General features: G+C 40.7%; 3 protein-coding genes across 5 annotated transcripts; 1 reads left to right on the forward strand and 2 right to left on the reverse strand.

Annotated features, from left to right (window-relative positions):
• Positions 1–7,259: 7,259 nt before the first annotated feature.
• TEPSIN (TEPSIN adaptor related protein complex 4 accessory protein) lies at positions 7,260–19,005 on the reverse strand. Of its 2 annotated transcripts, XM_070934714.1 has the most exons (13): positions 18,936–19,005; positions 17,659–17,731; positions 17,208–17,299; positions 16,976–17,069; positions 15,557–15,624; positions 15,365–15,443; positions 14,577–14,642; positions 13,340–13,543; positions 11,859–12,030; positions 11,397–11,510; positions 10,395–10,473; positions 9,721–9,855; positions 7,260–8,227 (listed from the first exon to the last, which is right to left on the reverse strand). In XM_070934714.1, exons 1-13 carry the CDS (start codon positions 18,978–18,980, stop codon positions 7,697–7,699), a joined length of 1,752 nt encoding a protein of 583 aa, XP_070790815.1. In that variant the 5' UTR covers positions 18,981–19,005; the 3' UTR covers positions 7,260–7,696. The 2 variants fall into 2 exon arrangements, with proteins under 2 accessions (XP_070790815.1, XP_070790816.1); XM_070934715.1 differs by lacking the exon at positions 13,340–13,543.
• A 211-nt stretch (positions 19,006–19,216) lies between these two features.
• NDUFAF8 (NADH:ubiquinone oxidoreductase complex assembly factor 8) lies at positions 19,217–26,385 on the forward strand. Of its 2 annotated transcripts, XR_011600023.1 has the most exons (4): positions 19,217–19,473; positions 22,548–22,658; positions 24,229–24,396; positions 25,876–26,385. XR_011600023.1 is itself a non-coding variant. In XM_070937698.1 (3 exons), exons 1-3 carry the CDS (start codon positions 19,393–19,395, stop codon positions 24,250–24,252), a joined length of 216 nt encoding a protein of 71 aa, XP_070793799.1. In that variant the 5' UTR covers positions 19,217–19,392; the 3' UTR covers positions 24,253–25,467. The 2 variants fall into 2 exon arrangements, 1 of the variants encoding a protein (XP_070793799.1); XM_070937698.1 differs by lacking the exon at positions 25,876–26,385 and having other exon boundaries at positions 24,229–25,467.
• A 16-nt stretch (positions 26,386–26,401) lies between these two features.
• On the reverse strand, positions 26,402–110,815 carry SLC38A10 (solute carrier family 38 member 10). Its single transcript, XM_070937697.1, has 16 exons — positions 110,711–110,815; positions 101,958–102,075; positions 95,374–95,419; positions 91,973–92,066; positions 90,050–90,193; positions 87,671–87,795; positions 82,179–82,281; positions 80,126–80,308; positions 78,882–78,993; positions 77,052–77,158; positions 51,610–51,760; positions 35,749–35,916; positions 35,124–35,540; positions 34,100–34,201; positions 31,119–31,295; positions 26,402–29,283 (listed from the first exon to the last, which is right to left on the reverse strand). Exons 1-16 carry the CDS (start codon positions 110,813–110,815, stop codon positions 28,193–28,195), a joined length of 3,243 nt encoding a protein of 1,080 aa, XP_070793798.1. The 3' UTR covers positions 26,402–28,192.
• Between the last annotated feature and the right edge of the window lie 22,113 nt (positions 110,816–132,928).

Consider the following 132,928-nt stretch of genomic DNA (forward strand, 5'->3'; position numbering starts at 1 on the left):
ATGATCCAAAGTATTCTTTTCCAGTTTTGGTAGACAAGAGACAACGCTCGGTGCTTTTATCTGTTTTGCTATTTGCTGTTCGGCTAGCCTGACTTCAACCATTTCCTCTAGGGATTTATATTACCCAGTCACCGTTGTGGAAATACAGTATCGAGGCTATTCTCTTTCTCTACCCAGCAGTGCATATGCATCAGTGATATTGTACTGTGAATTGCAAAAAAAAAAAAAAAAAAAATCCTCCACAAAGAAACTATCTCAACAGCCATACAACCAATCATGCTGGAAATAAAGAAATAGGTGTCATTTGTTTGCAGTAACCATTTGTTCATTATCCACCAATATGAAGCTGCCTGTAACTAGGATCTAAAATACCAACAAATTACACTAAGGGTCACAAGAAGTAGTTGTAAATATGAAAATACACGGTGACACTGCAGAGCAAAAAAAAAAAAAAACTCCAAACAATCCACCTAAAAGGATTTATCAAAGAAGAGCAGGGGGGAAATGTAAATAATAGAATACTGTTACGAAACTCTTGTAAAAAGGAAATATATGTTTTATGTGTGTGTGTTATGTTCTGTCTTTTTTTAAAAAAATTTTTTAAAAAATGATAGTATTTAGGAACAGAAAAATAAAATGTTCTGTAATTTTAATCGGATTTATGCTGGGTTACTTTTTACTGAAGTAGCAGATAGAAGTCTGTCAGATCTGGCTATCAGATCTGGATTGTAAAAATCCAAATGAGTATTACAGCAAAAAGAAAAAAAGACATCAAATACTAAAAAATAATCAAGACATATTAATTATGAGAAATATAAATTCACCCCAATTTTAAGCAAATAAAGCTAGAGATGCAAGGTAACATATTTTGATTATAAAAGCTATCCCATAAACAAAATATGTCATCCAAATTGGGGTAGCTCTATCTTTTCAAGATTTATCTTCCTTTAGTAAATCCATAGTTTCTCTTGTAGCTATAAGCTCCATGTTTTTGGAACATAATTTAAAAATGCTTTTAAATACATGCAATAATGTTTGCCATTCCATATTAACATCTAAGGCAACCCTATGTAAATTACCCCAAATTGGATAAAAGTGGTTTATCTTTGGGTAAAGACACAGGAACCCATTACCCAATCACAACAGGGTGTGGAAGAACAAGCTGCTGAGAAAATTGCAGGCACCTGGAATGCTTTCCTCCCCTCCTATTTAAGCCTTTTGGCCCAGTGTCAGCACTGCAAAATTGCTTATGAAAGCTGCAACCTTGAAACAGATGGAGGAGGGATGTGTGGGTTTGGAAGAGCCATAGCTATAAAAAGTAGACAAATAAAAGAAGGAATTTTCTTCACAGAGATTGAAGTGTCTGGGGGAAGGGGGGGGAAGAGGCACAACCAAGGCCAACCTTGGGAAGGTGCCAGTAGTTTATCAGCTGCCCTTTAATGAAGAAGAAAATAGCAATAGAAGGAAATCCCAGAGGAGAAGGAGAAGGAAGTGGTTTAAAAGACAGACCAGGGTCTATAAGTGTTGAAACACTCTTCTATACTAATAGTGGAGAAAATTTTACTTTTTGTAGAAAAAGTTTATGGGAAGAATTTTAATAATTGGTAATAATGATAGATGATTCTTTCCTCCGCTGCCTCAAATAATTCATGAAGACTTGAAATTATGTTGCAATCCAATAGGTACATTTTAACAAAGATTGGCTGCAAAGATTGCTCAATCAACTGATAAATAGTAAAACCAATTGCATGGACAAGAATAATTAGCCAAAGAACCCATTCATACCTACTTCCCCAAACCCACAAATAAACTGCCCAGACGCCATCTACACAACAAAGACAAGCCAAAAGACATAAGGACAATTAAGATTGACTTTGTGACAGAGGCACACACTATAACCAACAGGAACACACACACACACACACACACACACACACACACCCCTCTCAAGCACGTATCAATCGGGGCTTTTACAATGGCCTGTAGAATCAAACGTTTCTAAAACTTGAGATTAGAATTCTAGTCCACTAGTCTAAGATTAAGGCTGAGCCTTAATACTTGGCATGTTGGCGTCAAGATGCACTACAGCAGTGGTGAAATCCAATTTTTTTTTACTATGGGTTCTGTGGGCGTGGCTTGGTGGGCGTGGCTTAGGTGTGGCAGGGGAAGGATACTGCAAAATCTCCATTCCCACCCCACTCCAGTGGAAGGATACTGCAAAATCCCCATTCCCTCCACACTCCCCACTGAATAGCCAACACTCCAGAAGATAGGCTCAAGATACAGAAGGATCTTGACAGACTTGAACATTGGGCGCTATCTAACAAATTAAATTCAACAGTGGAATAAAAGCAAGGTTCTACATTTAGGGAAGAAAACCAAAATGCACAGGTAAAGTATATGTAATACCTTGCTCAATAGTAGTAACTCTGAGAGGGATCTTGGAGTCCTAGTGGACAACCATTTAGATATGAGCCAGCAGTGTGCAGCAGCTGCCAAAAAAGCCAACACAGTTCTGGGCTGCATAAACAAGAATAGAATCAAGATCACGTGAAGTGTTAATACCACTTTATAATGCCTTGGAAAGGCCACACTTGGAATATTGCATTCAGTTTTGGTCGCCACGATGTAAAAAAGATGTTGAGACTCTAAAAAGAATGTAGAGAAGAGCAACAAAGATGATTAGGGGACTGGAGGCTAAAACATATGAAGAACGGTTGCAGGAACTGGGTATGTCTAGTTTGATGAAGAGAAGGACTAGGGGAGACATGATAGCAGTGTTCCAATATCTCAGGGGTTGCCACAAAGAAGAAGGAGTAAAACTATTCTTCAAAGCACCTGAGGGTAGAACAAGAAGCAATGGGTGGAAACTAATCAAGGAGAGAAGCAATTTAGAATTAAGGAGAAATTTCCTGACAGAACAATTAATAAGTGGAATAACTTGCCTGCAGAAGTTGTGAATGCCCAACACTGGAAATTTTTAAGATGTTGGCTAACCATTTGTCTGAAGTGGTGTAGGATTTCCTGACTGGGCAGGGGGTTGGACTAGAAAACCTCCAAGGTCCCTTCCAACTCTGTTATTCTATTCTATTCTATTCTATTCTATTCTATTCTATTCTATTCTATTCTATTCTATTCTATTCTATTCTATTCTATTCCTGGGGGAAGGATATTGCAAAATCTCCATCCCCACCCCACTCTGGGGCCAGCCAGAGGTGGTATTTGCCAGTTCTCCGAACTACTCAAAATTTCCGCTACCAGTTCTCCAGAACCTGTCAGAACCTGCTGGATTTCACCCCTGCACTACAGGTAGTCTTTGAATTACGACCACAATTGAGCCCAAAATTTATGTTGCTAAGTGAAACATTTGTTAAGTGAGTTTTGCCTCATTTTACGACCTTTCTTGCCACAGTTGTTAAGTGAATCACTGCAGTTAAGTTAGTAACACTGTTATTACGTGAATCTGGCTTCCCCATTGATGGTGCTTATCAGAAGTTCGCAAAAATTGATAACATGATGCCAGGACATTGTAACCGTCATAAATATGAACCAGTTGCCAAGCATCTGAATTTTGATAATGTGACCATAGGGATGCTGCAATGGTCATAAGTGTGAAAATGGTCATGTCACTTTTTTCAGTGCTGTTGTAACTTTGAACAATCACTAAATTAACTATTGCAAATTCAAGGATTACATGTCCTGCATTAAGTATTTAGGATTATATAAAGCATATTCCAATACTGATAATAATTAAGGTGTTTTAGATGCTCTTAATATATCCTGGTCAATCTGAAAAATAAGATGTTTAGTTAAAGCCATTTTACAGTTGTAGGCAATGCAAATTCCTACAATAAAAAGTTTGAATGCTTGATTGGCTTTAAGGGGAATTAAAGTATTAAATCACCCTTCCTGATGCAGCAGATGATGACCAAAATAATTGATGGATTTCTTAGCTTTGCTGTCCATTCTCATCTGCACATCATCAGTCAAAAGGAAAAACATCATCCAATCATTGTGCTGCAGTGGGGAAGATAAGTTTGGAGGACTTGATCCTGCTGTGAATCATTACATTCCATAAGATACAGTATAAGCACAATAAATATAATTTCCTCATAGATGGAAAAGAACGTTTTTAAAAACCATGCAGATAAAAAGAAACAAATCTTCCTCAACGTAATGCAACTCCTTGGATTCAGACTTGCTTGCTTGATAGTTTAAGAGGCATTTTCCAAAAACTGAATTGCTTCTGCCTCAAAATAAACATCCCATGTAATGTGGCAATTCTTGAAATCAGATTGCTAGGCAAAGTACAGATGTGTTACTGTCCCAAATCTCAAAAATGCTGATTTTATGTGATTTGCCAGATTGACCATGTTACTCAATCACTAAAGAGAGAAAGAGATCCCAAACATAACTATGTTCTGAAATGCTTTTCAGCTTTGAACAGAACTCAGTCGTAAAAGTTTGTTTTGTCCAGGAACCATTAAAGGAGCAAATAGAGGATTATTGGCCTCTGTGTAGACTAGACTGTTTTGAAAAATAAAGACTAATTCATTTCTGGTGTGGACTGAAGACCAAGGTCCTTGATTTCAGACAATAAATGTGTCTAGGCAGATTGCACAGCCATCAAAACTCCATGGCAACACCACAGTTACAGAAACTGTTCTCAGAAATCCAGTTCCCCTGCCTCTCAAATAACTAATGACAATTACTGGGAAATTAATTCCTTGATACAGCAGGCATATTTTTCTATATGAAAGTCATGAGCATCCATTTACCATATCAACCAGCCACCATATTACACATTGTCCTCAATTTATAACCAAAGTTACAATTGCACTGACTTATGACCATTTTTCACATGACCATTGCAGCATTCTTATGGTCACATGATCAAAATTCAGATGCTTGGAAATTGTTATTTATGACAGTTGCAGTGTCCTGGGGACATGTCACCTTTTGTGACCTAACAATCAAAGTCAACGGGGGGGGGGGGGGGGGGAAGCCACATTCACTTAAGAACCATGTTACTAACTTAACAATCGCAGCAGGGCAAGAAAAGTCATAAAATGAAGATGACCTCATTTAACAGCTGTCTTGCTTAGCATTGGAAATTTTGGTCTCAATTGTAGTCATAAGTCAAGGACTACCTGTGCCATTCTCTCTTGCTATACTGTGTCCTGTTTAGAAATGGCCAGAAGAAAATATTTGACTTAGGGTCCTATAAAACCAAAAGAATTATTCTGAATGTAAGTATTTTAGCATTAACAGTTCTTCTTTACCAGCTGGCACTTGTTCAATTTATTGGGATTACAATTCTCATAACCCTCAACATAGAAGTGCTTGGTGATGGATGATGGAAGCTGTGATCCATCCCATCCATAGGGATGTTGATCTATAGAAAATTTTCTATACAATCTCAGTAGTGCTGGCTATTTCTACTGACATTATATGTAGGCACTGTGTAACTAGTAGGGCAACAATCATTTCAGGGACCGAGCTCAGTCCTATACTATAATGTACAAATAAGCAATGCGTGAAAATGCAGAAATATCCCCTCAGCACTGACTAACTAACACATTTGAATCCAACAAATTATCAGCTACTAGACCAGGTTTCTGAACTTTGACAACTTGAAGATATGTGGACTTCAACACCCAGAATTCCTCAGCCAGCTATTGGAGTTGAAGTCCACACATCTTCAAGCTGTCAAGGTTGAGAAATACTGCAATTAAACGAATATAGTGTAATTTGTATTGTGTATCAGATTTGTGGCAAGATTCCCAATATATATTTAAATCTAAGAACCCTTAAATAAAAAATGAATGCAAGACCTCCGAAGAAAAAGCACAATTTATTTAGAATACCCCATTTAAAAAAATATATATTGCATGACCTATAGCCTTTTAAGTCTTACATGTTGTCTTGCCACGTCATGTGATAACAGAGTTTTGGAGGGCTATCAGTGCTACTTGAGGGACAACAGGTACCATGGTGCTCATGAGTTCTGTGTTTGGATTTCCTGCCCAATCAAGAGCTTTTACTTCTTCTGGTCAAAATTTTAGAGGAGTCTGTGGGCTACCAGGCAAAATAAAATCTGGATATTGACCCACATAATACCATTTATAACTTTCTGTTCATCCGAGTGTTGGAAACTCCACCTAAGCTTCTGACAACAACTTTAGACAAGCCTTCCTGTTTGCAGAGGGAATGGTTAGAGGAGACAAGGGAAGATTGGGTGCAAAGCAGGGCTTACCTGTGTTTCAAGTAGCAGTGGGATCATAAAGTTCACAAAGTCACCCAACTAAGCAACTTGTGAGGATGTTTAAGAGCCACAGTGGTTTTATGTGGACCATAATTAGCTTTCCTGCCCACAATGGGCCCAAACTGCATGTGCACACATGCCCAAACTGAAAGGTACACGAGAGCATGCATGAACATGTGCGTGAGCATGCGCAAACATGTGCGCGAGCATCTGCGAACATGTGTGCAAGCATGCATGTGAATGTGCGAGAGAATGTGCACGCGTGCACGCATGTGCAGCAGAGACTCGAAGACCAGCTAGCTGGCAGAAGGCGGGGCATCCCAACACCCAGCAGCGCGCGGCAAGATCTTTTTCTTTCGTGAGCTTCTGTTTTGTCATTTGCAAGGAAACAGAAGCTCACGAAAGAAACGCCACGGAGATCTGATCTGGGGCAACGGCGCACATGCCAGCAGAGAGGGCTCTACGTGCCACCTCTGGTACGTGTGCCAGAGGTTGGCCATCATGGTTCTAGACTTTCTTCTCTGTTACATGCAGAATTTCAAACAATGGCCTTTGACACTTGATTTAGGCAAGAAGTGTTAGCATGTTGTGTGAACACTCTAATGCTAGCCAATAGAGTAAAGGTTGGAAGGAATTAACTAATTATCCTCAGTTAGCTATGTTGCCTAAGGATGACAGCATTGACAAAGATTGTCCCCTTGTTTAGTGGCTGGAACTGTCACAAAGTCCCAGAGAAGGAAAATGGGGCTTCTCTCGATATTTTGTCCCTATTTTGCTTTATTTCATACTTTGTGGTGAGATGAACAAGGAACAGAAAATGGTAGGGAGTAGGCAAACTCCTCCAGTTCATTTCCAATTCATTTTAATTTTTTCCAGGTTTAAGAATTTTGACAGTTTTAACACCTCAAGTGAGGAGCTGCCTCTGTCAAGGGAAAGAAGTGAGATAAGAGCGGTGATGCAGCCTGAATAACATAATCTGCAGGAAGAAATAATATAAAATGGAACTCAATTTTAGTAATGAAAGAGAGTAGCATTTTTCATAAGAACCAATTCTTCAGGAGAACGTATGATTGCCTTTATTCTCCACTCAATAATAATAACCCATTTAAGAGACAGCAGCAAGGGTTCAAGTCTTCTCTCTCATTCTCACGGATGATTCAGTAAGAATATAAATTAGTGGGACATATCAACCTTAACCTTTTTCAGAATAGAATGACAAGAAACCAGCCTTTCCCCCTCCTGATCTGTCAAGGATAAGGATTCCTGGTAAGATCAGTAAAACTACTGTAATGTACAGCAGCCCCTCACTAGACCAATTGCTTATCCTACAAGAAGGCCTCTCTCTCCACTCTATTCCAGGATGAAAAGAGCTAGAAAGACAGTTGGTTTGTTGCTCAGTTTCCCCACAATTAAAATTGCATCAGGGGAGTGCTATACATGAAGGAAGGGAAATGCAGAGAGTTGCTGGTTGTCCTCACTATCCCTAGTATTCCCAGAGAGAGATGCTGTCTGTGGCACTGGAGAAATACAACCCTGCCCAGATGCTGCTAGTGCCATGCTTGAAGGTGCGATTAGTTCCATGCCAGCAAATAAAGAAACGGTGCCATCTGGATCGCCCCTTGGGGGCCTTTCTTCTTGGGGGTCAGAGTCTGGCAGTCTGCCTTCTGCCCTCTGCTGGCTGAGATCAGGTGGCAGGATATCCAATTGGCCACAGGACAGAGACTCTGGCATCTGCCCTGCTGGTTGGAACATGTTACTCGTGATGAGCTTAGGGGCTTGGGAGGGCTGCAGCGACAGGTTAATGGGCTTCAGGAAGGAATCTTCTGAGAAGGGCACCGTATTTGTCAGCAGGTCATCGGCATGCTCCAAGGTGGTCTTGGCAGACAAACAGGAGGCAGCGACTGGCGGTGGATTCTTGGAAATGGAATGGCTTTGGCAGAGGGCTTCAAACTGACGCAATATCTGTTTAAGTGGGATAGAAGAGAAAAAAAGAACTTGACAAGAACAACAAGGGCAATGGTAGTAAGAAGAGTTTCCATCTAACACTTAAGAAGGCAACCACATTCAAGGAACTTGCAGACACTTTCCCACACTGGATTTATTTTCACTCGGCATAGTCTTTTGTTGTTGTTGTTCAGTTGCTAAGTCATGTCTGATAACGCAGTCCCATGGCCCATAGCACGCCAGACTCCCCTGACCTCTCCTGTCTCCTGGAGTTTGCCCAAATTCATGTTCATTGCATCCATGACACTATCTAACCATCTCATCCTTTACTATTCTCTCCTCCTTTTGCCTGCAGTCTTTCCCAAAATCAGGACCTTTTTCGATGAGTCCTCTCTTGTCATTAGGTGGCCCAAGTATTTGAGCCTCAGAATCTGTCCTTTCAAACAACAAGCAGGGCTGAATTCCTTTAGGACAGCATGATCTACATTATTTTCTTTTCAGTTTGAGTATCTAGCTTGGAAAGTGCATGTATCAGTAGACTCCCATCCAGGGACTATGAAATCCATCCCTGTTTAGTTGCAACAAAGCTACAGCACTAGGTGCTCTCATTTTACTAATTGAGAGGCAAGCACTGTCTGTGATGCGTTAGCCTTGTGTGTATGGGTGTGTCTGAAACTCAAACCATCATTTGTAGTGAATGCTATTGCTTCTATTAAAATGTGCATTACCTATAAGAGCAAAACTATTTTTAGGATGCTTGCACCTCCAAAGCAAAGTCTCCTTGAGTATATTAAATATGAATAGAGAGAGAAGATATTCATTTTTTTTTGTTTCCTTGCCTTCAAGTCAATCTTGAGATTTTTGGTGGCTAGATGAGTGAATTCTTGCTGTTTTTGGCAACCTTTTCCAAAGTGGTTTGCCCTTATCTTCTTCCTAGACCTAAGAGAGTGTGTCTGGTCTAAGGCTATCATGTTGGCTTCTGCACCTAAAGCAAGACTAGGACTCAGGTTTTTCTGCAGCTGGTCCAGTATACCTGGACCAAACTGGCTTTTTATTCAATTCCTTACCCACTGAAAAGCTGCAGAATCAAAACAAAGGTGCACACACGCAATCACACACTATATGCCAGGGATGTCAAACTCAATTTCATTGAGGGCCGCATCAGGGTTGTGTTAGACCTAGGGGGCCGGGTGGGAGTGGCCAGCTAGACGTCACTTGTGTCAGGGATACATGTGGTGGCCCGAGTGCTCTGCCAGCAGCTCTCCCAAGCTCTGTTTTTGCTGGCAGAGGCACTGTGGGCCAGTCCTTTGCTGTTTCCACGGTGGCCCTGTGGGCCAGATCTAAGCACCCCGCGGGCCGAATCCAGCCCGCGGGCCTTGAGTTTGACACCCCCTGCTATATGGCAATCCACACAGACCTATTCAGAATGCAGAAATGCCATATAATGCCAAAGTCCAAGGGACATACAGCCCGGTGTTCTAGAAAGTGGACATTTCAAAAACAGGAGTTACCTTTGTTGCTTTGTTGGCTACACAGCCTGGGTTCCCTTCACTAAGTTCCTGCAAGTGTTTCTGGGTAACAGCAAAGATATGATCCTGGGAGAGCAAGTCAGAACACATAAGGGAAGAGATGGCACACATTGCCCTCTGTGGAAGGAAGAAAAAAAGGGACATGATTAGGGAGACAAGTGGTTGGTATGTTCCAAAAGTACATAGCCACAATGGCAGAAGAAGGGAGAGGGGTCATTGTTGCCTTCTGAGATTTATTTATTTTTTTTCTTCAGTCTAGCCTGCAAGCCTTCGCACTCTACCAGTCAAGTATTGAATTTTGAGATCAGCTTAATTGCTTAACTTTTCAGTAATCAGCTAAAGACAGACAGATGCTGCCACCTGTTGTGATAGTATTAAAAGGCTTGCTATGAGGAACACAAGCCTGAGCCTTTCCTTAATGTGTTGCCCTAAAAATGAATAAGCCCAGGCAGCTGTTGTTCCACATTACACTAGTATGAGTATACTGATAAAATTGATAAGAAAGAAATCCTACCCTTGCTGTTAGCCCTAAAGGAGACAGCTGCCAAAAACGGAGTTCTATGGCTGCAGTTTCAGAAAACGATGCTTAACTGCCAAACTGAAGGTAGATTTAATGAAACCTGCTGAAGTAGATAGTTTCCTAGGAGTTTCCTCACCATACAGATGCACTCACTGGGGTCCTTCAGAGTTTGGTTAAGCAAAGCCAAGACGACTTCACAGTTCAGCAGTCCGCACCTGTGCAGTGGGATAGCATAGAACCCAACAAGGGAGAGAAGAAAAGGAAACAATTTTGTAGGGTGGGGCAAGGAAGAAGGTCCACCCCTTTTTCCAAGATCTCGGGAGATCCCCAAGCAACCCTATGCAAAAGGGGAATGTCTGTGACCGTTTTACGCAGCCAGCAGAGATCTTTCAGAAGGAGATGTGCGCTCTATTTAGTTGAAACTTCTCTCATCTCTCATCTCTTCATATGAAAATCAGGCAGGACAAAGTGAGGTGGAATATCATTATGAAGTGCCAAGATGGCAAGTTACTCATTTGTTGTACAGGTAGTCCTCGACTTATAACAGTTCGCTCAGTGACCATTCAAACTTAACAATGGCATTGAAAAAAATGACTTATGACCATTTTTCACACTTCTGACAGATGCAGCATCCCCCTGGTCACGTGATTTACATTCAGATGCTTGACAACTGACTCGCTTTTATGACGGTTGCAGTGTCCCGGGGTCATGCAATCAGCTTATGCGACCTTCTGACAAGCAAAGTCAATGGGGAAACCAGATTCACTTAACAACCGTGTTACTAATTTAACAACTGCAGTGATTCACTTAACATATATGGCAAGAAAAGTCGTAAAATGGGGCAAAACTCACTTAACAAACGTTTCACTTTTGCAATATAAATTTTGGCCTCAATGGTGATTATAAATTGAGGACTATTTGTACTTCTAATAAACAGAGGCCAGAGTCCATTGGGATTTTCTGCTTCAGCCCTGGACAAAAAGGACTAAGTTGCAACAATTTACAAAACATGATACAAAGTCGTTGAAAGATAAAGGTAAGTATATGGATGCCATACACTATCTAGGAGTGCAGAAAAAGTGGGAATGAACAGGGATGAGCCCTATTTTGGGACATGGAGAGCATGTGGGGTTCTTACTCTTTGATGAAGTGCTGGGTTTCCTCACGAGTCAGGAAGACTTTGGAGCCCCTGGTTAATCCAGTGACTAGACCCATTTCTTGAAGACAATCATTCAGGTTTTCAGCTTCTATCCTAAAAACAATTGGGGAGAAATTAACCTTGAGACTTCTTTTCCTTCCCTTCCTCTGCCTCACAAGAGATCCCACTTTCCAACCGACCTCTGCATTGTGAACATGTATTTATTAATTGCATAACATGCTTTTCATCTGGAAGCTCTCAAGGAAGGGGGATCGGGTGTCTCCCTTCATTTTGTCACCACCACCCGAGTGAGTACTGGGCTGAGAGATAATGACTAGCCCAAAGTTCTCCAGCGAGCTCTGTAGTCAAGAGAAGACTGTACCCCCAAAAAATCACCTCTCTTTCGGCTATCTTCCCCTTGGCTTAGGCCCAGCCATTAGCTCCCCCAGCTGCTTCTCTTACCTGTCAGCAGCACTGCCTGGCTCCAAGGCGCTGGAGTGATTATCACTGCTTGCTTTGCTGCCGGATTCTGAAGTTCTGCTCGGGTCACTATTCTCTTGCAAGGAATTCTGGGAGCTGAGCCCCGTGTCCAGGTCCTCCCACCCACCTCCTGCTTGCCCAGGTTGATGGTTCACTGCGAGAGAATTTGCAAAGGAACCGGGTGATAGGACTGAATGACTTCTTCCAAAGCCAAGAAAGACATTCCTTCGTCACTACAGACAGTCCTCCACTTAACAACAGTTCGTTTAGTAACTGTTCAAAATTACAACGGCGCTGAAAAATGCAACTCACGGCAGTTTTTCGTAGTTATCACCTTTGCAGCAACCCTATGATCATGTGATCAAAATTCAGAGGCCTGGCAACTGGTACACATTTTATGACTGTTTCTGTGTCCCAAGGTCACGTGATCACATTTTACGACCTTCTGACAAGCAAAATCAATGGGGGGAGCCAGATTCACTTAACAACCGGGTTACTAACTTACCGGCTGCAGTCATTCACTTAACAACTGTGGCAAGGGAGGTTGTAAAATGGGGCAAAACTCGTTTAACAGATGTTTCACTTAATAACAGAAATTTGCGGCTCAATTGTGGTCGTAAGCCGAGGACTACCTGTTTTGCTCTGCCTCAAAATCTACAAGGAGTCGGGCAACCTTAACTGGTGCCTCAAGGTTGGTTTGAGTTTAGGAAATATGTTCAACAACATTTCCTGTACTTCAGGAGCAAAAGGCCACCAAATGATAGCGGGGTGTTACTCAGAAAGCGGGCAGGGCCAGCCAGAAAAACCCCTGTGTCCAAGACAACCTATGACTACAGTTATGGCGTTTAAAAAATCCAAAACAGCTGAAATCACCCTCAACTCCCAAACAAAATACGAAGAAATTAGTTTAAAAGTACTAGACCACTAAACACTGGAAAATATGTGGATGTTGACTTAGGGGTTTGCCAAGGAGCACTTAGGTGGGAAACGTATATGGACCATGAAATGCCCCCCTCTCTCTGCACTTATGGTAATTATCTACAGGTAGTCCTTGACTTACAACAGTTCATTTAGTGACCATTCAAAGTTACAATGGCCCTGAAAAAAAACAACACCTTATGACCATTTTTCACACTTGGGACCGTTGCAGTAATCTCCATGGTCACAGGGTCAAAATTCAGACTCTTGGCACCTGGTTCATATTTATTCATGTGATCACCTTTTGTGACCTTCTGATAAGCAAAGTCAATGAGGAAGCCAGATTTACTTAACAACCGTGGCAAGAAAGGTCGTACAACGGGGCAAAACTCACTTAACAACTGTCTTGCTTAGCAATGGAAATCTGGGGCTCAATTGTGGTCTTCAGTCAAGGACTACCTATATACCTTTTCTTTTTCTCAAAAACAGCAATGTACAACAAGGTTTAACATCTAAATGGAAGATGAATGGAAGATGCCTCCTACCTCGCATCTTCTTGGCTAGGGTTACTGGTGGTTTAGTGAGTAAGGCGGGGCTTTTGCCAGAGGAAGGTGCCATCACTGGCTCATAGGCATTGTCCGCCATCTCCCTCTGAGGGGGACATGGGAGGTCCTGACCAGGAAGCACCACATTGGCAACCACCTCAGCTGCCTTCTGGATTGTAGCCAGCAGACTTTTGCCAGGGGATACTGAAAAAGCCATAAAAGGAAACCATTTATACAAATTCAATGTTTGTTGTGTTACATTTAGGGAAGTAACTATGGGGGAGAAAAATGCCAAACACAAAAAATAACTTCTAATGGGCATGAGTTTATATCCATTTGTTCAGAAAAGAGATGGTCTAAGCCACAGAGTCCAAAATAAGAAGGGCCTTGACTAGAGATAAAAAGGGCGGGAAAAAACCAGAAAAATTGGGGATAAAACAGGTTTTACCCCATTTTTTACCAAAGCTGAAAAAATTGGGGAAAAACCTGTCTGTCCATCCCCCCCTCCCCCCAATTTTTCTGGTTTTTTTTTCCAGGGGTTCCCCTCTCTAGCCTTGACATTATGTCCTATGTAGCTATATCTCCATTGGCATGTGTTAACTGCTGAAATTTCTGTGCTTCATAACGAAACAAATTTATCCTTCCCAACTACAAAATTTTCAGGTGAAACCACAGTGTCTCTTCTCTGGTAATTTCTTCAACTGATTTCTTCTGAACAGCTCGACTTGCTTTAGTGCTCAGAGTGGCTTTGAGCCCAATCAGTACTGCTGGATACGGCTAGGAATCAGGAGAGGAAAGGTTCTGAATATGATAAATAGCGAAGTTCTGGAGGCAAGTGGAAGAAGCAGAAGACTACAGTGTTTCCCTGAAAATAAGACCCTGTCTTATATTTTTTTGAACCCCAAAATAAGCGCTTGGCCTTATTTTCAGGGAGTTCTTATTATTTTGGGGCCCGTGGAGCGAGACAGGGATCTTCTTGCTGTCTTATTTGATTTCCAGCTCTGTCTCTCTAACCCTAACCAGAGGAAATGGCGGGGACTGGCTGCACATGCATTTAAATATTTTCAAGGATGGCTTATTTTTTGGGAGATCTTATTTTCAGGGAGGTCTTATTTTGGGGGGAGGTCTTATTTTCGGGGAAATATGGTAGGAGGCAGGCAGGCAGGCAGGTTCTTGCCAAAAGAGCTGCGGGTATTGTAAAAATCATGTCCCCTCAGCTCTTGAACCCAACGCTTACCAGAGCTGTTCTTTTCAAAACCAAAGCCTTCGAGGGAGCCATGGGGGCTAGACCTATTTCCCATACCTAGGAAGAGAGACATGAAAGGAACTTTACAAGAGGAGTCTGAATCCAGCATGGTGCTGCTGCAGGCAGCTCACGTGCTTTTCTCCACTTTCTCAGCATCATATTAAAATAACGTTATCAGCAATTATTTTTATTCTACCATCATTATTTTATAAATAAGGCAGCAAACATATCTAATATTCCTTCCTCCTTCTATTTCCCCCACAACAACCCTGTGAGGTTGGTTGGGCCGAGAGAGAGGAACTGGCCCAAAGTCATCCACTATCTTTCTTGCCTAAGGCAGAACTAGAACTCACAGTCTCTTGGTTTCTAGGCCAGCACCTTAACCACTATCCCAAACTCCATTGACATTCTATTCATTCAAATAAAGAAATGGTCACAAACTGCCACTGAGATAAGAAGGCTCAGATATTTTGAGAACTGTTTCCTCTCAGAAAATAACCACCAGATTGTACATCAGGGGTGAAATGCTCCTGGTTCGGACCGGATCAGGCAATCCGGCAGCGATTGTGGCAGGTGGTTCGGAGAAGCGGTAGCGATGGCAGCGCGAGGCTCTACCCACCCGCCCGGGTGTCGTTACTTCCTGGTTTTAACCAGGAAGTAATGTGTTTTTTACCCTCTGCGCATGCGCAGAAGGTTTTGAACATATTTTTTTAACTGCAAAAGGTCATACAGGGGATCTTCACAGGCATTACGGTCTTATCTTGGCAGTATTGGTTTACCTGATGAAGGCAGCTCTTTAGGTGGCTGACTAACACATTGAGGCAACAGCACATCTGAAAATAAAGTGCCTGCCAGGTCCTACAAGGGGAGAGGCAAGCAAAGAGCAATGTGATGAACGGTCATACAGAAAGCCCTTCTACATAGTAGGCTTTGAGAGTATTGAGATCTCATAATTGGGTCTTGTCACTCACCTGTGCTGTCATTCGCACCTTCTGATACAAGCTGTTGCCATGGAGTGGATCAGGAGGCCCTGTGAATCCTACAAGGTAGAGGAGAGAGATGGTGAGGCAGCAAAAGAGCAGAATCCATGCATGCTTTGCATAGGTTTCACTCCTTATAGAATCCTAAAAACAGCATCAGCCAAAGCAGCTGAGTCTGTTTTGCAGCAGTGAAAAAATATCTTATACAACAAGTTCCATATCAACAATCCTAGTACAAAACATGCCCCCAACAAAGAAAGTAATAGCAATAGCACTTGGACTTATCTACCACTTCATAATGCTTTACAGCACTCTCTAAGCGGTTTACAATGTCAGCATATTGCCCCCAACAATCTGGGTCCTTATTTTACTGAGGAATGGAAGGTTGAGTCAATCGTGAGCCGATTAGGATCAAACTCCTGGTCGTGGGTAGAGTTAGCCTGCAATACTGCATTCTAACCACTGCGCCACCATGGCTCCTAAGTACCACAATCACAAAGAGTTATATAATAATGATCACTTGTGACTTTCATATTGATGTAGAATAATGAGGTTTTATGCATGCAAATGTGCGTGGGAAAAATACCCAGAAATAGTTGCCAATCCACCACCACCTCCCTCTTCCCTCTGCCATAGAAAATAAAGTGAGCAAGAGAGATAACCATAGTCAAAGTTGTCCACTAGGAGCAACACCTTCAACTTATCTGAAAAATTAAAATAATTAAAATGTTTATTTTATTGGAGCAGTCTTCTTGGCAGGGAAAGATACTTTAGAACTGATAGTACAATGACAGCTCTGTTCTTCTCATGGACTACTGATGACAAGATCTGGAGAGAGGAAAATTGTTTTCTCCCATTTGCTTCTAGTGTAGTGTCAATTTTTCCATGTATGCCGCGGTGGCGCAGTGCTTAGAGTGCAGTACTGCAGGCTACTTCTGCTGATCACAGGCTGCCAGCAATTTGGCAGATTGAATCTCACAAGGCTCAAGGTTGACTCAGCCTTCCATCCTTCCGAAGTCAGTAAAATAAGGACCCAGAGTGTTGGGGGCAATATGCTGACTCTGTAAACCACTTAGAGAGGGCTGTAAAGCACCATGAAGCGGTATATAAGTCTAAGCACTGTTGCTATTGCTATGCCTAACCCAGGAGATCAGTGGGACCTATTCCCTGATGGTTATATAACTAATAGTTATATTTGATCTGTGAATCAAGACCCACACTTACTAACTAGCCTTAGGCAAACCTATCTTTTCTCAGTATCAAACCCTTCAGTTGTAATGTATGACAATAACATTAACCCTGCTGCTGTTTTTTTCAGTTTGTGTAAAAGAGATCACATAGGTGCTGAACGAACATTATATAACTATTATTAGGAAGACATAGTTATTCTTGTTGGAATCTCTGACCTACCTATGGCTTCCTGAATGAATGAAGAATTCCTCTTAAGCTGCAGAAGGAAAGGTGACGAGCCATGGGTACACATATAGAGCAGGATCTTAAGCACCTAAGAATGCAGAAGCTAAGTTGGGATTGTGAAAATAGATTTAAAAATATAAATCTTTGCTTTTGTTTCAAAGTTAAGGATGCCTACTCCAAAGAGCAACTCTAGTTTTGGCCACATTCTTTCAAGCCACTTTTTTACCTTTAGCTTGATATGGCATGAGTTGCTCTGAAGACGATTGAGGAGGTATTCAAGAAGACAGTGACTGCTTCCTGTTGATTCATGGGAGATCTCTGGGAGTTTATGTTAAAGTTTTAGCAAAATAAAGGAACTGATAGACAAGCATCACTTAAACTTTTGTGCCAGTCTGCCTTCCAAGTCCTACATTTCTTGTATTGCAACAATAAGATTTTTTTTAATACAATGGGTTTTTAGTATATAGGTATGGAATTAAGGAGATGGGGGAATGCAACTGAAAAAATGTAGCTGCTGGTCTCCCAATCTGTTGCAAGATTCCAGAACATTAGATGTATTAGGCTCTGTTATAGCCACACATTTTTGCTATTAACAAAAGTGAGTACTGTATAACTAAAATTATTTCATGAATAGATCACATACAGATCATCCAATTGTTCTAAAGATCAAAGGATACTGGCAATCTCTTCAAGCAGATAACCTGGGCATGGAACTTCATCATCTGAGGTGCCTTTGATTAGAGTGGGTAGCTGAAGAAAAGAACACACATATGCAAAAAAAGTCACTTTTTCCTAATATATAATTGTTAGTATCTACAATCAACGGCACTATGAGGCAGTACAGAGAGACATAGCAATGAGAAAATACAGGTAGCCTAATAGTATCATTTCACGAATAAGGAAGCATTACTATCGGAGTTCATTCTTTGTAATAGAATATGGCATACCCTGATAGTAGAAAAAAGTATTTTATATTTTACAATATTTACAAATGTATTTTATAAATTTTAGTTGGTATAAGAAAAGAATGAAGCCTGTATTTTCTCTGCCCAAAATGGGCAAAAAAAACCCCATCTCCAAATGCAGACAGAAGAAAAATCTTTGCTTCCAAATGCTTAAATGATTATTTCATTTCAAACAAACTTAACCTAATACAATGTGACTTCCCTGCACAATGGCTGACATCACTTCACATTATCACTGGTTATTTTTGAGGCAGCTAGTAACACCTCTTTTTACAAGTAGGTGTCATCCTATGTTTGCACTGCTAAGTGGAACTTTACTATCACCACTTGTGGCTAGTCCCTTGCTGGACTTATTATCTGGCTAGTATAATTTATCCATCTTCTTCAAAAAATGTTTATTTCAATTAAATTCTCTGGTAGCAGTATAAAGCAGAGAAGAAGTGGCGCTGTAAGCCACTAATATTGTATTGCTGACATATAGCATAGCATCTGTAAAAATAAAGTATTGATGTTGGGATGAAAACAATTGGTGTCTTTATTTTTTATCCCACTTCACATATGCTTCTGGTCTCATAGCCCTTTATAGACTGCATTATTTCAGTATTAGTAAATATATCATATGTTTTAATGCTTTACAAATAAATCAAGGCCTGATGTTATTGAAAACAAAGAAACAAGCCTCCATGGAGAGAATGATTCTGCAAGCCTTTTCAATGGCGCAGCATGCAACATACAAGCTCCACGTCTACACCTTGCACTGATAAAATAGTCCATAATCCATATGTATTTTCTTCACTGCCTTATAATGCCAAAGTATCGAACTATCAAAAGAACTGAAGCATCTAATACATCTCTAGAAAAAAAAAACTTCATCATAACTTCATCTGCCTTCTTGACCTCCATCCTACCGCAGAGATTTTACGGTAAATTAATACTCTAGATCTCCACGCGCCCCGTCCCTAAGCAGGTATCGCATTATCCACGCTAACCCGAGTCAAGAAACTCAGCCGATCTCGCAAAGGGACAGCCGCCATGGTGACTTCCGGGTTCAGCCATATGCTTCAACACCCCGCCTCCTGGGACGCCAGATACTCCAATCGAACGGCGACCCTATCCCGATCCAGCCAATCACGTGCTTCGGCAAACAGCTGTCTCCGTCGTCATCAGACGCCGCCAGCGAACGGCGAGAGCCAAGACCCGCGGCTTTCCATTTCTCGTCCAATCGGAAGCTTCTGGCGCAGAACGGGACCCAATCAGGGGAGAGGGAGCGTGGAGCCGTTTCCCCAGTTGGGAAAGCGGGGTCGTGTTTAAGGCCCGGCTGGAGGCCGATGGTGGAAAGGCGAAGGCCGGTTAAGAAAGCGCTGCTTCGAGGAAGCTGCTTCGAGCCTGGTGATGGCCGCGCCCAGCCGATAACTGGGGAGGCTGCTGGCTTTTACTCTTCCGAATATGTCCAGTCGAGCAGTCTGGGAGCGCGTCCGAGCGAGGGTGCAGCGCTTCCCTGAGCTGCTGGCGAGTTGTGGGGAGCAGGTAGGGAAGGGGCAGATTGCAGGGGCAGCATCCCGGTCGCCTCAATCCACACGCTCAGCATTTAGGGGAAACCGTCCTGGAGCAAATCTGCTTGTGTGGTCGCTAGGACTTGAAAATGGCTTGATGGCATAATAATTTAATAATAATAATAATAATAATAATAATAATAATAATAATAATAATAATAATAATAATAATAATAATAATAATACCCAAAGGGCTACCCCGCTATTTAGAAATTCTAAATTTGCCGGACTTGAACATTTTGACTCTACAAAAAACCACCTTACTCGGAACAGCTTACATTCTCCGACGATACCTTAACAGTTCCTAGGTCCTTGGTTAGGACTCGAGCTGCTGAGCTATTAACCAGCCTCAAAGGCTGTGAATCTCACTAAAGATTAACCAATAATAATAATAATAATAGAAGAAACATGTAACAGTGATACCCATTGTCATTGGGGCACTTGGTACCATATCCAAGAATTTTATAAGATACATCAACAAATTGCAGCTTCCTGCAATAACACCAACGGAACTGCAAAAAACGGCGCTACTCGGAACATCGTACATCTTAAGAAGGTACTTGGTTGATACCTTGGACGCTGGCAGGAACCCATATCAACCATTAGCACCAGTCAATGGTATTCGTGATGCATTTTTGAATGTTCAGTTGACTGCGTTTCATGTTTAATGAACAAAAGTAAATAATAATAAAATTAATTGCACTAACACCAGCGGAACTGCAAAAAACTGTGCTACTCGGAGCATCATATATTTTAAGAAGATACTTGGTTGATATCTAGGACGCTGGCAGCAACCCGTATCAACCATTAGCACCAGTCAATCGTATTTGTGACACATATTTAAATAATCAGTTGGCTGAGTTTCATGTTTAATGAATAAAAGAGATAATACGGTAATAATAAATAATAATAAACAATAATAACAAGTTCCATCCTGTAACACTGTGAAACATCCAAATTTGCCTATCCCAGGTCCTTGGTAAGGACTCGATAGGTAAACAAAAATGCCAAACCCAGTCTGAACATCTGGCTGACTGTATGATGATCAGTAATAACAACAGCAACAACAACAATAATAATATAGGAAAGGGAAGCTAGATGGGTTGCGTTCCTGACGGGAAGGAAGTAAAGAGTGTCAATTGCCTCCGATTTAACATCCAGGTGTTTTTCAAACTTTTCAACTTTTGAGACGTGTGGACTTCAGTTCCCAGAATTCTCCAGCTATGGAGTCCCAGAATTTCCCATAATGTCTGGGGAATTGTGGGAGTTGAAGCCTACACATGTTAAAATTTGACAAGTTTAACTAATAAAAGAGAATGTTTGTTGACAAGTTTGAAAAACATTGAATTATAGATCTAAGCTGCATGGGGCTTGGGATCATCAGTATGCTGTTCATACTCAATTCTACTTCTCTTCCATGCTAGGCAAGTGAGGCTGTTTAAAGGGTGGCTCAGTGCCCTAGAAGCTACAAGATCCTGGATGGGGAGGAGCTGACTGCAATTCAACCCTAGCAAGACAGAAGAGTTGTGGGTCTTTGTGTTCCTCCCCACTGCCCCCATTGGACCAGAGAGTTGACATTTCTGACTCTGGATGGGGTAACATTTAGGGCCCTCCTGGAAAGCAGGTGACTCTGCTCCAGCTGTGCTGGAGGGGAGGACTTTACACAAATTAATCTTGTGCACCAATTGCACCCACTCATACCTCAGTCACTTCCCATTTGGATTACTGCAACACACTTTATATGGGGCTGCACTTGACCATTTGGAAGCTGCAACTGGTTCAGAATGCAGAGCCACACAGTTTAGGGTGCCCTGCACCTGATTAACACCTCAGTTGTGTAAGCTGCAGTAGCTCCCAGTTACTCTCTGGATGCAATTTAAAGTGCTGGTTACCATCATCTTTAATACACTGTATATGGCCCAAAGCTGGATTATTGGAAGAACTGCCCCTCTGTGCCCATCCTACTAGGATAGATAGATAGATAGATAGATAGATAGATAGATAGATAGATAGATAGATAGATAGATCCACTCGAGATTCTCTCCCTTAAATGTCAGTTGATGGGCCCTCAAAGGTACACCTCTGGCCATTACATTGGATTAGCCGCCTATATGAGAGATTTCTACCCTTTTAGTCTTCCAGACGTTGCTGTGACAATTGGATCAAGATGGGGTTGAATTGGGAGGCTGTTTGGTCTGGAACCTAAAGGGAAGGGTACTTTTGTTTTATCGCTGTTTTTATGGATTAATGAGCTGCCTAAAGTCATTATGTGAAGCAGCCATATAATAAGTTCCAAAAGTAAGGAAGTAAATAAATAAACGTCAGAAAGAAAGAAAAAGAGAGAGAGAGAGAGAGAGAGAGAGAGTGAGTGAGTGTGAGTTGGTCTTTCAAGGTGTGACTGCTGTCTGTTCAGGATCCGGTCCCTTTCTGAACTCTTGCATGCAAGCATGTATTTGTATGTATTCCCTTTTTTTAAAGGGAGAGCACTGCATAATTTGCCTTTGCTGTGCTGGGGAACAGATCCTCCTATCAGGGTGAATTGTCTTGTAAGGTCTGAATAAGACAGAATGGTATGAGTTAATCCTATTCCTTTGAGTAAAGTTTGGCAGAGATTAGAAATCTCTAGGTGAATTAAAAGCCAAAGTGGAACAAATTGGAAAAACCAAATACATACCCAGACCAGAATAGTACATTATTATGTCCATGGTATCTCATAAGCACTGTGCCTAGGGTCTACTAAACTTTTGTTGTTTGTGAAAATATTTTAAGCTACAAACAAAAAACTGCAAAACCAGGGCATGTGAAAAGTAACAGTAAAATAAAATTCCATATATCCTAAAATTGAGATATTTATTACGTATGTACTTACTTGACTAACTCCTTGTGACTTACTGAAGAATATACTGTAGGTCTCTGGTTATATCTTTGTATTCTTAAGCACCTGAATCATTACTGCAGTAAAGGCCTACAAAGATAAAACTTGCTTAGGGCTTACCAGAGTTTTAATGTGCCTTGCAGTCTGCATCTAATTAGAGCTGATATTTGCAGGCCTCAGTTTATGGCAAATGTATTGCTTCCAATACTACCGAACATGGAAACTTGAAAAAGGATGTGTGTGCCAAGGAATTTGCAATGCTGATGGATTGCTTCACAGAGGCTGTGAGTTGTTTGCATTTTGTTTTTCATTTCACATGGTTAACTTTTCATTTGGGACCCGGTTAGGAGCGAAACATGCTCTAAATAAAGAGGTATATACAGTAAATACACAATAAAACATGTGCTGTTGTCCTCTTTTCTATTTTTGGTAGCTGGAAATGTAGAATGCTGATCAAGAAATTGTGGAAACAATCCTAGTTTACAGGCATAGGACATTAAAGTTCCCCCCTCCCCCTTATTTTACTCTTGCTGCAAAGAAATTATAGCACCTACAAATTGAAAAGAAGTTCAGTAGTAAATAACATCAGCAGCTGCTAGAACTTTTCTTTTCTTTTAGGATTACCACACTGAATTGTTCTTTCTTGTCTGTTATACATTTTTACAGCTTTTAGGCTGTAGTGTCTTTCAGTGTCTCCAAAAACTTCATACTTGTAAGAAGGCACCTGTTTATACAGATAGTCCTTGGATTATGACCATAATTGACCCATTTAATGACCTTTCTTGCCACAATTGTTAAGTGAATTGCTGCAGATGTTAAGTTAGTTACGCGGTTGTAAAGTGAACCTGGCTTTCCCATTGACTTGGCTTGTCAGAAAGTCACAAAAGGGGATCACATGATCCCGGGAGATTGCGATCGTCATAAATACACATCAGTTGCTAAGCATCCAGATTTTGATCACATCACTATGGGGATACTGCAATGGTCGTAAAGGTGAAAAACAGTCAAAAGTTACTTTTTTCAGTGCCGTTGTAACTTCAGTCACTAAGTGAATGTTTGTAAGTCGAGGACTACCTGTATTTGAAATTCAGGGGGTGGTAAGAGGTCTGCTAATCAGTCCTGCTGCTAGAAAACCACATTACCCAACAGAAACATGTGAACTTATCTGAAACCTACTGGTGCTATCATGGGATTTTGTTCATTTAGTTAATATCTTAGTTTGACCAAAGAAACTTCTAAAAGAAACTACTAGAGTAAAAAAAAACTGTGATTTTCTTTGGGACAAACTTATCATCCCAGTTAATATGGAAGTTAAGAGAATCTATGTATTTAGATATACAGGTAGTCTGTGACTTACAACCACCATTGCTAAGCATAACAGTTTTAAGTGAGTTGCACCCCATTTGACAACATTTTTTTTGCCATGATCGTTAAGCAAATCACAGCAGTTAAGTGAATCTGATTTTCCCCCAATTGACTTTGCTTGTCGGAAGCCAGCTTGGAAGGTTACATGACCTCGGGACACTGCAACTGTCATAAATACATGCCAGTTGCCAAGCGCTCCAATTTTGATCACATGACTGGGGGGATGCTGCAACGATTCTAAGTGTGAAAACTGGTCATAAGTCACTTTTTTTCAATGCCATTATAACTTTGAATGATCATTAAATGAATGGTTGTAAGTCAAGGACTACCTGTACCATATTTGCTTTGCATGTTAAATGTTATAAGAATGATAGCAGACAACTGATCCATTTCAAAATCTCATTGGCCTTATGCTACAGGATATATTGATATGAATATATTTACATAATTCTTAATATTTATTCTAACAAAATTGATCTTTCTTTGCAGGCAAAAAAAAATGTAAAGACTTGAAATGGATACTGATGGCAAATCTGGGATTTATAGTTGTTTTCAGCACCGAAGAATAAAGAACTTTTCCATCTGTCATTATATTGAGGTCCAGAAATGGAATATTTCCCAATGTGCCAAGAGCTAATGGCTTTTCAATTTATGCATGTATGTACTGTAAGCGCATTCTGGAAAACTTTTTTTAAATGTAAAACTCAAGTGTGTCGGGGTTTTAATTTAAACGAGATGAGCAGTATAATTTTTCAGAGTGGCAAGAGGCAAAGTTCAAGGCTGAGAAGTATAAAGCCAGAAAATATATAAATACCATTTAATTCAGATTTTTGTAATGTTAGAATTTCTATTAGCAAATATGTCAGGTTCCCTTTGGTAAAATATGACATTAATATACCAGCGGCCTTTTCCTATCAGTGGAATGTCTGTTAAATTAGCTGCTTGTACCAATTTTGCCCTGAGGATTTACTAATTCCCTTCTTATTTACAGGAATAAAATAAGATACTTCTGTAGATCTTGCTTAAGCTACTTTATATTGTTAATTCCAGCTCCTGAAAATCTGGGGCAAAGAAAGCCCAGAGTGGCCAACTCCCTAACAGTCATTGGTCATTTACCCAAAAATATCCAGTTATGGTATATAAAAAATCCTGATATTTGCAACTTTGAATATTTGATTTCCCTTCAGAATATGAATTTCCTCACTAAAGCTTTGGGGAAAAAAATCTAATCAGTGAAATTGCCTAAGGACCAAAATGTGTTTGCGTATATGTGCCAAGGTTCCACGGAACAGCTCAAAATCTGAATAGTAATAATATGAAGATTGGGACAGAGCTGTACCTCTTGGTTGGCTAGGAACGCTAGGCCTCCATGTTAAGGTTCCAGAGTTTCTAAAACTCCTAAGGGATTTGTCGGACTGTGCTCAGATCTAGAGACAAATATCAACTAGGTGGATTTCTAGAATGCAACTTTGGTCACAAAACACAAATGTTTATCTTTGTATTAATATATGTTTGTGAAAATATTAAATGGAAGCAGTTTGGTCTAGTGATTAAGGCCCCAGGCTAGAAAGATGCAAACTGTGAATTATAGTCCTGCTTTAGGCATGAAAACTGGCTGGCTGATCTTGGGCCAGTCACTCTTGGCCTATAATGTCAGGCTCAGGCAACAAGCTGGTTCATTGGTCAATTCCTGTCGCAACCAATGGACCAACATTAGTTGATTTGAGGGGAAAAGAGGGTGGGGGGGGGACACTGCCCTTGTAGGAAAAAAGTTTATGAAAGTATTAAATATCATATATCAGTATCTTTTACAAATCTGTCAGTTCATTATGACCATGTCTTAGAAAATAATTGGATTGTACTCTGGCTGGGAACAAGTACGGTAGTTTTCATGAGGGTGATTAATAATATTACTTGAAGCTAGTAGTGAGCTAGTTTTGTTGATGGCATCCAAAATGAAACCAGAGTGTAAAAGCTAGAAAGTGCATCAAGATCAACAGATATTTCCTCAACCGTGTATATTGTCTGCAACTAAGCAGTCTTGCTGGTCCTGTGTTGTATAAACAGCTATTTCCAATAAGAAAAAAAAAAGGCTGGTAAAATGCTTCAGGTTTTTTTTTTTATTGATTTGTGCAGGTTAGCCATAATCCCTGGGACTGGTCATTGTACAACACTGCAAATTGGACATTTTGCTGTGGTAGCAAGTGAAGGATTCCAGATGAAATCCAGGGCTGCCGCCTTCAGTCTTGTGTCTTTTTTTATAATTGCTTGGAGATGGATTGTTTTAAAAACTTGAGTCGTTCTGTGGAGGAATGCCAGAAGTATCTTTGGTCCTTCGATTATAGCAGACGGTCACACTGTGGCCAGAGAAAGCATGACAGGGCATTCACAGCCCTTCGCATTAAAGCAATTTGACTGATATTTACAAATTTTTTTAAAATAAATCATATTTACATACTGAAGTAACAGAGATCCAACCACAAACTACCGTAATTGTGCTTTGGGCAGCACTGTTCAATGGTTGTGTGGAATATCATACTAATCTGTCTATCCCCAACTAACTCCCCCCGCTCCACCTTTTTAATACCAAGATGCCCAGCCAACTCAGAGAATAGCAAAACATCTGGGGATTTTGGGTTAGGAAATGTTGCTCTCAGTCACAATTAAACCCAGCAGTAAACAAGCTGATGTCTTTCAAGTTTTTTTGGGGCTATAACACCTTTAATCACTGGTCATGCTGATTGAGTGTATGGGTTTTGTAGTCCAAAATGACTAAAACGATCAGCTTGGCTATTCCTGGTTTAGTGCAATGATAATGAATCTACCACACATATATTGTTCTCAAATATGGCTTGCAAGGAGTTTGAAATCTAGTTTCTGTTGAGCCATGACAGCGCTAACCATAGTTTGATACACAAAGACCATAATTTTTTTTGAAAACTAATTGACCAAACAGAAGCTCAAGCTTCCAAACACCATGTGGCCTTTGGTGGTGGAGGCTTGGGAGGAGAATTATAGGTAAGATAAAGGCCCTTTGTAGCTTATTACAATCACCTAAAATCACAGTTTAATATGATGGTCAAACAGGACCAATGAGATGCCTGAGGAAAAGTTACAACAATGTAACAAGGAAAAATGCCCCTTGCAATAGTCAAGTGGTACCAGCCACATTTCTGTCTCCCTGAATGGAAATATAGCAAATACACTTGACAGGAAAGATACGACAATGGCATTGCCCCCCCTCCCCGCGGCCCATCTCAATTTCATGTTGTAGGCCAAGCTACATCTGCTTTATTATTTTTCCCTTCTTGTTCTAGAACTTAAACTGATAACTGACTTCGATAGTTAACCATTTATAGCCAAATTCCAAATATCTTTGGATATTAGTGACGATCAAATGTCAAGAGCTTAAATTTGCTGTATCATTTGTTAACACAATCCTTGGGATGGTTAAGGACACCTAGAACAAATCAATTGTGTTAAAATGTCAAAGCTTGCCAACTCTTAAGACAGGACTAACAAATTTCACATACTAGAGTCTCCCAAAAAACTGGAAGGGATGTAGGGGGACAAGCTTTAAGTTACCCTATATGCACTCATAAAACGGAGGAAAGAGGTAGATGGCCTACTCTGATAGCATCCCCTTGAAATAATTGCATTTAAACAAGCATCTTGCAAGGCTTTTATACACAGTATGGTTCCATAATGCACTTGAGACAGGTATGTTTTTTTAAAACAGACCTATATTTTGATAACCAAAAATGAAAGTCCTTTCATGAAAATGAAAGGAAAAAGGTTACTTTTATTATTGCTAATACTGGACCTGGTTGAAGAAGATCAGAGCAGTTTGTAAGTCGTAAAAATGCACTTGTTAGCAATCAAGTCCATATTAAGAATTTATCTTTGAAGAGATGCTCCCTTTTCAGACGTTTACAGAACTTCTTTCATCTTCTTGCAACCATTTCCAAAAGCCAAATCAACCCATTTAGCAAACGGCAGAACACAAAAATCCAAACATTAATTTAAGGGAGGATAACGTCCACATACCCGATAAAGGGATTTTCCAATGAGATAAAATAACAGATAAGTCAACAGACTAATCCTAGACACAGAAATTAAACAATTAAAAGTATCTGAGCAGGAATAAAAATGTACATGCTTCTTTGGAAAGATGGCGAGCGTAAAGCGTTTTCAGAACCCAGAAAATAGATGAATTTGGGTTTTGCACACAAGCTACCAGCAGCGTGAGGAGACCATTTTGAAGAATGAAATTGGCTGCCAGCATGGAAATTCCTCTTTCCTCCAGAGCGAACAATGTTCAGTCACGGGCTCAGTTCAGATCGAGCCAGTTGACCTGGGCTGCCAACGGTTATATACCGATGGCAGTTAGCCGCGTAACAGACAGTTTTAAGCAGGTGGTGGATTCCTACATTTCCTCAGAGTGTGGAGACTTTCACGCCTCTTCTTCTCCCTCTGGTATTTGTTTAATCTGTCGGCTGTGAAGAGCTTGCTGGGCACCTTCTGCTGCCTGATTGAACCTAGTGTCTAATGCACTACGGAGGTCATTGACTTTCACATCTGGGACGGGGTTAAGTCCAAATATTACACCTCCCACCTCTTCTTCCAGATCTCGCCTTTTGCGACGCAGGTCCAGGTCTGCTTGTAGCTTGAGGTCTCTGTTGGGTTTGGCCTTTTCATAATCCCTGGACTCAGGCCTAACTATGTCTGCCTGTAAGATATGGTCACTGTCAGCTTCTTGCAAGCTCTCTGGGATCCTTTGCTCTCTCTTTGAATCATGCCCTTGATCATTGGCATTACTCAGCTGTGGATGATGGGCTCCAGTGGCCGTCCTCTCTTTATTCTTGGCCCCCTGGCCCTGTAATCTGTCAACCTGGTCCAAAGGTATTTCCCTACCTTTCACAGTTTCCTGGACCTCTAATTTCTCTGGTATGTTATTAGCAATCTTTGGTTTAAGTGGAATGTCTGGGTCATGGAAGTCTTTTTTGACCTCCTTGGCAAGGGACTCGCTGTCAGAAGCTCTATGAGGAATCTTTCCCTCAGCACCATGGATGTTGGCTACCTCTGGTATCTCTCTTTGGCTTTCAGCCCTTTTCACAGCCTTTCTTTTCTCAACATTGTCTGCCACTTGAATCTCCTGCCCTTTCAAATCTTCAGCCTTGGCTTGCTTTTCCTGGCGGGGTCCATCAGGCCTAGCTATCTGTGAATCACTCCTGACTGACTCAAACTCCTCTTTGTGGTTTGCATTAGCTTGGTGTTGTACAATTTTCTCATCATCGTTTATTTGAGCCATAAGATTTTTAGGAGGAATTTCAGTTAATTTGTTTTGTATAGGCTTTAAATCTCCTGGACCAGTGTCCTGCTGTCTTTTAATTTCATCAGGATCTTGGGGCTGGTTCTCGGGCAGATGCAAAGGATGACCCAGGTTATTGTTTGGTATATTCTTTGGAACATTTTCAATTTTGTTGTCGAGGTGATCTCTCTCTTTACTCTTGGTCAAAGTTAGGCCATGTTCCAGCTGGATTTCTATTGCAAAGAGAAGTGGAGAGCTCTCAGTTACTGCATACGCAATTTAGCAAACTAGAAAACGCTTATCACCAACAAAACAAGTTTACCCAGAGGCCCTTGGGGAGTCACTCAGTACCCTCCCCACTACATCTGACTACGAAAATTACTGCATTAATTGTAAAATTATAAATAAGATGTAAGCATGTGTCTTAAGCAGTACCTTCTGTTTTATAGTTTATAATCTTCCTATAGTTTTGAAACAAGTGCTGGGGTGCATGGAGATTTCAGACTCGAATATCATTTTCCTTCTACTTCACTAATTCCCCAACTCCTAGCAAGCACCTGGATGAAGCTATCTATCTGGACCCGTACCAATCGGGCTTCAGGCAGGGGTACAGCATTGGTCGCATTGGTGGATGATCTCTGGAGGGCTCGGGACAGGGGTTGCTCCTCTGTCCTGGTCCTATTAGATCTCTCTGCGGCTTTTGATACCATCAACCATAGTATCATACTGCAACGGTTGAGGGGGTTAGGAGTAGGGGGCACCATTCTGCGGTGGTTCTCCTCCTTCCTCTCCGACCGTTCGCAGTTTGTGTTGGCAGGGGGGCAGAGGTCAACCTCGAGGTGCCTCGCATGGGAACTGCCGCACGGGTCGGTCCTCTCGCCCCTTCTGTTCAACATTTATGTGAAGCCGCTGGGTGAGATCATCCGTGGCTTTGGGGTGAGAGTCCATCAGTACGCTGATGACACTCAGCTGTACATCTCCACCCCAGACCACCCCAACGATGCCCTTGATGTGATGTCTCACTGCCTGGAGGCCGTGCGGGTCTGGATGGGGAGAAATAGGCTCAGACTCAACCCTTCCAAGACTGAGTGGCTGTGGCTTCCGGCATCCCGATATAGTCAGCTGGTGCCATTGCTGACTATTGGGGGTGAATCTCTGCCCCCCACAGAGAGGGCTCTCAATCTGGGGGTCCTCCTGGACCCATGGCTGTCTTTAGAAAAGCATATGACGGCCGTGGCCAGGGGGGGCTTTTTATCAGGTTCGCCTGATTCGCCAGTTGCAGCCCTTTCTGGACCGGGATGCCTTGCACACGGTCATTCACGCCCTTGTCACCTTCCGGCTGGACTATTGTAATGCTCTCTACATGGGGCTTCCCTTGAAGAGCACTCGGAGGCTCCAGCTGGTCCAGAATATGGCCACGCGGGTGGTTATGGGCGCAACCCGTTGTGCCCACGTGACACCCCTCCTGCGCGAGTTGCACTGGCTCCCAGTGGTCTTCCGGGTGCGATTCAAGGTGTTGGTCACCACTTTTAAAACGCGCCATGGCATAGGGCCTGGGTACCTTCGAGACCGACTTCTGCCACCAACAGCCTCCCACCGGCCAGTTCGCTCCCACAGAGAGGGTCTCCTCAGGGTGCCATCGGCCAAGTTATGTCGGCTGGCGACCCCCAGGGGGAAGGCCTTCTCTGTGGGAGCCCCTGCCCTGTGGAATAAACTGCCCCCGGAAATGCGTAAGATCTCCGACCTCCGTGTATTTCGCTATGCCCTCAAGACCCTGCTGTTCCACCAGGCCGGGCTATCAATGTAATGATTTTTAAATTGGGTGTTTTAAATTTTTGGGGTTTTAAATCTGAGCCGAAATTATTTAATAATTTTAATTATTTTTAACTGATGTCTGTCTTTGTGCTTTTAATAGGCTGTACCCTGAAGCTTCCAGAATTAAGATAGCTTTTAACCTATTGCTTGGAGAGGGCACTGGAGAAGGGACATTTCTCTGAGCAGACTTTATAACAGGTCCACGAGCAACTTTCTACAATACTTATGTATTGGGGGTGGGTGGGTGGGTTACCTTGCTTTGGCTTTTCCTCGCCTCCATCCTCTTGCCTTTGCTGGTGGATCTCTTTGTGTTGTTCCTCAATCACTGCTAACAATTTTGCCTGCTGATCTAAGAGTTGCTTTTGCTGAACCTGCTGTTCCTTTATCACTTGCAACAGGACGGCATGGTCTAGCTGCTTCTCCTCATCTCCTGAAGGGGAGGAAGAAACTAAGGCTAGAAAGGAATCTGTCCATGTGATCTTACTGTACATCTTCAAGGAGAAAATCAGGAAGGCCTCCCGTGCCTATGGCCTCTGCCATATTTGCATATATATTCTGTGCTTCTTTAATCTAGAGAACACGCTCATTCTTAAGCACGGGCCTCAAGAAGTCTAATTTCCAATCATCTTTGCCAGAAAGGATAATTATTATGGCATTCCTGAATCATCTTGCAAACCTTCTTGATCTACGCCATGAAGTTCAACAACATACTATGAAATAAGCAGAAAAGGAACTCTTGTCCCAAAAGAAAATCAAATAATAATCCCAGCAAACAGCACATCCTGGCATGATGGAAAGTAAAAACCGGGAAAGTGAGAATTTAAAAACAAAAGGATTCTCATAGTCACACAGTCAAAAGAACTGAACTTAGAAAGAAATACGCCTTTAAGTAAAACGTACATATATGGTTATATAGATACCCACATCTATAGAGGCATGGCATTCATTATTGCAGTATGGTGTCATTTTTTCCTTTTTGTTATTTTAAAATTTTACTTTTTACTATCTGTTCTGATTTATTAAATAAGTAAAGCAACTATAGGGAAAGAAGTAGACTTAAAAGGGGCAGTCCTGCCCTCCCAAACAGTTTAGGAATATTTCCTGTTTCACTTGGGTATTATTTAGAGCAATTTTACATTCTTAGATAATGTGGTCACTGCTGTTTCATAGGAAGCAAGCAATATCCTAAGAAGCTTTCTATAGCAACTTTCCCCCAAATTGGTGTCCTCCATGAGTTAGGATCGCAGCACCCAGAATTCTCACTAACCATGATGAAAGGGGAGAATCATCCTGGAAGCCAGAAGAGTGTGAATCCTGCCTTAGACACAAAACCCCCTGAGTGATCTTGGGCCAGTCTCTCTCGCAACCTTAGGAAGAAGAAGGCAAACCACTTCCCAAAAAGTTGCCAAGAAAACTACATGGGAGTTTTCCATGTGTGGCACAAATAAAAGCTGTCTTGAAGGCAAAATGTCTATGGTGATACACAATCATCCAGGTCATAGTTGTGTCAAAGGTGCTTCTCCCCACCCCCCTAAAAAAAGACGAATGGACTTTCTTGGGTTTTTTTCCCCTTTGAAAACTTTTTGCTTCTCATCCAAGAAGCTTCTTTGGTTTTAACTGGTGGGGAATGGAAGGATTTGTATTCTTAGCACTCTGACAGTTGGTTGTTAGCACTCTGCGATTCCTTGACTCCTTGAGGCCATTTGGGGATTCGTCTGTATCCTGAGTCACCTGAATCAGAGTGGAAACAGGTATGGAACCTTCTTGGGACTGCTGAAAAGACTGCATTATAAACAGGAAATATCAAGGTGGTATCTTGAAGGCAACGAAAAACACAAAAGACTAGGAATTCTAGGAACTGTAACTCCAGCATATCTGGAAATCAATTTGGGAGAAATCTGCCCTCTTGCTTTTGTCAAGTTCTCACATCTTTTAAATGCAGCTTTTTCTCTTTACTACAGGGACATCTGCTTCTTTTTAAATCTTTCTTTTCTCCTCAGAGTTCACAACCATTTCATTCTTAGCATACATACTCCACACATAAGATATAATGCATCCAAGAGTTCTTAAAACCCACTGGAAGAGTCCTGGTTGTTACCTACACTAAACTAAATAGGAAATGCTTACTTTAGAATACAAGTGCTCCATTGAACATCATAGGCATTACTAAGTTCAGAACAGTTTCGGGCCCCACAAGACAGTTCAGAAAGAACTATTCTTTTCCAGAACAAGCAAATGTATTTTGGAACAACCAGTTATATATCAGCAACCTGGCGATCTCTTGCTAGCAACTTATAAACATATTAAATGTTATCAAGGCAATGGGGAATAAATTAATGTAAAGTTAATTGCCAGTAGGGGTACAGATTAGAGAAAAAGGATATAAGGTAATAATCAGTTTGTCTTAGCATTAACCCCATTGGCAAACAGTCTAGGGAAATCAGGAGATTTTGACTGGCAAGAAGACAAAATCATTTTTATATGCCTGGAGGATTGCTGAACAAAATGTATATAGGAATGTTCAAAACACAAGAGAACTGGCAAGACCAAAACTATTTTTAGGAAATCTACTGTTATGGCCTTCACAGTCATACAGTGTATAAAACAAGAATTTGAGGACGTCTAACAGGCGCCTGCTTTGAGGTTATGTCTTAAGTTGTCAGACTGGCAGGCCCTGCGTTTTGACTGAAATAGGAAGAGCTCCTGAAGCCCAACAGCTCTCCTAATGCTGGCGACTTTTGAAGTGTTGGGGGAAAAGAAAGAAAAAAAGAAGAGAGAGGTGAGGCTGCTCTATTTTAAAATATTGCCTATTCAGATGCACCCTCAATACAATCATATCTATTTTGAGGACACCCTGGTTGAGAAGGCTCTTCCTTCACTTAGTTGTAGTTTTAAATGGAATGTGGCTCTGTTACCAGCAAATGGCTCTACAAGAGCTGCTTATTTGCCCTTCACCAAAATGACAGGATTGCATTGCCCTGGTGCTTGTAGCCTCAGATTACACGTTCTGAGATTATCTCAAGACAAGATTGCCTGGCCTTGCAATCTAGCTTTTATCTAGTATCTCCTTCACAGTACGATTAAAGAATTTGGCCTAGGCGTATACAGCATAACACCCACACACCAAAGGCTGCCAGGAAAGCAGATGGTAACCTCAGTGCATGTGAGTGTGTGTGTGAGTGCACATGTGCATATGTATACACATCTGCTCTGTGGAGGAAGGACAATGCTTACCCTCGAGCTTGCTCTCGGACTTCTCTTCTGCATTACGAACCTCTCTCGGCTCAGTTTGGGCTGGACCAAACTTCTCTGAAGAAACTACCTCTTTTTTATCATCTGAAAAGAAGAAACACACAGGTATTTCCTGGATGGAGCAAAGAAAATGACAGATGTTCTCTGCCCCTGTCCCTGCCCCCCTTCCATTCTCTTTGCAGTTTCTATCCAACTTGATTGCCGAAGAAAAAGTCATAAAAAATATTTAACAGCATTATAGCCTGCTGGCAAGAAACCACTGCTAACTGCCTAAGCCTATTAAAATGCAAGCCCTAGCCCTGGATAGCTATGCAATGGGACACTTATGCAATGAGGCACCTGTCAAGATCTGGCTCTGAATCCCCAATGACCAGAATGGTGTAGCACCTGATGCTTAGCAAAGAAGTGAAGAACTGCACAAGAGCCAAGCCACAGGATCTACCATGGCCAATAATTCAGTGCACCCTCTTTCCCAAACAATGACTGAAACGGCTCTTCAGTGGTACCCCCACGCAATGAAAAATTGTGATTTCTTTTTTGGTCAGGGCAAGCAGAAACTTGGGAATTCATCGGTATAAAATTTTACATTTCCTCTGACACATAAGCGAAGGAATTCATAATTATTTTTCTTGGGATATAAAATCCACCTTTTTTTTATTGCAGAAGTAGACTTCTTTCTTTCAGCAAAAACTAGGATGTGACCGTGTGGGAGAAAATACTGGCACAAGGTGCGACATTGTAAATAAAAAGATAGAAGCTTTGTGGCAAAGAAACAGCTGTGAACAGGGCAGGTCGATAAGAGTAGGAATTTTGAAAAATTCCTGAGAAGACTTGAGTAGTTCAGGCTGGGTGTGGCTTTAATTGTCTCTGCAGTTCTTCCAGGCATTCTATGGCACAAATAAATTTCTGTAATAATTTATGTCAAGTGTATAAATGCAAAATCTCAGAAGATCAAATAATACATTAAACTTCCCTGGAACCAAAAGAAGCAGAGAAAAGTACATACGTGCTTCATTTTCCTTCTCCATGGATTTCACTCTTTCTTTGCCACGTTCAACTACTTGCAAATTGGCACCGTTCTTCCCACCCACGGCCTTGTCTCTCTTCTCATTCTGCTTTTCTAGCTCACCATCTCTGTGAGGAGACTGATCATCCTTGTGTGCAACCCCCTCTGGCGCTGGCTTGGGGTCTTTTATGGGCTGGTCTTCCAGCTTTTTCTGATCATTCTCTTCATCGGCTTGTTTAGGAACAATTTTAAGTTCTTCCTTCTCCACCACAGCCTTGTTTTCTACCAGGACATCCTTGTCTGCTGGTGGCCGATTTTGTTCAGATTCCTCCCGGTCCTGACCCTCATCCACTGCTACCCCATCACGTGGCACTGGTGGCTCATGGCGATGGGCTTCTCCCACAGGTTGTGCAATGCCTGTATGAAAAGAAACACAGACTCTCAATCAAGAACGGCATAGAAAGCAACATATTTGGTGAAGTACAATTCACACAGATTTATAAAGTGGCGTCTACAGTGTTCTCTGACCAAATAAATGGGAACCAAAAATTAGAACAAGTTGCGGATCTGTTGCTTCTCTGAATTCAATATTTCTAGCCTCTTTCCAGTTCTAATTCTACGCTACCTTGATCAGGCCGGTCCAGTTGTACCTCCTCCTTTGGTTTCTCCTTGTCTTCTCTCTTAGGCATATCCATGGGAACTTTGATCTGTGGCTGTTCCACCTCCTCTTTCTCATTCACCAATTTGGGTCTGTCACGGTTATCAGCCACTTCTTGAACTGCAGGGTCTTGATCTGAAAAGCATGGTTAGAAATGATTAAGGAAACAGATTCCCCATCTGGCATACAAACAAGCTTCCCATTCTCTCTTGTGGCTATATCGCCTGTTGTGTTCGGTTTTTAATAAAGTGCAACTACTGTGGAAAACGGATTGTTAGTTTGATGGTATCAGTTATGCTTGGGAAGAGGCAACCTTCCCTTTTACCCCGTGCCATCTTCCTCATCTATACACCACCGTACTGCCATTTTCCTCTACAAGGAAAAGGAGAAATATGAGTGTGAGTGCAAACGTAAGAGACTCTAGGTGTAATAAGTGACACTAATCAAATTCTCTCTCTCTCTCAAACACACACCCCGTTCCATTTTATAGTAGAAGAGTTAGGAAAAGTAATCACAGCTCTCCTTTACACACACACACACAAACACGTACGCACAATTGTGCTGGATTGTTAGAACAAACAAAATGCTGCTGTTTGGGATGAGTGGACACTAGATGGCAGCATTGCTCTTGCTCATTTACATGCTATGCATGACAAGCAGTGTGTGAAGATGCTAGGCATGGCCAAGGGAAGTTACCTGCTGGAATTAGCAAACCTAGAAGAAACATACTAAGGAGTTGGTTTACAATAGAAGCGAAAGCGGTAGAAAGCAAAGAGAAATCCCCAGAAGGGAGAAAACCAAGAAAGAAAGGCAGAGTGAAGAAAGGAGGCAGCTGAAGGCTGTCTGGGGCCTGTTTATTCAGGCCTCTTGCTGTAGGAATTGCCAGCATCTCTCCCGGCTTGCAGATACAGGCAGAGCTCTCTGCTAAAACCAAAATTAACAGGAGGCAGGGTGTCACAGATGAGGCTTCAGGCTTTCCCAATTATGCCTCCAGTTTAAAAGCCTGACACTGCTCTCTGCAGGAAAGCAGCCTGCAGCAAGGAGGAAGAGTGACAGTCCTACTCCTGGGCTTTGAAATTCTGCAGGTGGATGGGGCAGAGCCTTCTCACCTCCAGCTGCTTTACTGACTAAACGGTTAAGAATACATCCAACCTCTCCTCCATCTAAACAAAGCCATAGACGTTTACCTTGAAAGTCGTTTTTTTTTAAAGAGTGAGTAAATGAGAACAGGAAGACTCACTCTCCCATTTTCACGGGCCTACATTGCAAAAGAGCCTAAGAAGTTAGCTTTACCAAAAAAAAAAAAAAAAGTTCATACTGTTCCCTCACTTCTGGCAGCTGAAGTCACGCCAAGCATTTCCTGCAGAGTTGAAGTCTGAAATAGTCATTCTCACACTTACGTGAACACCCTTCTCCACCCTGTCCCATTTTCATTTTCGGCTCCTTGTGAACGTTAACTTTGCCTCCACCCACACACCTTCCAAGTGGGGCAGATGATCTTCAGCAGGTACACAAGGTAGCCCATGGGTGCCAGGAACAGAACGGGGGTTGGGGGGGAGGGAGAGAAGACAGGAGGGCTTGGCTTCACACAGCTGCCTCAGCATTGTCAAGGAGACCAAATGCAAGAGAAAGCAAAGCAGCTGAAGAATTACAGCCAAAGTCCTACTTCCAAGCCAAGCTGGCTCCATATTCCACAGAGCCCTCGGGAAAGATGTTCTCCATTCAAGCTGCTTCCTCCTCATTCCTCTCTCGCTCTCTTTCTTGTTCGCAACTTAGTCTAAAAGAAGACAGTTGCTCCATTTTGGGAAGAGGGGAGCCTAGCCTTCTCTAACCTGGGGCTCTTGTTATGTGTCTGGATTTCAACTCCCAGAATTTTTAACAACGGCTTCCTTGGCTGGAAAATTTTGAAATCCATACGTCTGGAGAGAACCCAGATTAGGGAAAGCTGGTTTAGTCATCAGAGGCTCAGATTAGCTAGAGACCAACAGGCAACGAGAAGCAAATGAATGAGCAATCTCAAACTATAGTCCCCCCTTTTTTTTTGTTCAAAGGAACCTATCAGGGAAAGAGGATTGGTAGAAGAAAACATTACCTAGGATACATACGATTAGCAACCTTTGGGTTTCTAAAATTGTTTGAACATTGTCAGGGACCACAATTAAACAAGAACCCACAGCCTTTTGGAACTTGGCAGATTAGCAAAGCACCAGCATAGGGCACAATTAAAATGACTTCAGAGACTTTTTTGATACTTGCAAGTTAATAGAAACTGACTGACTTGCAAGCAACTATATTTAGACAATATGAATGTCTGGCAGCCACGATATAAGAAAGGTAACCAGTATTTCCAGAAATGCAAGAGGGAGCAAATACAAAACAAAGTCTGTAGCTACAACAATTCCCCAAAGTCTTCTGCTGAAATTAGTGTGATTGGCTGTCCCTGGGTCCCAGAATATGTCGGGGATGTTGTGATTTCAATGGCATATAATGTAGATTGAAGGGAGCGCGATGGCTCAGGGGTTAAAAATGCTGAACTTGTCTGCTGGAAAGCTGACAGCCCGGGTTCGAGACCCGAGCATTACACGACAGCGTGAGCTCCCACTATTTGCCCCAGCTCCTGCTGACCTGGCAGTTCAAAAGCATGCAAATGCAAGTAGATAAATGGGTACCATTTTGGTTGGTGGGAAGGTAACAGTATTCCATGCACCTCAGCAAGGGGTGAAATGCTTCTGGTTCGGTAGCGATGGAGGCGGGTGGTTCGGAGAACCTGTAGCAAAAATCCCTGCCCATGCCCAGCTGAGCTGCACAATCATCAGAGGCTTTTTTTTTAACTTTTAAAAGCATTTTTTCTATAACCTCTTCAGCCGAAAAAAATGCTTTTAAAAGTAAAAAAAAAAAAAGCCTCTGTTGATCAGGCAACTCAGCTTGGATCGTCAGAGGCATTTAAAAGGAAAAAAACCCTTTTTTTTTTTAAATGCCTCTGACGATCCAAGCTGAGTTGCTGATCATCAGAGGCATTTAAAAGAAAAAAGCCTCTGCCGATCAGGCAACTCAGCTGGGATCGTCAGAGCCTTTTGAAAGCATTTTTTTACAACCTCTTCGCTGAAGAGGTTGTAGAAAAAATGGTTTTAAAAGTTAAAAAAAATGGCCATGCCCACCCAGTCATATTACCACCACCACCAAGCCACGCCCACAGAACTGGTAGTAACAAATTTCAGATTTCACCACTGGCCTCAGCGTATAGTCATGCTGGCCACATGATTATGAAAAATATCTTTGAACAACGCTAGCTCCCTCAGCTAAAAAACGGAGATCAGCACCGTTCCCTAGACATGACTGGACACAGGAGACCTTTACCTTTATAAGAAGTGGGCATTTTATAGCCCCTGGATACATTTGGCCCTTTGGCTGCTCCTGTTTGGCCCACTTGGATTGTTTTTATTTTGAAAGTGACTACTTTTTTCTCTCAATTTATGTATGTAAGATAATATAACTTTTATTGTCATTTTTTTACTGTGAGCACACTGGCGTACATTAAAAATGAAGTTCTGTTGCCTGCTCTCAAGAGAAAGTGTATATCTACCCAGACACATACACAAACACACATATACACATGCTATATACATACATACATATATACCGTGCATGTGCGTGCATGCCTACGCACCTTGACAGCCCTGTTGGTTCAGCCCTCCACAGCAGTCCCAGTTTCTCATGGGGCGCCTTGAGAAAATTAATTGCCCATTCCTGATTTAGATAAATTGAAAACCAGAAGTAAGACAATGTAGGCTTAAGGCCTGGTATGGCTCATTGGCCAGATTATTTGGGAAACTTTCCCCTAAAGAATAGTGGCTTCTGAATGCTGGATCTGATGCTAAATATATGTCAAATCTGATTTCTCAAGGCAAGGCCACTCTTTACCTACTGCAAGATTCAAGAAAGCAAGTCAGAGCACTTGTCTCACACATCCACTCACCAGAATACCAAGTGCTGCGAGTCAGATCCCTTCCCGCCTTAAACTTGAGATTCTTCAGAGAAAATGTGGACAGAATCCTGTAGGGCTCTGCTTAATGTCCTTAAACAGGGAGCTCTTATGTGACAACGTGAGGATATGATACATTTTGTTTTAAATATGAAATCACTGTGTTTCCATTATCCTTGCTAGACAGGCTGCTGAGTTCTATCCATACCGTTTAGGGCCCATACAGCCCTTGGGCCACTTATGAAATATTTTTTGCAGTTCCCAGAACTCGGCAACATCAGCAACAAAATGATAGTTTTCAACAGGGCAATGTCTACCTCTTTTACAATTTGCTGTGAAAAGCAAATGCATTAGGTCACCGGGAATACCTGTCACACCTATTTCCACAAGCCTTCCCAAACTCCAAAAAGAGAATAAAAACATCCCCAAATTTCATTTGCTTCAGTGAGACAATCATCATATGCCCCAATGGCAGCACCCAGCTAAAAAAGTTGCCCCAAATCTGGACTTGGGAAATAGAAAAAAAAAAAAAAAGGATGGGGACAAATATTAATGGGCAACAAGACTGGCATTGCTTAGGGAAAAAAAAAAAAAAAGACTGGCACTTCTTAGCATAAGATTGAAAAATTGCTCTCTGACCCAAGAAGCCCAACCCAGACAAAGAAGGTTAAATCACACATGGGATTGGGGTGGGGGGGGCAGAGGGGAGGAAGAAACCACATACATCAATCTTCCCCAAGTTGGTACTTTCCAAATATACATTGGGTCTAGATAAGTGGTGTGCTGGTAAATGTTTAGCAAATGGCTCTCCAGATCCATTGCTGCCAGTGTTTGCGCTACTAGCCACTGAACAGCTAATCAGCATGCTCCATTGTGACTCAGCTTTGCTCTCAAGTGGCTCACAGAATTCCAGAAAATTTAACAATCGGCTCCTGCAAGCCTGTATGAACTGGCTCCAGCCTACCACTGGGACTACAGTTCCCAGAAAATCAAGCTAGCATGGCCTTTACGAATGGCCAATTGAAACCCTACCTTGAAAACCCTACTTTTCAAACCATACATGTATATTTGGATGCTTCTGGGAATACTGTTGTTTCGTAACTCAGATCTACGTAGCATGCAATTTTCGATCACAGTGGCATATGCTTTCCCTTCGACGGGCCACGTGGAAACCCCAGAGTGAAGCAGTTTTGAGCCATTAAAATGCATTGCATGCAAACCTCCAAGTTTTCTTCACCCCCACTATGTCTAAAGGAACTTAACTTTAAACAAAAATAGTGGATTTGATGTAATACGTGTCGAAATTTGTAGTTGTGCAGTTTTACAAGGACATTGTCTCTCCCCAAAACCCTGATAATAACTCAGGAGGGAAAATACAGCTGCAAAGCCAAAAGTTTAGATACAAGCTTGCTAGTTGCATTCCACACTGGAAAAACCCAGGGTTGAAGCGTTTAAGGAATTAATGCCAGAGACTCCCACCTTATCAGAGGGGAATAGAAAGCGGAAAGAAACAGGGAATGGACACTATCTTTCCCGTTTTTCACAGCATGACTGCTGTGCAGCCAAATGACCTGGGCCAGCTTTCAGGCAGTCAGCGAGTTGCCGATTTAAAAGGGAACACACGTTACATGTATGTTTCCCCTTTTAAATTCAGGATTTAGTGGCAAGCCCTGGATTAATCTTTATTTCAGCAGCTTCTGGAATAACCCTGGCAGCTTCTACCAGGAATTAAACTTTATCACCTGGACCGTGATCCTTTCACCTGGCCTAGAATGTTGGTCTGTCACAAGCTGATTTTCTCCAGGTCATTTGGCTAAACGGAAGCTACGCCGAGAAAAGCAGAATAGATACAACACATTCGTTTATTTCAGCTTTCTATTCCCCTCTGATAAGGTGGAGGGGTTTTGGCATTAATTTATTAATGCTCCAGTTGTGTTCAACAGTGTGGAACATAACTAGTAAGCTTGTATCTAAACCTCTGGCTTTGCATATATAAGAAACACACACACACACATACACACACACACAAATGTATGCAGCGCAGACACTCAAGAGCAAAACAAAAGGGGGAAAAAAGAGATTAAAAAAAAAAAGTCTCCACTCTGTAATAAGACAAAGTTGCCTCAAAGCCGTCATTTTCTCAGCAGGAAGCAAAATTAAGTTCATCATCAGGGCGTGAATTAACGGCCTCTCATGCTGCTCGGAAATCTATAAGGGGCTATATGTGGTTTGGAGAGAAACATTTTGCCCAGGATGTGTAATAATCACTGAAACTGTAGAGTCGCCCTTGTGGTCCCTTTGGATAATGTTACAGTAATGTTGTGCCTCTTAATGTTTTATGAGGGGTGCTGGGCTTGACAGGAAAAAAGGCGAAGAGGCTGTAAAAGCTTCTTAGCTTACAAAAACAGCAGGGGAAAAAAAAAAAGATCTCGGGGCTCAGGAAGAGTTAGGCATAAAGAGGGAGGAAGGGGGGGGAGATGAAAACCCCCAAATGTTGGGAGTGCACCCAAGGACCGGTGGCTGAATGATAGCTCACACACTGAGCCAACCCAAGCTACTCCTCTGACTGCATTAGGGCAGGGTGAGGGAAGGACTTTTCCCACGGGGTTTTTTGAAGCATCCACTTTTATTTTAATGGCCCACCAACCCCGTCCCTCTGGGCTGCAATAAAATCTCATCATGAGTGAGCAACCCTAAAAGCTTTTCCAATCCTCTCTCCAAGAATTTGACAAGGGGAGCAGCTCTGCTCCCGGGAAGATGAGGATTGTGCTACCTGGCCCAGTGCATTGCAATCGATTCAAATCTGCAGGAGCAAAATCTTCTGATGCTCTTTGCGGCCTCCAAAACCACAATGGCAGCTGATTTTATTTTGGAATATTTCACGTAAAGAGCTCCCTGCGAGAAAAATATAACCGTGATGCTTCGGGCTCCTTGCAGTTTATCCCGGCATAATCCAAATAAAGTGCAAAGACAAACTTCTTTGTGTTCTTCAGTACAGGTAGTTCTCAACTTATGACCACAACTGAGCCTAGCGTTTCCTTTGCTAAGCAAGACAAGTTGTTAAGTGACTTTTGCTCTGTTTTACGACCTTTCTTGCCACAGTTGTTAAATGAATCATTGCCGTTGTTAAGTTAGTAACACGGTTGTGAAGTGATTCTGGTTTCCCAATGGACTTGGCATATCAGTAGGTCGCAAAAGGTGATCGATCACATGACCCTGGGACACTGCAACCGTCATAAATAGAAGCCAGTTGCCAAACATCTGGATTTTGATCACATGACCATGGGGATATTGCAACAGTCTTAAGTGTGAAAAACGGTCATAAGTCACTTTTTTCAGTGCTGTTGTAACTTTGAATGGTCACATGGCTGTAAATTGAGGACTACCTGTAAGCTGGAGAATACAAATGGAACGCTGAGTTGAAAGACTTTTCACCAAATGCATAATTTAAAGAAATAGTTAAGCAAAAAATAATGCAACTATGTTGGGCCCAGAAATTATCTTTTGTTATAAAGCAAGGGAAATCAGGCTGGCCAGTACAAGCAGCGGTTTATCAATTTGCACTGGAAAAGATGTTAAGGACAAGGTAAAACGAGAAGTAAGAAAAACTACAGGCCCACTCCTTTCTCACAATCAATCCCCTACAAAACATGTTTTTACTGTTTTAAAATGTTTTTGGTATTTTTAATTGTAATATATTTTTGAATTGTAAGCCACCCAGAGTCATTGACTGAGAGGGGTGCCTATAGAAATTGAATGAATGAATGAATGAATGAATGAATGAATGAATGAATGAATGAAGCAAAACTACAGCTTATGTACCAGAGATAAAGGCACTTATCCCACAATATCAACCGATATCACCTTTTCTCTGGCATTATCAATGCTCTGGTTTCTATGAAAGGAGAGAAACATATTAAGAAGCTTTTACTCTTTTCAAATTTTGAGGAAAGAAAAAAATGAGAGGGGATACACAGAAATTGTTATTTGGAAAACATACATATGCTTATTTTTAACTAGCAAAGGGAAAGAAGTAGCACCATTTTTGATACTTGTCTGTTGAGAAAAGATGCTGCGGAAAACAGCAATGAAGTTTATTGTTTGCTCTGGGTATGCTTGTGTGTGCATGTATTTTCTGCAATCTGTTGCCACTCTTGGTCTGGTGGTAATTTTTAGAGTTAAAATTGAAGACATATATTCCTTCAGATTTCCCCAAGCTGGTGTCTTTTGGACTCTTTCTTTACCTATACTGTCATTATTTCCCAATTCATGAGGAATACAATAAATTAAGGAAAGCTCAATATCAATTACAGAATATATAACTTGATATATTTGGATGGCATCAAGTTGGGAAACATTGTTCTTGGCCAGGGGTATCATAATCAAGGCCCGTGTGCTGGATCCACCCCGCAGGGTGCTTAAATCTGGCCCGCGGGGCTGGCCTCAAAATATCAAAGGACCAGCCCGCGGTACCTCTGCCAGCCAAAATGGCCTGCAAGGGGGCTGCGTGCGGCCCCCACACAGCCCGTTTTTGGCCTTCCCAGCCTCCTGCAGCACTCTGCCAGCTGAAAACGGGCCACACAGTGCCTCCGCATGGCCTGTATTCAGCCAGCAGAGTGCTGCAGGAGGACTGGATTGGACTAGATTACAATTATGTGGCCTCAAGTGAGTGCCTGATCTGGATAGAAAACAAGCAACATCCTATATTAATACTACAGTTTAATGCCAGATTTTATATACTGCAGGTCCATTTAATCTACAATCAACAATCTATAATTGCTAGCCATTTTTATTTACTATCCTGGAAATTTACCTCTGCTGTTAGATCTTGTATTATCGTATTATTTATGCTATTGTATTTTTATTATTAGTTGAATAATAAAAATACAATAATATAAATACCTTTTCTGCCTGGAAAAGCAATTTACTATTAAACAATGGGGTATAAATTTAGAAATAAAAAGTTTAGTGAAGTATGAAGAATAAGAAATAAATGCCAGTGATATCTGGTAGAAGAGATAGGAAAATGGTTATAGTAAAGAACTGTGGAAAGAAAGAAGAGAAGGGAAAAAATACATCTTGAGCCTGTGTCAAATGCCCACCATGGCCATGCCTGCCACAGCCACCCCCGGCCCTCCGAGGTCAAACACAATCCTGATGCAGCCCTCAATGAAATCAAGTTTGACAACCCCGTTCTAGGCCAACCTATTATACACCCTGTTTCATTACTCTTGCCATGCTTCTGAAGATCATGAAAGAAGAAAATCCAACAATTTAAAAAGAATGGATTATTTTAAGGTAGCAAAATCTTTTCTTGTGGTAATGGACAAATATGAGGCTGTTGACATTTAGTAAAGAAACAATTAAAGTAAAATTTCAGCAGCATGCACAATGCCAACTGGTAATCACTTGTGCTGTTAGACAATAAATACAGAGTTATAGCTAAGGACACAAAGATAATGGCGTAATTATTGGTAGAGAGAAGGAATTAATTCATCTGATGTTACCCCAGGCTTCTGAACTAATATATCTCACAGTATCTGAAAAAGATGGTCTTGACATGATCACCAACACAAATCTCTTGCCACCGACAAGAGAAATCCATAAGAACTAAGAAAATCCATAGGTACCACATCATCTGTTACTCCTGTCATTCCAAATGGGAACATGTTCGGGGGGGGAGGAAATGATCCCAATTCTTCCCTAATGTATGCAGAAAAATCATCACATAGGACATTTAGCTGACCCAAATTCTTGATTCTGTGCAGGTATATAGTCTGGGGCCAAAACTAAGAACAGACAACAACAACAAAAATAACAACAAAAAGGGGGGGGGGCAGGAGATAAGTCTGCAAAGGCTTGCCCAATGAGAGAGAGAGGGAGGGAGAGAGGGAGGGAGGGAGAGAGAGCATACTTTCACCAAGAACATCTGTAAATGGTAACTATTAACACTTTTACAAGGTGACTGAATGGCATCGGGGAAACTAGTTCACTGTTTTCTCCTGACATGCAGACTGTAAAACTGAACAAAAAATGACAGCAGGGCAATAGCTCCTTTTTCTGTGTCATAGGAGCTATTAAAAGATTGTTCTCCCAAAGCACCAGGGAGTGCTCCAACAAGCCAAGCTGTTCCAGCAGTTATTAGAAGCTAAGGGAGGAATGGGGGGTAATCCATTTCACACAGAGCTCCAGCTTCTTCTCTGCATAGCCAACAAGCTGGGGGTGGGGGAGAGGAGGAGAAGGCAGAGCGAGACAGGAATGACAAAGTAAGTGCATCCAAAACGCCTATTACAGGTGTAACCTTTGAAGCTCGCAAGGCCTCCCTATGCTTTTTTTCCCAAATCCCTTGCCTGTAACACAGATGTCAGAACGGTGGTCTTTTGCACATGATGACCGTAAGTGGAACAGACTGACAGTGCACACCAGACACCAAGACGCAGCCACATCTCATCAGAGGCAAAAAATGGTAAATCCGAATGGATAGATATGGTTTTTTTTTTCTTTTTAAAAGATGGCAACGGTGCATCATGGGGACCAAATTGTTTTCATTTCTGGACTAGCCGGGAAGAAGGTAGAGAAACGGTGTATCAGACCTTTGATATGGAAAAACCACGGAGGAATGGAACAGAAAGAAGGCTCTGAGCAATGATTTTAAAGCAGGGAGCTGCAAAATATTAAAAAAAAAAACATAATCCACCCAGGGAGACCCTCTGGGGGAAGGGGGTGGTATCTTTCAAAAGCAAAAAAGAAATTGCTTAATTAGATTTTTTTTTTAAATGGATAATTGCCTTCATGTGCTTTCAAAGGCAGCTTAGCAACCTCTTTAACATCCGCATGCCCTGTAATAGCAACCTTGCTCTGGAAGGGGTTTTTATACCTTCACAAGCAGTGGCTAACAGTAAACACCTATCGATATGGATGGGGGGGGGGGTATAATGGGCACTTGGGAGTTGTTAATAAAAGTGTGATTCAAAATTTCCTGGTCAATATGTGTTCACATAAAAGGGCAGCATTCTAATATCCATAATCTCCAAACCCATGGGGCAGAGTTTAATGAAAGTCTGTACAATTCGGGGCTCTATATCCTCAAAAGCCACTGTTAAAAAAAACCCCCACAAGCATCCTAGCATCTACTGATGGGCAAGGGGTGTACGATAAAGACAGAAATCCAAAATGCACACTGTAGGGATGAAGACAGCCTTAACAAGCCAAACACAAATTAAACTTGCTGGTGGTTGGGGGGGGGGAGGGGGGAGAGACTGGGACAAATTCAGAAACAAGCTGGGAAAAGGGTCCCTCTGCACGCTGCCTGAAGAGGAAAGCCATGTGTTTCCGCAAGAGGCTCGTGCAAGAAATGAGAAACAGATGTGGGCTGAAAGAGGGGGTATTGGTGACAGCCAAGTAACCCAGAAGCCCCATACGTGGTTTGAATGACAGAATGCAGCTCCCTGGAAAGCAGGTTCTTTTTGCAAAATTATTCCCAACAGAGAGAGGGAAGATGGTGCATTTAGCACAGAAGCATAACCTTATAAGGTGTGAAAGAAAGATGGCAGGCTCTGACACCATAGCAAGGAGATCTTCTAACGCTGTGGGATGACATCCCTTCTAGAGTGCCTCAGGAATGGATTTGCTTGTGGCCTTTGGGGACATTTTTCATTCATACCTGGCTGTGGGCTTCAATGGATTGCACTTTCTTATGCACGGCTTAAATAGAGCTGTGCTTTCAATGGCTAGGATACAGCCCACTGACCCCACTTGCAAAAAGTCTGCAATCTTTCCAGTCAGAAAACCTTTCACGCCTTGAATACCTCAACACCTGTGCTTTGGAATATGGTTAATATATCTACCTTCTAATAGGGGCAGATTGCCAAAATACATTTTAAAAAAATACTCTGCAGTTCTCTGAACTATTCTAGACTTAAAGCAATGTTCTCCCCTCGTGTGTCTCTTATGATCTCCAAGTTTCACCAAGGATCGCTTAAATGTTATCTTCTGTGGCTGCCAGATTGCCTCAGTAAAAGCATAGAGAGACATGTGTTTGGCTATTTCCCACCTGTTACAGCACTTCATTCTGCTAAGCCCTGGCATCACTAGGAATCACTCTAAAATCTACTTGAATAGAATTCCAGAAAAGCTAGAAAAAGAGGAAAATGCAATAATAATCCTATTCTGTTTCACTGGTTCTTCTTCCTAGACTAGCATTTGAAAGACTAGCATTTATAGATCTCCAGATGATTTGTAGTAGATTGGGAAAAGTTCCCAACACTCAAACAACTAAGAATAGGAACAGTTTAAAAGTATTTTCCACTTAAAATTACACAACTGAAAGAGAATGTTTGGGAGAGAAACCCAGGCGAGGAAAGAATTGTATGAAATAATATGGAAAAGGAAAATATGGAAAATAATCCTTTTCCATTCCTAACCAGGCTCTCTGTTCCTCTATAACCCTTAGGAAATTTTGTTTCTTTAACAAGAAACAAAATAAATATGCATTTATTTTCCTCAAGAGATGTTATTCCCTTTATACAAGCTGAAATAATCGTGATGGAATGCTTTTTATATGGCCGCTTTGTCCATTAATGCAGCGTCTCCTTCTTGTAATTTCAATATCACGAAAGAATGTTTGGGGGAAAACCAGGAAAAGAAAGAACTTTGAGGCTTGGTTTTTCTAGCTCACAAACTGCCTAAACTGAGCATGTGCTCAAAGGCATCCTGTTTCTTAATTTGTACCCTATGTCTAACCTCATGAGTATTTTTTACCAAGCTCTGATTCACCCTGCTAATCTAAATAACAACTGAATGAATTTATCTATCAGCCTGAATTATCAATTAAATAGTACAAAATCTACGCTGACTCACCTGAACTCCTATGTTTTCCATGGCCTGATAAACATGTATGCATGGCATTAGCAATGTGACAGAGATTCAAATATTTTTTTTCCCAGTTTTACTGGACTGTTTGTTTTCAAAACTGAGAAATGCTTGTTTTAACAGTTAGCTGGTGATGGCCCAGAAATACGGCTGATAAACAAGCTTTTGAGACTAAAATGCATCAGTGTATAAAAATGGTAGCAGAACAGTTACATAGTTCCTTCTCCAAAGGAAAAACTATAATTGGCTGTTTTCCAATATAGCAAGTTTTCTTAATAAAAAAAAAAGGATAAAAAGTTCAGATCGGAGGCCATACCATAAATAGGGCATGATCTAGAATAACTATTATTTGCACTTTTCTTGCACATTATTGGCAATGTGCATTCTATATTATTTTATCAACCTGAAAACATCAAACTGTCAGGTGAATAAGCCAAATGCTGGTTTTGATACATTATTTGCCACTTTTGACCAAAATATTGAAAATCACTATGCATATATTTGTGGAGGGGTTTGTGTGTTTGTTTTTTTTAAATGAAGCTATACCTTTACCTTTTTTTTACAATAAATTTATTAAAGTTTACAAATACAAAGATAAAAGCCTAATAAGAAAAATATAAAAAGTAAAAGAAAAGAAAAAAGTGCAAGGAGAAAAAAAAAAGGAAAAGAAAAAAAGAAAAGAGCTTCTGGGAAAAGCAATGACAGACTGATCACTACCTTCTGTTTGCAGAGCTGACAAACATGGTGGAAACAGAAGCCAAAGAATATATCAGTTCCTTGGAATTCCTCTTCAGATTAAGGAGAGGACAAGGATGACCCATAAGTCATCCTTGTCCTCTCCCTGCAAAATTGCAAGTTCCAGCAGATTTGAGAACTCTGGATGCTTGGGGTGGGGGGAAGGAATCATCCATTGTAAGATGGATGGTATGGTATAGAACATAGAGACACCAAAGAGAGACAGGGTTTGCCTAATTCCTCTTTGCTACTTTACGAAGCTGCTTAATATTAACTTCTTTCAAGTTAAGAACCTTCCGAAGGCAAGCTTTACACCATTGCCAGGAAAATCTCCTTCTACCCCGGATGGATGAAGCTCCAATGTAAATTTATGGATTATAAAGAAAAGCTTTGCTTTATTTTTGGAAACAGGTAAAAGGGGGACTAGAAAGTGGATTTTGGAAAACTAAGGGGCTCGATGGAATTGAAAGAATATTCCTGTGGGCTTTTTAAAAAAAAACATTAAAGAATATATGAAGATTTTGAAATTCATATGTAAGCGATGTGGGAAAGTTTGTTGACTGGAAAATAAACAGACGATAAGGCTGACTAGAGGGAACCAGAGAGAACAAACAATTTAATTTAAAGGAGAAGAGACCCATTAATACAATGCAGCAATACTATTTTACTATAAAAGAAATTAAGACTGTTTGGGAACAATGTACTCAAAAATTACTTAATTTTTTTAAATATATAATACCGCAAAGGATATAGACAAACAACAGATTTTATTGGATAAAACAGACTGATCTGAATGTGGATTTGGAATTTTAAAAATGTTGGATGACAAAACTACATGGAAAACGTTGCTGTAGATCTGAAAATAGTTTTTAAAATGTCAGAGTAGAAAAATAATGTGGAAAAAGACACCAAAATAGATTTATAGATGAAACTGGTTGATTTCTTAAAAATTAAAGGGGACATACAACTAATAATAAAAAAGAATGATTTGGAAAGCCTTCTTAGCTAGGATTTAAAAAAAGAATGAGTGAAACCAAGGAAATTGTCCTGAGAGGAGACAAAGAGAAAATGATAAGAAATCAACTTATGGACGTTTGACATGTCAGATGTCATGTCAGACTTTTAAAAAGTAAACAGGTGGTCTATGAAATGAATGTATGTCATCAGAGTTAAAAAATGTATGTTGTGGTTTCTGCTAACTACTAATGGGATTTCTTTTTGACCAGAACTGTATGAAACAGTTTTAAGAATCTGTTTATAAGCTGAGCAAGAATTCTTTTGCTTTATTTCTTAAAGAAAGTGATGAGTTTGGATTACAAATGGATTTTTAAAAGTAGGATTAAAATATATGTATTAATATTTCTGGTAGCTCTTAGTAGACTTTTGCTGGTTAGGACTGAGTGATAGGCTTTTATAGTTTGATTATTGATGAGGGATGGGAAAAAAATATTTTTTTTTAAAATGAAATACTAGAGAAGCTGTCAAGTCTTCTTGACTTGGTGCTATCAAGTCTTCTTGACCTGCTGGTGGCTCAGCAGACTGATAGCATTGTGATTAACTGTCTGCAATTACTCTAAGTTCGATTCTCACCAGGCTCAAGGTTGACTCAGCCTTCCATCCTTTCTAAGGTAGGTAAATTGAGGACCCAGTTTGTGGGGGCAATAAGCTGACTTTGTATAAAATATACAAAAGTATGAAGGCTATTGCTTAACGCATTGTAAGCCTCCCTGAGTCTCCGGAGAAGGGTGGCATATAAATCAAATTTAAAAAAAAAGTCAATGTAATTGTTTGTACTTGTCTGGAGGGAGGAGGAGAATCATCTTTTATATACCTTATTTATTTTAAAATATACTTATTGCATTGTTATATAACAGAAGAGATCAAGGTTCAGTTACTATGACTACACATTTGCTCTTGGGTTTTCAAAAACGGAAAAAGGAAAGGAAAGATTAGGGGCATATTCCAACAGATATTTAACCATTTGAAGGTTGGAGGTGATATAATGTATATTAACTCCTCTACTAAAAATCTGCCTCCCAAGGAAAAGAATGTCCCAACTTGTTAATTTTAAAAACAATTGTGAGGAAAACAAAATATTATAGCCATTACATTATCTTTCCTAAAAATATGATTTCTACTGTTTCAGCATTGTGATCCTATGAATGGATTGGAGTGCAAGTATATTTAATGGAATTTATGCAGCATTTTGCAGCACAGTTTTTCAAGAACATGTCACATACCTGAAATTTTAGCAGAGTCCTGTTCCTTATTCATTTCTCTAGGCACGTTGTCTGGTTCCACGGCTTCCACTTCTGCTGGAGTCTTTTGAGTTGCTGATAAAGTTGTGTAGGTGCTGATAATTAACACTCCCAAACCAATCCATAGTATGATCTGTGCAACAAAAATTCAGAATCTTGAATGCAGGGATGGACAATTCCTAGCCCCTAGGCCCCACACAATCCCCAAACCTCTTTTGGGGGCCTCAGACCCTTCCCTGACTACTATCGCCAAATAGTAATTTTTTTTTTTTAGCATTTTGAAGACGCAATAATACTCCACTTTGTTGAATAATAAATATTATATACCGTATTTCTCCGAAAAGAAGGCCGGGTCTTATTTTCTTTTGACCCGCGAACAAATGGCTAGGCCTTCTTTTTGGAGGGTTCTAATTATTGACTCACCTTGCGGCGGTGGCACCGACAGTCCCGCCTAGCAGGAGGCCACTGTTGGCCCACTTCTTCTGTGGTCGCTTGCCACCACTTGCATGCATCGCCCCGGCTTCCTTTCAACTTCAGATGCCTTTCCTGAAGGCGAAACAGAGGCCAGGGCTATGTGTGTGAGTGGTGGCAAACAGCCGCAGAAGAAGCGGCTGCAGAAGAAGGCGAGGCAGGTGTCGGGTGTGTGAGGCCTGGTAAGTAGGGCAGTTCCACCCCCCTATCCTCACCCTAGCTTATTTGTGTGCCTTGTCCCACCCCCTGCACCCTGGGGTAGGTGGGGTCTTAATTAGAGCTAATTTTGTGGGTGGGGCTTAATTTGATTGCATGCACTCAAAAACATGATAGGGCTTCTTTTCCAGGTGGGTCGTCTTTTTGGAGAAACACGGTAGTTAAAAAGAAACTTCTCCAAGCAATCATACAAATCAAGGACGTGTTTGTGTGTGTGTGTGTGTGTGTGTGTGTGTGTGTGTGTGTGTGTGTATGTGTGCATGAAAACCTATGTGTTAACATTCTTCCAAACATTCTGCATTATTGCCCTACTAAACATGGCCCGCAGTCTGTTAATTCTTTGATGCCAAATACAAAGGAAAACAGAAAGCAAAATTGGGAGAGGAAACAAAGGGGCTTTGAGATACGTTAGAGGCTTGTTTATGGGAAACAACTGACATCTATTGTATACGGTTCTTATCTCTAGACTTCTTCAGCCTTTCAGCTCTTGACAATATGCATTGTTCCTCTTTTATCTCCCAGTCTTCTTCCCTATATTTTCTTTGATCTTCCTTCCTTATCCTCATTTCTTTCCCTCAAAACTATTTTCTCCTATCCCCAATTGGTTTGTTTTCTACTTTTTTTCCTTCCTTCTTTTCATTTCTTAAAGTTTATTACAGTGATGGCTAACCTTTTTGCCGTTGCGTGCCAAAAGCGTGAGGGAGCGTGCGGGGTCAAGCGTGCGCGTGCCCACACCCATAATTCAATGTGCCCCGCCCCCCATGCATGCACACACGACCTCCCCCGTGCTCCCCCTGTTTTTGGCATGCGATGGCACGGTGGGCCCGGTAGGCCTATTTTTTTGCCCTCCCCAGGCTCCAGAGGCTTTCTAGGAGCCTGGGGAGGGCGAAAATGGCCTTCCCCACCGCCCTGGAGGCCAGAAACGGCCCATTTCCCGATTTCCGGAAGGCCCGAAAGGCCCAAAAATCAGCTGGCTGGCGTACGCATGCATGCTGGAACTGAGCTAGGACAACACTCGCGTGCCCACAGATATGGCTCCGCGTGCCACCTGTGGCACACGTGCCATAGGTTTGCCATCACGGTTCTATTATTTCTATCAGCAATTTCCCTCCTATCTCCCTTATCATTTACTGTAACCTACGTAATTCAACTAGCAGCTGCTGAAGACCTTTTTTCCCCCCTGTCCTGCAACATCTTTGTGACATTAAGGCAACCCAACCAATTGTATCACAGCTAGAGTTAGATTTTTGAGAAAATGGAAATTCTACCCAAAAGAGAAGACCGAAAAGGAATCCAAACTTCTTTAGTGACAAAGAAATAATATGAGATGTAAACAAAGATTTTAAGGACACATATTTATAACAAAGACCCACATTACATACATTTAGACAGACAGTCCCTGGTTTATAAAGACAACCCTTAGATATAAATGGAGCTAGATAGATAGGAATGAAAATCAAATTAAAAGATGGAGAAAGGAGATCATTGAGCAAGGAATAACATTAAAGGAGGATATGGCTGAGGGATCTGACCTCTCTTATATTACTTGGAGAATCCTGAATAGGTTGAGAGTTGGAATGCTTAAGTGTAAAACCAATATGCTCAAGTGGAAGCTGTTAGCAGATGACAACATACTGTGTGAATGTGGAGTGACACAAAATTCGGCCCATCCGTTGGTATATACTACCAGAAACAGGTACCAATTATGATGTATTTTTGGTCAATGACAAAGCCAAGAAGATGGCTTCATTCTGGCAGTTTAAAGTTTGAGCTAGACACAGAAGAAAAAAATGGGGCTGCCTGTTACAAAATGGAGGACAGCTGATCTGTTCTAATACTTAAAACTTATTCAATTTATTGAATATGACAAAGTTTTTTTTTTTTTTTTTTTTTAATTTGATTTATATGCCGCCCTTCTCCGGAGACTCAGGGCGGCTTACAGTGCGTTAAGCAATAGCCTTCATACTTTTGTATATTTATACAAAGTCAGCTTATTGCCCCCACAAACTGGGTCCTCATTTAACCTACCTTAGAAAGGATGGAAGGCTGAGTCAACCTTGAGCCTTGGAGAGATTCGAACCAGCAGTAAATTGCAGGCAGCTGTGTTAATAACAGGGTGCTTTAAACCACTGTAGTACCAAGGCTCTTGTGAAGAGAAGCACACTCTTATACATAGCCATTGTTACTTCTTTCAACATTGATTTCTTGCAGATTACTTTTCTACCTGCATTTGCCCACTGTAACAATTTTTCATCCATTTATCTAGCTTTGTAAATTTTTTACCAAATACCACCCTAGTTCTTCATCATTTGTGAGTAACTTGCAATCACTTAATTTTTTCTGCTCAACGCATCTAGGTCAGTCTTTTAATACATTCATTTTCAGATCCATATACTTCATTGAATCACACAATCTAATATTGCTTAAAACCTTCAAGTTCTCAGGCAGCAACCTGGCAATGTCTGCATGCATATCTGTATACAGATATTCCTAGTTTAGCGACCACAACTGGGAGAGGTAACTTGTTAAGTGAAGCAGTGATTGTGCTTATTATTTTACTTTAGCTTTCCTGTTTTACAGATCTGCAAAGGTCATAAATGTAAGGATTAGTTGTAAATTTACTTTTTCGTCACTGTTTTTACTATGAATAGTTGGTAAACAAGGCTAGTGCTAAGTGAGGACTACCTGTACAAACATTCAGTTCCCACATGCTCACCTCAAATATTACTTAACATATTTTCTCCATAAATACATTAAATAACCAAAGGGACATCAGACATTCTTGTCTTCCTTTGCTCAGTGCTCAACTATTAACTAAGCATTCCATTTATTTGTATGCATTCTTTATATCCATCATCCATTTACTACATTTCTGCAATTAGTCTTCAGCTCCATAGTCACAGAAAACATCCAATAATTCAAGCCTATTCACTTTATTACATATTTACTCTAAATTAAGCAATAATCCCCCAAATGTCTTTGTCACATTCATACTTTTCTCAGTGCAGTGTGGGAAAAAAAAGCCACAAAGCATTTCCCACACATTGCTCATTATCACCTCCTGTATCATTCTAGCTAGGATTTTGCCAAGCATCTTTCCAGATCATAAGTCACATAGCCACTCCATAGGCAAACCACACTCATATTTTAATATCCCTCCATTTACACATGCCATTTTTCAACATTGTCACACGCCAGTTATAATATATTCCATCAATTTTTACTTGGATATTATAGCAACCTAGCAGGACTGGCTCTAGACATTTTGGACCTCTAAGCAAAGTCATATTCTGGGACCCTTCATGATTATACAGTATTTAATCCTCAAGCGGGTGTGGTATTTCCGCTTCTCCAGTTATAACTTTGATATGTTGACAGTTGTGCAACTTGTTCACTCAGTACCTTCCTATTAGGTCACTGTTTTGCTTTGATAATATTTTCAGTTTCCTGAGATCCATAGCTATACAGTAATAATTTCTTTTTCGTGACTTGAACGTCTTGGTTAGTGTGCTATTTCACTATCACTCACTGACTGTGGGTGTTTCTTAAAAGCATGGAAAGAAAAAGCAATGAGGAAAGATCATCAGATTTTACATTCATATTGTATACTTCAGAAGTGTTTTCAGTTTTGGCACCTCCTAAAATTTAGTGCTCTAGGTGACTGTCTAGGTTGCTTAGTCTTAGAAGCAATTCTAATTATAGCATTTCAATTCCATTTTTGACATATTGCTATCATTTGTACAGATTTCTAATATGTTCCTTCCAGCATTTCCTCACTTCAGTTTCATCCCACATCATGTCATCGTTTTTATTTTTAATTTCACTTACTCTGCTACAGGCTTCTTGTTTGGCCCTTTTCATCTACTTCTATGACAATATTTGAATTTCCATCAAAATTGCTCTGCATTCTCTCCACTTCTTTTAGCCTTAATTGTATCTTGTATCTTTCTCTTTAACAAGAGAATTGTTAAACAAGACAATTGTATCTTTCTCTTTAACAAGATTCTTTGCAACTATCTTTCTCTCTGTGGACATTAGACACATCTTTTATAATTCTCTCTTAATGCATTTTTTCTCATATACAGCCTCTTTCACTTCATCACTCCACAAAGCTGTGGAGTGATGTTCAATAGCATAACTCCACCTATTCTCGCACACCTTGTAACATGACTCTTTTCATACTGTTCAAGCAGCTTACTCATTTTCTTTATCAGTTTTTCATTAATTATGTTTGAAGATTAATTTATTGTGTAATCTTTTTCATACAGAACTTGTACTTTCTTTCTAATCATTTTAACTTTCCTCTGATTTCTTTTACTTTTTTCATTCTCTCACCCATCCTAAACAAACCAGTAATGAATCTGGATGTATATTTATTCTTTTGCCATGTGTATTTATGAACAGACTTACCACATATTTGAAGCAGATATTTTTCTAAGCAAGAACTCATTAAACAATTATCATTCTCTTTCATTCTTGGATATCAAAATGGCTCGGTAACTTTTTTTTTCTCCTCTTGTCTCATTCCCACCCATCCATTCATGTCACCTAATTTTTTTCTCCAAATTGAATTCATTCAGAATAATGCACATTTTTGCCCAAACACGTTTTTGTTCTTTCCATTATCAATATTCAATGAAGTGTAACATGTAACTTTCACCACCCTGTTGATTCCTATTTCCATATGTAACCATGATAACCTACATGACATTGAGTCATACTTTCTAATATGCTTTTCAGCCCATTTCACCCTTTCATTCATAATGAAACCCATCCCTTCACTCCCCTGTATTTATTCATCAATTCCCCACACAAAATCAGACAATCTTCATTCAGATCTATTACACATCCTGCCCTTTTCTCTGGGTTTCTTTCCTTTACATTTCAATCATCAGTTTAGGCTCTGTATCATTCACTCCTTTTGTATTACAAACTGCAACCTTCCATATGCTATAGCCATCGCTAAATAGATCCACAGATATCAGGTTTTCACAGGACACATATGAAAACTGCAAATTAGATTACAGTCATCATCCATCAGTTTTGGCATATTTTTACCACAATGCCACAATCACAACCAATGTCCCTATGTACTGTAAGATTGATGACACCAATCAATGAAAAAGTATTCAATAAAATTAAGATATTTATGGAACCACTAAATAAATATTGGATGACAAAATATGTATATATCTATTAAAGACATGTCTGTTGATAAGTGACCATTTTAGGCAGGAAACCAGGGGATTTGAGGCTAATAGAGGTAAAGAGGCGAAGCTCTAGATCTTATTAACAAATTGGAAATAAAACAAGCTTGTCAGGTCCAGACAACATACATCAAACAGAACTTTTAAAAATTCAAATGTGCAGCAACTAATCTTACACTCTAAAAATGTACAAATGTTCATATAATCCTGCAAATTAAAAAGGGGACCAATGTAAGATTTTTTATAAAATTAGGGTCCAGGTAAATCCAATAAATTACAGTTTAAAATCTGTTCCAACTAATTTGATGGAAATTATTGTCAAATACAATATGAACAAATATTGTATTGAAGGCATATTTTGCCAGCAAAACAGCAGCACAGCTCGTTTACTTGATCTCAGTGGTGAAATGTAAAATTTGTTACTACCGGTTCTTGGGAGTGGCTTGGTGGTGGTGGGGTAATGTGACTGAGTGAGTGTGGCCAATTTTTTAAAAAAACTTTTAAAACCATTTTTTTATCCCAGCTGAGCCGCGCGATCATCAGAGGCTTTTTTTTTTTTAACTTTTAAAAGCATTTTTTCGGCCGAAGAGAAAATGCTTTTAAAAATTTTTTAAAATGCTTTTAAAATTTTTTTAAAAAAGCCTCTGATGATCGGGCAGCTCAGCTGGGCATGGGGGGGGGGGGCAGTGATTTTTGCTACTGGTTCTCGGAACCACCTGCTGCCATCGCTACTGGATCAAGCGATCCGGTCCAAACCGGGAGCATTTCACCCCTGCTTGATCTTAAAAAATTAGACTTCTTGAAAAAAATAAGTTATTTGATATGTTTTCTTGTGGTTCATAACTACTTAGTTAACATAAAACTAAGTAGGACAGAAGAATATTTCTTGCAATGGTTTTAGGGAAAAACTGAGCTATCTTAAAAGATCTTATCCAGACCAAAGCAAACCTTTTAAAATGATCTGGAATTAAGGAGCCCTTCAAAAGACACCTCCAAGTTGGAGAAACAGGTTTACAGAAAGCAAATATGGTTCACATCACACAAATACTGATTAGGTCTGAAAGAGGTGACTGACAAGGAAAGAAGATAGTTTTTTTGTTTTCCAAAGGAGAAGCTTTTATGTAGTATTGCTCTGTCCTGTCTGGATGAACTTACTGAGCAGTTTCATGTAGATATTAAAGAGGAGAGATGATAGACTCAAGCTCTGAGACACCTCACATTGCAGGGATTGACAATTCCTGTCCCAACACCAACTGAACCCAGCCATGGAGAAAGGAGGATAATGATTGCAAAATAGTGCCTCTCACTTCCAACCTGTGGAGCTGGTTCAGAAGAATTTGATGGTATTGAGCCATTGAGAGATTCAGTAGAGCCAGAATAGTTGCATCACCCCCATTCTAGTCCTCCAAAGATCATCAGCAAACACAACCAATGCCGTCTCAATGGTAAACCCTGGTCTGAACACAGACTGAAAAGGGTCCAGATAATCCACTTCATCCAGAGTTAGGGATGCATGCCAACCGCCTTCTCAATAACCTTCCCCAAAACTGGAAGATTGGAGACTTGACAAAAGTTATCTATTCCAGCTGGGTCTAAGGATGGCCTTTTGAGAAGGGGGGGGCAGCACCACCTATTTTAAGGCAGGTAGTACCACTGCTTCCTGCAAACAGGCATTAATCATCACTTGAACCCAGTCACAAGCCATATCCGGCAGACCTTACCCAACCAGGAGGGGAATGAGTCCAAAATAAAGGTGACCAAACATGCAGCCACAATTTAATTTAAATGAATTTAGTTATAGCTCCTATTTCAACTAAGAGGAAGAATCAAGCTGGTTTCTTAATTTCAAGGAAGAAAAGGCAAACGAGGGGAAGGAAGCTAGTGCAGTCCACTTTGGACTCCATCCCACCTGGCCAATTTGCGCAACATCTCATGTGGCTTGTGAAAGGCCCGAAAACCTCTAATCGCACCATCAAACAACAGGAAGTTTCCAGTTGTCATGTTTACCAAGGGCTTGAAAACAAGGGAACAATATTTGCAAAACAGATTGCAAAATTAAGCTGCAGAAATAGAATGAGTTTGATGCTTCTTAGATGTAGAATCCAGACATCCTTGTTATTATTACACAGCTTTACTGCTTGCGGTGAACACATATACAGAGAGAGAACACTTTGATTTAAGCTATCCCTTGAAGTTTCTGTAATTTATGAGATGTGGGTTGGGCTGATCGACTAAGCAGATACACAATCATAACTGATAAACAATATGGGCATCAAGAATTTTAGCCTCGCTTGAACAGCAGAGCTGCCAAGCTCCAAATGAAAAAACGCATTGAAGGAGAGAGAAAGACAAGTGGATGGCTTATTGGCTGACAGTGAAGGAGATTTAATTAAACTCTGATGCATTATTTTTACCTAGTTAATCACTGTATTTGTCACTGCAAGGGTTTGACATGGAACCTGGTCTACATGTCAACCACACCACTATTACAGGTGCAGGGAAAACCGAGAAAGCATGTTTTTTAAAAAAATTGCCAATAATGCTAGCCAGAAGGTAACAAAGTAGTCAGTGGGGATGGAGAAAGAGGGGTCAATTAAGACATAACAAATTTTCTATATTTTATCCTCTCCCTCTTCGAAGAGTTATTAGATCAAGCAGGGTAATGGTACTTCAATCAAAAAACGTCATTTTGGGATTTGGGGGAAAATGTTATTTGCAAGAGGTGCTAAGAAGCAGAACTGATGATCAGCGCAAGACAATGGCAGCAGTCAAGATCCTTCTCTACTAGCTCTGTCTCTGAACAATCATCTTTTTCACTTACTCGTGAAAAGTAGCCCATGAAGATTTGTTCCCCTTAGAGATTTCCTTCATGGATCCAAGTAGAATCTTGACAGGAGAAATCTACTTTTTGATGACTGGTGCTACTGCTTCACATTCATTGTGTGGGTCATGTATCAGTCAGTGTGTATTTTTTTAACATTTGTGTAGCAACTGTCTGATTATGTGAAGCATCCAGATATCATTAATTAATTACTGTTATTTATTTTTTAGATTTGTATCCATTTTTTCTCTAGAGGCTCAAGGCAATGTTCTCCTTCTCCTCCAACTTTATACCCACAACAGTAATCTTGGGAAGCAGTTTGGTTGAAGAAAGGACAGGCTCAAAACTTATTTCTATGAATCAGTGTGCACATAAACTATATCGTCCCCAATCCTAGTTCAACACATTAACTACCACCCAATCTTATCTGAGGTACAGTTTGCAGAGAACAATACATTATTTTATGTTCTCTATTTCACTCATGGGTTCTCATTACGAGCTAAACCCACTTATTGTCTAATATTCTGCAGTGGCACGGTGGCACAGTGGTTAGAATGCAGTACTGCAGGCTACTTCTGCTGCCTGCCAGCTGCCTGCAATTTGGCAGTTCAAATCTTACTAGGCTCAAGGTTGACTCAGTCTTCCATCCTTCTGAGGTCAGTAAAATGAGGATCCAGACTGTTTGGGGCTATATGCTGATTCTGTAAACTGCTTAGAAAGGGCTGTGAGGCACTGTGAAGTGTTATATAAGTCTAAGTGCTATTGCTATTGCTATTCACAATCAAATGTGCTGTGCTGCTTTCTAAAGAGAAAACACTGTCAATTTATAGTATTACAAGCAACTATAACAAAGAAAGCATTGCTAGACTTGTAAGAAACTATATAAGCTAGGAAAGAACAGCACGAAGTAACAAAAAGTGTTATAGAGGCCAGCCTAGTACAAAACCAGCTGGCAATCACTTCTAGACATGTCACAGAATTTTTTTCAACAAGCAATTTCACACAGATTTCATTTGAAGAAAGATCTGGAGGGCATTACACTGAGTATTCTGCATTTTAAAATTATCTGGTCCATATCCAAGGGTTAAGTGAAAGCCATTCTGAGACAGGAATTAGCAACATTTGCTTATGAAAAACAATTCTCAGACCTAAACATACAGACTGAAATGTTTAAACGTTTGGACTACCACACAGGACTAAAAGTGAAGAAGAGAGGGAACAGCAAATTGAATTGAATGTGTGAATGAATAATTTGGCCATTTTATAAAGCATGATTGATATTGGAAAAAATCAACCAATTTCACCATAAAAGAGATGTGAAAGAACCACTAATATTTTGACAGATTCCCTACATCTGCAATGTGTGTCCTCAGCCTTCATCTTGACTATTTCACGCTGGTTCCAAATTCTTTACCCTCTAAATGGGGTATAAATGAAAACAGAATCCCAGCCACCTGGTAACAAAAAAATATTGCTTGTGTTTAATTTCTGTAGGGTTTTTTGGGGGGGGGGGGAAGGTGAAGAGATGTTCCTTATTATGCGGTTATTTTTAAAGAACAAAATTCAGACTTTGTTGAGTTTTTGAATGTTTAAAAAAACCTTTAGCAACAAAGAATAATACGAAGAGAAAAAGAGAGTATTTGCATTTGGCTCCCTAGGCACCAAATTGCTTTAAGGAAAAGCAATACTAAACTATTTTTTTCCTTGGGAAATAAAAAGTTTGTACTTCTTTACACAAATGGTAAACTAGGATGAGCTGGATAGTTTTCAATATTTGAGATAATATCTGCCAGAGACCTGGAATTTTTTATGCTTGGTGAGTCAAGGTGGCTTTTCAAGGAAGCACAGTTCATACAGTAATTCCATTTGCAAGATCACTAACATGTGCCAATTTAGGATAATGGGATAAAAACTGCAAATACATGGATTTCAGTCACATTTTGAGTCAAATTGGACTATTTTTGGATTAATTCCATGGATTTAATAAGACCCCCAATGACTAGAACCAAATCAGGGGTTACCTGGCAGCTTTCTAAATGAACATCTTTTTAGAAATAGTAATTTTATTAAAGAGTACAACTGTAACATAAAATTAATACAAACTAAAATATAAAAGAAAAAAAGAAAAAATAGAAGATGCAGAAGAAAAAATAGAATGAGAAATAGAAAAAAGATAAAAATACAGTAAAGAAAAAGAAAAGAAACATATAAAATGACTTTCCTATTCATTGAAGTATAAACAATTTTAGTATCTTATCATCTTCTCTTAAAATACAATAAATGATCTCCTCTCATATTCCATCTCTCTAAATAAATTAATGAAGCCTCCTCATTCCAGTCCTGATGTCAATAAAAGTCCTTTAAGATAAAAACATGTATATTTTAACTGTGATCAATTAAACCAACTTTATATTCCTTTCTTTTCTTCTAAGTACAGGTATCCTTGACTTAACAACTGTTGATTTAGTGGTGGTCAAAGTTACAATGGCACTGAAAAAAGGGACTTATGACGTTTTTTACACTTACGGATATTGTAGCATCCCTATGGCAACTGAGTCATATTTATGATGGTTACAGTATCCCGGGGTCATGTGATCACCTTTTGCAACCTTCTGACAAGCAGTCAATGGGAAAGGCAGATTCACTTAATAACCGTGTTACCAACTTAACAACTGCAGTGATTCACTTAACAACTGTGGCAAGAAAGATCATAAAATGGGACAAAATTCACTTAACAACTATCTCCCCAAGAAATTTTGGGCTCAATTGTGATCGTAACTCAAGGACTACCTGTATCTGACTCTTTAGTGCCTTCAAATAATGTCCTAGGTCTTGATATTTTTTCATTTGTTATTTGTTCCTTTTCACAAAATTCTTAAAAATTTTAATAAATTTTTATAAATCCAAATAGGAAAATTATCCAGGTTGTTTTTTTAGTTTGCTATTTGTACATCCTTTTTAATTATTAAGATATCAACTGGTTTCTTTTGCATATCATGTTATATCTTTCTCCATGTCATTTTTTTAGTCTGTCATTTAAAAATCCACTTTCAAGTCAGTCTTGATGTTTTCAGATAGAACTTGTTCCATAACATCTTTTAAACACAGTCTATTTATAGAGGCAGACACAAATAAAATTAACTTCTGGGTCCATTTCAATATGTTCAATAATATCCTTCAATATGTCCAATGTTAAAATATTTTGCTTCATTCAATTCAGATGAGTTATCTTTTAATTATAATCTTTATCATTCATTCTAATTTCCTCAACTGTCCAATTTTTAAAATTTTTCCTTATGTTCTCTTTTTAAAAAAAAAAACACATTCAAAACAAGTGTATTTTCCCAGGGGAAGGAGTCTTTATAAATAATTCCAATTCTGGATCTTTACTCCATTTATAACTTTCTAAAACCAAACTTTTAAGCATCTTTTTGCTTTAAAAAATTCTGAAACAAAAAAACTACAGTACTTAAAATTGTTATTAAAATGTCTTTCACTAAGGATTGAAGAAAACTCACCCAATGTAAAACAAGTTGATCCTAATACTGTATTAGGATCCTTAGGTTCCTAAAAGCTGAAAGACAATTAACAAGCAATTTCTAAAAATGATTTTAAAAGGAACTATGGAAACTTGGTATTCTTTTGAAAGCACAACCATGTTTTGAGCAAGATGGCAGATCCCTCATCTTCAGAGTTCTAAACCCACCAGAGGCTACCGTCTTGCTGTCTCCTCACAAGGAGCAGCTGTCTGCAGCACCTTTGGGCGATCTGAAGTCATCTCCTTGTTCAGAGGGTAATTATAAAGAGCTGGTCTACTTGCTGGCTTGTATCATTTTGCTGTGGTCACTGGATCCATTATCTTCATTATTTCTTCCCCGGAAGTCAAAAGGTTTGATTATTTCCATTTCCTGTGCTTAGCTTATTTTCTCCACACTTGTGCCTTAAGAATCTGTAGCAATACCAGCAGCACTGAATTTGTGTTATTCTTCTGTTTTCAACTTTTTCTCTACCACCTTGCATAGTTTCAAACTAGTGTTCCAAATCTATTTATTTCGCTTACACAACAGCAAACAGAAGTGCCAGAATTTCTATTGCTAAGAATGTGTTCACGTGATATTACAATTTACAGCTGTGTTGCTTAGTGATGGAAATTCTGGTCCCAATTACTGTGATTAACTGAGCAGTACCCCTATAAGACTGGGATTCATGGGCAGAATGTTGCCAATTTGAAACTCAGCAGAACTTTTAAAAATATCATTTTTCTTTCCTTGAGTTACTTACTTTTCCTCTGGGCCTTTGTTTTATTATTATTTTAGTAAATACAGTTGGGCACTATTTTATTAATTCTCTAGTTACTTGAAGTAGAAACATTTCATCCACAGCTCCCATGAGGAAAAGCTCGAAAAATACAAGAAAGGAATTTTTTTACTTTAAACTTGGTTGCATGCTTCCTGATATGTGTGCTTTGATGGTTTAACTGTATATATAAATTCAAGTTCGTATACATATTACAAACACACACATATGTATGTGTGCATTTGCACGCCAAAGGGGGAAAAAAGAGAAAGAAAAAAAAATCTTGACAATTGTTTTTCCTGGCATGGAAAGTAAAGAGGGCACACAACAGCAGGGGAATTGTCTAATGGCCATAGCAGCTTGTAGTCTGGACTGGTTTTTTTTTTATAAGGCTGCCAAAGCATCTCAGTTCAGAAAAGAATTTCCTTATGCTATCTGAGAATAAAACAGCATCAGCACAGTATAGGAGCAGATATGTTCTTAGATGAGCAGGTCTATTATAAATTCTATTGTAACCGGCTTTATATTAATCACTACAACTAACTCTACTTTCCAAGGTTAACCTAAATCTACATGTTCCAGAGCTCCTTCGAGGGAAAGCAAAGTACAGATTTAATCCAAAGCAAATTTAAAATATTGTTTTAATTGCTTGTTCGTACATGCGTTTGCATGTAAGAACAGCTCCAGGAGCACGCTACCTTTCCAAATTAATTTTGGTTTAATTGCTGTATTCTGATTTGTTTTGTTTTATGATTTATCTAACCTTGTTTAAATTAAAGATTGCTTTTATTGCTTATTCGGTATACCATTCTGGTTCTGGTTTGGAAAGATGAGAATTATAAAAATAAAATAAGACAAAAGAATACAATATGGGACACTAGGAGTTAAAGATCTGCCCAGATCCGTATTATGGATTAATTAGGCGATCCAATTTTAAAACACAGGAATCAGAACCTTGCTCTAATGGATCTAGAATCATTTTTGTACTGGCAGGGGATCTGCACTGGTCTCAAGTCAGAGGACTTTTCCATTACGCACTCCTTAAAGCTTTTAACCTGAGTGCCACACATAAACCCTGAGAGTTCTCCAATTATGCAAACTATGCGCACTATCACAGAGCGATCATACTTCCTTATTTTAAAAGAAATTTCAAAAACTGAAATGAATTAGGATGCTAGACTGTTGAGTTTAAGCTTTTAATTATATCAGGAATTAAAGCTAGGCATTTGGGATTTTATACTTTGGGAGAGTGGGCTTCCTGGTTAATAAAACCGATACACTGGAGATGCCAAATAAAATTAGCTTTCCTATTTGGACTGGAGTTTAAATTGCACTTTCTACCTAAAGTACAAAGAAGTAAAAACAAGCAAACGCACACCACTACAGGATGCAAGCTTTATTAGGGACCATTTAAAGAGGCATTATGAATATGCAGAAGGGAATTGCATATTAAGACCTAGAATTTTACGTTATATTTTTTTGTGTTTGCCATCCCGAACACAGGTGAGGTGAGTTATTTCTCTGTTTGAAAAGCACCTTTTTAGGCAGAGGGAACAACTGCAACAAAACAAAAACTAGAACTCTGGCAGCATATGCCATTCTCCATGTGTATATATGTTGTCCTCTGTGAAAAATTAATCTGATTTGGTTTGTTCCATGTATCAGTCCCATTTATTATTTATTTTATTATTTTATTTTATTTTATTTTATTATTTTATTTTATTTTATTTTATTTTATTTTATTTTATTTTATTATTTTATTTTATTTTATTTTATTTTATTATTTTATTTTATTTTATTTTATTTTATTTTATTATTTTATTATTTTATTTTATTTTATTTTATTTTATTTTATTTTATTTTATTTTATTTTATTTTATTTTATTATTTTATTTTATTTTATTTTATTTCTGTACCGCCCTTCTCCCGAAGGACTCAGGGCGGTGTACAGCCTAATTAAAAACACAAAGACAGACAAAATTTAAAAATAATTAAAATTATTAAAATTGCAAAGCTAGCACATGCAAATCAATAAAGTCCCAATACTTAACTTTGTTTCAATGTACTTAAAGCTGGAAATCCAGAGATCTTTGCTAGGATCAAGATTTCTACCATTTGCTTTTCAGAATGCCTTTGCTATTTTCTTGGCCTTGGTCAGAAATCTAACTAAGTCTATTTAACACGACTAGAGCTTTCCAGCAAGAGATTCATGCCAAAATATGAACATTAACCTAACATTAACCTAGTTCACGCGCTTCTGAACTTTGCCATGAAACTGCCATTTTCTCTCTCCATTTCTCCACTCTTAATTTCTTTTCCCTCCCTCTTAGTATTTAATTTACTTTCTGGATCAATTTCAATCTTCTTTGCATAGTTTATTTTCCTCTGTGTTTTGTCTTGCTTAGGACCTTGCACTGCCCAGGATTCTCGTGCAGTTTAATAGCAGTTCAACCAATGGCAAACCGAATCCTGAGATCAAAACAGTCCATTCAATAATCATCAAAGGCCCTGCTAACTGATCAGGAACTCTTCTGGCAAATCAAACAACCATGCCAATCAGCATAGAGACATATTACCATCACAATACTCCTTAGCGTATTATTTATCTGAAAAGGATACCACTACTATGACGTTTTAGAACTGTTTTCAAGCAAGGTTTTGTTTTCCTCTTTTGGAAAAAGTGCAATATAATAATCTCCCTCTCCAAAGTATTTTTTTTTAAAAAGTATAGTATTTTTAAAAACTTCCTTTTCCATTTACAAGTGACACTCCATTATCATCCCTTGTTATCCAAGGGAGATGACAAGGCATCTGTATGCAGTAAGCAAGAGTGATTTCATTGGAATTTTTTATTTTAAAAAACTATGTTTTTTGAGCTTCCCATAATAATGCCATCAAAATAATTAACAAGAGGGCAGTGAAAACATTTAAGTAAAAAAAAAAGAAAAGAAAAAGTAACTTTGTCTATATCTCTGTCACCCACGCATTACAGAGGAGAAATTGTCACAAAATCATAATGAACCAAAGCAGAGGTATACAAGGAGTACTTGACTTACAACCATTCGTTTAGTGACTGTTCAAAGTTACAACACTGAAAAAAATGACTTAGGATCTTTTTTCACATTTACAACCATTGCAGCATCCCCATGGTCACGTGATCAAAATTCGGAACTGGGCAACAGGCTCATATTTATGACGGTTGCAGTGTCCCAGGGTCATGTGATCACCTTTTGGGAGCTTCTGATACGCAAAGTCAACGGGGAAGCCAGGTTCACTTATCAGCCATGTTACTCAATTAACAACTGCAGTGATTCACTTAACAACCGGGTTATAAAACGGGGCAACACTCACTTAACACCTGTCTCACTTAGCAATAAAAATATAAACTTTGGGCTCAATTGCGGTCATAAGTTGAGGACTACCTGTATACCAGGCATTTGGGCTGGGGAAGGTAGGATGTCTCCTTGAAGTTTTGGAATAGATCAGCAGTCCTGAATGTGTGCTGGTACAAAGGGAAGAAAAGGGAAGAAAATGGAAGAAAAAAACTTTGAAGATTAAGGAATTAGAAACCAACTGAAAGGTAGTAAAAAAAAAAAAAATTCTGTCAATAGTGGCTGACTGTAAAAAGCATTTTGAGAACCAGGTACTGTACAAGTGATATTGAAGCAACTGCTCCAGCTTTAGGATTGGCAGCAGGGGCACTCATCCCTATGCAGTATGGGCCCTAACCAATATCCCGGCAGAACAATTTTCAGACCTGATTGGGTTGTTTCGTCCAGACTGTCACCTACACTTTGCCCACATAGAGCCAAGAATGTGCAACCTTTATGGGCGCTGGCCTCTTCTGAATGCAAAACCCGCTGTTAAGAAAATGTTAAACAGGCAAGAATTCCTGCAACCACATGAAGGACCCACACCCACATGAGAAACAAGCATCTATTTTCTTTGAAGGGAAAAGTGAATGTAGCTTGAAACAAAAACGATCGTCTTCCACAATGGACTAAGGTAACGTATGCCGAAAGGGGGGGGGGAATAAAGTGCATGGAAGCCACACAGGTATGCAGGTGACAGATGTGCAGGTGTGGTCAGCTGCACAGAGATTTGTACATAATACAACTAGAACAGAACAGCAGCTATTAAGTATTCCAGAAGGTTCACAAGTTCACCTATGGAACAGAAATAAATAAGGCAGGTCTTCCATTCCAGGTTCAACAACGAAACACAACGAGTACAGGCACTCTTCGACTTAACAACCTTCGAGCCCAAAATTTCCATTGCTGGGCAAGACAGTTGTTAAACTGAGTTTTTTTACCCCATTTTACAACTTTTCTTGCCATAGTTGTTACATGAATCACTGCAGTTATTAAGTGGATCATTCATTCCTTAAGTGAATCTGACTTCCAGCAAAGACTTTGCTTGTCGGAAACTAAGCAAAGTAATCGGGGGAAGCCAGATGGTGAACACTTGACCCCAGGACAGTGCAACTGTCATAAATACATGCCAGTTGCCAAGCATCAGAAATTTAATGACATGATCGATGGGATGCTGCAAGAGTCATGTGACAAGTGTGTGTGTGTGTGTGTGTGTGTGTGTGTATTTCAGTGCTACTGTAACTTTAAATGGCCATTAAATGTCACAAAATCATAATCATGGTTTTAAGTTGAGGACTACCTGTAATCTGTCAGGATAGACTGTTTGCAAAAAATTTATGTCAACTTCAAGAATATGAGAAGGAATTCTTGAGGAATCTCTTCAAAGATAATATGAGTAAAAAATGTAGCAAATCATTTTCCCGTCATTAAAGGCAGAATGACAAGCTGTCCCAAACTTCTTCATGTCCATGAGAACTGAATCAGTTTACAGAATCTAGAGAAGAAACTCCAGGTTCTGAAAGAAAACTGACTGAGAAGTACAATAAAGATATTAAAAAAGGTAAAAGAGTCCCTGTGGATTTCACTCCGCTAGTCATTGCTGACTCTAAGGGGAAGTGCTCAACTCTGTTTCAAGGCTATTGAGCCAGCGCTGTCCAAAGACATTTCTGCAGTCATGTGGCCAGCATGACATCGTAGAGCGCTGTTACACTCCTGGGCCATGACTCAGTGGTTAAGGCTTCTTGCCTGGAAAGCTGGCAGCCCACGTTTGAGATCTGAGAGCTGTGCAGTAGGGTGAGCTCCCATCCTTGCCCCAGTTCCTGCCAACCTAGCCATTCGAAAGCATGCAAATGCAAGTAGGTAGATAAATAGGTACCACTTTGGTGAAAGTGAAGCACAGGGCTTCAGGCTAAAACATATGCTGTGGTTTCCCACAACCTTTCTGATTCAGGGTAGCCTTTTCAGTGAATCAAGATATTTCACTTTTCCTCCTCCTCTTGCATCTAGAATGCATTCTACTCATTTTCGTCCCCATCTTCCCAAAATGCAGAGATGGGGGGAGGGGGAGAGGAACAGTTTTAGAATGCCAGAGGCGGGAAGATCCTCTAGTACACGGGTGTCAAACTCGATTTCATTGAGGGCCACATCAGTGTTGTGTTTGACCTCAGGAGGCCAGGATGGGCAAGGCCAGCTCAATATCACTCATGTTGGGGGCACCTGTGGTGGCTCGAGCGCTCTGCCAGTGAAATCAGAACTTGGGAGGGCCTCCCATAGCCCTCACGAGCTTTGTTTTCACTGGCAGAGGCACCACGGGCGATCCTTCGCTGTTTCCAGGGTGGCCTTGCAGGCCAGATCTAAGCACCCCACGGGCCAGATCCTGTCCCCGGGCCTTGAGTTTGACACCCCTGCTCTAGTAGAAGTAGTGGCCAATGGAAGAATGGATGAACTTCCATAGAAGCAGGCATTTGCAAACTAAAAGCCACTGGAATAATCTGTTGGGTAACCAAAACCTTCCAACAGCCTTCCAAAATCTGACTGTCAATTGAGGACCGTGGTCTGAGATCATATGACCAACTGAGATCCTGTACCTACAAGTGAGCTCTAGACAAAGTTGCACAGTTGTGCTGATGAAATGACCTTACAAAGAACTAAATGAGCAATCTCGGTAAACAAATCCACCACACAAAAATTGTTATTTGTGTTGTGGTCTGCCAGCAGCCTATGGAACTGGCAGCGGAGTCGGACAGCGATGAGTCTGAGGAAGAACATGGGCCAGTCCTGGAGGTTGGGGAAGGCCTGGATGAGGGCTCTGCGTCAGAGGCAGAGATGGGGTCAGGGCCATCGGGGAGTGATGCGGACTTCGGAGCCTCCAGAGGCTGACAGTAGAGAGGCAGAGGAACAGGAGAAGCCTGTTCCTAGTGCACGTTTGAGAACAGCTGCCAGGAGGCAGGAGCAGTTAAAGCAGAGAGGATGACTCAGGAGTAGGGCCAAGAGATGATTGGCCCCTCCCATAAGGCTTAAAAGACCAGCAACAGCTCTTTCCTCTTTGCCAGAAAACAACCGTTGAGAGAATTGCTTCTTGGTTGGCCATAGTTATTTCTTCTGTTCCTGAACTGTTGCCAAGAAAAGCCTTTGGCAGTTTGCCTAATTATCCCAAGGTCAGAGATAAACTAAAGACTGGTGTTTTGAGGACTTTGCTTTCATTTAATTTAGAATACGCTGCGAATGAGTTAATTCTCAGCTGTTTCAATAAAATCTGTTTGTTTATTGGAACTGTTTTGCATTTAATATCAACTACGTGGGCCTGGGTCACAACAATTTAACCCTGAAAAAAATCAGTAATAAAATCCCACGGTGCTGCTGGTGAAGGAGAACTGAAGCAAAACAGCTTTCCAGGAATATCTTAGACCAGCAACAAATATGACAAGACGAAACAATGCTTGACGTACACTCTCATCTTCAGCCAAAATAGCTTTCCTCTGCCCAATGCAAATTTTAAGTGACCCCTACATTATGTCCGGCAGTTCTGTTGTCATGGCAGAGTTGCAACATCTCATTCCTTAAAGAAAGTGGAACATAGATGGAACACCTGCGCGTCATTCATAGATAAAGATGAAGACTTTGCTTATGGGGTTCGCTGGAAATCATCCCTTTGAGCCCTGACGTATGCAACCTATTACTGTTGCATTCTAATCCAACCTAGCAGATTATGCCCTGTATCCCTACCTCCAATATTTCTGGAAGATCTAATCTTTGGGGAGGTTAGAGTTGCTTGGCCACATGTAGAGACAGATGAGCATGGAACATTATATTCAGATATATGAACACATAAGCAATGTCTTATTGGGGTCGATTCCTTGGTAACCAGTGCAACTGTCTGTCTGTCATAGAGGCCAACCAACTGCACTTTTTCAGCAATGGCCTTCAGAGACAGTCACACTGCTACCAGGGCTGATAAGTAACTTAGTGTCTGATAATTTGTTCTGAGCCAGGAATATGGGTAATATTTAAAACAAAGAAAAAAACCCTGTGTTCACTGAATGTGACAAGGTGTAAGATATTGTGCTTCTTGGCAGAATTTCCGATTCTGGTGATCTGTGTGCACCTATACAGGTAATCCTCGACTTACAACAGTTCGTTTAGTGACCGTTCAAACTTACAACAGCACTAAAAAAAGTGACTTATGGCCGTTTTTCACACTTATGACTGTTGCAACATCCCCACGGTCGCGTGATCAAAATTCAGATCCTTGTCAACTGACTCATATTTATGAAGGCTGCAGTGTCCTGGGTGATCACCACTTGCAACCTTCTGACAAACAAAGTCAATGGAGAAGTCAGATTCGTGTAACAACCACATTACTAACTCAACAATTGCAGTGATTCACTTAACAACTGTGGCAAGAAAGCCCATAAAATGGTGCAAAACCCCCTTAACAAATGTATCGCTTAAAATGATGGGCTCAATTGTGGTCGTAAGTCAAGGATTACCTGTACTGGATGAATTGCTCAGTGTAGGAGATGCCATCACTAGCACACAACTTTTATTGCAAGCAACTCTTGGTTGAAAATGTCATGATTCCATTCGGCTTGGGAGAAGCAAATCTGGAATGGAATGGACAGGTAGTCCTCAACTACGACCACAATGAAGCCCAAAATTTATGTTGCTAAGTGAGACATTGACTTTTACCTCCTTTTATGACCTTTCTTACCACAGTTGTTAAGTGAATCAGTGCAGTTGTTAATTTAGTAACACGGTTGTTAAGTGAATCTGGTTTCCCCATTGACTTTGCTTGTCAGAAGGTGGCAAAGGGGATCCCATGATCCCAGGAAACTGCAACTGTCGTGAATATGAACCACAGCATCTGAATTTTGATCGCATGACCACGGGGATGCTACAACAGTCGTTAAGTGTGAGAGACGGTCATAGTCACTTTTTTCAATGCCGTTGTAACTTTGAACAGTCACTAAACAGTTGTTAGTTGAGGATTACCCGTACATAGCAGATTTCTCTCTCTCCCACCCCCCGCCCAATGCCTTTTTCACTGTATGGAAAAGAATGGGCTCTTAATGCAAAATCTGAAGGATTTATTTCCATCACAAGGGGGCAGGAGGGGTCTAGATGTTTCAGCAATGGCTGTGAAAAAGATTTGCAATTATTGAAATGCTGCTTGCTCTTGAGTAGACAATCTAAATTACTGTCCTTTGTTTAAGAGTTGAGGCAGCAGTCTTGAAAACCCTGCAAAGTTAGGGATGACTTTTTTAATACACATTCACAAAGCTTTGAAAATGCATGGCGTCCTTCACATTTCTAGGTTCTTGGCTATAAACTGTGTTTTTGTAGGTTCCTGTACCCTAAATAGTCCAACTGGGGAAGACTGAATGCACATTTTTCCAACCAAATAAAATGTCTGTTTTCATGGAATTGTTCTAAGACATCTCTCATGTAAAGATAGATCTTTTGAAAAGATCAGTATATCATCCAGTAAACCACAACATATATTTTTTTTCCAAAAACATCAGGAAATATTTAATGGAGAAGACTACCCTATAATTAGCCAAGCCAAAAGTATTACTGTGTATTCAAATTTGTCATGTCTGTTCCCCGAATGGTGTTAAATATTTGTGTCTCTCTTTCATTCTTGATCAAAGAGTACACGCCTCTCAAATCCGACTTCATGAAATAACATGCCTTCTAAAGGCCTTTCAAGAGATATGAAATAAGAAGCAATGGGTAGCAATCTCTAATGCTTACACTATCCAGGACCTTATAGGGATATAAAAATGTTGGCGCAGATGTAAAGGACCAAAAAAATCCTTTCTTCAAATTGTTACGCAGAAATTCCTTTAAAGTGGATAACTCTTGAATAGATATATATTACCTCTTAGATGGGATCTGGACTCCTGGCTTCAAGTTCATTGTACAGTCACATGCCTAATGAGGAGGCTATACAGGGTTTCTTCCTCACCTAATAAAGTCCATTCCCCAAACTGAGAAATGCTAGTAAATACCAGCGTTCTGGTATTTTCTGCTAATGTTTTGGCCAGATTTGAGGTCTGTTACTCAAGCGCACCAGGGGATTTCCTCCAGCATTCTCCCCAATAGGGCAAAGAGAGGGGCCAGGCCAGTGGTGGGATTCAAATAATTTAACAACCAGCTCTCTGCCCTAATGACCGGCTGGGTGGGCGTGGCCAGAAGTGTGACAGGCAGTACTTGGCCTCCTGCACCCCCCCGGGAGCAAAAATGGACCACGGGGGGGGGGGAGAGGGAACACACCACCACCTCGTGCCCCGGTTTGGGCCTAGTAGGTTCCCTGCAGCCTCTGGGAGCTAAAACAGGCCGTGGCGGGGGGTGCTGCTCACCCCCCCGCGCCTCATTTTGAGCCTAGTAGGCCTCCCTGCACTTACCTAGGAGTCAAAATGGGACCCGTGGGGACTCCTGGAGGGGGCGGGGCAAGGCCAGCCAGCAATTTAACTACCAGTTCACCCAAACCAGCCTGAACCAGCTGAATCCCACCACTGGGCCAGGCCTCCCAGATGTGGTGGGAAGCTCAGGCCCTCTCCCCAACTGTCCGTTTAATGACCCAAGCAGTTGCCTAAAGACCACAACTGAGAGAGTTAGGATCGTGGTCGTTGAATCACGTAGCATCTCGCTGCTGAGGTCATGTAGCACCTCACTGAACAATCACTTCATTCAACGACCACGATTCCAGGCACAGCTGTGGCTGTAATTGGAGGATTACCTTGATAACTAAAACTAAAACTAGGTAATTCAGATCAAGACAGACAGTTCCTAAAAACCAAATACCACCTTGGAAAACTACTGATTTAAACTGGAAATATTTCAACATTAGCATGTTGGAGTCAAGATACCATGTACCTGTTAGCTACCCAAAACCTCACATTTTGCATAAATAATAGAGCTTCTGGACATTCCTCAAGGGTAGCTCCCTATAAAGTGCAATACGGTAGTCAAACAAGCCCATTATCTTTTTGAGGATCTTTGTCATAAATGACATACTAGGCAATAAAAGATCTACTAAGCTAGTCAAGAGTTTCTTGGCTTTTTTCTCTTATATATTAAATGTAGAATATTCAGGGACTTCTCTCTTGTTTGAGAAAGTCATTTGAGAGAGCACAGGCAAGCTTTCTGCATCAGAAAAACAATTTACAGACTTTCATATGATGGTCTCTTCCGTCTACTGTACAGAAGATGGTCTCTTCCGTCTACCCTACCATACCAAGAGAATATATAGTCTTACAAATGGAACCACAGGAAGGAGAAAGATTCCCAAGTCGTCAGCACTTTCACAAGTCTGGCAGAATTCTTAGCACTTCTCCCAGTTGCTCAATTATTGAATCAACTTTCCAGCATTTGAAGCTTGTAAGAGAACTACCCACATTGTTTAATCCAAGCTGCCTTCCGGGGCTCTGGCTCACTGCCAACTATTGACTGACCAGCTGTCTGCAGCAATTAACTGTGGTTGGTGGCATTAGATACCCAACCAACAAAAACATCTGGGGGATGCATTTCCCCCTCCTCCTCATGGGAATGATTCCGTTCAAGAAGAATTGGGAGGAGTACGTGTTTGATTCAGTTTTTCAAAGCTGCACCTTGAACTATGACACTTACACCCTCACCCGGCACAAGTAAGTCAACAGACCATTCAATTACATCATTGCAGCATAACTGGCAACTGACCCAATCTTGATAATGATCTGTGTGACTTAAAAGGAAAATATTTTCAATTGAGGAGTGATTTGCAAACACATGTAAATGCATACTCACAAACATCCACTGCTATATCTATTCCATGCAGACAAATAAAAGACACACTAGCCATTTTAAAGATGCTCAGGATGGTTTGCAAGTTAATAATAACAACACACACTCACACACACACCCTGCAATAGACAACAAACATCTATCAAAACTAACTTGAAAGTGAACTGGACATGCAATGATACAGGAGGCAATGAAATAGTGCCAAAAAGCATTGTGAGGGAGGGGGCAGGCTGGAATACAACAGTATCCAATTAAAATCTAATTTTACTTTGCTGCCTTTGCCTACCCCACATGCTGCAACTGTTTACAAGTGTCAAGAGTGGAGAAGAATGAGGTTTCATCCTAAAATAGGGATGGCTGTTTCATTGGTCTTGTGATGCCAGTCTGCTGTGCCTAACATCACTTGGGCCAGCTTCACAAAATAACTGCAAAGACTTAACCCAACAAGTTGCCTGAAAACTCCCGATCCCTTTCCCTTTAAAAAGCTGCATACCATCAAAAAAGATGCTACGAGACTATGTTTCAAGGAGAAAACACCCAGTGAGTAAGCAGCCAAAAAAACATTATCACCCACTTCTTCTCAGAGAAAGGCTGAACTTCCCTGAAAATGTCAGTTTGCTACACTATGGTCAGAAGGAGTAGCAAAAACCTTAATTTCAGCTCCATTTAAAAATTAGTAGCTGTAGTACATCAGGAAGTGGAGCCAGTCCTATCTTTGAAAAAAAAACAAGGACGCTTTGGGTGTGTTTTTCAAACAGTTTCTACAATGGAAAATCTATATCTCTAACAATGAGTGTGTAATATGCGTGCGCCTCTTTTGCAGTTGTTATTTTGGGGATGCAATCACAAAAACCCGTGAGCAAGGCCCACAGTGCCAAAATATATTTGCTTCAGCCTCAGTCCCAAAGAAGCAGACTAGTTAAGCATTTAAAATGCTGCCTGCACTCTCCACGTTGGGGACACAATAGCAAGGAGCAGGCTGATGCAGCGTCGGGAATCAGCTATTAATGCATTGCAGTCTGCCAGACATAAAAGGAGGGGCATTCCAAGGTTAGAGGATGCAGGTATGCCATCACAAATGCTGAATTCTTGATAATGATGTGTTCAAGTTAGAACCCTTGCCCTGCCTTCCATGTCTGCCATCCATCTGGAACAAGAGAGTTGATGGGGTTCCTTGGCATCAGAGAAATTAACATGATGCCCAAACTCTACTGTAAGCAGGAGAGGGAGTAAAAGTTAATTACAATTGGCACTGACCTGTGAGCAAAGGGCATTCTTGTGGGTTTTCTTGTAAATAAGAGCTGGGCAGATAAAACAGATGAGACTCCCCATCGTTGCACCTGTTAGGCCCAAGATGGTCTCCACTAGCAGAGAAGAGGAAGAGAAAAATTATTATAAGTTCCAGTTAACGGCATATGAATAAACTCTTCCATTGAAATGATTCAGGGGAAAACTAGAGGCATGGGCTCAAAGTCACATAATACAAATTAGATCCCTTTGGCCACTCTTGGTCTAGACTGTGAAGAATGAACTTTTTGTGCTTTCTGCTCTGGGCCTTTTGGTGAAGCAGAGACTGTAATCTACGTTACTGACTTTGATAAAATAAGCATATCATCACATAATTAGTTCATAATGTGATGAACTAACATCTTTAGCTCCATACTTACCATAAATATAGTAGATTAGGATACTACTTCATCCTTAAGTATGCATTAAAATAGAGTGAAAAGCATACACTTGTCACAATACTTGTGTTTGATAACAAAGAATGCTTAAGAGGATACTGAAACTATTTTATTTTTGAAAATTTATTTATATTTCCTATGTCTAAACCACTTAGCTCCTTCAGATATGGGATTCTGGGTACTCTAGTTCTAGTATGGATACAGATATTCGTTCTTATACAAATATAAGATAAGAATAAACAAAGTAACACCCCTCAGAGGATTTCAAATTCCTTAAGTCCTTCCATACTGGCTAAGGCTGATGAGAACTGAAATTAAAATCATTTGGAAAGCACAAAACAATTGGAAGGCATCTTACTCTGGAGTTCTAACATGGCAGAATCTCGTGACTGAGAGCAAGCAAAAAAAACCCCCATATTTTTCCATGTTTTTTTTCCTTTTCCTTCCATAGCTCTGGCACTGGTATCCTCTAGAAAAGTTATTCAGTGTTATACCTAAAATAATACCATTAACACAGTGTACTGTAATATATTCACTTCTTTACTTGAACCAGTTCCTTGATGAAAAATACCAATGTCCCTGCCCCTGACTGTAGGTAATCCATGACTTACAACCTTACAACCCCAGTTGGAACCATAAATTGTTTTGGTCATCAGCTGAGGCACCCATATGAATGGACTTGATTTTGTTTGACATTGTTGCAGTGGTCATTAAACAAATGCCACAGTCATAAGTATGAATCCATTTGTCGGAATGAGTGTTTTTTTTGCCAATAACTGGCAAAAACCATTGCAAATTACAGTCACATGATGGGATGCAACGATCATAAAGCCTTCAAAATTCGGTCACATGACTGTGGGGATGGAGACACAATATTTTACAATGGTCAGGAGTGTTATATAGGCTGTAAAGCAGTTGTTCGTGCCCATCGTAATTTCAAGTGGTCATTAAACAACTGGATGTAAGTCAAGGACTATCTGTATTGTATAGAACTCTTAAAAAAATAATGCATCTTGTCTTTCTAAATAGGTTAGCCATTAGCACCATATACATATTAAGATATTTACAAGCATCTCAGAAAGGGAAGGTATAACCAGGAATATTTTTGTCTAGAGATACTAAAATTCAGGACAACATATACAAGATCATACAAATTACTGGGAACAAGAAGCAAAAGAAAGTTTGAAAATAAACAGGAAATACTTAATATATTACATGGTATAAATATGATCATTATAAAAGTATTCACTGTAGGTGCAAGTCTGTGCCTTTAATGAAAGTTGATTGTAGACACATATTGGGCTTATTCTAATATATGCTCATATACAGCAACCACATAAATTACACATGAGCTTTTAAAAACTAGGGATTAAGAGTCCAAAAATTCCAAAATTTCCCTTACCATTTGGAATCATGATACCACCAACCATGGTCCCAAACACAATTGCCAGAGTCAGAGCTTTAAATCGGAGAGGTGGCATATAACCTCCTGCGGCAAATGTTCCATCCTTTTGCTGTTTAAAAAGAAGAGATTAATAAAACAAGCATATGAACAGATCCCCACACACTTGCAAATTCTCAGGAACCTCTTTTGGGGATCCTGTAAATTAGAATCTCTTCCCAATGCATTATCTTGACCAACCATTTTATTACTATTGGGAAATTATTCACAGAAACTTTAGATTTAAAACTGTAAAATAATCCAACCAGCATGATTTAATGACTTCTGAAAAATCATCCAGTATGGAAGATAACAGGCCAGTATAACTAATGAAAAGCATATTTTCCATTTGTCTTTTTCTTGTTAATTGTAACTCTCATAACTGTTTAAAATTTTCTTTAAAACTTTTTATGTGCTGCAAAATAAATTACACTTCGCAATAGTAGAGCGAATGTTAAGGCAATTATACTTCAAAGCAATGTCAGCTATATCACGAATCTGTACTGTATAGTAGTGGATAAGATTCATCATAGCTTCAGCAGGCCAAAATTATTGTACTTGAGCTACACAGTGATAATGTCCATGGTAAAAATGGATTACCACACTACATTTGAATGGCACAAGAGTCAATCATTGACCAGAGACTGAGCTTCTTAGGAAAGTGGTTACATTTGAAGGAATAAAATGGTAAGACAAAAGAAAGAAGATAATTACCATGCCTAGGGCATGGTCACAACAATTGATCGCTGGTCTGAAGTTTTTTAATTCCTTGGGATATTATGAAATTTTAGGTTAAATTCTACTTCATACCTAGCAATCAATGGCTACTGTCTTACAGGCATAAGACTCTGCACAGGAAGGCCTAATTAAGCTAAACATTACTACCTGTTTTTTTCCAGGCATTCAAATGAAGTTTTTGCTTAGTCTTCCCCACCTCAGCAAAATTGATTCCATGCAAGAGCAAATACTGATAATTTCTTAACCATTTTTTTAAAAAAAATAAAGCAACCGCGGGAAATCAAATGAAAACACCACCAAATCGAATGCTATCTCCAAACCTAAAAAGTGGGGAAATTCCACTTGTTTCTTTTGAATGAGATATGAAGAGTGAAGGAGTGGAGAGCATGAGCACAAAATTCTTCAGTTTAGGATAAACTAGAGAGAAAAGCCTGAAACCTATTTCATGCAAATTTATATCATCTTACCTGCTGCTCAAAGAGAAGCGTATTCAAAGCCTGCCGGCATGGGAGAATCATCATTGGAAATCCAACTGCAACAGACATCATGAACCCCACACGTATCACCTCCGTCACTACGTTGGAAGGGAAGTTTATAAGTACATTGCCTTCAATGGTTTCAGTGTAACTCACATAGCCAAAGAACCCCACCTGTTCGAACAAAAAACAGAAATTAGTTTCGGAGGATGGAGATATATATATATTTGGAAAGAGAACAAATTTAGGCAATTTGGGCCTGTTCCCTAGTCCAAGAGAGAGCTATCTTTTTCTCTAATGGTTTCATTAATTATATTCTTCTTATTCTTCCCTTACCTCTGAATGGAAAGCTTATCACCCATTCAAAGCTGTCTCTTAAGAAAACTGTCAGGAATATCACATTATCTATAGTGGGTTTCCCTGTACATTTCCAAATTCCAGGAGATGTGCTACAGATGTAAAGGAACAGATGGATGGATGGATGGATGGATGGATGGATGGATGGATGGATGTAAATCATGTAACAGGTTTATAAGTAAAACAAAGTTCCAATAAGATAGGAAGATGAGGGTGCTATTAAGACATTCTGAGCACTTGGCTATGACAATGTCCAGCAAGGCTTTCCCAAAAGTAAAAACGTTACAATAACTTCCATTTTATTTTATTCCATCATCTTAAATGCATTTTTATGACATCATCACACATTATTAGGTTGGAAATAGAGAAAACAAAGAATTTGTCAAGCTTTCTTCAATCTAGTTCTATCACAGAAGGCAAGATAGCAACTTGAACTCCAAAGTTCACCCTTTAAAAAAAAGGCAGGTATGGTGATATACCCAGCAACATGAACTGATCATGCCTGGTTAGGATGAGCTGTATATTTAACTGGGTTTCATAATGCAATGTGGACAGTAATTTTTTTCCTGGTTTTCTGCTTATTTTCTTATCAGAAAATAATGTCGTTCATTCACAATGTAGCACTGAGAGAGTTACAAGCAAAGCTTATTGTTCCTCTCCTGCCCCCAAGTATGAATAGCTCAATGGTACTGAGACATTGCTACAACTGCGAAATGTACCGTAATAACTGCCAAGCATTGCCCAGACAGGCACAAACTTAGAATGCAGCTCCTATAATCCCTTCAAATGTCATTGCTGAATGTATCAAGCGGGGGAACTTATTAAACTTCAGATGGAATGATCACATAAATTGCGTTTAAGACTTTTAATATTAACTCGAGTTACTCACTTTTTGGGGTGAAACTTTTGACACATTACTGAAAAATCAAACAGTGCACACCTTTGACTTAGATGCAATACATTGTAAGTTTGGTATAATGGTTATGGTGCTGGCCTAGAAACCAGGAGACTGTGAGTTCTAGTACCACCTTAGGTGTAAAAGCCAGCTGGGTGATTTTGAGCCAGTCACTCACTCTCTGTCCAACCCACCTCAGAAGATTGTTAGTTGTGGACAAAATTGGAGCAAAGGAATATTAATTATGTTCGCTACCATGAGGAAGGAAGGAAGGAAGGAAGGAAGGAGGGAGGGAGGGAGAGAGGGAGGGAGGGAGGGAGGAAGGAAGGAAGGAAGGAAGGAAGGAAGGAAGGAAGGAAGGAAGGAAGGAAGGAAGGAAGGAAGGAAGGGATTTTCACAATTTCCTTTTTTGGCTCTATCAGAGACAAGTACTTCAACTAAGGGCAAGATATAGATGCTTTGTTGCTGAAGCAGACCCCTTTGTTTTCTACAGACAGTTCTGGCAGCATTTGCTAATCCATTTTATCAAAATAATTGCTTAGTTAAGAAGTAGGGAAATTTAAACACCATATATGCACACTAATCACACATACCATGTTCCAGTCGTGCTTAATGGAATTTATGGTTTGCAAATCCTGAATTGGCAGAATAGTTTATAGTTCCTCACAGTTAATTCCTTACAGACTTTTTTTCCCCCCAGAAGACTATTTTTTTAATGGTTTTGTTTTTTTTAATGAAGAGAAAGGGACAGGGCAGGAAAGATTTAAAAAACAAATAAATAAACATTCTCACCATAACATAAAAGGCAGTGACCACCTTTAGCGAAGCGGCAAAAATGGAGCTCATGATTTTAACTGACGGCTCATCCAGACTATCGTAAGTTGGAAAGACCTGGCTGCAAGACACAGTCAAACATTGGTTAGAACATGTTGTCAGGAAGAGAAACATTTAATCCAGCGTGCAGTTGCCACCATAAAGGTAATCCCAGCATCTCCCCACAAGACTCCTGTCACGCTACAGTGGTTTATATTGCCAATGCCAAGAGATTTTAAACATTCCCAAGTTTTAAGTGTTACACAAATACGCCTGCTCTCCTCTTCTGTGCCACTGCCACGTGTACAATGTAAATATTTCACATTTCAGAAAAAAAGGAAGGAAGGAAGGAAGGAAGGGGGGCAAAAAAGTGACGTTGCAACTGGAATGACCACTTGTTTGAGTCAAACAACAGTGGCAAAGCTCCAGACAGCACTCTGGAGATTATTGCTCTTGAAGCATCCTAGGTTGATAATTAAAGCAATACGGTGTTTACAGAATAAGAAGCAGGGAAGGAGCGAAAGCATCGGATTGTCAAAGAGAAAAGTTAAACAACCAAAACTAAACACTGTGCCTGTCATATTTCAGCGCTAATGCTTGAGCCCAAGCTCCCAGAAAAATGAAGGAGCCAATTACACGGGGTTTGGGTGCTTATATAAGCTTGTTCCCAACATCAGGTATATAATTTACTACAGCAGCTGGAGGTTGCATAGATATAATTCGGAGGCTGGCAAGGTTTGAATGGTTGGGGGCAGCAAAACAAAAAACAAAAAATATATATCCAGTAATGTCTAAGTATCATCCCTGGAAGGGGTGTGGCTAAAATTGTTTTGGCCATTTTTGGCTTTGTGGGAAGGTTAAGGATAGCAATGGGAGGGGAAGTTTCCCAGAAGCAAACTACTCCCAGACCGACTTGTAAAACAATATCAAATCCCCCACTCCCAAATAAATATGTTCCAGGTTTTTTTTTTTAGAGGATTTTAGTTGTGGGAGTGGAAACGGGAGCCTATGAAACACAAACCGCTCTTATTCCCATCTTTAAGACTACCCTAGATCAGAATTATGAATTGGGTGGTAGGGGATATAATTTAAAATCCAACAGACAGACCTCTCTTTCTAAGCATTCCCCTATAAAAGGCAGTATGAACCTTGAGCCGGTTTGGGCTAGTGGTTAAGATACTAGGCTAGAAAGTGGGAGACCGTGAGTTCAAGCCACACCTTAGCCACAAAGGCAAAGCTGGGTGACCTTAGGCTGATCACTCTCTCTCAGCCCAGCTCACCTCACAGGTTTGTTGTTGAGAAAATAGGAGGAGGAAGGTATGTTTGAACAAGGGCTCCAATAGCAATAGCACTTAGAATTATATACTGCTTTACAGTGCTTTACAGCCCTTTCTAAGCAGTTTACAGAGTCAGCATATTACCCCCAACAATTTGGGTCCAAGATGCCACCTTGAATTATTTGTAAATAAAAGGGGGCGTCTATAAATAAAATCAATCCAGCTGGGTTGCTCTTAACAATCCTACTAGGGCTTCAGGAAAAATAAAAAGGACAAAACCTTTCTGCTACAAGTCCAGAATTATAGAACAAACTATATACTAATCCTGAAACATAGCCTGTACCCAGGCAGCTTTGCACGTGGGGAAGGTGTTGATGAAAAATTCCCTTTTTAAACCTATGAACCAAATCAGATACCTTGCACTTTAAAAATATTAATAGCAAGCATTGTCCCCTGATTAAGAGAAGGTTGATTTTTAATTCCTGCATTTTCTTGATTAAAACCATCTCCACCATTATGATGGATGCAGAATTGATTTTTAATAAGGAAAACCATTTCAGAGAATGGGGAACTTTAGCTCTTTAGTGGCTTCCTCACTTCTTTTTTTCTTTTCTTTTTTAAAGTAAAACATGAATGTTCATGAATCTCCTTGATCCTATTTGTTCATTCATTCTGAACCTGGACAAGTACTATGAAAGTATTCTGTGAAATTCTATGAATGCAATAAAAGATGAAAATAAAACTTTCCTCAAAACACTGGCAAAAGATTTCTGACTGCCTATTCCCAAAAAACAAATCATAAAATTATTGTTGCCACCATATTCTCCTTGTGAACTTCCCCATGGCATTTGCCTGGATACTGTTGGGAGACAGGCGGCTGGATTAGAAGAGCTTTTGGTGTGATCTAACAAGGAAACTCTTGGGTTTTTAAAAAGATGGTAGTTCAAAGAGACAGAAGATCAGAAGTCCCTCACCACCCCTGCTCTGTATAAACAAGCCCCAAGACATTTTGGCTTTCCAGACACAGAAGTAAAAGAGACTCTCAAACCCATCAGATGTGCAAGTCAAACCTTCTCTGCCAATCAAGAATCCAAGATGCATAACAAGCAGTGTATCTTGCTGTGCACAGATTTTATTTTTAAGCTGAAATGTCCACCCGGAAGGCCAGGTCAAGATCAAGGTATCTGGGAGCAGCAACCTTTGTCTGATAAACATTTCCTTATGCTACAGGGATTTTTCACCACACTTGTAATCACAGAAGGCTGCCCTCAGGGTGAACTGAAGAAGAGTATTTAGTCCAAATGCCTTTACATGTATCTCTCTATTTCCAAGAGGAGCACAAGGAGAAAAACAGCACAAGCAAGCAGCTTCAGAGCCCAAAATAGTTCTTGGTGAAGGGGGGAAAAAGTTATTTTTTTAATGTGTGTGACCACGTTTCCATTTCGTTGAACATAAACATTCATTGCCTGTGGAACTTTGAAAAGGTAAAATTGCAGGGGTTTTTTAGATTTTTCTGGGCAGGAGAGAATACTGCTCAGAGAAAAGTCCTAATTCGGCAAAATGCAGAAGTCTCAGGACAAAAACAGTCAGAATATTTGATCAGGGTTAGGTAGCAACTTGCTTCATCTGACATAGGCGTACTCCTCCAGCATTACAATTCAATTGTAAAGGGGAATGTGTCCCTTGTAATTCCCTGAGAGAAGTACATGTATATATATCTAAGGCTGTCCACCAGTCAATGACTCTGAGTGTAGCTACTATGCTATGAAAGAAGATGTGAGGAATTGATTTTTTGCAAATCTTAATAAAAACTGCTGTTCCCCTCCCTCCCGAATGATGCATATGGCAAAAATTTTCTCTACCAAATTATCTTCTTTCTATTTTTTTAATGTCTACATCACATCTACTATGCTATCGCTCTATATCTCTATCTATTTCTCTCTCTCTCAATTTCTACATTTATTGTATGTAAGTAAAAGAACACATATGTAATGAAAGAAAAAAAAATAGATTTAGAAAGCAAATTGAAATGCAGTTCTACTGCTGTTTCAAAGATCCTTGATTAATGGAGAAATTGGGCCAAACGATCATAAATGTGGGTAGCCACATGTAAAAGTGAGGCAGAGGGTAAACAGAATCTTCGTTTCCATTTCTTCAATGTGTCATTCATATGGCACTAGCAACGACACCGAACTACGAACGGTGCCCGTCATTCCAGTTGGTTCACATCTATACCACTGACTGAAATGTCTGATTTAAAGCTTACACCAGTATAGCTCGTATTACAAAAGGATTAACGACAGGGACACTATCCTGAGGTCGTACAGGAAGGCTGCAGCAGAGCTAATGTTATATTTCTAGGCTTCCTGGCTTCCAGCCTCATGTGCAGTCTGTTAAACCATATGCTGCACACACGAGGGGCGGAGGGGGCCGCAGAGGCATTTCTCTTTGAATTTGGCAATGACAACAAACCTTATTGCCAGAGACAGCCAACTCTACAAGCAAAGCATACTTGTGCATTCAGGAGCCATAAGCAAGTGGCCAATCAATAATGCATGTTAGTTTTTTGCTTCTATCTAACACTTCTTAAAGTTTGGGGGTAAATCGACTGAAAGGTCAGTTATTACAAGCCTGGCAACCCCGGGATCCATCTGCACGTGACGTCACACAGGCCAAGAAACGTGTGTTATTCTTGCCCTTGGGAAAATTGATAGGATTTAACTTTCAGTTTGGCTTGCCACACCAGTGGTGTAGTAATCTATATTTAGAGAGATATGTGAATATACTAGTCCGGAACATATAATTTTGCTGTGTTTCCAACTCCCACCAAATGAAGGTTGGTTGCTGAATGGCCACCACAAGAAAAAGGACAAATTTGGATTTTATAAACCCCCACTGTGGTAACTAGGTAGCTATAAAAGAATGAATCAACCCTTCTGTCACCAATTATAGCAGAGACACTTAAAACTGAGTGAAGCACATTAAATCTGAGAAGCATAATTGGGGGGGTGGGCAGAGGGGGAGAAGGAGAGTCCAGCTGTATCAAAGCTAATGCTAACGGTCCATTTTGGGTCCTCAGCTGAACACGCACACGCACACACACACACACACTTCTATGGTTTCACTGGGCCACTTTTCAGTCCGGCCACAAATGAAAGGGTGGTAGAAGTATTGCTACTAGAATGGAAATGGGAATTATCTATGGATGAAAGCTTACATCTGCCACAAGAACGACTATGACAACTAAGGGCAGGCATGTGTTTTTTTTAAAAAAAAATATTTTAAGTTCTTCATCCAAAATAAACTATGCCAGCATGCAGCATGGATTTCCATTATTTCTTTTTTATTGACAAACTCTGAGGAATGGGGAGGGCGGGGGGGGGGAAGAATGGCGGAATCAGAAAATGGAAGGAGGTACGGTGAAGAACAGAACAGGGCAGGGGAAAGTATAAGATGCAAAAATATTATTTCTAATGTTGGGATTTCTGAATGGGAAGATGCCAACAAGAAAATTAAAAGGAATTTCTACCCCTCTAGTCTGGAACGGGGAAGTTTAAAAATTGTGTGTTTGTGTATGGGGTGTGTATGTGTAAAATGAGAACTGAAAGACTTGAACCCAATTCTGGAATAGGCTTTGCATTGTGCAACACACAGAAAGAAAGCCTGGAGTCAACCCCTGTCCTACATCTATAAGGGTAAATAGGACTTTATAGTCCAGAAGGTCAAGCTGACTTAAGAACAGTTACCTTTTCCTTAAATATTCTCTATGAAAACATTTATGTTGCTTAACAAAGATGTTCACAAAAATCATTTTAAGCCAATATTGAAAGCCCACTATGGTAGTAATTATTTCTGCTTAAGTTCTTCTCACTTCTCAAGAACAGGGCTCAATACTGTCCCAAGTACCAGACATTAAAGCCAATGGAAAATTACACCGGAGATGTATTTGCCTCCTATGAACAAGAAGCTTTTTAAGTACAATGAGTGAAATATAACTCCCTCTCCCAGCTAGGTAACAAAAGGGTCACAACCCAGTCAGATGCTATACCTCAGTGGGCTGTAAAATATTTTGATTAAAATCAAGACAAGGGGACCAGATGGTACCTATCCCATACAGGCCATCCTGACCCTTTGCCCTTAACAAAACTCATTCCACCCCACAATCTCCAAGCAGCCAGGACTGCTGATACTTACGACTGACAGGCAAACGACATGCCAAAGATAGGAATGCAGCGAAAAATGCCCTCCCAGCGTGCATAACTGACCCGCTGCAGCCACTGCCCGTCAAAGAGGCCATGTTTGAAAGCAGAGAGCACGATCTGTAGCCAAGGTAAAGAAAAGAGAGGTTACAATCTAGACAACAGAGACACCAGACCAACCCAGTAACTGACAACCCAGGTTGCCTCAGTTTTATCAGCAAATGGGAAACAGCAAAGGGGCAATAGAAGCTCACAGGCAGAGATTTTTACCAAGCCACATTTCCTGGATCTGCATCCCCAGTGCATCCCCAGAGATGTATGGGGAATCTGGGGTTTCTGGGTCCTGAGTAAATTACAGCAACCTGCATCACAAGGAAAGGGTAGTGCAAGAATTGTTTGCCCTCCAACTGAATGTTCTCAACTGGATGCTTGATAAAAATATGCAAATCCCTTCATTGGCATTCAATCCCTTCCATTTCTAGCAATAAGTCCTTTCAACATCTTTATACATTTCCATCTCCTAACCAACCACCCTTTTCCGGGGGCTTTCTGTATTCTAGCTTTTCGTAATGAGGTCTCCCAAAAGCCTCCCAAATGCACTATATCTTCTAAGCCCCCAGCACTAGTTTTTGCAATGAAGGAACTGTACTGCACATTGCTCTTCCTCTAGACACCTGCCTCCTCCTCCTCTCTTTTAAATCTGCCACTTTCCGGCAAGACTGTTATTGTATATGCCCTAATTTGAACTGCTAACTCCAAATGCAACTGTTGTATAGAAGAAAATTGTTTTTCTATGTTGGTCTCTTTCTCCCTCCTTTCCTCATCTTTCTTTCTTCCCTGGCCTCCCATCCCCATCTTACAATAAGCTGCCTGGTGGGAGGAACCAATATTCTTTGGGGGGGGGAGCTTGGGGGGAGGAAATTATATATAACTCTTTAATACCCAACTGAGCAACTGAGAAAACACATAGTTTGTTCAGAACAAAAAAAGGGGGGGTTTGTTATGAGCTTTGTTACAAGGCACCATTTTTTAATTTGGCCTACTATTGAGATAATCCGAGATCATTACATGGTGGGTGATGGTGGTGGTAATGGAAATGGAAATGGAAATGACAATATGTGTGTCATGGCACAAATAATGTGACTAACATACTGTACCTGCATAAGATGTCAGCCTCTAGTACAGAACTGTACCAGTTGGATGCCAATATCATGATACCTGGGTCATTATTTTGATATCACTGTAACTTGTTAAAGATGCTTCTGCTTCTAAACTGTAGTTTAAGAAAATATGGCTCTATATCCTGTACCAGCACCAGCTGCACAAGTATTTACAACAGCGAACCATGAAGATGGCTATTATGTGGCTCAGAGAACGCCTGCCAAAGGTCCCCACATATCAGCAAGTATAGGGAAGAGGGAGACCCAAAACTGGCATTCCCTGGGCAAGTTCCCCTCCTGTGAACAATGAGCCACTCTGACAGCCTTCAGGACATTTCTAAAGAAGCCCCTAAGTTCTAATTGATGGAAACAATTGGTGCCGTATGTCTAGCTGTATAATCATTTCATATAATCAAACACAACTTTGGTATGATTATAGTCTACTGTATGTGTTTATTCTAGTACTGATGCTCAGCTGTCACTTTTTGCCCACCACTTAAGAGTCTTTTAAGCCTTTTAAAGTCTTTTAAGTCTTTAAGCCTGAGGCCATTTAAAATGTTCATAAATAAATAAATGGTATCCCAAACAAAGATGAAAATGGCCGGAGAGACAAGATAAAACAAGGAAATACCTAGGAACAACATTAGAGGTGAGAAGTTAAATGAAACTGAGGAAGGAGTCTTATTGCAAGGGAATTTGTTAGCAGCCTCTTTGGTAAAACCTCAATGAGAAAGCTTTGAAGGAAGCATTTGATTAAACACTGTGGAACAGAAAGTGAAGGAGGCATTAAGAGGTTCCTCTGACAATCTGTGTGGCCTAAGATCCTAGTGTATACACTACTATAAAAATGCTGACTTGCTGGAAGATGAGGACATGGCAGGATCTCCCTGGAAGAATGTATAACTTTGAGCAGCATATGGGAGACACATTCTTGGGCCTGTGGTTTGCACAGAAGAGCAAATAGCATCCCTGTTACTGGTAGTGGTCTTCCCTTACTAGGTAGTGCCAATAATCGAGAAAGTTTTTCAAACTAAACCCTAAAAGTATGTGTTGTTGCCAACAAGCAGACCAAGCCTCCTGTTAAAGGTCCTCGGAGAGCCCACCCACATGAAGAGTTTGGGTACCCTGGAATTTAAATACGCATTGTGGTTTCCCTCAAAGGAATTAACCACCAAGATTGAAGAAAACAAAAGCTTCCCATCATTAATACTGACCACAAACATAAACACCGTATAGAAAATCAGAGCCATTGCACTGAAGGACTGTATGGAAGCCATCATGTTTCTCTGGAGACTCAACGGGAGCACAATGCAGAGGGAGATGAAAAAAAGCATGAGGATCCGGAATGCGCCGCTCACCTGAAAGATGAACATGAGGAACTGTTACATCAGCCTTCTTCAATCAGATGCCATTCACATGTGTTGCACTTTGACTACCACACATCAAAAAAGGGAGAGTTACACAGGGAGCACTCCCAGGAAGAAAGCATATTCAAAATTAACATTCTAAGCCCATCCACTCTGCTGTAGACCGAGGTTAAGACTCACTCTGAAAACAAATAAAAGGGGAGGGGGAAAAAAATCTGGAACGTCAAGAAAGCTGCTTCTCACAGAGCGTCTGTGATGAGACCACACAGACACTGGGTGCCACTGTTGCTCTATGAAGTATTTATCAAAACCATTTTACAGCAAAGGCTCACAGCCTGCTTTAAATGGTAATCCAAACACAACATTATTTGAATATCTTTTATGTACTTCCAGCAAATAAAACGAAAACTAACTTTGCTGCAAAAAAGGGAAATGATGGGAGTCTTGGAAATTCTGACCCAGAAAATTAACCAGCAGCTTTTTATATTTATTATAGCAGGAAGCTTGGAAATGCCTCAAAATATTTAATACCTAATTTGGCTTTGCTTATGATGCATTTTTTTTTAGCTGCTTAGGTCCTTAATCAGAGCTTAACTACATCAGGCCGGAGCAGATAAAAACCATGCCTGAATGCTACTGAATGTCCATTGTAGCTTTCCTGGCTTGTCTCTGCTCCTACGGGGACTCCTTTGGTTCCTATTTATCCATTGGGAATTAAACTGCTCCTGCATGGAAAAAGGCAAACAAGCAGATATGCTATCAACACTGCACTTTCTTGACCTGGCTTGCCAGGTTACTCACCATCGTGCTGTATATTCCAACTTGGCAGTTTGAGATTAACAAGTGAGCTAATAGATCCTAAGGTATAAATCTACAAAACCTTATTCATTTACCCAATTCCGTCCCCATAGTATTTGATACTACAAACTTTAGCTTCTCAAACTGGAAGTTTCCCGTTGACTGCTTCAACCTACAGTAATAGATCCAGTTCTGCCTTGCCTTGTCTCACACCTACGTCAAAACATTAAAAACATGATAAATCTTAGGACAGGTGTGAGATGCTTCCATAATTGGGAAGGGTTGGTAGGTGAGAGCAGAGGGAGAGAGAGAGAGAGAGAGAGGGAGAGAGAGAGGGAGAGGGAGAGGAGAGAAGAGGGAGAGAGAGAGAGAGAGAGAGAGAGAGAGAGAGAGAGAGAGAGAGAGAGATTTTATCACTAAACGAACTTAAAGGTAAAGATAAAGGTTCCCCTCGCACATATGTGCTAGTAGTTCCTGACTCTAGGGGGCGGTGCTCATCTCCATTTCAAAGCAGAAGAGCCAGCGCTGTCCAAAGACATCTCCGTGGTCATGTGGCTGGCATGACTAAATGCCAAAGGCGCATGGAACACTGTTAAGTGTAAATGCACTTAATTTGCCTTAAATCAGGTTTTTGTGGGGTAGGCTGCTCTGCAGTTTGTATACTGGCTATTAATTTTGAAAATGGCAGGCTGCTTATATATACTACCACAAAAGCATTCAGACAAGCTTTCAAATATGTCCTATATTATCAATAATAGAGAATATTTGTAGCTCAGGGTTGGACTGAGTGGAGTCCCTGATACTCTCTGTGATTGATTGTTTTCTTGCAGATATTTCATTACCCAACTAGGTAATATCTTCAGTGCTAGCAGTGAAATCAAGATTCCATGTCCTATGTTATCCTATGTATAGATATGAAAGAGGCACTGATCTAATTTTCTATTGATAAGGTCATTAAAAAAGCAAGTTTACCTGGAGTCCAAGTGATCGAGCAAAGAAGTTTGATCCTAAATCTCCAATAACAACATAGAAAGCTATGCAGGTCCCCAGCATCAGTCCAATCATACTGTAAAAACAAAATGGAGTGGTCATTCTAGAAAAATGCAAAATAAAACTTTTACCATTTATCTGTGTGCTAAGGGCTGAGTTCAAGTGGGATCTATGTTCAGAAATTCTCTGAATATAGCCATCTTTATTGCCAATGCCCTAGAAGACAACAGTCTTTTCACTGTCTTGCAAACAGGATAGTTTCAGAAGAAGTATTAATTAGGTTTGCTGAAAGGTAACTCTCTCCCCCCGCCCCCCATACGAAGGTACTTTTCTTTAGGCAGGCTCTTGCAAACATGTGGAGAGAAATATATTGGAAACCATACACTCATGTGAACCACACAAGCTTTCAGTATCACAGGATCTAAGGAAAATGTATCTCAAGGGAAGCAACAGAGACATGACAGGACCGCAAGAAAACTACCGTGTTTCTTCGAAAATATGACCGGGTCTTATTTTCTTTTGACCCCTGAAAAAACAGCTAGGTCTTCTTTTCGAGGGGTGTCTTAATTTTCCCCCATGCGCCTCGCCTGACCACCAGGCCACTTCTTTCGTGGCTGAAAAGAGCGACCCACTTGCCTAACGCACCTCACCTAGCCACCAGGCAACTTCTTTTGCGACCCGAAAAGAGCAAGCGACGTGACCCACCTTTGCCTACCTGTAATGGTCACTCCAGGTACCGGTAGCCATCTACCTGTCATCGTCCACTCCGGCAAGCCTGGCCGCACATAAGCTTAAATAGGGCCAAATTTTGGGGGTAGGGCTTAATTTTAACTCATCCGCACAAAACAGTGCTGGGCCTTCATTTTGGGGTGGGTCATGTTTTAGGAGAAACACAGTATATTTACTAATGGCTGCTGGATGTTAATAGTAAGATATTGATGCCATGGCTTGGCATACCTCAAGAATATTGCCAGCAGTCAATAATGACTAAACAGCCCTGCATATATTTATGATCCTAATATTGACTATTACCCTCTGGAATCCTCACAGGTTACCCAAGCCTTCCTGCACAGACTAGGTGGCCCAGCATAACATCTACTGCCCTGTCTTCCTCCTCTTCTTTGTAAGCCTAGAAAGAAGCACTTCTTAATTTCATTCTCATGTGGCACATTTTAATGAGGTAACCTAAATCTATTTCACTTCTCTGCAGATATGGGGATAGATTGTTACATCCATATAAAACAGAAAAAGTACAGATAAACATGTCTGTGGAGATTCTCAGTCATCCAGGTCATGGTTGTCCCAAAGGTGCTTTTTCAAGAGGCAACTGGACTTTCTGGTTTTTCTTTGAAGATATTTCGCTTCTCATCCAAGAAGATCTGAAGAAGCTTCTTGCATGAGAAGCGAAATGTCTTCAATGAAAACCAGAAAGTCCAGTTGCCTCTTGAAAAAGCACCTTTGGTACAGATAAACATTTTTTAAAAAATTTCCTAGCCACCAAAGTAATGCTATTTTTAATGTATGTTTGTTTTATCTTTCTATTTCTGTTTGTACTTCTTTGGGCTGTATTATACACTTCCAGAGTAATATGCAAATTGGGTAGCTTTAGAAACCTTTCCTTCCTTCCTTCCTTTTACAGATATCAAGATATATACAACTGTTTTTATGCAACAAAACTGATTAATTCAATAGTTTCAGTCTGTCTATGAGACTGACACTATGGAGAGGGCCAAAAAGGAAATGCAAGGTATTCGCTGAATCAGACTTTAATAGAAGAGACAATACCCAGCACCCGGTCAGCACGGAGATTAATGCATATCAGAAATGTATGTTTTTCCAGATATAAGATGGAAGTTTTATTTTGGAAGAAACATATTACTCATTTATTTATTTTCAATAAAGGATGTCTGTGTGTACAAGGGGGGATGTTCATGCGCATATGCATGTATGTGAGTGAGAAACGTATTTAGAATAGTCTAGGGAATTCCATGGAGCACAGACTCAGGAGTGGGGTGAAGGTCCAAGACAGAAGCCAATACTTGCTCAGTGAAGAGTGGAATAGGCCTCACAATTTGCAGGAAGTCAGACAGCAGTTTAATTAGGACATCATTCCGTGAGCTCCTGCACCTTTCCCTGTCACAAAAGCACGGATCACTTACCCTCTCTTTTCTGATGGCACAGGACCCCAGTGGCAATTATAGCAATTGCTAACATGAGAGAGTAATGGCAATGAAGTCCTGAGAATATTTTTAGGCATCTTTCAAAACAGTTCAAAGCTGGGTGATAAAGAAGCAAGCCAAGATCACATGACCAGGCATCTCATGACAGATCACAGATTGAGAATCTCAATCATCAAAAGCAACCCTGTGATGCCATTCATATCAAACTATCCTCCAAGTCAATGCCTTTTCTTATTTTGAAAAGCATAATACATGGGAAAACTCTAAGTTGCTCTTTTAAAATTCAAGCTTGCCGTGAACTAATGTTAAGATCCAGTTAGGGACATTTACAAATGAAAAATTATCATTAGAAGAAGTAGGGGTCTTCAAATGATGGCAGGCGCATCATGCCATATTATTGTCAACAAACCCATTAATGTGGACCAGTGTTATTCGTGTTCTACAGAGATGGAAATAACCACAAACAAGATAAAAAGACACTACTGAATTATTCACAGCTCTCTCCTCCGACTGAAGTGGGACCACTCAACTGTTTTCCCCATGTGGAAAACCAGTTCACAACATGATTTATAGACTTGGATGGGCAGCAAAGATGTTTATGCATCCTGAGCTTTTCAAGTGGAATACCCTCTTCAGCATGAAAATACTGAGGCTGAAAATACAGCTCTTTATGCCGATCACCTTAATCAAATTTGTGAGAAAAAGATGGAAATAAAAGATTAAGAACATCTTTAACAATTGTAGGGAACTGCCATAAGATTTCAAGGGAACAACTGTACATGTACTATATTGTTACGGTTGAAATGGCTAACTGGATATGTAGAAGATGGAGGGCTACGTATCTATAATGCAGGCAATTCATTCTCAGGCGGAAATATCTTCTGCCAATCAGAAGTACTGTACTATAATGTTTTGCCTGACCCTTTAAGTATGCTTCTCTCCCAGCTTTCCTGGCAATTGAGTGCTGAGGGCTAGAGAATCTAAAGTCCTAGGAAGAGCTTTTAAAATTGGACTTGGGGATATACATTACATGTCTTCCCTAACATGCTTACCCCTAGCTGCATAAATATGCTAAATTCACAAAAGGAGAGATTAAGTAGAAAAAGAACATGAAACTATAGACAAAACATCAGGGGTAACATTTTGGTAAAAATCCAAAATACTTGAATCTTGAACAGCAAAAAGGGACAAAAAATAAAATACCTGGTTTCCACAAGCATTTTACCAGATTTTCCATAGGCGTGGAAGGCTAGAAGGAAAGAAAAAAGTGAGGAGGGGAAAACACATTATCACAATTGTTATTCAAACATGTGTTCAAAACGTGGCATGTATAAAATGAATATCACTCACCAGAGGCAACTCAGAAGGCAGGGTTTGCTAGTTTGGTTCCATCCCACCACCACGTTGGGGCTCCCCCTCCCCTTCCTTGACATACCATTCACAAATCAGAAGCCACATGAAAACAAATTTGGAAGAAAGATTCAAAACAGGTTCTTCTTCCCTCCTTCCCCCACTCCCTCCCCAATCCAACAGCACTAAGTAGGACTTACACATGGTAACCATTAAAAGAAGAAAGGCAGCACTGAAAATATGCGAGCCTTAAGAGATTGTGTGGCTAAAAGTTACTGCAGTGCAAAATTTCAGTGGGGTTCCTGATTTTATTCCTTCCTGCCCCACTGCAGCTGAACCACTTTGTGCTGCTGAGGGAAGGACCAAGATGGGTGCCCAGAAAGCTCAACCGCCCTGACCGTATCCGTGATTCATCACCACACCAAAGGGTTTTAACCGATAGAATTTTTTCCCCCGTTTCATACACTGATCGCTGCTTGCCACACAAAACAATCAGCATCCTTGAAATCGCTGCTGCTCTGGAAAGCTCAGCTTGCATTTTCAAAAGCCATTTGACTATGAGGGTAAGAGGAAAATTACCACCTCCAATTCTGAGAGAGAACCTTTTTAACTGGAACCATTACTAATGCCACATTCATGTGAAATGTTTACAGAGGGCAGCTGGCTTTCAACCTCACTTTGCAGAATGTACTTATTCTCTTGGGGAAATCTGTGTTGTTGGGTTTTATTTAAAAAAAAAAAAACCCTAGCGCAGGAATGTAACAGAAGAAGGATGAAGGCAAGAGAAAGCACCTCCCTCCACAACGTAAAGGCCAAGGATAAAATCTCCTTAGAAATCAATTTCTCAATTGAAAAGGAATCACTGGTTTTCAATTAAAACAAGTAAGAAAACAGAATACAACAAAGGCAGGCCGATTGATGAAAATGTCCTTGATGGCTCATCTTCAGTAAATCTGAGGGGGAAGGGGAGGGAGGACAGAAAAGTCATTCAAATTTATTTCAAAAGAGAATTTTGATGCAAGCCCAGTTTAGCAGAGGGTGGCAAATTGGCTGGTCATCACAGACCTAGATGTTTGGTTATGCTTTCACTTTTCATCTGCTATCGTGTTCCAATTCTACAAATTTAAGTCTTAACGACAGGCTTTCCAAGGAAAGTACTTGTGAATATCAGTTTCCTATGTTCTTGTTTGCTTTAAAAATGTGGACGTATACATTTAAGTACAAAGCAGACTTACTTCCCTGGCTCCAATATAGAATAGGCAGAGAAAAATTAGTCCCAAGAGCAAACTTGTAAGTGAAGCCTTAAGATAAATTTTAATGATTTGTTTCCACAGATTATTGGGGTGGGGGCTCATATTGCAAACATTTTAGATTCTTTCTTTCTCTGGCTTTATAAAAGTCTAAACATACAATCCAGAAGGGATTAGCAATTTTGTTGATCTGAGAATCTTATCTTCACATGCTTTCATGGCAGAAAGTAAAAAGAGCCAAAATAACCAAATGCTGGCAGAGAAAGAAGTTTGCCCAAATCTCCCTGTCTCTCTCTCTCCAAAAAAAAAAAAAAAAAAACCTGACAGAGAGTCATTCGTTTAATATTCAATGTAGAGAAGCTTTAGAAAGGCGATTAGGAAATTTGGAGAGTAATACTAACAGTTTTGAGTAAGTCACATACTCAGAGGTAGTTCATACATTATCTGATTATGGAAATTGTTGCTTGCATGGGTGGTCAATTTGCATGCTCAGTATAACTTCATGGGAGGTCTTTCCAGAAGATCACAGTAGCTACTTGAGTTAAATGAGTGTGCTGGAAATGAGAAATCTGGGTTTTATTCTTCATGGAAGTAGCCACTGGGATTGTCTATAAGAATGTTCTCTGGCATTCTATTGTTCACATGGAAAAAAAAAGCTGCTTGTGAGCAGTTATTTAAACATGCAAGCCAGACCATATAGCCTCCCACTGATGTTTAGGAATAATTGCCTGCTTTTGTCATTAGAAAAGGAAGAACCTACTTGACCAAATCCTTAGAAATAAACCCAGCTGTAAATACAAGTTAATAAACCAAATTTATTCATCTGTATGTGCTCAAGATCATTGTCATTTCGGATTTTCATTGGGCATCACGTCAGTGTCAGAAGAAAACCAACTGACTAGGCAATAGCATGAGAAATAGCAACCTTTTAGAAGAGAATTTAGAGTTTCTGGAGTAAAGTTAACTGGAAAAGTGATGGATAGAATAAACAGAAGGGCTCTGTCAGAAACTGGAAATGACTAAGGGGACTAATGTTCTAGCCAGCTCAGAATTCTGGGAGTTGAAGTCCACAGGTCATAAAAGGGTCATAGTTCCCCACCCCTGTTCTAGGATGTCAAGTTATTCCTATTGGTTACAATCAAGATCCAACACTAGGGATGATATCCTTTGGGTGTCAAAGTCGCCATGTTACATTGCCGTCATGTGATGTTTTTCTCATTCATGGAGCTGGGGTGGACGTGGCCTGTGCATGACGCATCTGGCTGCCAGTTTGACACCCCTGTGTATTGGGCTACCACTCAGACTATTCCTAGCCACTGTAACCAACCAGTGGTTGGTAAGGACTATAGTCCAACCCTCTTAAAAGGTGTCAACTTGGAAGAGGCTGCCCTTTAGTTTATACAGCTGTGGACACATTTTTTTGCATTTATATCACACCTTTCTTCTGAAAATTCAAGTTAGGATATATGAGGGTCTCTCTTATTATATCTCCATAGCAACAATGCTATATGGTATACTAGGCTGAAAAAGGGGGACTGACTCAAAGTACCCAAAGAAACTTCATAACCAGGCGAAGATGGATTTCAACCAAGTTCACACCCAAAGTTTAAGTTTGTCAGATATACTGGGGAGGAAAATATTAAGCTTTATTATCTCATACACTAAATATGTTTATCTATTCTATCCCAAATGTAACTTTATGCCCTCATACTTCTTTATTGCTTTTTAACAATTTCAGTCATACTGAATTCTATAGTCATGGTTAATATTGTTCCAGGTAATAATAGTTTTAATGTTTTAACTGCTGAAACTTCTAGTTAGCTGTACCCCAAGTTAAATATGTAAATAAAAGTAAATAAAATACCTTCCAAATCTCCCAACAGCTACTTATAACATATAATCTAAAATACTTTCAATCAAAGTAAAATATATTCATTATAGTCTTCACAAATGACCCCAAAATTTCCATTGCTTAAGCAAGACAGGTGTTAAATGAGTTTTGCCCCATTTTATGAACTTCCTTGCCTCAACTGTTAAGTGAATCATTGCAGTTATTAAGGTAGTAACGGCTGTTAAGTGAATCTGTCTTCCCTATTGACTCTGTTTGTTAGAAGATTGCAAAGTGTGATCTCATGACCCCGGGACACTGCAAACGTCATAAAGACATGCCAGTTGCCAAGCACCCAAATTTTGATCATATAACCATGGGGATGCTACAACAGTTGTGTGAAAAATAATCATGTCACTTTTTTCAATGCTGTTATAACTTCAAACAATCACTAAATGAATGGTTGTAAGCTGAGTACTAGTTGTATCACTATGTATATGTTAGATATTATACATATTTATACCTTGCCTGTTTTATTTCATGTACCTTTAAGGCAGTGTACCCAAAGCAGTCCCACTATCTCCGTGATGGCGAACCTATGGCATGCATGCCAGAGGTGACACGCAGAGGCCGCTCTTCTGACACGCGTGCCGTTGCCCCAGGTCAGATCTCCGTGGTGTTTCTTTTGTGAGCTTCTGTTTCCCTGCAAGCAATGAAACAGAAGCTCACGAAAGAAAAAGATCTTACCTCTTGCCACGCTGCCGGTGTTGGGATGCCCCATCTCCCACCGGCCAGCTGGTCTTCAGGTCTCTGCTGCACATGCGTGCATGTCGGTGCGCATGTATGTCCATGCATGCGCATGTCCACATGTACGCACCTTTCAGTTTGGGCATGCGCATGCACGCAATTTGGGCACTCGGTGTCTAAAAAGTTCGCCATCATTGCCCTATCTTTTTCCATTGAGGTGCTAACCAGTCTGTTTAAATTCAAACCAAGTAGCCAAAATGGGAAAAGTATAAAGCAAGCTCCAAATCTGGTTTTAAATAAAATGACTTCACCCTTTTAACTTTGTTCAAGACACTAGATTCCAGCTTTGCTGTACCATTAAGGAGAGCAACTAGAACTGCAGCACAGCGAGCCCCATTTCTTGAAATGGACTTGTCTTTGAACTTTGCAGTATATGAGGAATTGTTAAGCAAATGGTGTTCTCTATCTTCAGAATTTTGATGGTGTACAAGGTTATTTCTATATCTGCAAGAACTGTTCTAGAGTATCAATCAAATCTTTGTTATGCTCACAGACCAGCATCATTTTAGAGTAAGGACATCCTGTTGTTCACATATACAGCAGAACCTGGAGTCACAAAGATAAATTGAGGCTGGACACTTTGGGTATTAGTTCCACAACTATGCCTAGAAAATACACAGGCAACATTAAAGGATAAGTTATTTTAAATTATCCTTTCATAGCTCCACAATGGTTTAAAAATAAATATAAAACACACCATTCTTAGTTTCTAACAGACAAACACTACTGATTTGTTGGACTCATAACAAATGTTCCTTCACCCTTCCACCCCCTTCCAAATAATGTTTTGAGGTGTTTTGTTTATTCCTATTGTTTCTTGGCTGCTTTGGCTCTTGTAGCCAAAGCTTTGAATGTTCTTCCGGAAGACGTAGCTTAAATTAAGTTAATTTGTAAACCATTCATGCATCCTTCAAAGCTGCCAAAGCCTCCCACAGAATCAGCTTAGGTTCTGCCAGGATCGCTTGCAGCTGGACCGGTGTAGAAGAAAGGCAATGACAAAGGCTGCTGTGTGTAGTTGCTCAACCTTGATGCATCAGGATGACTCTAGCAGTAAAGCCTTCCCTTGGGCTAAGGATGCCTTTTTCCCAGGCATTCTCCCCACTTTGGCTGATGGCATCTCTCCCAGGGCAAAGGCAGGCAAAAAAAAAAAAAAAGGGAAGCTATTTCTTTCTGCACCAATGTTTATGTGCCAGAAAGTTTGGAAGCATTTACTGACCCTTCTGTGTTTCTAAGCTGCTTAGTTTTAGAAAGTGAAGGGAACCTCTTATTCCTGGCAGACAACCCAAGGTAAACAGGACTTAATGTATTCAGTCAAAAGGGGAAGCGTATAAAGACTTATTGTGACACAGAAAGGGAAATCAATGATTATGGGCATCTGGTGTTAAAGAGGAAGAGCTACATTTGAGCTCCCTCTTCCTCTCCCTCAAGAGAAAAGAGTTATAATTAAGCATATATTTTGCCGTTAAGGTTTAACCTTCAAGACCACAGGTCTTGTTGGGTTTTTTTTTTTGTCCTTGCTGCCAATGGACATATTTTGCAATGCTTACACTGTGCAGCTAAATGAGGTAGCCTCGGGCAACGGAGGAACTGGGGGTAGCCGTCTTTCAGCAGTCACTAAGGAGACTGCACACTGCTTTAAATCCTCTTTTCAGCAGAGAAACCAGCTAATTCCCCACTCTGACTCCCCAAGAGGCACCTCAGGAAACACATGATGGGGGGTTACAGCTGTGGGAGGCCAGAAAACAGCGTATCCTGTCATGAGAATCTTTCACCTCTGCCAACCCCCAGGGACAAACTCCACCTCTGCAACGAGCAAACTTTAAATGGGTAAAGGCATTCGCCCTTCTGGAGCAACCGCCTAAAAGAAAGTTCAAGAGAGAATATCCCAGCCTTGCTTGTGACTCGTTTTCCAGCAAAGAGAATGCATACCAAGCAGAAATGTTTGAATCCTCAAGGCCTGGCCACGTATCTGCTCTGCTCTGCTGTTCCACCCACTCACCCACCCCTCAATCTTTGGGAATCAGAGGAGAGGTCAAAAATAGATGGTGATCCTGGTGCCAAGACACAACAGCGAACTAAGAGGAAGAGGACTGCTGGTCCTTGCCAAAAAACCACACACATGAATCTTGCAGATGTTTCAGTGTTCTTGGCTGCTTGAAACTTGGAACACTGTTTCCCTTAACCTCCCCCCTTAAGCTGCCATAAGCACACACTCCAAGAAGACCATACTAGGGTCTCTACTGGCAGAACCCAACATCCTCAACAACATGTTGGGCAGGGGAAGTGAGTGGGTTTGAGCAGAGACCAACATTGTATAGCAGACCTTCCCTTCTTTTTAATCCATTGAATTGAAGCATTCTGTATCATCTCTGAAGAATTAAATCTGTACGCTAAGAATGCTTGCTATATAAAGGAGAAGAGAAATATTTGCTTGGGTAGGGGAGGGACACATTTTATATACTGGGAATAATTCAGCTATACTAATATGAAGTTGTAAATTAGGAAATGGGAAGAAAAGGCTGGGATGAAACTACCCTCAAGAGTATGCTCACCTAGTCCAGGATAGGTCCTGCGTTTGCTGAGATTGGCTGATTTCACTAGGAACATACAGGATTGATGAGTCATCCAGGAGCAGAAAAAAAGCAGCAGGGCTCCCAGAAAGATGCCACACTACAATAGGAAGGGGAAATTGTATAAATACTAGACAAATAATCATCATCCCCTCCCCCAAAAACAGTTCTTCTTTTTATGTATTCTTACTGCCATTCCATGTCACCTAGAAGCTTCCAGGTTTTTATTTGCAAGCACACACTGGCCCGTTAAAGGAGATTCCCTTGCTTCTGAGCAACAACCAGCCAAAATGTGACATGATTTCTTTCTTTCTTTCTTTCTTTCTTTCTTTCTTTCTTTCTTTCTTTCTTTCTTCTTTCTTTCTTTCTTTCTTTTTCTTTCTTTCTTCTTTCTTTCTTTCTTTCTTTCTTTCTTTCTCTCTCTCTCTCTCTCTCTCTCTCTCTTTCTTTCTTCTTCTTTCTTTCTTTCTTTCCTTTCTTTCTTTTTCTTTCTTTCTTTCTTTCTTTCTTTCTTTCTTTCTTTCTTTCTTCCTTCCTTCCTTCTTTCTTTCTTTCTTTTCTTTCTTTTTCTATTTCCTTTCCTCCCTCCTTCCCTCCCCCCCTCTCTCTCTTACACACACACACACACACACACACACACCCACACACACACACACACACGAGTTTATGGCAAAGACATAGAGCAGCCACCTATTTACTAAATGGTTCAGTTGCAATACCTCCTTACTTGGAAAGAGAAGCCAAAGCAATTTATGGAAGAGAAAAACCTTCCTGCCCTGCTGTTGTGACAGGTTTTGGGCCTATTCCAGAACAGTGATCTGTCTTTAGCTGCTACCAGATTCATGTTAAACAAGTTAGCATGCTGTTGATCCAGGGGTTTGAACTCCTCTGCACAAGTAAAACTGGCTGTTCTATCCACTTATAGCATAAACATAAATTACCCTGTTAGCTACCTGTCCTGAAAGCATTGTGCCGGTTTGCTCTCTGGACACATTTGCAGAGGAAGTGGAAGAAGTTTGGGGGAAAGAGGGGGAGAGAATCTGAATGGCTGAACATTTATGAAAACAATGCATGACACTGGACAGGAACAAGTGGTGTTACATTTTAATCACAGCTGCTATTTGTTCTGTTTTAATCAAAGGAGTTGCAGCTTTTGACGCTTTGGCAACTGTATGCATAACAAACCAATGACCTATTCTAAGGACCCTTTAAATCCAAAGAGCTGTAAAAGCCTTTTTCTTCAAGGGAAGGTTTATTGACATCAGATAGTAACTCCGGTATTGAAACAACCAAAATCTTCTGAATGTTCCTTAAAGAAACATGCCCCGGCACATTTCCCCACCCCCCCCCACACAAAATGAAGATTATCACAGCCATTTCCAGCTATAGTAAAATAGGACCTGCTCACAGAAAGGCTACATTCATGCAATCTTACTGGGCAGAAGTTGTAAAGGAATTAGCACTCTAGTACCGTGAACTTCCACCACACCATTCACGCAAGCAAAGACCACAGCATCTATTATCAGCATCTGGTATCAAGTGTTGCCATGCATTAGGAAAGCATCTGTGACCAGATGTTCATGTGCATAACCACATATCACTGGTGGTAAGCATTTTTATAACCACAAGCACTTAATTACTAACAGCAGTCCACCTCCTGTTAAGTCCAACACAGGAAAATCAACTATGCCTGTGAATGTCCCATGCACTGGACAGGCTCCTTTTTAATTATCAGTGGGGACATTGATCTCCATGGCCTAAAACAGAGATATGAGGGGCTCTTTGCTGCAGCAGCAATATCAGAATTATAAGTAGACAGACAGATGAAGAAGAGTTGATGCCAAACAAGGTAGTGCCACGTAGAAATCTTCTACAACTTCAATAGGTATAAACCCCCTCCAATGTCCCTGCTATCTTACACAATAACTCTTTCAACATCCCCACACACTTTTTCTAGGATTATGTAATTTTCATGTTTACATTTGTAGTTGCAGAACAAGCTCTGTTAAACGTAACAGCATTCTCTGAAATTATATTTAAGACTGCACTGGCATTGGAATGCATAAAATCAATGGATGCTTGAAGGATAGGTATCTTACAAGGAAACATGGTCTAAGCTAACACTTGTTTGCAGGATATAATCCATATTCAACAAACAGCTAACTGCAAACAGCAGTTATCGAGGATGATAAGCAGCTAGGAACCAGGCGCTATTCTATCTTATATCTTAGTTTATCTATAGTTTAGTTTGGTGGTTAAGGCACCAGGCCAGAAAGCAGGGGGCGCCGAGTTCTAGGGCCACCTTACCCATGAAAGCCAACTGGGCCAGTCCCTCTCAGCCCAATCCACCTCACAAAGTTGTTGTTGTGGGGAAAACAGAAGGAGGAAGGTGTGTTGGATATGCTTGTTGCTTTGAGTCCTTTGTAAAAATAATAAAAGAAGGATACAAACAAACAAATAAATATATCTAAATTAACCCAAAGTTAAAGCTGACAATAGCAGGCTTTTTGATGTACGAATTTGATCAAAGAACTATGTTCATTTTTGACTAATCATCTATTCCATCAAGAAATACCTTGATGTAGATCTACATGTGAAAAATATAACTACATCATGGTGCCATCTGTTAACAGACCTACTTAAATGACTCAAGTGTTTTGCTTTGCTTCATGTTAATGCCATCTGTTGGGAAAAAGATGGAACTAACCAACAGCTAACATCTTGATTGGTTGAAATCTTCTGATAATAACAATTTTAACTATTTGCAACAATTGTTTTCCAATCTTTTGATTTTTTTTTTTGTAAAATAAAAAAGCAATGTCAGGCTATCTATTTTCTTAGCAACTTAAAAAATGTAGCCAACAAGTTTAGCTTCTTACTTTCTTGAAGCCTGTGTTGTAAGACTACATATTTATCAGGACTAAAAACAATAAAGATATTTGTGGCACGAAATTTCATACATAAGGAATATTAAGCTGAATGAAAATGATAACTTCAGAATGAGGAGTATGGGTCAATCATATACATACATACATTAGATGATAGGTGGAAATAGTAAGGTCAGAAGGAGATAAAATGCAAAAGCTGTAGATAGAGTTAATAACTTATTGAAATTGAAATTCACAAAATTGTTGCTGGGGTCTGATATAAACATTCTTGCATTGCTGATATGTGTGATGTGACAAGGACCTTCTTTTCTCTCTTCAGCTTTTGTGTAATAAACACAAATCATGAACCAAACCTTGGATGAGCCTGAAAAAACTAAGCAGACTTGGTCAGTAACTAAGACTAGACTGAGAAGTCAAACAAGATCCCAGAAGAAGGGAATGGCAAACTTTCATTAATGTTGCCAAGAGAATAACATGGATGTACATTTCAGAACAAGCTGACTTTTTGTAAGAATTATTAACTAGATAGTAATTATCTATATTGTAGTAATTTATTAACCAGCTAAGTAGTAGCATCTACCTGACCCTGGCTGTTTTTGAAAAGTAAAACAAGGTTGGACCTAATTCAGAATCTTTACAGAATAACAAAGGGCTCTCAGAGCTCTTCTAATCCAACCCCCAGCTGAAGCAGGAGACCCTATACCAGTGATGGCTAACCTTTTTGCTGTCGTGTTCCAAAAGAGGGGAGAGCGCAGGGGGTCGCACACGCCCACACCCATAATTCAATGCGCGCCCCCACGCATGGGCGTGTGACCCCGTGTGTGACCCCGTGTGTGATGGCCCGGTGGGCCCAGTAGGCCCATTTTTTGCTCTCCCCAGGCTCCAGAGCCTTTCTAGGAGCCTGGGGAGGGCGAAAATGGCCTTCCCCACCCCCCTGGAGGCCCTCCGGAGGCTGGAAATGGTCCATTTGCCAATGTCCAGTGGGAAATGGGCTGTTTCCAGCCTCCGGAGGGCCTCCGGGGGGGGGGAGGCCATTTTTGCCCTCCCCAGGCTCCTAGAAAGGCTCTGGAGCCTGGGGAGAGCAAAAATGGGCCTTCCCCACCCATTCCCGGAGGGCCTCCATAGGCTGGAAACAGACTGTTTCCCGACTTCTGGTGGGCCCGAAGGCGGAGCTGAACTAGGACAACGCTTGCGTGCCCACCGATATGGCTCCATGTGCCACCTGTGGCACACGTGCCATAGGTTCGCCATCACGGCCCTATACCATTCCAGACAACTGGCTGTCTAGACTCTTCTTAAAAGCCTCCAGTGATGGAGCACCCACAATTTCTGAAGGCAAGCCATTCCAGTGGTTAATTGTTCTCACTGTTAGGAAATTTCTCTTTAGTTCTAGGTTGCTTCTCTCCTTGGTTAGTTTCCATCCATTGTTTCTTGTCTTGCCTTCTGGTACTTTGGAAAATAGGTTGACTTCCTCTTCTTTGTGGCAGCCCCTCAAATATTGGAATACTGCTATTATGTCACCCCAGTCCTTCTTTTCACTAGACTAGACAAACCCAATTCCTGCAACCATTCTTCATATGTTTTAATCTCCAGCCCCTTAATCATCTTTGTTGCTCCTTTGTACACCTTGCCAGAGTCTCTACATCTTTTTTATAATATGGTAACCAAAACTGGATGCAGTATTCTAAGTTTGGTCTTACTAAGGCTTTATAAAGCGGTACTAATACTTCACATGATCTTGATTCTATCCCTCTGTTAATGCAGCTAGGACTGCATTGGCTTTTTTTGGCTGTTGCCATATATTCATGGTTCATATTTAAGTGATTATCCACTAGGGCTCCAAGATCCTTCCCACAGTTACTGCTATTGAGCCAGGTTTCACCTAATCTATACATTTTTTTTCTTGCCTAAGTGTAAACCCGTACTTTAGATAGGACCCAGTGTTCAAGTCTATAGAGTTCCATCTGGATTTTGAGCCTATTTTCTGGAGTGTTGGCTATTCCTGCCAGTTTAGTATCATCTGCAAATTTGATTATTTTCCCTTCTATTCCCTCATCTAAATCGTTTATGAAGATGTTGAAGAGTACTGGGCCTAAATTGGAACTTTGGGGTACCCCATCGCTTACTTTCTTTCATGTAAATTCTTTCATGTAGATGTAGTTCCATTGAGGACTACACATTGAGTGCGATTTGTCAGTTATATCAACAAATATATAGTGAACTATTCTGAGTTTTCCTATTATCTTCATTTATATGATATGCAATGTAATGCACAATATGTTGAGAAACCTTGCATTGAAAAATGTGGCAGAATTGGAAACTTCCATGACATGCTATGGAACAGTAATTGAAGAATGCAGCACTGGTGTAGACTATTGACCTCATGTCCTATTTACAAACTATTCATTGGCATTTGGCTAGCACAATGGAAAGTAATATTCTGGACTAAATAAATCTTTTATAGAAGCCACTAGAGCCCTTTGTAAGTTTATCTCCTAGGGGAGCAATGATAAAATGACACCCTTGCAATGTATTGGGCTACAGCTTCTATTATCTCCAACATTATATCTAATGGTTGCAATGGCTGAGAATTTCAAAATTAAATTCCAACACATTTGGAGGGTGCCAAGCTAAGGAAGACAGTTCTAGGAAGCTGCATATTATGTATGCCACTTATTCTTTGGACAGGCAACTTCACTTCTGTGTATGTCAATGTTTCTCAACCTTAGCCACTTTCAGATATGAGGACTTCAGCTCCAAGAATTTTCCAGCCAGCCATGCTGGTGTATGTGATGCACATATAATATAGTCCCATATTAAGAAAAAAAGGAGTATACATTTTTCTTAATTACTGAAAAAAACATATTCCAGGGCTCTTTATTCTCTAAAGCCACGTAATGCAAACTTTATCTTTTGTGTGTGCCTTCAAGTCAATTCTGACATCTTCCTGGAAACATCCCTGCAGTTTTCTTGGCAAGATTTCAGAAGAGATTTGCCACTGCCTTCTTCCTAGGACTACAGAGAGTGTGACTGGCGCAAGGTCACCCAGCTGGTTTGGGGCCTAAAGTGGGAGTAGAGTAAGGTGGGACTACAATTCACAGTCTCCCGGTTTCTAGCGTGATGCCTTAACCACCACACCAAAATGGCTCCTAAGAAATGTATTTGGAGCTTAGACATGCAGGTAATTTCTTAATATGAAACAACCTGGGGTATATGTTTCTAAAATCTGATTTACATTTGATTCCACAATGTGAAAGTCTCTCAACATCCAGGAAAATAATACATGGCAATGGTGAGAGGGAAGGAAAAATAGAAAAAAAGAAACAAGATTTATATGACTCACATATAGATATAAGATTGCTTTTTATGATGAACAAAAATACTTTATCATTTTTCAATTTATAAAATATAAATCTTAATCCCAAATTATATATTTTTGTTCCCCTCAGGCAAGTCACACAGATGAACAGGTGTCTAAGCACCAGGTTATAACAAACATGACCGGACAATATAAGAGAGAGAAAGCATTAAAGAATTCCAAACCTTGGAATTCATGTATCAAGCAAACTCTTACTTTTACATGCTATCCTCTTTTATATCAATAATGCAGGATAGATGTTCTAAGAACAGACAATATAACTCGATTTAAAAAGAATACGAAATAAGAATAAAAAGACAAAGCACAAACCTTGAGCAATATATGATGATGATGGGGTTTTAAGGGTTTTAATGGGTTCATTTTAAAATTTTTAGATTTTAGTCTTTATTTTTATTGTGGCTTGTGTTTTATTGTTGAGCCGCCCTGAATCCATTGTGAGATAGGGCGGCGTATAAGCCGAATGAATGAATGAATGAATGAATGAATGAATGAATGAATGAATAAATAAATAAATAAATAAATAAATAAATAAAGCAAGCAAGCAAGCAAGCAAGCAAGCAAGCAAGTCATGCTACTGCTCCAAAGGTGAATTCAACCTATATATTTTATATAATAACTATTAATACAAGATAACACACTAAGCAGTTTGGAAGTGGCTTAAAATATTTTTTTCCACAAAAAAAATAAATAAAGAAAGAATTAATCTCTGACAAAGAGAAAAGGAAGTATACTGCTCAAAAAAATAAAGGGAACACAAGCAGAAGACATCCGAGATCTGAAGAATGAAATAGCCTTATTAAATACTTTGTTCTTTACATACAGTAGTTTATACACTCAAACAACTAAACAACTAAAGGGAACCCAAAACTACCGTATGTAACGAACAAAGTATTTAATAAGGCTATTTCATTCATTCAGATCTCAGATGTCTTCTGCTTGTGTTCCCTTTATTTTTTTGAGCAGTGTACAATAATGTCAGTTTCAATATACAAAATACTATATACTTCACCGGATAATTAGAACTGCAGAAAAAACAATTGCTACCAACCTGCCTTCCATTGAGGATCTGTATACTGCACTAGTCAAAAAGAGGGCTGTGAAAATATCTACAGACCCCTCACATCCTGGACGTAAATTGTTTCAACTTCTACCCTCAAAAAGACACAATAGGACACTGCACAACAAAACAACTAGACACAAGGACAGTTTTTCCCCGAATGCCATCACTCTGCTTAACAACTAAATCTCACAACACTGTCACACAATTTATTAAGACTGTATTATTATTATTCTCTTCCTTACTAGTACCTATCTTTTCCCACTTATTCCTCTAACCATGTTGATTGTATCTTTCAATTATATTGTTTTTACTTGTTTTCTAGTAGGATTTGATAGCTTACTAGTAACCTTGACTATCACTAAGTGTTATATCTTTTTATTCTTGATGAATGTATTTTATTCTTCTTATGTACACTGAGAGTATATACAGCTAAGACAAACTCCTTGTGTGTCCAATCACACTTGGCCAATAAAGAATTCTACTATGCAAATATGGAGAACATCTGACACACATGGAGAAATATGTCCCTCTGACTTAGTGCTGATACCTGGCTTCGTGCCTGGTTTAGTCCCTGCAGTTTTCTTGGCAAGAATTTCTGAAGTGTTTTGCCATTGCTTCTTGTCTAGGACTCAGAGGTAAAGACTGACCCAAGGTCTGCAGCTGGCTTTGTGTCTCAGGGTTTGTAGCCTGGTGCCTTAACCACTATACCAAACTGGCTCTTTAGAATGGATAGTTACGGGATTCATTTAAAAGTGAAGGCAAGTAATAAAAGGGCATAAAACTTAGTATAAAAGAAAAAAGGGCAAAAGGTGACCATAAGGACCAGTTTTAAACGGGCAAGAACCAACCCCATCTTTAAACTTTAGACAACAAAATTAATACACGAATTAAAAAGAGTAGTTTTAATTCTCTTCCCCTGGGCTTCCCATGGTCCATCCACTAACTGAATATACTAGGAGCAATTTTTCCAACACAAAAGATGCTCAGGAAAGGAAAGAAGGGCAGTTACCGAAAGGTCTACCTTGCCACGCAGACCGACAAAGCCAGGACAGAGTCAGGTGGCTCGAGGGAAACCTGGGATACACACACACACAGGAGGCTGAATGCAGGGGTGAAATGCAGCAGGTTCTGACGAACCGGTAGCGGAAATTTTGAGCAGTTCAGAGAACTGGCAAATACCACCTCTGGCTGGCCCCAGAGTGGGGTGGGAATGGAGGTTTTGCAATATCTTTCCCCTGGAGGGGGGTGGGAATGGAGGTTTTGCAGTATCCTTCCCCTGCCACGCCCACCAAGCCACGCCCACCGAACCGGTAGTAAAAAAAATTGGATTTCAACCACTGGTTAGATGTCATTCCCGCCGTTAACATTTTAACCAGGGAAAGGAGCCGCGCGCATAAATCACACCGACCTGTCTGAAGCAGAAGGGCATCGTCAGCACGCTAACCCCGACGATGCTGTTCACGATGTTCATGATCAGGCCCCAGTTGGAACCCGAAGGCGCCGAGGAAGCCATCGCCGAAAAATAAAAGGGAGGCAGAGGGAGAGCGGGCAGGTTAAACGGCGAAGGGAGCTTGGGAAGAGGGAGGGCAAGGACGGCTCTCCACGCCCGCACGGAGCGCCAGACTACGGCGGGGGTCAGCGGGCCGCTTCCAGCACCAGCCCCCCACCAAAACAAACTCTTCTCCTGCAAGCCGGCTCCAACCGCACACGTCGCACGCACTTCCTCATTTCCCTGCTCTGTTGGCGCTTCCGGGATACAAAACCACAGAGGACCTTGCCTAGAGCGGCGCGACTGGAACAAGCGTTGGACTTACCCCCGGAGGACTGAAGCCGAGGGGGAGGGGAGAGGAGCGAAGTTGCCATAGCAACTCCTCGTGACGCTAGCAGTCGCCGCCTACTAGGCCGCGGCGGAGAGGGAGGGGCGTTTTCCTTTGCTGCTGCTAGCAGCGATGGTTGGGAAAACGGGTTATACTCCGCGTGGGTCGCCGGGGAAGACCAAGGCGAAGGCGAACGGTTCCACGTCGATGGCAAGAGCTTCTCTCGTATCTGGTTTGAATAACGGCGCTTAGTCTCGAGGCACGGTGAATTTCTACATCAGAAGGTCACGTAATACTATGGGAGATGAATGCGGCATCTGGTGACAAGAGAAGCAGCAAGGAAGGGCGCACCCAACAACCACTAAAGGCTTGAACAAAAGTTATACAAGCTAGTCCTCGTCTTATTTTTTATTATTTTTATTTTATTAGATTTATATACCGCCCTACTCCCGCAGGACTCAGGGCGGTGAACAGCCAGATAAAACACATAAATTACAAAATTTAAAAACAATATAAAATCTGATTAAATAATTTGGCCCGTGACAATTTAAACAACCCCAATGTTTTTAAGACAAATTTAAAATTCATCATTAGAATTAAACTTAACGATCACAACCGAGTCCAAGATTTCCGTTGCTAAGTGAAACATTTGTTTAAGTGGGTTTTTTGCCCCCCACTTTATGACTTTTCTTGCCACAGTTGTTAAGTGAACCACTGCAGTTGTTAAGTTAGTAACACGGTCTTTAAGTGAGTCTGGCTTCCGCCATTGACTTTGCTTCTCAGAAGGTCGCAAAAAAAGGCGATTACATGATTCCGGGACACTGCGACTGTCATAAATATGAGTCGGTTGCCGAACATCTGTATTTTAATCACGTGACCATGGAAATGCTGCAATGGTCGTAAGTGTGAAAAACGGTCATAAGTCACTTTTTTCTGTGCTGTTATAACTTCGAACAGTTACTAAATGAATTGTTGTAATTGGAGAACTACCTGTGGTAGGAGAGCATTGTTGCCTGGTTGCCATACTCCAGCACTTTTTCTTTCTCAGTTCCTGCACCTGATGAGGACACCATTAACTGTCAGGTGTGAAAGTGAATTTCAAGGCTGAACGTGGAAGGAGACAGGGTACCTTTCAGCTGCATTTGCAGAACGTGCTTAACCTGGGTACTTAATTAGCCCATTGCTTCACATGGTAAAGGGCATTATAAAGGTGACCAATTGGATTGGATTTATATAAGAAAACAAAGCTATAAAAATAGCTTAAACAAGGTTAATCTTGCCCAAAGTTGGCATGCTGTGCAAAATCAGCTTCTAAATCTTTACTTGACATGGTTAAGTGTGTCTTGGAAACACAGCTTGGTAGCAGCTGACTAGAACATATGTAATGGAAGAGAAGAAATTCCACTGCAGAAAATTCATTTTGGAAAAAAAAAGATGGATAGTTCCATTTCTTATTTTATCTTAGGTTCCTTTTTCCCCCAGGGCTGGTTAGAAGAAAGATAATAATCAAATCTCAAAATATCAAAATCTGGAAAAAAAAGTTCAGTAAATTGTCCAATCATCTAAGTATCAGTGGATCTATATATGATATAAATTTATATTTCATATACTGGTAGTCCTCAACTTACAACAGTTTAGTGACCATTCGAAATTACAACAGCACTGAGAAAAGTGACCATTTTTCACACTTAAACCGTTGCAGCATCTCCATGGTCACATGATTGCTAAGTGAGACAATTGTTAAGTGAGTTTTGCCCCATTTTATGACCTTTCTTGCCACAGTTGTTAAGTGAATCACTGCAGTTAAGTTAGTAACATGGTTGTTAAGTGAATCAGGTTTCCCCATTGACTTTGCTTGTCGAAAGATTGCAAAAGGTGATCACATGACTCCAGGATACTGCAATCTTCATAAATATGAATGACTTACCAAGCATCCAAATTTTGATCATGTGATCATGGGGATGCTGCAACAGTTGCAAATGTGAAAAACCTCTCAAAAGTCACTTTTTCAGTGCCGTTGTCATTTCAAACAGTCACTAAACAAATGGTCGTGGACTACCTGTACTCCATTCCTTCAGGAAGTACAGAGCAGCCTCCAAATTTTCCCCATCTCCATTCTTAGTATAACATGAGCCAGGGTAGGCTGAAAAAAGAGTGACTGGCACAACATTACACAGCGAATATTCATGTAGATATTTGAGTTGGATTTTGCTATTTCACTTTGTCATGCTAACTAGTACACTACAGGGGCTCTCACTATACAACTCAATATCCATGATGTCTGTAGTTTGGCCTTTGAGTGGAACATCACAGGAATGCTATTATGATAGGTTTAATAGTGATAATTTTCTGGAGCAAAAAAAGATAACTATGACATACAGGTCACATTTTGAGCACTTGGCAACAGGCCCACATTTATGGTCATTTGCAGTGCCTCCCAGTCACATGAATGCAATTTATAATGTTTTTTTGCCATAAACCAGAGTTTGTTTCCAGCCTCTGGCAAAACACACCCATTGGGTACAACACGTTCACTTAACAGCTGTGACATTTGTTTAATGACTGCTGCAAAAAAGATTATAAAATTGGGTGTGGTCATGTGATCCACTGGCACAATTTACAACCTAAGAATCCGCCCCCCCTAAATTCAATTATAGTTTTAAGTCTAGGATTACTTATAGCACATAACAAGGGATATAGGCAGGAAGTGCTAAAGTATACCCAAGAAGGAAGAAGGCTATATCTTGGCTGTAGGAATTATGATCACCTGATCACCACCTGGTGCTATAGATGTAAGTTTTGGAGTACAGCACAAATACTTTTTTCTATCCAAACTGTCACTTATTAAGGTTTATCAGATGGACTTTTGAGAAGCATACAAAATTGGACAAAGATCCTTTAAGAAATTGAAAGGACAATGGAGCATGTGTGGATTACTCTAGGGATCTGAGCTCAAGGTTGTGGAATTAATTAGCAGTGAGGAGAGGGGAATTAATATATGCCCCACAAACATTGAGTTAGCCCCAAAGCTGTTTACATGACGATGGCAAACTTTCGCATTTGGAGAAATCTTTCATCCTTGAAGCTCCCCAATACCTATTGCACAGTATGCAGGAATCTATGGACTAATTAAGTTTATACAATCATCAATCAGATAGAAACACTTTTATTGCAGTGCGCCACTTCAGGTGGCAGGTGGGAGGTTGCATACTTGAATGCTCACTTATGGGGGGGTTGAACTCCCCACAGGGAGACCCTGCATTTAGCAAACAAGCAATCAGGGAGAAAGCTAGATTGAACTCTTCTCTATGATATGCCTATTTACCTACTCACCAGTGATAATTCATGCTAAGTGATATATTTTGCTCTGTAAATGCATAGAGCAAAACTCATTTTCATTTGACTTGTATAGAATAACTTCTAGAAAGATTACATCCTGTGCAGACTAATTTGAAGAAAGGCTATCAGGATTTTATATTTAGCTACTAAAATATCCCAGGATAACTAGGATCAGATAGAAATGGTCTTATTTCCGGAGCTGATTCTGCTACTATTTACAGATATTGCATTGATTTGCTACATGTCACAAGCTTTAAAGTCATGAGAACATGATGCATACCACAAGAATAAGCATGATCCAATGACTGAATCCTGGAACAGCAGGTGGGAAAAATTTATAACTAAGACCAAATCTTCCTGCTATTGCTAAACAAAAAACAGCAATAATTTATGCTGCGTTATTGTTCCCATGAATTGTATAGATAAGCAATGAAGATTTCTTGCTAACTTGCTTCGTCTTCTGCTTTCAAAATTACCTGTGAAGATAAGGGTTTAAAGAGAAAGACGAATACAAATAACACTAAGAATTATTTTCCAGTCTTGAAAAAAAAAATCTTAAACAATTTCACCAAGGGTTAATCCTTTTTTGAATATTGCATTAAGAAGTTCTATCTTAAACAATTTCACCTTGCTATCCAGGCCAGGTGCTTTTCCATCACCATTATACTGTATATGTGTATTTGTTTCTTTATCTGTTTTATTGGTAGTTTACCTATTTTTACAATGACAGCATGGCTAAGCTATATTGACTTTGCTCATGCCAGATTGGCCCCGCATTGTAGGCCACATCTACGCCCCTGTGAATAAAGACAGGCAGTGTTATTTTATTCATTGAATTCTCAGTGAGCAATGGACAAGAAGGGTGACTAATTGTACAACACTACATAAATATCTCAGGCTGAAGATCCTTCCCCGACGATTGCAATGTATCTACAGAGTTATTCAATCTCCAACCACTTCTCAGCTTTCTTCAACAGCAAGTGCAGTTCTACTTGCCAAATTGCTTCCTTTACTGAAATGAACGGTGTCATCACAAGCATTTTGTATAAGGAGGGGAAAAAAACCTGAACAAGAACAAAGAACTCTAACCTGATTTTTATTAGAATCTGTCTGTAAGCATGCACAATATGTGCTGTATGCATGTGTGTACACAATTTTCTATAATCTAAACATTCTGCTTCTCTGCTGTAGCCTGTGACTTAAGAACCCCACCCTGTTATTTCACTGTATCGTTTCTGACACAAGCCAACAGCTGTTTGAAGTTGCCTCTTGTTCTACACTTCAACAAGATTTGCGTTCCAGCCAAGGACTGATACTGAGTGTGATTTTTGTAAACTAACCAGAATTTTTAAACATTCAAAAGGGGGAAGGAGTTTGGCACCATGGGTTAGTCCTTTGACTGCTTGCCTGACTTTCCCTTGCTCCTGTTTTCCCCATTCGCCTTTTATGTAACCCCCCAAAGTCATAAAAATGACAACACATCCAATAGAGGGGGATGGATCTAATTTACTGCCAGCAGCCCTATAAAATCACAGATGGGCTGTAGCCTGGGATTTCTCAATTAGATTATATGCTAAAATGAAATTCCGTGGATACTGTCCCAGGGCTGATGGTTAGGATTAAACCTGGAGTTCTAAATGATAAAAATACATATAATTCCAGAAAGCTCTGTTCAGTTTGAGGGATCTAACAAGAGGACACTTCTATTTTTCCCTTATACTAAAATTAGTGTGTGTCAAATTTTTCAACTTTCAATTTCCAAACATTAGGGGTGCTCAAAAGTTGTGACATGCCTTGGGGATTATAAATATATTTTGGTTATTTTAATATAAGTTAGATGTGCTTGGTAAGTAACTACATAAATTCAATTTTTTTAACGTTCTGTTTGTTTCATTACTATTATACTGCTTAGCATGACGATGCTAAAGCACAGGTGTTAAACTCGATTGCATCATGGGCCAGATTGTGACGTATCACATTTTTTGCCTTAGCGGAGCCAGGGTGGGTGTGGCCTGTGTGATGTATCTGGCCCGCGGGCCACCTGTGCTAAAGGATCTGGTCAGTAAATACACCAGCATCCATGACTTTGGGGTATGGAGTATACATAAACACTTTATCAGATGGACAGACCTATACCTATTCTGCATCTAGAAAATGTGACTTCTTCAACAGGTACCATTATGCACATTAGGAAAATGTACATATAATTGCATACGCTACATAATTCATTTTGTTGCTTGTTGGGTGAAGAGGCAAGGAATTATGCAAGGGTTTGAGAACCTGAATTCTGAAATTCCTCTGAATTCTAGAGATCTCAGTAGACATTACCAATGTATTATAATACCCATCTCCACAGTCTTAAGAATTGACAAATTGTTTCTAAAAGCATATTTTCAGGATAATGTATTCGACACTGTGTGTTAAATTCTATACTTCTGTAGGGTACTAGGTATGGCAGTGCTGACATAAGTCCATTTATTTCTTTATTATCAACACCATGAATAAGCAAAATGATGTTTTGGATTACAACCACAAAACTTCATAGTCTTCCTGTTCTGGTGCATTTAATGACTGAATTGAGATAAATGGTCCTATGTAGTGGACCACTACACTCTCTCTACAGTTTGAGAGTCAATCATGCAGATGTCCTTTCTGGCATTAGGGCTGGCATTGGATCCATGCAGCAGTCCAATTGCAGAATACTAGAGTAGCATAAATCAGCATTTTTACTGACCTGACCAAGTTGTTTATTCCAACTTCTGATAAGGATTTGTGGTGAAGTAGACATTCCTGAAGTAGTAGCAGCAGTAGTAGCAGTATAGTGGTAGAGATCAGTAGTCAGATGAACTCTGGTTGGTGAAGCCTCTTCGAAAAAAGGAGAAATCGTGAAATTGGCCATTTGTACCCAGGACAGCTTTTCCTCATGATTAAACTGCAGAAACTGAAGTTTTTTGTGATGACTTGGAAGTTGAGCAGCTGGGAGTGGAAGGATTTCAATCAAGCTCATAACCATAATATATCCTTTATTGACAAAAGGTTTGTCAAGGCTCATTTTTAAATCATTTTCAGAAATAGCTTCTTTTCAATTATTAGGAACCTTTGGATCAACAAGCTTGATAGCACTGGATGAGTTTTCTTTAATACTTGATGAAGAAGGTTTAAAGAAAAGATTACATGCCACGCAGAATATACAAATGAAACCAGCTGATGTCTCCATAAATAAACGGTATATTCAAATGGGAAACTAAAAGAATGACCCTGATGCTTTTCTTATATTGGTTTATAAAAGAGACCTGTTAAAGTTTGGAAGGAGTTTTGGGGGGGCAGAATTTTTTTTAAAAAAACAGTTCTAAGGCATCTGAAGGAATTAAAGATCAAGATTGTCAAAAGTAAAAGGAAGGAATATAAGGTTGGTTTATTTGATCAATATTAAAGTAAATATTTTATCTCTGGTAACCTATAATGGATTTTTGCTGACTTAATGATGAGACTATAAGAATTAATTTGTAGATAAGAGATGAGATACAGGAAGTAGAGATTATTTGTCGTATTTTAAGAGATAAGTTATTAAAATTGTTAATAGTGATGAAGAGGAAGTCATTTCTTTATATTTTCTTTTTCTTACTATATTTGTATTTATTTTTATTTCTGCACCATGTCATTTTTTTCTATTTATCCCTTTTCTTTTCTTTTTTTTTAGTTTGTGTTAGTTTTTATCTTTTCTAATTGTAATATTTAATCAAATTATTATAAAAAATATCCAAGAAGTTTACTTTGCTAATTGTCAGGAGTAAAAGAGGCACAGTTAAAAAATTAAAGTTCTGGCCAAGGTGTTTTTACTGAGTACTTAAAATGCACCTCTATCCAAAGAAGGTGTATAAAGACTCATCTGGTGAATATGCTGGAAAGAACCTGCTCCTCTCCTTTTTTACAGATGCAGTTTTTAGCAACATATCCAGGGCTTTTTTGTACCTAAAAAATCAGTATCTGGGAAATGACAGTGGAGAATGGCATGTTTGTTATTTTTCGTAATACACTCTCCTTATTTTCATGGATTAAACATTTCTGTGAGGCTTCTGTATGCTCATGTATGGCAATAAGTTTATATATGGCAATAAGATTTCCTAACATCTATAAGTAGGATGCCCTATACCATTTCAGACAAAAAGTTATCCAATCTCTTCTGTACTGTATACACCATGTTGCTGAAGCTGTAATATTTCTATTGGCCAAAAAAAGATTTGAGTTGATAGCAAAAGAGCTAGAGCAATGATGGCTAACCTTTTTGCCGTCATGTGCCAAAAGTGGGGGGAGCACAAGGGAAGTCGTGCATGCACATGCCCACACCCATAATTCAATGCGCCCCGCCTCCCATGCATGCGCGCATGACCCCCCAGCACTCCCTCCATTTTTGGCACACGATAGCATGGTGGGCCCGGTAGGCCCATTTTTTTGCCCTCCCCAGGCTCCAGAGCCTTTCTAGGGGCCTATGGAAGGGCGAAAACAGCCTTCCCCGCCCCCCCACCCCCTGGATGCCCTCTGGAGGCCGGAAACAGCCAGATTCCCAACTTCCAGTCCAACCGGAGCTGAGCTAGGGCAACGCTCACGTGCCCACTGATACGGCTCCGCGTGCCACCTGTGGCACGCGTGCCATAGGTTCACCATCATGGAGCTAGAGCATGAGTGTCAAACTCGCAGCGTCACATTGCCGTCACGTGATGTTTTGCGATGTTCTTCCCATTTGCGAAGCTGGGGTAGGCGTGGCCTGTGCATGACGCATCTGGCCCGTAGGCCACCAGTTTGACAGCCCTGAGCTAGAGTAACCTATCATCTATTTGTTGCTCAACCTGACCTTATGGAAGGGTTTCCTATTACTGTAAAAATCTTTTAGTCCTTAAATATTATATTCTCTCTAAAATTTTAGTCCAACATAGGACTTATCCTAATCAATATATGTTATTTGAGGAATTAAAAGTTTTGATTAAGGATACTTTATATGATGAAATGAATTGCATTTATATTAAAATTATAGCAATTATTTCTCAATGTATAAAAATTAGCACATGCAAATGTGTTGATCCCCATTTAGCAATTTGGATGGTGAGCTTGCTGTTTTTGAAATCTAAATATAGTTGGGCTACAAAATGCATAGAAATGTTTGGTTTATGCTAGACAAAAGTTATTGTGTTTGTCAGGACTCTGATAACCATTTTTTCCTACACGCTGCTCAGACACTCCTCAGACTGGGTTACGATCACTCCTATTTGCACAGCTGAGTGTCAATCAAATCCCTCTGGAGCTGCATCCACCTCACTTCCTGCTTCCTCCTCAGACTTTTTCACTCAGCCATTGCAATAGCATTGAGTGTCTGTTCTCTAGTTTACATTTCGTTCTTATTTTTGTCTTTACTTTACTGAATTGGCTCAATATTATTTATTTCTTGTTTAAAGGTGCTGCGCTTCGTCTGCCTTCACTTGGAGACGTTTTAAGCGCGTATCGGCGGTTCGGGGCTCCGGCCGCCGCTAGCGGCCTGGCTTGGCTGGCGGTTTAATCTATTCTAGTCTTCCCGCCATTTGCCGCTATTGCCGCCATTTTGCTGCCAGTCACTTTGCAAGGCTCCGGTTTGACTTAGTGGCCTTTGGATCGATCGGCTTGAGTCCCTGCCGGCTGGCATACTCATCAGCTGTTTTTACAAATCGTGACTGCTCCCTTTTGCTGCAGCTTCAGTCCGGCCGCAGGTGCTTTGTTTCGCCTGGCTTAGGACTCCTAGAAATTCGCCTCGCGGGCCGCCATTTTGGGCCCTGACCATCGGCACTGCTTTGGATTCTCCGCGGCCATAGCGACCTGGGCTTTGGTTTCCAGGGTCGCTAGATTGCCGGCAGGTGGGGACGCTGTCCTGCTCGTACCTGCAATTCACAACTGCCTGCAGAGGGGTGCCTGAAAGAGACCCAGGGAAGTACATATTCCCTAATTGATTTACATTCATATATATATATATATAAAAAAAGGGCCGTTGCCTTGTTATATTAATGGACTGGTTTTGTTTGTAGATACTTATTGCATTTATTACAAAAAAAAAAAAATAATCAAAGAAGCATATAGATATATATATAGCACGATTTATATTCCTAATAATCATATATATAGAATTGATAAGTTTCTATTTACAATTAATTAATCAATAAATACTAATTCATTGGGGTGATTGATCATGGAGGACAGGGAGGAAGGTGCTCTTTCTTCTGATATGGACAGGAGTCCCTCTCCCTCCCCAGTACCTTCCCCTAAACAGCTCAGGGGGAAGAAATCTAAGGCTTCCAGGCAGGTGAAGTCCTCCAAATCTGCCACTGCAGATAAAGATGCCCAAAGGAGGCATAAGGCATTAGAAAAGCAGTTTGCTAAGGCTAGGCAACGGGCCCAGGACCCTGGTCAAGGACCAATTCCTGAAGGCTTGAGCCATGAGGTGACCTGTGAGCCCTCGGCCTCTCATAATGTAGAATTGTTGGCCAGTGGTCTGAGGGAGGATGGTCCATCTACCTCTCAGGAGGTTCCAATTTCTGCGACTAATCAGTCAAGGGCTAGTGTCAGGTCCCGCTCATCTAGTTTTGCAAGCCATTTTTCTCAAGCTTCCAGGTCAGGCCCTGAAGCTACCTTTACACCCACTGCAGCCGGTCTCCGCCCTGAAGCGGGCCCAGGGTTCCCTCAGCCTGTGGATTTTCAGTCCTTTTTTACTCAGGCCATGTCCCATATGTTTCAAATGGGGGTGCAACAAGCCACTGGTGCCTTCCCTGCTCCTACGTGCCCTACTACTTCTGTCTTTTCCATGCATCCCCCTGGTGCACAACATCAACAGCAATCTGTTGCCTGTAGCCTTGTGCCTGAATCAGCCCGGGAGGACGATTTCCTAGATGACTTTGAGATGTCAGAGGATGAAGAAGAGATTCAGGACAAGCCGGCCTTTCCGGGTCTATTTAAGCCTTCTTTGTTTCGCTCTCTCCTACGCAAGGCAAAAGCTGCCACTAATATGGATTCCACGCCTCTTCAGGGTTCCTCTTCATCTACTCCATCTGGCCCCAATAGTAACTTGTTCAATCTACCTCAACCTGATGAGGACTTTGTTCCCTGTCCGGAACTTTTCTGCCAGGTTGTTCAAAAGCCCTGGGACCGCCCCGCCTCGTTGTCGGGTCCGAATTCATTTGATCGAAAGCTCTATGCCTCGGCTCCTGCTTTGGACGCCCTCCTGCAGTTATCTACAATTGATGATCTGGTGGCGAGTCTCACATCGTCTTCCATCCTGGTAGGTGAGGCTGGGGATGGCCTCAAGTTTGAGGACAAACGAGCCGAAATGGGATTTCGTAAAACATATCAAGCGGCAGCTTGGGCCATTCGTGCTGCAACCTCCTCATCATTTTTTAATCGGGCATCACTGGTGTGGTTGCGTCAATTGAAGGACAGACTTCCCCCGGAGGATGCACGATTACAGCAGGACCTGGCCAAACTGGTCGCAGCTGCTGAATATTCAGCCGACGCGTCCTTGGACGCAGCTAAGTTCGCTTCCAGGGCCTTAGCTTCGACAGTATCTTCAAGACGTCTCTTGTGGCTCCGTAACTGGAGAGCTGACGCCAAGTCCAAGTGGCGCTTGACTGCTGTCCCGTACAAAGGCCCTGCCTTATTTGGCTCATCCCTGGACTCTGTGCTGGTCGAGAATAGGGATAAGAAGAAGGTGTTACCCATGTCTTTCCGACGTCAGGACAGGCGCTATGTGCCTTATAATCGACAGCCCTTTCGACAGGAGCAGGGCGCCGGGGGCGCCTCTTACTACAGATCTTCGCAGTCTCAGTACCAACCAACTTCGGACAGGGCGCCCTTTCGTGACCGCGGTCGCCGACAATCCAACTTCAGGCGACCTTTCAGACAGTCGGCGGGCCGTTTTTCCAGATGCGGTAAGTGACTCACCGCCTCTGGCCCCAATCGGGGGCAGGCTCCAGGCATTCTCCCACCTGTGGCCATCTACCACATCAGATGCCTGGATTGTCCAAACTGTCACCGAAGGGTTACGTTTGGAATTCACCACCATGCCACAGGACCTTTATCTTCAATGCCCTTGGCCACTTCAGCCGGAGAAGCGATCTTTTCTGTTGCTCGAGATTCACCATCTGTTGCAAATCCAGGCCATAGAACAGGTTCCATTGCATCAACTCAAGACCGGCTTTTATTCAACACTATTCCTGGTACCGAAATCCTCGGGCGATTGGAGAGGCATTTTGAACCTACGACGTCTCAACCAACACATCTTGTACCGTTGGTTCAAAATGCATTCCCTCAAGTCTCTGCTAGGCTGCATTCGTCGGGGAGATCTGATGCAATCTGTGGATCTAAAAGAAGCGTACCTGCACGTCCCCATCCACCAGTCGCACAGGAAGTACCTCCGGTTTGCGTTTGGCGACCACCACTTTCAATATCGGGCTATGCCATTCGGCCTTTCGTCCGCTCCGAGGACCTTTACGAAGTTGCTGGCGGCGGTGGTGGCGTCGCTCAGAGAAATTCCTGTTCGTCTGGCATGCTACCTCGACGACATTTTGATCCTGTCGTCTTCTCCCGAATGGGCGACCCAGGACCGGGACCTAGTACTTCAGTCCCTTCAAGACCACGGGTTCACTTTGAATCTTGCCAAAAGCCATCTGGTTCCCACAACGCGTATTCTGCATCTCGGAGCAATAATAGATTCGACACTGTGTGTGGTCTCCCTATCTCCCGACAGACAAGCCAGCATTCGGGAACTGACATCTCAAGTCTTACTACGTAGGACTGTAACCTTACTGTCTCTCTCCCAACTTCTGGGAAAGTTGATATCAAGCATAGACATTGTTCCGTGGGCGCGGTTTCATCTTCGGCGCCTCCAATGGTTCCTGCTCCCTTACCAGAGACAAGGTCGAGCAGAGTCTCTTCTCAAGGTAAAGGTTCCAGCTCCCGTTCGTCTTTCCCTGAGGTGGTGGCTGTCTCCGGCTCTCGACAAAGGTTCCCCCTTCCTGGAACCAACTCGACTAGTGTTGACCACGGACGCAAGTCTGCGAGGCTGGGGAGCTCACCTCAACCGTCAGCTAGCCCAGGGTGCCTGGTCGTCGACGGAAAAGCTGCACAATATAAATTGGCTAGAGCTCAGGGCGGTCCGACTCGCCCTGATACACTTCAAACACCTTGTCTATCGCCAGGACCTTCTAATTCTAACGGACAATGTGGCCACCAAGGCCCATATCAACAAACAAGGGGGAACCCGCTCCTGGACACTAATGCAGGAAGCGGAGCGTCTTCTGTCATGGGCGGAGCTCCACCTCTCGTCGATAAAAGCCGAACACATTTCGGGGACTCTCAATCGAGAAGCAGATTGGCTCAGCAGAGACCAAATAGATCACGCCGAGTGGAGGTTGGACCCCGGCCTGTTCCAGGAACTGTCCAGGAGGTTCGACCTTCCCCTAGTGGATCTGTTTGCGACGGCTCAGAACACCCAATTGCCGAGATTCTTTTCTCGCTACCCGTCTCCAGCAGCGGAGGGGCTGGATGCTCTTCGTAGTCCGTGGCCCCGGGGGCTCCTTTACGCCTTCCCTCCCCTCCCTGTCATCGCCAAGGTCGTGAGGAAGGTCATTCAAGAACGGGCGAACCTTCTACTGGTAGCGCCGTATTGGCCCCGTCGAGAGTGGTTCGCCGACCTCAAGAACTTATCGGTCGAACCACCGTGGAGGATTCCACCAGACAAGATAATACTGACTCAAGGAGCCATCCGTCATCCGGAACCAGAATGGCTTCGATTAGCTGTGTGGCATTTGAGCGCATAAAGAGCCTTGGTAGTACAAGGGTTTAAGGCACCCTGTTATTAAGCTGCTTAAGACCAGCTGCCTGCAATTACTGCAGGGTTCGAATCTCGCCAAGGCTCAAGGTTGACTCAGCCTTCCATCCTTTCTAAGGTAGGTGAAATGAGGACCCAGTTTGTGGGGGCAATAAGCTGACTTTGTATAAATATACAAAAGGATGAAGGCTATTGCTGAGCACATTGTAAGCCGCCCTGAGTCTTCGGAGAAGGGTGGCATATAAATCAAATTAAAAATAAAATAAATAAAAATAAATAAAATAAAGCTCATCAAGGACAATTTGTCTGACGATGTTATCTCCATTATTCAGGCAGCTCGAAAACCATCAACAATTCGTATTTATAACGCCTCATGGACTGCCTTCACGAGATGGTGCGGGGATCATCACGTAGACCCCACGACTGCTTCGGTTCCGGACATTCTGTGTTTTCTGCATGTGGGTTTCTCCAAGGGCTTGGCTCCCGCGACTCTACGCCGACAGGTGGCGGCTCTAGCCACTGTCCTGTCAGGAGAATCTCGTGTTCCTTTGTCTCAGGACCCCAGAATCCGTTCCTTCCTCCAAGGGGTCTTGAACTTGCGGCCTCCGCCGATTCACCGCTACCCCACTTGGGACCTTACCTTGGTGTTGCAGGCCTTGACGGGTCCACCGTTCGAACCCATCGCTTCGTCCAGTCTACACTACTTGTCTTTAAAGATGGCCTTTTTGTTGGCAATAACTTCGGCGCGCAGAGTATCCGAAATTGCTGCCTTGTCCATGAGGAGTGATCTCTGCATCTTCTATCCTGACCGGGTTGTTCTACGCCTCGACCCGGCTTTTGTTCCCAAAGTGAATACTCGTTTTCATCGAGCCCAAGAACTCGTCTTGCCTAACTTTTGCCCGAACCCGCGTCATCCTGCTGAGAAGTGGTGGCATACCTTAGATGTGCGACGGGCATTGAGAAGATATCTTAAAAGGACTGCCCCTTTTCGAAAGACTGAGGCTCTGTTGGTGTCCTTCCTTCCCTCTTCCCTGGGTCAGAAGGTTTCTTCAACTACAGTAGGAAGGTGGCTCAAAGCCTGTATATCTAAGGCATATGACTTAAGAGAGGCCCCTGTCCCGGGTGGTATACTGCCCCATTCTACTCGTAGCGCCGCAACCTCTGCGGCTTGGGCTACCCAGGCTTCGGTAGATGATATTTGCCGGGCGGCCACATGGTCTTCCCTTTCATCCTTTGTAAGTCACTATAGGCTGGATAAGTTTGCTTCTGCAGATGCTGCCTTTGGCAGAAGGGTATTACAGGCTGTAATCTCTCCCCAAGACCAGTCTACGGCTTAGTTCCCCCCCTTCTTCTCTAACTTGGGTATGTCCCAGTCTGAGGAGTGTCTGAGCAGCGTGTAGGAAAATGGTCGTTGCTTACCTGAACGACCCTTTTGTACACGCTGCGAGGACACTCCGTCCCTCCCTTTTTTCTTGGCCGTGCCTGGCTTTGGTGGAGGTCTGCTTTTTCTCCCTCTGTAGCTGTCTGCTTCCTGTGTGTCTACCTGATGGAGTTTCTAACGGTCGATCCTGCTGCTATTGAACCAAGTTGTCTTCGTGAAAAGTCTGAGGAGGAAGCAGGAAGTGAGGTGGATGCAGCTCCAGAGGGATTTGATTGACACTCAGCTGTGCAAATAGGAGTGATCATAACCCAGTCTGAGGAGTGTCCTCGCAGCGTGTACAAAAGGGTCGTTCAGGTAAGCAACGACCATTCTCTGCTTGTTTCTATCCCCTTGGCCATGAGCAAGATCTTGATGAACAGTTTGTGTGTGCGTGCGTGCATGTGTGCATAAACACACATCCACATATGATGTCAGATTAGCTCTGTTTGAGCCAAGTGCACCTTCCCATTGGAACAAACTCCCACTGGAACAAACTCGCTGTTTGTATAATTTGCTGCAGTTGCACTGGCTAGCCACCAGACTTTGTTCTTTGCAGGCCGACAAGGAGGAAGGCAATTTCTGCCTGATTCCCTCCAGGTGCCACTTAAATTCTTGCATCTCAAAATCAGCAGGTTTCTTGATTTTTCCCTGCTCATTTAGAGCAGGGAAAAATCAGTACTCTGAAAGGGGATGCCACTAAATGATTTTTTAAAACATTATTGAATAATTCCTTTTGTTTCCATCATTCAGGCTGTAAATGACAAAATGAGAGGGAGGGGGAGAGAGAGAAAGAGAGAGAGAGAAAACTTTTACTATGATTTTTTTTCTGTGAAGATATTGGGACACATTAAAAATGAAATTCTGATGCCCCTCTCAAAAGAAAATGCATACACACACAATATATATACACACACACATGTATATGTATATATATTATAACAGTTTAGCATTACAATTCTGCTTTCTTGCCACAATTCTTATAGAATCACTCAATTCAGATGGCTCTTTCATCAAAACTTTTGAGTGCTGAAGCAGCCGCAGTCAAGCAAGGTGCCGCCATCTTGACCAAAATGACACTGCACAGACAGAAGGTGACAGCAGTGTTGGGAAAAATGTCCCTTTGGAGACGTGTTTGTAGATGTTTGTCTATGAATCAGTATCCTTTCTATTTCTATAATCCATAGAAACCCAATATTTTGTGGTAATCCTATGCATTGTGCTTTTTGGAAAAAGGTTTCTGTTGTCAACAGCGCAGGGAAAGATATTAATTTTTAAATTTTGTTCAGGGAGTACTTAGTGCCTTAAATTGGTGCCTTAAGTTTGATGAAAGCAGAATGTACCTATATGACCCCTCAATTTCTGCCCCAGTGTAAGTTGTCATGCCAAGTTTTAGCAAAACAATCTAAGGGCAGAGAAAATGGGATATGCCGCTGCATATAGCTTCTGGGACCAGAGTTGCCCACTGTGACTTTAATCCCACCAGGCTGAAAATTCACCCATCCATGTTCTGCTTAAATCTCTCTCCCACTGAGTCTTTCCCTCAAGCCACCTTTGGCATCCCAGAGTTCTTCTTGGTTTCTTTTTATTTCTGTAGCGTTAGCTTGTGTTCTCTGTGCTTTGTCTCTTGTGTTGTTGAAACATTGCAGTGACTTCACACAAAGTATCCAGCTCACACTTTTCCTTTTTGTCCACTGAAACATAAATGGTGTTTCCAGGGAAAGTCTACCAGCCCAAAGACATTCTGCAGGCATTTCTTCTCTTCTCCTCTTTTTTCAAGAGTGCTGGTAGTAAGAAAAAGGATAGACAAAACCATGTTAAAAAAGAAAAGAAAGGTTACAAGTGGGAAATGACATGATCTGGATTTTCAGGAATTCTAGAGGGGGTGCTGCCGTTGCTTTGCAAATCTCAGTGGCAAGAAAGATAGCCCGATTTTCCCTCGTCAATTATTTTAAAAAACAGAATCCCCAAATCTGTATAGTCCCACAGCTTATTATTATTATTGGTTTTTGCACATTCAAATCAGTGTTTACTTTTGGCAATTGCCTGGACTAATTCCTGCAATCTTCTTGGCAAGTTTTTAGAAATAGTTTATCAGCTTTGGAAGCCATATTAAAACTGGAAGCTTCCACGCTGCCACCTTCTTGCACTTGGGAAAGTCGGAGGGGGGATTTAGTAGAGGGATTCTAGTTAGACATAATAGCATTCTTCTTTTTGGTCAAGTTCATGGTGTTCCTGCATCTGGAGAAGAAGTGGTTGAAGTGGTGGCTCAAGTTGGGACGGATGGTGATTAGGCCATGTGATGGACTGAGGGGTGCAGGGGCTGGATTTGGGATTTTGATTTTCTGGGGGGAAACCCGGAACTCTCAGATTCAGGGTTTCCCAGATGTGCCAGTATACCTACTCTAATAAACGGGAACTTTAAGAAGATGCCTGTCTTGGAGTTTTTAACTAGAGTTGGGGTTTTATGGAATGCTGACATAGTTTGCCATTGCATTCTTCCTAGGGCTGAGAGTGAGTGACTGGCCCAACATCACCTAGTGGGCTTTGTGCTTGAGGCAGGACTAGAACTGATCTTCCAGTTTCTGGCCTGGTGCTGTAAACACTATGCCAAACTTTTTCTTCCCCTTTATTACCCACCATAAATGTGCTGCTATGGCATTTTATAAAATAGAAAATAACGGGGACTGCTCTGAGAAGAGGACTCCTTAAAATCTGACCAGGAATAGTGGGAAGAAAAGAGAAAAGAAAAAGTAGAGGTACACAGGAAAAACAGAATATGTTTATTTCAGAATGAGAGAGAGAGAGTTATAGTAAAGCAGTGTAGATGGTAGGGTTATGTATCTTCATAAAAAAAAAGAAAATTTGAAAGAACCATTTAAAATATATTAAAAGGTAACATTATATAGATTCTCTGCAGGCAATTTCAGGCACAAGGGGCAGTAAGACCCTGGGCCTCAGGTGAAGTAGTAGAAGACTTGCATAGAAATGAGAGCAGCTGACGTGGAAGAAGGGTAGTCCACATGAAAAATGCTCAGGCAGTGGGAGCAGAAAGATAAGGGGAAACAATGCAGACAAGAACCAGGTGTCAAAAAGAAATCCGTGTTACCTCTGTCACCTAGATTTGTGCTTTTATAATCTGCTTCATGATTTGAAGACAACCGTCTTGGTTATGTGATTTCTGCCCCTACTCCCACCTTAAGACCTCCTACTGGCTGAATGAAATTGGGGGGTTATGTATTTTTGCCTCAGAGGAAGCCTGGCACCATTTTGTGAAAGAGACCCACAACTTCAACTGGAATAGATCAGATAAATCTAGAACATCTATAGGTTTATCCAAAGCTCAGTTAAGCATTTTGTTTTTTTCAGTTTGACTTTTGCGTCTGTTATATTCCAAACATTCAGAACTAGTGGGATGATGCCTCATAACCCTCTTTCAGCCTCCATTGAACATGCAGAAAACTTGAATCTTTCTAAGACTCCCCTTGCTGGGAAAGATACTGAATCCATGATCTATAAAGGAAGGACATTTACATGCAGGTGAATATGGATGACCTTCAGGAACTTTGCCATTTGTCTCTCCCTTTATCAATGAAAAGGGGAAGCTTAACCAGAATTGTCAGCTATATATATCTTGAGGGAAGAGGTTTAAAACTAGCATGGGGGAGGGGAACTATGGCACCTTTACAACCTGTGGACTTCAACTGCCAGAATTCCTGAGCAAGGTAGCTAGCTGGTTATTTGTGGTTATTTAAAAGAGTGCAGCCTTTTTTGATGACTTTTGCCAGCCTCCTATTAGATCAAGTGCCTTGAATTGCATTTCATCTTATCAGACCTATGGCTAATTATTAGTTTGTTGCATCCTCTCCTCTCCCCTCCTCTCCTTCTCCAAGTTCATGGTACTTATTTTTCTGGATTCTGTAACTGAAGTACCACTTCTCAAGGACCTCTTCTCTAAAATGGCCTACTTGACTTCCAGTCAAGGTCTCCTTTCCACCACCAACTGGACGTTGGGCCAGTCACTCACTCACTCTCAGCCCTAGGGAGAAGGCAATGGCAAACTATGTCAGCGTTCTACAAAACCCCCAACTCCAATTAAAAATTTCGAAACAACTTGTCAGTTCAACAAAATTTCTGGAGCCCTAATCTGCCCATCACCTGATTTCTGACAAAAACTCACAATTCATACCATGTTTTTGGCAAGGCCTATTTCAACTATTGGATGTGACGTTCTGCCTGTGCTCAGATGGAGAAAGCAAAAAGACAAATGTTACCTTATAGTATTTGTTTTGTGTTGACAGAGGGCAATCAACTATTTTAGGTGGCTTCATCCTACTGCACAAGGAAGATTTTTATCTAGTAGCGTGATGAATAACTGGAAAACTTCTGTCAAGTTCAAGGCAGGGAACCTGACGCCTCCAAATGGTACTGCCAAATTTTTAATGTGACAGAAAGGAGAAATTGTTAATTTCCTGATTAAAATTCATGATTGGAAAGCAGCTATATTAACTGTGTTTAATATATTTAGTACATGAAAATTTAAATCAGATTTACATTTTGTTTGGTCTATTGCTTTTGTTGTAAAGCTATTTGCATGCCACTCAAAGGTAAAGTGCAACTTTGGATCTGGAAAAATTAAACCTCTCTGCTATGATATAGGCAAGAATTTCACCCAGTATGTTTTCTTTTCCTATTCTACAAGGCAGAAATGCGCAGACATCAAGCACAAATAGAGCTGAAGCCCATTAAATCCAGAGGACACCAAGTTGATTGAGACTCGTTGCTATGTGACTTCAGGCCTGGTTTTGATCTGAAACAGCTTTGGTCCCATTTAGGGATTTATTTTAATGCTAAATGTTTTGAACAATGTATCAAGCATGACCCGTTTCATTTTTAGTTTTGGCCCACATTATACTTCTAAAATGGCTCTGTAGATTGGAAGATAAAGATAACCATTCACCATTTTCACCATTCCTCACTCCAGGATTAGTTCCAGAAAGGTTATTTTGTATGAAACCAATGGGTCAGAACAGGAAATTTGGGATGAAACAATAATTATAAAATTATATTCATATTTACCCTCATATACATGCACATGCACACACAAGTGTACACACATACACACAGAATACTTCTTATGCCAAAGCATTATGAGGTAGTTGCATTCAATTAATCACTGATAGTCTTCTTTCTCTCTTTTCCAATGGAATTTGGTGAAACTGTGATGGTACAGGTAGTCCTCAACTTATGACCACAGTTGAGCCCAAAATTTATCTTGCTAAGTGAGAAATTTGATGAGTGAATTTTGCTCCATTTTACGACTTTCCTTGCCACATTTGTTAAGTGAATCACTGCAGTTGTTAAATTAGTAACACAATCGTTAAGTGAATCTGTCCTCCCCATTGACTTTGCTTGTCAGGTCACAAAGGGGATCACATGACCCTGGGACACTGCAAACCATCATAAATATGAACCACTTGCCAAGCATCTGAATGTAAATCACATGACCATGGGGATGCGGTGATGGTCATAAGTATGAAAAACAGTCATAAGTCAGTTTTTCCAGTGCTGTTGTAACTTCGGTCACTAAGTGAACTGTTGTAAGTCGAGGATTACCTGTACTTGTTTAAAACCTGGATGAGGAGTAATTTGAATGAAAAGCACTAAAATTAAATTGCCTGGAGATATGGAAATAGAGTGGATTTCCAGGAAGGACTGCTTCCTCTGGGCAGAGCAGTAGAGTAAGCCCATCGCTTGGAAGTATTCCTTCCTGACTGATGGGAGGTTAACTCTGTTGCAGAAGTATTGCCATGCCTACTTCCAGTTGCAGTTGTTTACAGTAAATATGCTCTGTTATGGTACAGCACAAGAGCTGCTACTGAAGAAAGTTTGGAAACTGTAGCTCGTACACAATTCGATGATTTCTGCTGATTTATAGTGAAAGATCTCATTGCCATAATCCCTAAAGACCATATTAGCAGGCAGTGACTGGATTTCACGTTGCACTATCAAGCAGTTTATGTTCAATTTTGGTTTAGAAGATTGTACAAAGCTAGCCACTGCAATTTATAAACCGGTTTATCATTTAATGTGTGTGTGAGTCCAGCCAATAGTGGTTTATTTCAGGGCTGGCTGTCAAACTCCTGGCCTGTGGGCCGGATGCTTCACACACGCTGGCCATGCCCACGCCTGGTTTAGTGAAGGGGGAAAAAAATCCCAATACATCACATGACACTGCCGTGATGACATGAGTTTGACATGGTTTATTTAGTAAACTATGACTATACAAATCATGACACAATTCTTTGCGTGAATTTAGTCTGTTTGTTATTGAACCTGGTCCACAGTGTTAGCTTTGATATATAAAAAGTTAAGACCGAATATTATTCTGCTCATGTATTGAAATCTCCTGGGAGTCACTTTTGCTGATAAGGTAATCAAACAGAACTTCTGGACTCATATGGCACCCTCTGAATAATGGCATGCCTGCTGTGGGATGTGCAATATATTTCTCCTGGAGATTAGATTGTATCTGCATCAGCTATCTTTTGCCATTAGGTGAAGGTGAAGCTTTTCTGTCATTCCCTTGATTAAGAATTGGCCCTTTTGCATTAATGTAAAACATGATTTTGAATTTTATTACTGTTTAAAAATATTGTATATACTATGATTGTCCTGGGATTGTCCTCACTGCTAAAGGGAGAGATAAAAGAAATGATTCAAATAAATATATAATTTATTTAGGTCCAGTAGGTTTTTTTTCCCTCAGTTGTCAGACAGGAAAACAATGCTAACCAATCATTAAATGGTTCTTGCATTCTCTTAGCAACTCTCTTTGAAGCTGCTCCCCCAAGAGCAACTGAGGTCTCTTCTTTCTCCACAGTTATTTTTTCCGGCTTTCCAAGTGCTTCAATGCTAGTGGCTAAGATAAACATACTGCGGTTTCTGTGCACTTCCAGAGTAATGAGTGAACAAAAGATCAGGATGGAGAAGGAATTAAGTCCTTGCACATGAATAACTAGAACAAGAGCTTCAAAGGAAGGCATTAATTGTCTTTGGGAGAATGGAAGGGTGACATTCCTGTTATTGTCACAGCTTCCTTTTTATTCTTTGTATTTATTTTGGTCTCTCCTCCAAAAGGTTTGGACCCCTTCCATAGGCTGCACTCTGGAGTAAGGGATATGGTAATAGGCTTTTCCAGTAACTTTT

This window comes from Pituophis catenifer, unplaced genomic scaffold (genome assembly GCF_029215685.1).
Source record: "Pituophis catenifer annectens isolate HBS135680 unplaced genomic scaffold, rPitCat1.0.hap2 SCAF_2, whole genome shotgun sequence".
NCBI lineage: Eukaryota > Metazoa > Chordata > Lepidosauria > Squamata > Colubridae > Pituophis > Pituophis catenifer.

Excerpts from the sequence above, each read along its gene's own strand:
- TEPSIN (XM_070934714.1), bottom strand. The coding sequence starts at position 18,980 with ATGGCGGCTGTCCCTTTGCGAGATCGGCTGAGTTTCTTGACTCGG. Across the intron at positions 15,444-15,556 it reads AGGTGCGAATGACAGCACAG|GACCTGGCAGGCACTTTATT; the intron begins GTGAGTGACAAG and ends CTCCCCTTGTAG. Across the intron at positions 11,511-11,858 it reads CCAGGCAGTGCTGCTGACAG|GATAGAAGCTGAAAACCTGA; the intron begins GTAAGAGAAGCA and ends AATTGTTTTTAG.
- SLC38A10 (XM_070937697.1), bottom strand. The coding sequence starts at position 110,815 with ATGGCTTCCTCGGCGCCTTCGGGTTCCAACTGGGGCCTGATCATGAAC. Across the intron at positions 87,796-90,049 it reads ATACGGTGTTTATGTTTGTG|ATCGTGCTCTCTGCTTTCAA; the intron begins GTCAGTATTAAT and ends CCTTGGCTACAG. Across the intron at positions 80,309-82,178 it reads TCACTGCCTTTTATGTTATG|GTGGGGTTCTTTGGCTATGT; the intron begins GTGAGAATGTTT and ends TTGTTCGAACAG.
- NDUFAF8 (XM_070937698.1), top strand. The coding sequence starts at position 19,393 with ATGTCCAGTCGAGCAGTCTGGGAGCGCGTCCGAGCGAGGGTGCAGCGC. Across the intron at positions 19,474-22,547 it reads TGGCGAGTTGTGGGGAGCAG|GCCTCAGTTTATGGCAAATG; the intron begins GTAGGGAAGGGG and ends TGATATTTGCAG. Across the intron at positions 22,659-24,228 it reads TGGATTGCTTCACAGAGGCT|GCAAAAAAAAATGTAAAGAC; the intron begins GTGAGTTGTTTG and ends CTTTCTTTGCAG.